Raw genomic sequence first — 144,179 nt, 5'->3', positions numbered from 1 at the left:
AAAACAAACATTAGAATTGATATATGAGCTGTTTAAAGCCAAATTGGTGAAGGCACTTTTTGTTGTGAAACATCAACAGAACATTATGTTTTTGTTGAAACAACTAAGTTCACTGACTGATTTTCTTTGTTGACAAATATGTGAAATATTATTTTTTAAAATCGTAGTATAGCTCATATAGTACAAAATCTCAGTAGCCCACATTCACTAATATTTTTAAATCTATCTCATTTCACTGAAATGACTATTATAATCAGATTTAAAATAATTTGCATCCTGAATAGCTAAAACAAACACAGCTATACATGCACTTACATACAATTCACATATCCCATTGGAATGTAAGAGTCTGCAGACGAAGGGGAACCACTCATTGACAGTGTTTAGGGCCCTGGATGCATTAATCTGACCCTCATCATAGGTTATCTTGGAACGCTTAAAACAATCAAGAGCTCAGCAAATTAATTTATGAGTACTTATTCATAGAAAGAAACAAATGTATTATAGAGAGCTAACCTTGTGTACATAAAAATACAAAACAACCTGCTGAAAGGACAATTATATGTAGTACTTCTAGTGGTCTGACCAAGTATTTCTGGATCCGTTCCACCGCCTCACTGGTGAACTCAAGCAAACATGACAGGTGTAGAACCTACATAATTTCTTGTCAACATGAAGAGATATAAAAGTGTAGGAGTGGAGTTTAGTCTGTCAATCAGGTCACAGCCTGATGGTGCCTCCTTGTAGGCAGGGACTCTCATAAGGAGGGTCCTGGGAAACTCCCCCCACCCCTTCTCTGCCTTCACCTTTCTGCTAGTTGACCCTGGTTGCTGCCAGAGCCTTGGAGATGCTCTGACCGCCATTGGATCCATAGGACTTTGTACCCACTGGCCTATGATCTTCCTGATGAGTCTGAAGATGGGCGTATAGGCTAGGATTGGGCTTATGGACTTGAGTTGGACTGGACTGGATGTTTTATTGATATACAATTACTCCTTGATATAGAGCTCTTTCATATACCTGCATGAGTTCCCCTGGATTTGTTTCTCTAGTCGGCCCTGTGTAACACAACAGACAAGCTGGTAGAGAAGGGCAGAGCTCTTACAGGTGTCAAGAACCCCAGAGAGAAGATTGGTACCTTGTAACCTGCTATAGTTAATGTCCAAGAGAGCTTATTTTTCCTTGAGAGGGAGAACATTTTGGTATTTTGTCATTCCAAGAAGAGGCACAGATTGAGCAGTAAGAGACTGCACTTACTTTCTTTGGTCCTTGAGGGCTTTCCCTGTCCCAGTCAGCTGAGAGGGAGCTGAGTGCAAAGTAGATTTGTTGTTGTTACTGCTCTTTTGTGGACTCCATGCACTGTTCCTGGTCCTGTGCCATCCCGCAATATGTTCTCAGCAGAACCCATAGGATTTTCATTTTCTCATTTTTGCAAGTAGGTCCTAGTCTGTGTCAGTCTAGAAACTTCACCGAAACCTGCTCAGCGTCATAGTAACAATATGCAATTCACCACTGACAGATGAATATGCACATGAGGTGTTTCGACCAGAAATAGAACTCAGGTCTCTGGCTTAGAAGGTGAGAATGCTAACATCAGGCCACTACTGCCTTCATCAGCAGTATGGACTTATTCTCAACTTGTTCTGAACCTGGTGAGCACTAGGGTTTGAAGCTGTCTCTCCCAGGATTTCAGGTGAGGTGCAATGTGTGATAGGTTCATTCACCAGTGGTGCCCTAGAGCAGACTCTCCCAGCTATGACATGATGGAAAGCCCAAACCAACCTCAATTTAGTATTTAAATGACCGAGAGCAAGTAAAGGATAAATGCAAGCAGATCATGTAGTACAAGGCAAGTCAAGTTAATCTATATGGAGTACAGAGACTTAAGAATTCATAATAAATCTCAGAGATAAGATTAAAGCATAAAACATTAAAAGTGTATCTACTGATATATGCATGTGTATATCACATGTAATTAAATGATTTAATATATTTATGCTATAATAAGAATTAGACTGCTAAAGAGAGGATGAATGGTTCAAATTCACCAGCTACTCCTCAAGAGAAAGATGAAATTGGCTGTTCCCATAGAGGTTGACACCATCAGAAACCATACATGGGGTCAGCATCTACTCAATAGCAGATGTTGTTAGGTGACATCCAGTCAGTTCGGAACCATAGCTACTCTCTGAACAACAAGGCCCTCGTGAAGTGTTCTGGCATCCTTGTGCTTCTCAAGGCTATCCATAGTTTGTTATGATCCACACGTCCAAAATCTTGGCATAGTCAGTAAAACAAAAATAAACATCTTTGAGGTCTTCTCTGCTTTCAGTCAAGATCCACTGACATAATCTGAAATCTGATGACACCATCTGACATCAACAATGATATATATCCCTTTTCCATCATCCCCTTCCGAATTCTGCAGGAGTATCGGGCTACCAATGTACAGCTGCAACCGCTGTTGGATAATCGTCAGCAAAATTTTACTTGCATGTGCTGTTAATGAAAATCATTTTTGGGGTCACCTTACCTTGCAATGGGCACAAATACAAGGGTGGACCCCAATAAAACGAATTTTTTTCAAAGCTATGTTTAATTTTTTGTTTTGTTTTTTACAAAACAACCTTATCACCTTCAAAGTACTCTCCATTACACTTAATACAGTTGTCAAATATGTAATTCCATTCTTGGAAACATTTTTCAAACTCATCTGTCTGGATGCTGATATTTTTTTCTTCCCGCATTTTTTTCTTCTAATTTTTTTCTTCACCTCTTCTAATTTGTCAAATCACTGTCCTTTCATGTCCCTCTTCATTCTCAGAAACAAAAAAGTCACAAGGTGTGAGGTCAGGAGTGTAAGGTGTGTGGGGCAAGAGAGGCATGCTATTTTTTGCCAAAAACTGGCACACAGAGAAGGCTGTGTGAGCAGGGGCATTGTGGTGGCAAAACCAATCCCTGATCTGCCACAAATCATATATTTTTTGTCCCACGCTGTTACACAATCTTTTCAGAAACTCTAAATCAGTGGTTCTCAACCTTCCTAATGCTGTGACCCTTTAATACAGTTCCTCATGTTGTGGTGACCCCCAACCATAAAATTAGTTTTGTTGCTACTTCATAACTGTAATTTTGCTACTGTTATGAATCCCAATGCAAATATCTGATATGCGCGATGTATTTTCATTGTTACAAAGTGAACATAATTAAAGCATAGTGATTAATCATATGTAATATGTACTTAATCAAAAGAATATATAATTCTATATTATGAAATATTTATTTCTAATTACAAACAAATGAAATTTTATCTTGCACCATGGTATAGCATGGGTAACAGTCTTCATGCCAGGTACTCATATGCGGGCGTGTCTGCATGTGGGTAGACCCACCTGGAGAGAATAGAGGAGTGGTGTCTTCGTTCCTAAGACCATCAGAAATATGTGTTTTCCAGTGGTCTTAGGCGATCTCTGTGAAAGGGTTGCTCAACCCTCAAAGCCAGCGGTTCTTAACCTGTGGGTCATGACTCTTTTGGAGGTCAAATGACCCTTTCACAGAGGTCACCCAATTCATAACAGTGGAAAGATTACAGTTATGAAGTAGCAACGAAAATAATTTTATGGTTGGGGGGTCACCACAGCATGAGGCACTGTATTACAGGGTTGCGGCATGAGGCAGGTTGAGAACCACTGCCCAAAGGGGTCGCTCTAAATAGAAAGCTTGGTTAACAGTCTGACCTGGTGGAACAACTCCAAATGTACTATCCACCTCACATCAAAACAAACAAACAAATGAGCACCCTCTTGATCTTTGATTTCACTTGACAGGCTTTTTGGGGCGAGATGATGATGGGATCTTCTGCTGGATTAGTTGATGTTTGCTGTCAGGGTCTCATCACTAGTAATGACCTTGGGGGGAAAGTCTGATTGCTTTGGGGCTGTTCTTTCAAAGTACGCCATGTAACCACTTGAAGCTCTTTTTCCTGGTCAGTCAGAAACTGAGGCACAAATTTCATAGCGCCCCTTCACATTTCCAAATCTCCCATTAAAATTCGCGGAACTGAGCCCCACGGCAGTCCAGATAACTTCCCCATCTCTTCAAGGGTCTCTCGATGGTCTTTGAGCATTTTGTGTACATTTTCAGCATTCGGGATATTGACGATGACCTGAACGAGGTTTGTCATCAATCCACATTTCACCTTTAATGAAACAAGAGAACCACTCGGCCCCTTGACTTTCCCCTAGCACTGCCCTTGTAAGCTGTGTTCAACATCACAGTGGTTTCTATGGCATGGTTCCTGAGCAGGAAACAAAATTTCACAGCCAAGTGCTGTTCTCTTAAATCAGCCACCACAAAAACCAGGTTTGAGCAAAACTGCTTTAACAAAAACATTCACCGTGACCACAGGGAACCTTCCCAGGTGACACCGCGTGGTGCACTAACTCAGAATTGCTGAAGCTCACCCAGCACGAAAAGGCGTAATATGAAAGCTCTGCCCAGCGGAGCATTTTTCCGTTTTTTGTTGTGGTTGTTTTGGTAGGGTACCCCCTCGTACAGATCTCCTCCAGTCAGTTGGCCAGGCAGGTTTTTCTAGAATCTCTGGCATTGACGAGTAAGTGCTTCATCAGTTTGTTGAAACGTTTCCGTTGGAATTCCTTCAATCCTAGAGTCTTGTTTCTGCCTAATGCTTTCAGGGCAGCTTCAATGTCTTTCTTCAGCATGATGGGTTCTTACTTGTATGCTGCCTCCTGAGATGGTGCAGGTAGGACCGATGCTTTTTTGTGCAATGCTTTTCTGTGTTTCCCCGCCCCCATCTTCTTTTGATGCTTTCTACGTCAGTCAATATATTGCTCACAGAATTTTTCAATTTTGCAGCTTGAGGCTTCAATTTTTCCTTGAGTTCTTCCAGTTTCAGAGATGCTGAGTGTGTTCTTCTTTTGGATTTCTAAAGTAGGCCTTTGCGCATTTCTTATAATATTTGATTTTGTCCTCTGGAGTTGCCCTTTAACGTTTTCTTCTCACCCCTTTGACGTCGTCGTGTCTTCCGCTTGCCTTAGCTACTCTATAATTAAAGGAAGTCGCAGAGTCTCCCTGACATCCGCTCTGATCTCTTCGTTCTTTCGTTCCTGTATGTCCCATGATCTTGGGCTTTCTTCACGCGTGGGATTCTTGAGACGCTCCACAGTTCACCGAGTCTTCTGTGATTGGTGCTCAGTGCATCGAATCTGTTCTGGAAATTCAGATAGCAGAGACTCACAGTAGTATTTTAGCTTGTGTGTACTTCTTTTAATTTTCTTCAACTTCAACCTGAATGTGCAGATGAGCAATTGATGGTCTGTACCACGGTGAGCACCTGGTTTGATTTTAGCTGCTGATATCAAGCTTCTCCATTGTTCCTCACCACAGATGTAGTCAGTTTGATTTCTGTGTATTCCATCAGGAGAAGTCCATGTGTACAGTCATCCTTTGTGTTGTTGGAAAAAGGTATTTTCTATGAGCAAGTTTTTGGTCTTCCCAAATTCTATCATATGATTCCCAGCTTTATTTCTATCACCAAGACCATATTTTCCAACTACTGTTCTTTCCTCTTTGTTTCTAACTTTTGTATTCCTATCATCAATAATTAACAATGTATCTTGATTGCATGTTTGATTAATTTCTGACTAAAGGCGTTAGTAGATTTCTTCATCACTAGCTTTCAAGGCTGGTGCATAAATTTGAATAACTGGCAGTGGCTATGAATAATACAAAATATATAATAAAAAATTCAATAGACAAAGAAGAAAAGAAGATAGTCACAGGTCAGAACAGATTTACTGATCTGAACTATATACTTTTGAAGTCCAAAATGTGGAGCAAAAATAAAAAGAATTGAAGAAGGCAGAAAGGAGCAAGTAATTGCTCCTCTGGAAACCTGGTATGCATGGGCATCTTTTCAGGGTACCATCTGGCTAATTCACCTCCATTAATTTTTGCTTCACGTCACTTTTCTTATGATGCTGATTCTGTTGGTACTTCGACAAAACTGTGAGAGGAAGTCAATTTGCCTCTTAAGTGGAACTGTTTTAATTTCACCAACATCATCATAATAAACAAAATAATAAAAAATTTTAAATATTTAAATTCAGAAAAGCCATAGAAGTATCAAAGTCCACAATAATAGTCAATCTTTGTATTCCACCCCCCGTAAGTGAGGAAATAGCATAAGTACGTTGGCATGAGAGACTTTTATCTATGTTGGCAAGATCTGATTACTTACTCAGTCACAAGTATAAGTGTGATACTAATGTATACCACAATGTTATTACTGTAAGCTGCTTAAAATATACATTGTTAGAGAGTTATTCCCATCGTGAATTTATGAAAATTCAGGCATTTCTTCCTCACTTTTCCTATTTAGCTAGAGATGTATCCTCCCCCCCAAAAAATGTTCATTTCAAGTCTTCATAAAGATGAAAATTGAAAATTAAAGAGTCAGATCACTAATATGTCATTGGAAAGTGGGTTTGATTATTATCTTTCTTAGTGTTATTTAAAATAGACCACAAACTGCAATGTACTCAGATTGTAAAACCTTGGGGACTGAGGAATATGGAGAGAGAGGGACAAAGGAATTGTAACAGTGCTGATAAATTCTACAGGTAAGCAAACAGCGCTGGCTCTCTATGGCAGGAAAAATGATCTCTTTGTTGTCTGTAAATATTTATTTTTAAAATCCCAGCATCATAAGTCAAAGCCTGGCATTAATATTTCCTAATCCTTTACTTTTGACAGAGTGTTTACCTAAAGCTTTTTTGTACTTAAAAGGATCTTTGCCTTTAATTTCCAGCTTGATTATCAGTGAGGTGGAATAAACAGCCCCTGTTGGCATTCCGTGCAGAAAAGATTTGTTATTGTGAGTGCTGATTACTAGCTTGTTGCTTACAGTTATAAGCTTGAACAGCAGCGTACATCTATGAAGGAGCACTAAGGGCACACGTGTGTAAGCACGTGACTGCTACCCAAAACGGTTGGTAGCTTGAATTCTCCGTCTGATCACAAGAAAGCCCTGGTGCTCTGCTTATGTAGAGATTATAGTCAAGAAAACTCCCTGGCGTGGGGTCCATGTGAGTCAGTATTGGTAAAATGGTACCCAACAACAACACCGGCATTCATATAGATATATCTCACTGGGTGGGTTCTAGGCTTCCTGTTGATTGATACAAAGGACCATCATAGATCAAGGAGCCCGCAATCAGATCAAGAAGTCCTTGGAATTCTTTGCCATGAAGATGATGGAGGATTCTGGACACAATGCCTACAGTCACTAGGCAGAGGTGGAAATGAGTTTTGGCAATGAGGGCTATTGATGCTATCAAGCTCACCTCGTCATTTAAATGCGAGTCTGTCCTTCTCTGAGCACTCATGAGTGAGCCCATTTATAAAATACGACTTCCTCAAATATGTTAAAGGATTCCAGTTTGCAGTTATTTTTTGGTCTTTTTCTTTGTAGCACCACCCAGAGTCGAGCACACAGGAAAGCTCACCACACGGGTTTGATTGAAGGAGGCTTTGTACTTCATAAGGAACTGTGACCTCCTGCAATGATTGCTGCTCTCATGCACAGAATAGCACAGGGATGCTGGTGGAGGTGGAAAGTTATCCTGGTATTTTAACAGAGCTTCCCACCACTCCCACCCCCGCCTAGGTTACCTCCTCCATATTTGCTCATTGCAAGTTGGACAAGAGATTGCCTAATTCCTTACACTCTCAAAAAATATGATTTTTGAAACAATTAAATTCATTTTTATCAGAAAACATTTATTGTGGCCTAAATAACTAACCATTTTGTCACAGGGTAATTATGAAAAAGTAATACTGAAAAGTTGACACAATTGCTTAGAAATGAATATGTAAACATTTATAACTGAATTACAGGTTCTATAAGGCCAAGCCTCCCATGGACCAAGGTAGATTTGCCAGTCAAGGACCTGGAGGGAACTTGGCTACTGATGTCACTTGCCAAGAAGTTCAAATCTTTCTTGGCTCTGTACTTTAAATGTGTGTGTGTGTGTGTTTAATTGTTTTGATGTGGTGAAGATGGGTGAAATAAACTGTTATTCCAAATGTGAAGACAGCACCCTTTCCAGAGTTTCCAAGACTGTAAATCATTAGGAAATCAGACAGCTGTCAGGTTTGAACCACCACCCTTGCAGTTAGCAGCCCAATGTCAACTTCACAAAGCCTCTAGGGCTCCTCAGCAACCCGTAATAAGCCAAAGTTCAATCCCAGTTTCATGAAGAGCTACTGCAGAGCCAGGAAGCCCTCCAATGGGGCTCCTCTGGCTGTAGCCTGGACATTCCCCTGGGACCTTTGTCCAAAAAAGTTTCCCATATTATGAGCTTTTGCGGGTCTGTTGTAATCTGTCATAGTTTTTCATTATTTTTTCTTTCATGATTATTAATTTTATAAATATGTAATACTTACCTCTCCATTTTATGAACGACCCCAGAAAAGGCAGTGTGACATTGAAGTTGTTGTGATTTTTAAGGCAGTGTGAGTAAAGCCTGGCTTTTCTTTTCCTTTTTTTTTAAAATTGTTAGTTGAACTTTTCATCACTTCATTTAGAAATTTATATTTGGAAGCAAGTTTATATCTAAGTTTTAATGTGTTGAACTGATTAGATGCAGCTCTTAACACTGTTTTGATATGGACAGGGAAATTAAGCTCTTTTCCATCTGAACAGCGTAGATTGAGGCAAACTTGCAATAAGCTTAAGGAATTGAGAGAGAGATACATGGTTTAGAAAACATGCAGGAAAAGCTTTTACTTCATCATAAAATAGAGTCGTGCTGGGAAAGGTGGGGCCTTCGCATTTCTATTTTTGTGTCAAACTAAATGGAATAGAAAGATGCTTTGAAGGAGAGAAGTAAAGTGGCTGGTGGGGGGTTATCCGACAGGTAATAGACAACTAACACATTTTTAAAAGCTACTGGGGGTCCTTCAGCTTTGATACACATGAAACTGCACAGAAAACTGATACCTGAAGTAGTATAGATTTTAAAAATTGGAGGCTTTTAGGGGAAAATGAGAGGAAAATAAGATGGAGAAGAATTAAAGCAGGAAACTCATTCATTGTATTTTGTTATTTTTATGCTTTTAAATTTGTATGTAATTTCTTGCCCTGATCATAAGTAAAGATACCATATGATTTTTAAAATACTGTATAATTTTCAAAGTTTGAGAGAAAAAAAATTCCCATAAAATGGAAAAGTTCCACTGTGGTCAGGAGTCATGACTCCTGTATCTTTGTAACTCACCAGTTCTTTGTCCCACCAGTCAGCCCATGGATATAATACTGACTGGCTAGGAGGAAATCTTTCTGATTGAGTCACTACCCTGTGGGCTGGAAGTAAAGTGAGGCTGCTACTCCAGTCCAGAGTTAGTCTTAGACACCAAAGTGGGAGTTCTAGTTCGTCCTTGGGTGTTTCTTTGAGTCAGAATCCACTTGATAGCCTTGGGCTCGGATACCATTTTGAAAGAAGTCCCTGCGTCGGGGGCAAGTAAGGATAGAACATAACTCTTTATTCCTTAGTAGCTTATTGAAAGGTTGGAGATTCAAGTCCATTCAAAGGTGCTTTGGAAGAAAGGCCTGGCTCTTTGTTTCCAAAAAGTTGGCCAACGAAAACCCTAAAGCTTATGCTATGCTCATTGCTGGACTGTTCACAATCTCCAAAGAGTAGAAACGACCCAAATGCCTGTCAACAGATGGATGAAAAACAAACTACGGTTCAATTGTTTTTAACTGTAAAAACAAAGAGCCCTATGGAGAACAGGTCCACACTGGCACACCTGGGCTTCCCCCGAGTCAGAGTCACCTCAAGGGCACCTGGATGGCTGACCCCTTTGAGGAACTTAGCCATTTGTCTGGTGGAATCACAATTTAGGGGCCAGTGCTAAACTCACAAGGCTTCTCAGATGATTTGCCAATGTGTGATGTTCTTGGATAGGAATTGTGTCCTAGTTACTTAAAAGCATTCAAATTTATCTTGGGTTTTAAGCCCATAACTTCCTATGCATGTGAAGTGATCTTTGGTTCTTATTTGTCTTAATGATAATGATTTGATAGCTCAACAAAGGAGATAACATGTGTCTATATTATATATGAGGAAACTGGCTTACAGAAGTAAAACATTGGTGTTAGCGCCTATTGACTCGGCCCCCAGCTCATGGTGATCCCAGGTACAAGATGGGATTCAGAGTTTTCATTGGCTGATTTTTCAGATCACCAGGTCTTTCCACCTAGTCTGGAAGTTCTTCTGAAAGTGCTCAGCTCCATAGCGCATATAAGCTTCCACTGACGGGTGGTGGCTGTGCTGAGGTGAGTGGCCAGTAACCAAACTAGGGTCTCCCATATGGAGGGATAGAGTTCTACCTTTGGCTTACCACGACCCTTACTATCTTAAATACAGCTACTAAGAGACTCAGATGAATTTTGTCCCCAGTCTGTCTGATGTTTCTATTTTCACTACAGTGCAGATAATGCCAAGTTTACTGCCTTGTGAACTAAGCTGCTAACCCCAAGCTCTGAAGAGGCAGCAGATGTTGCATTTAGTTTTACTTTGTTTTTCATGCTTTGCGATATGGTATGCTTACAATTTATTATTATTATTATTTATGCCTTAAGAGGAAGACAAAAAAAGCCTTTACAGTGTTAATTTTTGAATTCACACTGTTTCCCAGAGAAATGGAAGAGAAATTCTCCACTTGGTACATTAAATAAACAAGAAAACAAAACCCAGAAGACAAAGACTCTACTGTAGTCTTTTCAAAATCACCAAGCAGGAGAGCAATGTGAAGGACGAAGAACTGGCAGTACAGTGCTGGCTTTGTAATTAAGTGCTCTAACGAGGACTGACTGCAAGTAACTATGGTGTTTTATTCTTCCATGTCATTATCTGGGGTTCTGAAATACAATTTGAAGAAAATAAGATCTCTAAACAGGAGGAAAAAAACCCTGGAGGTATTAATATGAATGATTTACATTACAAAAGGTTTTTTGCTTTTGTGTTTTTCAAAAGTATTTACTCTCTAGGTTTGTTTCACATTGAATGCTAACACAATAAAACACGTGTTTAGGAATCACTAAACTCTTACTTTAACCTTGAGGTTATGGGACAGCAATTGTTCTTAAACAGAAAGTGTTTGTGGGGGTCCTGATGATTAGAGAACATTAAGAAATAAAGATAAAACATCTCAGACACAGTAACAATAATAGCCAACAAGCAAGAAATGCTTATCACTGTATCAGGCTCAATACTGAACGCAACCTAAGAATTTAGTGCTCTCATTAACTCTGTGAAGGGGGCGCTATTATTAGCCCCATTTTACAGACAACAAATTGGTGGCATATGGAGCAAAATCACTAGAACGGAATTTTCTTCCCCACAAGTAACAGGACTACCAGCATAACACACCTACGTTAATAACACGGGCATACGGCCAAATGAAACCACTTAGGGCTCCCATTGTTTGCACAACAATAAGGCACTCACAATTTCCCCTAGCCCAAAGAGGAAACGGAAGTCTTGGAGGTAGGTAGCGATTCAGAGACTGGCAACTTTCAAAATGGTCTCTTTCTGAGATGAGATGGAGCAACCAGCTCCCCGATGAAAGAGCCCAAGGTCATGGCACATTCCGCTCATTATTTCTCCTCATGCCTCCCATGCTCTGAATTGTTTGAATTTTTATTACATGTTTATATCATCTTTCATCTCAATATAAAGGTAAAGTTTAATCATTAATACTATGAAACAACATGCTAGAAACATTTGGGGAGAAAGTTCTTTTGATATAGGTTAATGATCTCCTTTCTGTAGTTTTATTCATGTCATTTCTTTGGCTAACCTTCCTTTGTTCACCTTAAGCAAAGTAATTAATGGAAATGATCAGGTCAACTATAACCAGCAGGCCAAATCCAATCTGCAACTTAAACATTTTTTTTAAAAGCCCTGCAAAGAAATCCGAATGGCCAATAAACATATGAGGAAATGTTCCTGATCATTAGCCATAAGAGGAATGCAAATTAGAACAACTATGAGTACCACCTAACACCCTCAAAGAGAGCCCAGTTCAAAATATCAGAAAGCAAAATGTGATGGAGGGCTGTGGCGAGATAGAACTCTCATCTGCTGCTGGTAGACATGGAGGTATGTGCAGCCATTGTAGAAATCAATTTGGTGATACCTAAAATAAATGGAAATCAAGTTACCATATGAGCCAGCAATTCCCCTACTGGACATCTACCCAGAAGAGGCAAGAAGCAGACCATAGCCAGACATCTGTGCTCCAGTGTTCATTACGGCCCCGTTCACAGTCACAAAGAGTCGGAAAAAAACTAAATTTCCATCAACAGATAATTGGATTAAAAAACTCTGGTACATACATACAATGGAGTACTATGCATCCCTAAAAAGCAGTGATGAATACATGAAGCATATCGTCTGTGGGAAGAGTTGGAAGAAATTATGCTAAGTGTAGTAAGCCAAGCACAAAAGGACAAATGCAACATGAGTTCACTGAGGTAAGCTTAAAAAGCATAAGGGTCATAGGGGAAAAGCCATTAAATGCATACATTCCTAGGGTGAAGTCCAGGCACTCTGGCAGGGGTCAGAACCAACCCTGAGATACATAGGGCAGTCAAAGAGAGGATGTGGATAATGAGGGGGACAGGGCACTAACCCACCCACAGGGAGGGTACTGTCTATGTCTCTACAGGAAAGGGAGGAAGGGACCAGACCTCAACCTGGTATACCTAACCTTGAGTGCAGCATACCGACTGAAGCAGTGAACTAACAAAGAGCTCTGCAGGGAAGGCCCCAGTCCCAGTTATGTCAACCCCCATCCCACAAGATTGCACTACAGAGGACAGCACTGAAAATATAGCCTGGAGGGAGTGGCAGGCCTGCCCACACCACGTGGAGCTAACTAAAGGGGGGTGGGGGGGAAACAGCAACCTAGTGGGAAAGAGAGGAAGAGAGAGTGGACCCCATCCTGACCCACCAAGCCCTGAGGGTGACACTCCTGCTAGAACAGCCAAGGCACAGAGAGGACTGTAGGGCCAGCCCCGCCATGAGACATGGGGTCCCCTGACTCATTTCTCCTTCTTATTCTTCATGTGTACAAGATAGGCAGAATAAACAATCCTGAGAAGACATCAGGACCGACAATTCCAAGGGAGATAGGGGTAAGGGGAGGTGGGTGAAAGGGAGGGGGGAGCCAACAAACCCAGGGAGAAGAGATGGCAAGGAAGATGTAGTACACCTGGCAGGATTTGATCAAGCGCAATGTAGCTGAGAGTGATTACTGAGAGCCAAATGAAAGTTACACATGATCATGGGACAAGAGGAAAGTAAACAGAAGAAGAGGAAAGATCTAGGAGGCAAAAGACATTTATAGAGGTATAAAATAAGCATGTATATGTGTTAATATGTTAATATTAATATATAATGATAAGGATATAGGTCTATGTACATATATATATTAAGTATCAAGGTAACAGATGAACATTGGGCCTCTACTCAAGTCCTCTCTCAATGCAAGAATGCTTTATTCTAGCAACCTGGCAATCTATGATGCTCACCTTCCCTACATGCTCACCAAAGTCAAAATGGGTGTGTAAGCAAATGTGATGAAGAAAGCTCATGGTGACCGGATATTAGAAGATATACCGTTTGGGGGCTTAAAGACTTGAAGTTAAACAAGTGGACATCTAGCAGGGAAGCAACAAGCCCACATGGAAGAAGCACACTAGGCTGTGTGATCACGCAGTATTGACAGGTTTAAGTATCAGGCATCAGAAGACCCCAAACAAAAATCATATCAATGAGAATGAGCTGGGTCAGAATGGAGATGCAAAGCCTATCTGTAGACAATTGGACATCTTCTCACAGAAGGGTGACAAGGAAGGGACAAGCCAGCCAGGGTATAGAATAGCACAGATGAAACACACAACATGCCTCCAGTTATTTAATGCCCCCTCCCCCACCTATCATGACCCTAGTTCTACCTTACAAATACAGCTAGACCGGAGCATGTACACCAGTACAGGTAAGAGTTCTCGACACATGGGATCCAGGAGATATAAACCCCTCAGGAACAATAATGGGAGTAGTGGTACCATGAGGGTAGGGGGAACATTGGGGAAGAAATTGGAAAAAGGGGAACTGATCTCAATGATGGATATATGACAACCCCTCCTACCCCCACCGGAGGGGGTAGAAACCACAGAAACATGGGTGAAGTGGATGGTGTAAGATATGAAAATAATAATAATTTATAATTTATCAAAGGGTAATGAGGGTTCAAGGGCGGGGGAGGGAGGGAAAAAAGCTGATACCAAGGGCTCAAGTAGAAAGAAAATGTTTTGAAAATGATTACAGCAATCATCATTTTGAAAATATGTACAAATGTGCTTGATAAAATTGCTGTATGGATTGTTATGAGTTGCAAAAGCCCCTAATAAAATGATGTATTAAACATAATAATTTAAAAAACCCTCAGCTATAGAGACTTAAAACATACAGACACACATACACACCCATTCCTCTGACAGCCCAGGAACAGAAACCCCAGGACCAGCAATGAAGCAAGGCCACCAGTGAAACACATTTAGGATCTCTTTCTGAAGTGGCCAGAGCCAAAAAACAGAGGCACAAGAGGCTGTGGCATGAAGACTGTGACCATGGGAACCATGTGGACAGAGCACAGGAACTAAGGCAAGATCAGAGGCCAAAGCAAGTAGATCCTGAGACAGAACAGAGGAACAGGCTGAGATTAAGGAATAGTGAGGCAACGCAGTGGGCTGGCTTCCTGTCCAGGGAAACTAGAGACCAAGGGACCATGTGGCTAAGGACTAGTGAAAACACCTAAGCTGACTGAAGTGGTGCAGCCAGGGACCAATGACTGTATATTTAATGATCCTGACTTGTGGTGACCTGGCCATTTCTCTAACAAATTGCCCAATCGTGAGCTTTAGGAGTTTGTTCTGTGTGGTCATGGCAATGAAGTATCGAAGCCAGCAGAAAAGGAGTATCTTGGGAGCAACAGCTGGTATCAAATAGGGTAAAGGGCAATGGAGTGTATGTCGGACCTCTGCCTGTGGCAATAGGAAAGCCAAAGATCAGATATGGCCCCTTCGCCATTGTGGCAGTTACATAATCTCCTGTCAACTTGTGAAGGGGTGGAGTCTAGTCTGTCAATCAGGTCACAGTTTATAACCTCATTGGGAGGCATGCCAGAAATAAAGAGCTCACTGGAGGCCAGATACTCTCTCCCTCTCTGCTTCATCTTCCTGCTGACAAGACACATGGAGCTACTCTGGAGCCCTGGAGCTGGAGTGTCTCGTGCAGACCACTGCCAGCGCTAAGATGTTTCCACCACCACTGGATCCACAAGACTTTCCACCCACTGGCCTGTGATCTTCCTGCATTCAACGTCATTGCATGTGTTGCTTGAAGAGGAATGTATAGACTGGTATCAGACATATGGGCCAATAGCAGACTTATGGATTTGATCTGGACTGGGCTGGGATACTTTCTTAATATAAAATTACTCTTTGATTTAAAGCTCTCTCTAGTCTACTCAGACTAACATACCCATTTCACAGTAGCCTTCCTCACAGTGCTGTCAGTTTACTTGCTGAATGAAATAATGTACACATAAAGCTAATCCATGTGACAGTTTTTGCAGCCAGATTTCCCCTGGGAATACCAAATTCTGTCTCCTTGCATGGGCTTGTCTATTTAAACTTTAACAAAACATTTATTCACTGTTAACATTCTTCCCACCAGAATTCCCAACATAATTTCCATGTAAAATGTAGTGCCAGAAAAATCCTTTCTCCAGGTAAACTTGAGCACTTCCATTCAACAAATGGTAACAACTTCATCATTCATCATAGTCTTTTTTGTCTTGGCTGCTAGGAAATTTTAAAATGTGTTTATGCATAATTCCAATGAACAATTTTATCTTTTGATAAAATTTCTACTTGAAATGGTGCCTGATCTTATCTTTTAAATCTGTGTTATACATATTTTAGTATATTGCTATTTTTAAATTTATTCTTTAAACACATTAGACTTCCTGTGATAAATGGGGATTTTACTAGCTTGAAATCACTTTTCCCTTCTCCTTTCTTTTTTCTTCTACTAACATTCTTATATACCTCTTTTGAATGCTCTGTTTGCTACCTTCATAACTTTCATATAGTTACACTTTTTGTCTTTGGTCTGCTGGCTGTATAGTAACTTTCAATTTTCTAGACCTATTCGCTGCCCCATCATGTGAGGCCAAGAATACTCTTTCCTCCTTCGGTCTCCATCCTCTTTTACTGTTCCAATTTAAAAAAATCATTTTATTAGGGGCTCATACAACTCATCACAATCCATACGTACATCGATTGTGTAAAGTACATTTGTACAGTTGTTGCCCTCATCATTCTCCAAACCTTTGCTCTCCACTTAAGACCCTGGCATCAGTTCCTCATTTCCCCCCCTCCCTCCCCACTCCCCCTGCTGTTCCAATTTTTATCAAGAATCTTTTTATTAAAATATTTCCCTGGGGGATCTTATATCTCATAACAATCCAAACATCAATTGTATCAAGCATATTTATATGTGTGTTGCCATCATTCTTTTCTCGACATTTACTTTCTATTGAGTCCTTAATATCAGCTCCTCTTTTTTCCCTCCCTCCTCCCACCCTCATGACCCCTTGAAAACTTAAAAATTATTATTTTCATATCTTACACTGACTGCTATCTCCCTTCCCTCACAGTTTCTGTTGTTTGTCTACCTGAAGGGTGTGTTGTGGTTATGTGTTGATCATTGTGATAGGTTCCCGCTTCCTACTCTCCTCTCTCCACCTCCCACCTTTCCCCTTTGCTCACTGCTCCCTTCCCTCACCTCCTATCGCCACTGCCATTCTTGTTCCCAGATTCCTTGTATTCTGAGCTCTTATCTCTTATCTGTACCTATGCACATGCTCTGGTCTAACCCAAAGTGAAAATCAGTACTGCGGGTAATAATAGTGGGGCGTGAGGAAGCCTCAAGGAACCAGAGGAATATTGTGTGTTTCATCGGTGTTTTACTGCACTCTGGTTGACTAATCCCTTCACTGTCACCCCTCTGTGAGCGGATGTCCCATTGTCATCAGATGAGTTTTGGGTCTCTGCTCTGATCCCCTCATTCTCAACAGTATGATTCTTTTGTTTTTTTGGGGTTTTCTGATGCCTTTTACCCAGTCCCGTTGACACCTCATACTCACACAGGCTGGTGTTCTTCCATGTAGGCTTGTTGCTTCTCTGCTAGATGGCTGCTTGTTTATCTCCAAGCTTTTAAGACCCCAGGTGGTATGTCTTTTGATAGTCAGGCACCATCAGATTTCTTCACATTTGCTTAAGCACCCATTTTGTCTTCAGTGATTGTGCTGGGAGGGTGAGCATCACAGAATGCCAGTTTGATAAAACAAAGTGTTCTTGCATTGAGGGAGGGTATGAACAGAGGCCCCAAGTCCAAACACTACCTCAGTGTATTGCCATATGAATACACGTACCTAGGCCAATACCTCTATTTTTATGAATTAATGTACTTACACAGGCACGTACCTAGGCTTACTCTCTATCCATAGATTTTCTTTCTAGATCATTCGTCTGTTTCATTTTACCTTCCTCCTGACCCAACATTACTGCTTGTCTTACTTCCAACTCTTAGTACTTCCTCTCAGTTAGATTGCTGTTGCTCAAACACCCCCAGGATCGCTATATCCTCCTTCTTATTGATTTTAATTTTCTAGATGTTCCCTTGTCCATGCTGTTGTTTGCTCACCATCCCTTCCCCAACCTCCTTCTCCCCCAAGTCCCTCCAGACTGTTGGTCCGTTGCTTTCTCCTCAGGCTTGTTTCCCATGCCTATCTTATATAAGTAGGCAGCACAACAATAACAGAGACCAAACAAAAAGAAAACAAAAGATGGAAAAAAAAGAAAAATATACGAATGTGCTTTATACAATTGATGTATGTATATGTATGGATTGTGATAAGAGTTGTATGAGACCCTAATAAAATGTAAAAAGAGAAAAAATATATATACCATATGTACTTGAGCATAAGCTGACCCGAATGTCAGCCAAGGCACGTAGTTTTACCACAAAAACTGCATTAAAAAGTGCTGAAAAGCTCGGCTTATACAGGAGTATATATGGTACATAATTCCAGGTCTGCCCACTGACCTTTGTGACTGTCTCCCCAATGATCCTGGAGGAATTCCAGGAGCTGCCCCTCTTAGCCTGAAGTCTATGTTGGGGGCTCTTTGGGGATTTGTGGCTTGGCTTTGCTCCTGCTGCTATGTTGTGTTTCCTTCTTGGCTCACCCTGCTGTGGAGCGCCTGCTGTGTGTCCCCAGTATTGTCCTCTCTTAGTATGCTCCATGTCTTGAGCTGTTGTCAGCCCTGTAGTCCTCTATGTGACTTAGCAGCTCTGTGCAGGGAGATCGTCCCCGGGGATTGTGTGCTGAAATGGGGTCCTTCTTGGTTTGCTTCCATGTGGGTGTGGCATGCTGGCCCCTCTCCAACCTGTAGGTTAAATGTTGTTCTCTGTGGCACATACTTCTAGGGAGAGGGTCAATTTGGGCAGGCCCTGTAGCCCAATCTCTTCCTGCATTTCTCCACATCGTGCTATGGAGGAGTGTGCATGCACACTCCCAATTCTGTGGAGACATAACCAGTGCTCTCCCTCTGGGTGGGTTAATGCCCTGCTCCCCGCATGCCATCATCACCCTTCCACCACTCCCTTTCTCCGTCTTTGTGTTGGAATAACATGTACCTCCTTGGGTTTGGATAAGTGGTTTCTATACCTACTGTGCTGATTATACTTACATCATGGGGTTCATGTTGCACTTGTCCGTTAGTGATTGGCTGACTTCACAGCACAATTTCCTCCAACCCTTCCCATGAAGGTGCTTCATGTGGTCGTCAGTGATGCAGAGTAGTTCTCAACTGTGTGTATGTGCCAGTTTACTGATCTACTCATCTATCGATGGAAATTTAGGTGTTTCCAATTCTTTGCGGTTATAAATTGCGCTGCAATAAACATTGGAGCATAGACAACTGGCTGTGGTCTCTCTCTTACCTCTTTTCTGGATGTACGCCCACAGAAGCTGTCCATATTTATACGACCACCTGCAGTACAGAAGAGTTCCTCACCACAGCCCCTCCAACATTTGTTCCTCTCGGATTTTCTGATTTGGGCTAGCCTCAAGGGTGTTAGGTAGTAGCTCATGGTTGTTTTAATTTGCATTTCTCTGATGGCTAATGATTGGGAGCATTTTCTCATGTTTATTGGCCATTCGGGTCTTCTCCCTCATGAAACTTCTGTTCAAGTCTTTTGCCCACTTCCTCAGGGGATTAACTGTTTTTTTCTTTTGGCAGGCTAGGAGGGTGTGTTAGACAGGGTTCTCTAGAGAGATAAAGCCAGGTTGCTGATATATATATATATGAAGAGGTAAATTATAAACAGATATATAATACAAGAAATGAACAGTTAAATTATAAAGCAGTACAAATGGCTCAGTGCAACTCACTCCCGTCAGAGAGTTGTGAGACACTAGCAGTCCTTCAAGTCTTGAGGGCCAACAGGTAGTCCTCTGGAGAGAGGCGTTTTTCTTAATAGATAGTTTGTCACTGTAGAAGATTCTCGGGCAAGTGGATTTTCTTTCAGCTTTTGGATGATACTCCACTCTCTCCTCCTCTTCATGGTTTCTGCTGATAGATTCGAGCATATTCTTACATGAGCACCATTGTATATGACCACCTTTGATTCTCTTGCTCCTCTTAAAATTTTCTTTTTTCCTCAAAGTTGGATAATTTAACCATTATATTCTGTGGTGAGTTCTTTCCGGTTTAGTACAATTGGTGTCCTCACTGCTTCCTATATGAGTGTCTAATTCTCATTAATTAAGGTGGGGTAGTTTGCTTCCAGAAATTCCCTCACTAATTTAACTGCTGACTTCTTTGTCTTGTATTGGTAGACCACTTATTTGAATATTGTTCCTCTTCATGGCATCTGCAATCGATCTCAGGTTTTCTCCTGTCTCTGATTATCGTGACTGTCTTTCCCGTTTGTTAAAGCCTGCCTGATTGTCCTCAAGATCACTGGTATGATTCTCTGCCTCTTCCAGTCTGTGAGATTCATGATCTTGTGTTTTTCTTCCATTAGCTCTTGTATTTCCTTTTGATGTATGGACTTCATCCCATTTATCATAGACTTCATTCATGTCCTTTATCATTGCATCCTTGTTCTGCATTGCTTCCATCTTCTGTATTACTCCAAGAAGCCTTCTGAAAGTTTTGTTTTATGGCAGGTGCATATCTGATTCTTCTATGACTGTTAGCGCCACTGTTGTTTTTCTTGTTTTCTGGTTGAGGGTGTTGAGCTATATTACTGTTTGCATGTAATTTTGGAGGAACTGGGTGCCATGTTTCTGGGAGACCGAGAGGCCCTGAGCTGTTTCTGTTTGACAGGTAAGAGTGTTTTCAAGGACTGCCTGTGGCCTACTATGGTGATGGGTCGAACTGCAATATAGGCCAGCAACAGCAGTGGGGGGCCTCAGAGACTGGGGTGAGTCTGCTGTTGGTATGTCCCCAGGCTGCGTTGGGATAGGCCTACAGCTCAGCCTTGAGTCTGATCTGGTCTGTCAGCCACAATTTGCAGCCTTTAAGAGTGGTAGGGCCTGTTGGCCTTTCCCAGTTTTGTTTTGGTAAAACTCTAGGCTGTGCTCTAGAGATTAGCTCTGGCTACGTTATGTTAATGGATGCTAATGGACAGGGTTCTGCAGGCTCATAGTTACACAAAGGACTATAGCCGGTAACAGTGTTTTAACAAAGAAAAAGAAATTTTCCCCTTTGTATAATGGGCTGGAGTGCCCTGGTTTTGGGGTTGTGCCAGGCTGTTCCCCAGGGAGGGGACCAGCTGAGAGGGTTTGGGGTTGATTAGATCTGAATTTGCCCCCAACTGCCATCCTGCGTTCCTCCCCGCTACCCGTCTGTGCTCTGTGGTAATGCATTTTGTCAAAGGCAAATATCTCAGTGGCTTTAAACTGCTGCACATTATTGTTGAATTATATGTGACCCACGCTGGCAGGCGTGAAGTTGGGGAGAGGCAGGACTGGGATGGCCAATGCAGTCACTTCATTCCTGGCAGGGGAGGGGAGTTGCAAAGCTCTGGACAGCAGGTGCAGAGCAGTTAGCAGCACGGGGAACTCGTGTGAGGTCTTGTGGCTCTGTCTGAAGCTGTATGCGAGCCTGGAAATATGACCATGTTCAGAGGGTAGTCTGGGGAAATTACTGCTCGCTGTGGGGCTAGGGTACAGGAAGGGATGGCAGATACTTTCCTGGATTTGGCAAGGTGTTAATGGGGCCCACAGACACAATGAACTTAAGAGTGCTTCACTGCATTCTCAAATCACATTGTGGGTGAAAATCCAAGGGGGGTGGTGTGAACCAGACCCTAGTACAATGAATCTATATTTAGCACCCAGACTCCCAATATTGCCTCCTTACCTCTTAGTTTTCTGGTCAGCCAGAAGGAGCGCTGGGTGGGTGATTCCACCTGGGCGCTATCCTGACTCCTCGTCAAAAACTGTTTTATAGACAGGTTGATACTTACATTCAGTACTACGGAATGCCTAAAATACAATTTGACTGTACATTGATTCTAAAGCAGATTATTTTTGTGCCTATGTACGTACTGTGCATTTCAGTTGAGCTCTTTGTTTTAAAGTTTTTGTTATAAATTGGGTGAATGCCTAACAGAGCAAGTGAATTGCACATTCAGTAGTTAGTATACATTTCGTTTCATGCAATTGAGTCAAAACTCCACAATACATTGTCTATTCCTCTTCTTGACCATTTCCCATTTCCATTCCTTTCTTAACCATTCTGAATGTTAAATACTACTCTTTAAATTTCAAATGGGATTGTGCTAAGGAGCACATAACCGTGATAGTGTCAGTATTCTAACAGACTTCGTGTTTGGCTGTTATTTGACTAGCGGGGTGAGGAGTTCAGTTCCAGACATGAAGGTGACCAAAGGGCCACAGTCTTGGGAATTGTAGCAGTCTCTGTCTTTCCAACAAACCTGGTCATCTTGAGGATTTTGAGGTTTGTTCTTTTATTTCACTCTACTTAGGACTTACGAATGTGCTCAACTGTCACTTCTCATGTAGCAGACATTTTTTAGAGTTCTTAATCACTTTTGCTATATAATATGCATGTTCCATTCTCTTTGCTTCCCTAACACTGGCTACAAGTCAGATCTGGGGTTTTCATTTGCCGTTATGACACTTCAGTGCTGATAAACTAATTCCGCATTTCAAGTTTGCATTAGGCAGTGTTGTGATTTTTTAAAAAAAAATCAACACTTTGAATAATCTTTAAATTAGGCATTTTCCAAAAGAATTCAAAGGAAAATGTTTCTTATTAGTGGAAGTTGCAACACTTAAAGCAATTACTGAGAAATACAGGTATTTCATATGATTGGGAGAGAGAAAACAAACAAAACCCACAGACCTTAGTGTTAGAATAAAAATAACGTTTTAAATTGGTAGGAAGTAAATATTTGGAAACTAGGAAGATTTTTTTTAATTAGCGAAATAGAAGGTTAAGTTGGTCTAATAAAACAACTAAAAACAAACACTCCTTAAAATAATGAAAGCTCATGTGGAGGATTCAATACAAATGATATCACTTCTAAACCTCTAGGTAGCAGTGTATCAAAAACAAGCTAAAGATATTTTGTCCTAAATCAAAATGCAATTTATATGGGACTCAACTAGTAATTGTTCACTTAAGTGCTTTCCATGTGTTAGTAGTTATGCTAGGAACTAGGAATGACGTTGAAATGTTGGATGTCATGTTTGAGGCTTCGAATTTAAAGAGACAGAATGGAAACAATAAATCACCACACACTATACTAAGTATCTTGTGAGTAGGGTATAAACCAACACATAACTTTGCCCAATTAAGCATGGTGGTGCAGTGGTTAATATGTTGCAGGCTCTTATTTGTAACAGTGTACATGTTCTGGCCTAGTCAGATTTGTAAGGTAGCACCGAGGTCATGATAGATGGGGTTGGGGAGGAAGCATTAAAGAACCAGAGAAAAGTTGTATGTTTCATTGGTGCTATACTGCACCCTGACTGGCTCATCTCTTCTGCAAATGTGGTGAAGAAAGCTGATGGTGCCTATCAAAAGATATAGTGGCTGGGGTCTTAAAGGCTTGAAAATAAACAAGTGGTCATCTAGCTGAGAAGCAACAAAGCTCTCATGGAAGAAGCACACCAGACTGTATGATCATGAGGTTATCGATGGGATCAGGTATCAGGCATCTAAGACCCAGAACAAAAACATACAGATGTGAATGGGGTGGGGGTGGGGTGGGATAATGGAGTGGAGACCCAAAGCCCATTTGTAGACAATAAGACAAAACACCCTATTGTTAGTAGATACCTTTCACTATAACTTTTGCAAATTTTAAATCTTTAAGTTTCTAATGCCACATTTAGATGGCATGTAACCTGTATTCCAGATTATTATCTGTAATATCTGCAATCTTATTTCAGAATCAATTAGTCTTGACAAACTGCAAATACATTGGGATAGCAACATAAACAACAGCACAAATAGTAATAAAGCAAAAGATCTCTAAAAACTCACTGCCAGGAAGTCAATCCTGATTTTTAGTGACTCAGAGGAGAGAATAAAACTGCCCCTGTAAATTTTCGGAGGCTATAAATTTTTCCTAACAAAGTCTTACCTGTCTACCTCAGAGGTCAGTGGATTTGAACCATCGACCATGTGGCTAACAGTCCAACACATAACCCATTAAGAAATATATTGAAAACACTTCAAACTCCCTGCCCCTGTGAGTTTCTAATATTGTATTTTTATCAGAAAGTTTCTTTTCTCCTGAGTAAACACTATAGAGAATGTAAAATTAATATTGGATTAATATCTGAGCACTATAACATACCTTGGTATGCCATGGTCTTAAGGGTATGAAGTAGATTAAAATCTCTTTATGAAATCTAATTTTATGTACAATAAAAAGCAAAACTTTCATAGTACACATGGGAGTGAAGTTTATTTATTAGCTATATTATGAACATTATCTATTAACCAATCAGATATACTTTAAAATTCCACATTATTTTAGAGGCCCAAAGACACATATGCAAGTGATTTATTCTTTATGTAAAAAAATGGAAAATTACATTCTGATAGATTTTTAATGAATTCAACACTATTATACATTAGAGAAAAAACAATTTTCACAAATATTCCTTCACAAAGCTTTTATATTTACATAGTATTATTTTAGTAATTTCAAATGTGAGTCTATGATACAATAATGTTATTTCAGAAAACATAAAAAATATAGTTCTTTTAATAGCCATACTCCCATTTTTGATGAATGCTAATTAATTAGTTCATCTTGATGTACGATTAATACTTAAAAATGCATAACAGGTATTCAGTCAGCTTTAAGACAGAAGGCTGTCAATCAGAATAGACAGCGGGCTCATCATCACTTATGTCTGAATCTTCTTCATCTACTCCTTCAATGACAGATTTCTTCCCTTTACAACAGGACACAATTAATCCAATCAAGAAGAACTGTAAATTTCAAAAAACTGTGTTATTTCTCAAATGTGAAGTCACTTAGAAAGAAATGCATTTACAGTGCAATGGCAGTACTGTCCTGCAAATGAACTACAATAACGTAAAGAATTAAACAGCTTATAAAACTTTAAAGGAGTGTCAAATCATTTCGCAGATGCTTGTACTTACCCCAATGAAGGCCCAGTTGCCAAAATAGTATGCAGCACTAAAGAACCAGAACTTATGAAGGAATAGGTAAGTCCGGGTAACAGTACATTGATCTATAAAACAAAGAATGTTGTTGAGACACTTTGTCTCTTAAAATTTACTATTGAAGGTACAGCCAAAAGATTATTAACCAAAGCTAATTACAAAGGTCACAAGTTATTAAGTTGTAAATGGGACTGCAGTATAGGTCTGTCTCCAACCCCGTTTGTAAAGAACTCAATGTAGTGAAAAAGGACAAACTCCTAAGACCTATTTTAAAATATCAATGTCCCCCAACTAGAATTACACAGCTTATGAGTAGGAAAAAAAATGTCATTCAACTTATTTTCAATAGAAAAATCATTTTAAGCCAGACTGTCATACATATCGTAAAATACAACAAGAAGTTCATAAAGTTTTCCTGGTAAACATCAAGAAAAAACACACAGGCGTTTGAAGACTTTCAAAGTACCGCGTTTGTTTTTCTAGGAATCTAATTCGCAGGATAGTTCACAGCTGTGAGATCACGTTGATGTTTGTTGTTGTTGCTGCTGCTTTAATGAATGCTAGAAAGGATGGCTGCTTCTCAAAAAGCGCTTCCTGTTGAAGCTTCAGATAATATATCAGGAATTAAAAAGAAATCATATTCTTTTCTCCTCAAATAAAATGAAGACTGGTTATTTGAAATGTATTAATTTTATCCAAATATATTCTTCCATTAACAAATTCATCTAAATAAATACATTGACATAAATCTTATAGAGACCAGCTAATGAAAAACTTGTTTATTAGAAAAGGTAGCTTTGAATGTAACTGATTTTCCCAAAGTGGCCATATTTGCTCTCTGGGGGAGAAGGGGAGTACTGAAATGGTCCAGAGAGAATGCAGAAACAATACCCATACTTTAGCCATCAATTCCTGGAGCTTGGTTTTTCTGCTATGCCTTCAGTGCAGTATCACTGGTTCTTGATTACATGCTATCTCTTAACATAGTTGAATGTCAACTTGTTCTTTTTGCTACAGTGACTGTGTATTCTTCCATTTTCTTTTGGTGCTTCCTGAATCGTCCAATATTTTGTTCATAACATATTTTAATGTTGTAATTTGATAGCACTGAAAAAAGTCCAATTTGCATTGAAGGTATCAGAAAAAAAACCATGGCTTCAGGCACTCATCTGAGACCATAAATATGGAAGATGGCTATTATGCACTGCAGTGGACAAATCAGTAGAAGAACTCTCTATATGAGCAAGAATGTCACTTTTAAGTCCGTGGTGTACCTGACCCAAGCCATGGTGTTTTCAATGGCTTCATATCCCTATGAAAGTTGGACACTGAACAAGAAAGACTGAAGTAGAATGGATGTATTGGAATTATGGTATTGGTGAAGAATACTGCTATACTATGGAGAGCTAAAAGAACATGGAAGAAGTACAGCCAGAATGCTCCAGGGAAGGGAGGATGCGGAATCTTTAGCTTATGTACTTTGAAGATGTTATCAGGAGACACCAGCCCCTGGAAAAGGGCATCATGCTTTCTAAAACAGAAGGGCTGTGAGTAAGAGGAAGACCCTGGACAAGATGGATGGGAACAATGAATGCAACAACAGCTTCAGACATAACAATAATTGGGGGGATGGCACAAGACCAGGCAGTGTTTCATTCTGTTGTACATAGAGTTTCTATTAGTCAGAACCAATTAGATAGCTTTTAACAACAAAAGCAACACTTTATCCTCGATTTGCGGCTATAGTACAAAAGTTTTTAATTGCCAGAGGGACGCAGAGTAAGTTTTGTATTTTTTCCTCTTCCTCCTGAAAAAGGGAAGTGGGTAGACCAAATACGTTTGGGAACCTATGTACTAGAGGATATCAATTTTATAAATTTCAGAAGGACTGTATTACATAGAAAATTCTTATTTTACAAGGCAGTATCCTTTCAGTCTAATAGTATATACACTCGAGTATAAGTGGAGTTTTCCAGCACAGTTTAAATGCAGTTTTTGTGGTAAAATTAGGTGCCTCGGCTTATACTCGAGTATATATGGTAATTACAAAACGATTATTTCGAGGGAGGGGGGAGCGGGGAGGGAGGGGGGAAAAAAAAGAGGACCTGATGCAAAGGGCTTAAGTGGAGAGCAAATGCTTTGAGAATGATTGGGGTGGGGAATGTATGGATGTGCTTTCTACAATTGATGTATGTGTATGTATGGATTGTGATAAGAGTTGTATGAGTCCCTAATAAAATGTAAAAAAAAAGAAAAGAGGAGAAAAAAAAGAAAATGATTAGGGCAAAGAATGTACAGACGGGCTTTATACAATTGATGTATGTATATGTATGGACTGTGATAAGAGTTGTATGAGCCCCTAATAAAACGTTTAAAACAAACAAACAAAACTATTATTTCTTAGATGTTTTATCAAAATTGGAGATAGTGAAAACATTTATAACACAATTTGGGAATATATTACTGATGAATGTTATCTTTTATTTCTATTTGTAACTCTTTTCAGCTTCATTAAGTAAAACAAACAAAACTGAATGGATAGATTGTAGAGCCCTGTTAATTAAGTGATGGAATACAACCTTTTACTTTTTAACTGCAAAGCCATTTTCCAAATGTAGCAGTCAGGTTACATTTTACCAAAGTAGAAGACCTGTAATTTAAAGCACCATCTAAATGCTCCCTGTTCTAGTCCCTTCCACTGTATTTCAACATTGACTTCGGAAATGCTCAGTAGTAGACTAGATAAAGCAGTCTCTTTTTCTGGCAGAAAAACAAAGTTTAATAGAGAAGCAACCTCTTCTTTTCACACCTAATTTCTGTCTATTGATCCCCGAAGGGCCTCTTTCAATTCTTTGTTCTCCTTTCAACAGAAAAGTGGAGAAGAAATATTAAAAGTTCCTAAGAAACCCCAAAGAACCTTTAAGCAACAGTGACTGAATAAATGTTACTCTTACTTCAAATAGTTATTGAGCACCCAACAGTACACCATCCTCCCTAGGGTGCTAGGAGTTCAGTCTGGGGAGAAGGTTCCTAGACACAGTTAATTCTTTTGTCATTGAGAGATGTTTCCACAACATCAGATTCCCCCTCTTTCATAGAACTTACTTCAAAGTAATAACCAGTCTGTCTCATTAAATAAGACTGAGTGTTCAAAGCACCCAGCAGAGAATCAGACATCTCATGACTATCTGTTACAATGATAACATTCAATGACTATTTGTATAGTGCACTAAATACAACATATGTATTTTATTGAAAATTCAAATTACTAAGTAATATATTTTCTAATTTCTTTTGACTAAAATATGACCAAATTCTGAGGGTGTGAAAATATCAGGCTTCAATATATTTTGAATTTAACAGTACAAAAGGCAGCACATGGTGGGAGGAATCTGGGCTCTGGCCTCTGACAAACTTGGCACAGGACATATTTGGCTACTTCCTCCTCGTGTGCCACATAGGGATATCACAATCTTTCTCTCAGTATTGTGAGGACCAAATGAACGGCAGCAAAATCCCATGTACGCTGGCAATTAATATTAATGCCCTTCATTTCTTTTTCAATGTGTAACCTAATCCATGATAAGGAATATAGGTCTGAAAAGTTCCCTTAATGGCTGTAAAGATAAGTATCTGATTTTATGGTTTGGGAAGCACATGTCCAACCATCCCCAAACCAAACTTGCTGTCATTGAGATCAAGCTGACTCACAGGGCACTATACAGCAATGTCGAATTCTTCCCTGTCCAAATCTAGCAAGGAAATGGTTACTTTAGGATAAATCATGACAACTTTGTGTATGAGAATTTTTTAGTCAAAACAGTATACTGATTTGGTGAAATTAAAATTGCGTATAAAATTCAAGTAACAGTACACACAGGTAAATAACAATATACCTCTAAGTAAAAAGAACCAATTTGAATGTTTGAAAATGAAGATAGGGCAGATTGGAACTATGTAAAAAATACAAATCCAATTACACATATATCACATACCTACTATACATCCACACATATGTCCAAATTATTTTTAAAATAAGCACATTAACCTATATCATTTACAAATTACATGAGTTCTCTATTGTACAAGTGGACCTGTTTTGAAAAGAGTCACTCAAGATTTGAAAAATTCCTAATACTCTAAATTTAAAAATAAAAGTTCTACTACCTACTACCTATTTCCATGCTTCAAGATATTTCGGGAGTCAGAATTTGAATTACAAATTTCCAGCGACAGCAAAGATTATAAAGCAATTTAAGATGGTGAAAGACAAAAAATTTTAATCCATAGAGCTAATAATCCATTAGTGATATTTTATATTGGATTATACTTTAATCCTTTGGCCCCCTCATAAATATATCTGAAAATATATTTCTTATCACATTATTTTGTATGTTTAACAGTTTCAAAGAGCTTTAATATAAGTTTGCTAAAAATGAGGTAGAAACCATTGATAGTTTTCTGCTTTGTTGAAAAACTGACAGTAACCACACATAGTAAGTCATGAATGCTATATTTATGTGCATATATTATTATATTTGTAAAGAGTGGAATTATATCCAGAGAGGAATCACTTTTGGTTAAGAAGTTGATACATCCCTAAAAACTCCGTAACATGGGGGGTGGGGTTGGGTGGGGAGGTGATCTACAATTAAATCAGTGCTTTATTTAATTTCACTAGGGGAGCTAAATAACAATGAAAGACTTGGTACTATAAGAAGAAAAGCATAGAAATTATAAAAGAAATATGCTTACATTTTAAAAATACACAATGCTTACATAGTATTAAGAAACAGCATAAGGTATATTGAATCTCATGACAGTTAATTAAGGTACATGTATTTGTTTAAATGAGATAGAAAAGAGTTTACCAAGTCAGGAGACTATTCAAGTGGAAAAGGAGCTCATCAACCAAGCATGGGCAGAAAGCAAAAATTGGACGACAGACTTACAGGGACTTACCGTATATCCTAGGTAAATATTGTTATATATTTAAATGGATTGAAAACATATGAAATGCATATATGTATACATATACTTCTACTTGCTATAATATATATTGGATTTAATAAATAATTTTTGCTAACATATCATCATCATTATCATTAATTGGGCATGTGAAACATATTAAAATGCACCAAGGTAGGTGACAGAATATGATCTGCACAATACATACTCAATTCAAAGTCATTGTCATGGAGCTGATGTTGATTTACAGTGGCCCTACAGGACAGCCTACAATTGTTTATTTGAGGACCTAAGACCTTCAGTGTTTACAGAAGCAGATAAAGGACTAGTAGGTTCACACAGCTGCCCTGACCATTAGCTGCTCAATGTGGAGTCCACTACACCAGGAGGGCTCCTTTACGGTATATTCATGAACTCAAAAGAAAGGATATTTATTATCTGCTAGTCTTAATTACCCACTGAGAGTCAAATATAAAACTATTTCATATTACTTTACATTTTTCTGAAAACAAAAGTAGTTTAAGAATATTAAAGTTGAGAGGGACTTAGTTCATTAGCCTTCTACTCATGAACTGTGAGACTTGAGTGAATCACATACTTCTCAGCCCTAGTTTTTAAAAAGTGATCTGCAGTTAATATCTCTTTGTAGCAGACACTAATAGGCTATATTAATCTGTGGGATTGAAATTAGAAAGAAATCTACATAGACTAAAAGAAATGCTGCTTTAAGGATTAGCAGTCTTTAACAATAATGAATAAATAAATGGAAGTTTTATTTGGTTGGCTTGCTTTAGTGGGAACTCTTGGAGAATTTAGAAAATTTTCATCTAATTATCTCAACTATTCCATCTTAGTAAAATTTTTATCAACATAATCAAAGTATCAACTAGAAAAAGATGTTTACACTGGGGAATTTCGGGTCTCCGAGAATTTCCATGTTCAATGATACCTGTTCAAGATTTCATTCTTGGGTTTGCCTGGGGATCTTGCCTGAAAACGTACCCAGTGCCAACAGGTGCTACCTTTGTAACACCCACTCTAACCACCTCTTACCATCTTGGCTCGCACACCAGAACCCGCCTTTGGATTGCTGCAGTGGCTGCCACACTGCTTTGGCCCTTGGTTCATAGTTTGGTGAACTACGTCCTGCAGGTTGATTTTGTTAGTAAAGGTTTATTGAACCATAACCATAGCCATACATTTCTACATTGTATGTGGCAGTTTTGTGCCACAATAGCAGAAGTTTGAAGTAACTAAGCCTATCATGGTATAGGTTTTCAGAAAAAGCTGCCCAACTTCTGGTCTACATGCAACACAGTAGTCAGAGTGATGCTCTGAGAACGTGAATCCCATCACAGAACTCTTGTGCTCCCAATCTTCTAGACCAGCAGTTCTCAACCTGTGGGTCTCGACCCCTCACAGAATCGCCCGATTCAAAATAGCAGCAAAAGTACAGCTATGAAGTAGCAACCAAAATAATGTTATGGTTGGTGGTCACCACAACATGAGGAACTGTATTAGAGCGTCGTGGCATTAGGAAAGTTGAGAACCACTGTTCTAGACACTTCCCATGTGAAGTTCTTAACAATCATCTGTTCGCTGTTCTTCTACCTCCTTGGGCACATTCTCACTTGACATTTGCTATTAGGTCTACCTGAGATCTTTCCTAAATATTTCCATTTGAAGCTCACTTCCTGATGCCCCCCCCCCAACCTTGTCAAATGTCACCCCCTCCTTAGGAATTTTGGTACTTTATGTAAAAATTGAAATCATCCTTCCTCCTGAGCATCACTGAGCTTTATTTTTCTCCATCATACTTATCATCTGGCATACGTATTTGTCTCCTTCCAGGAAGCAAGCTCCGTGGAGACAGGCCTGTCTGGCTTCTATTCGCTATTGTACTGCTAGTACCTAGAATACTTCCTGCCACATAATGTATGTCAATAAATCTTTGCTAAAGAAAAAGCATAGCAACAATAAATAAAAGTAAAGGATCTAAGAAAATACTGTCAATGGAGACATTTAGATTGTGAAGGCTAACAGGATTGTGGTGCTCAATCCTACTGAAGGAATGTGACTATCTTCTAAAGATATTTGAATAGCAATCACACTTAACGCTAAATTCCTCCAAATAACTTCTATATAATAAAGGCTATCAAAATGATCACAATTCTAGTAACTACTCTTGGTTTCTAGCTTTCAATAAAAAAGTGTCACATGATATAAAAGTTATGCCATCATTAAAAGTAGGAGGAAGCTATAAAAATCTTAAAATTATAAGAAAACAAGATCATGTTGCCAAACATAAAACACTTGAAACTAACATTGGTTGATTATTAAAAATATTGGGGGAAATTCATTAAATTTTGGAGTTCTATGTACCTTCAGAGAAGTTTGATTTCTGAATTTTTAATCTATTTGTGGATTTAAGCTGTTCTTTTGCATATAAATATAAAAGAAATAGATACTGTAAACTTCATTAAAGAATGACTCATTTTACATGACTGAATATCTATACTTATGTTGAAGTTTACTTGATATTAAAATTTATACTAGAAGCAATAAAAAGTCTAAAAAGTGAATTACTTTAAAGCAGAGATTCAAAATGAAAAACAAACAAGAAAGATGATCTTTTATAAGATGTTATATCCTTTCATCTAAATTGTTTAGCGAAGTACTAGGAAGTACCGCACTAACTTTTTAAAAACTTTGTATTGTGGTGAGGATGAAAGTTAGGGAGAAAATGAGCAAGTTTTCGATTCAGTGATGCACATGCATTTTATTGTGCGGTATGATTTGTAGTTCCACAGTGGAACGGACTCTCCCCACTTCTTGCCAGTGGTCCCGTTTCCGTTCATCCTTTTCCACTACTGAGTTTTGTTGGCTGCAAATCCTGCTCTTTTGGCCTCATACAGATGATGTTCACTTTTATATTTAAGTTCTAATATTTCGTAAATCAAAAATAAAGCATCATGTCAAACTACCGGGGTGTGAGTGTATACTTATGAAAAATAGCAATGCAAGAAATAGTACTTAGAAGTAATCTCTTCATTGGTTCCACGCTGGTCTATGCTTGGCACTGTCAAGTGTTTCACATGGTGGCCATTTGGGGGTACGTAGTGCTTCTCGTGGTGGGGATGCTCCATTTCATCACCCTCTCAATAAACATGTACCTTTTCTGAGCCATAGATCGTGCAGCATGGCCTTCTAACAGTCTAGTTTTTTAAGCAAAAAGATATACTCTAATATAACTACACTCAAGTGATTAAACCAAGGACATTTAACATTGATAGAATATTTTAATTTACTCTACAGCTCATATTCCAACTTTGTCCAATTTAATCTAATAATATTTTTTTATAGCACGTTCACCCTTCAGCACAGAATTCTATCCAGGATCATTATTACATTTGATTATAATATCTTTCTAGTGTTCTTTACCCTCTAAGAGTTAATAGTTTATCACCATGGCTTTTTGAAGCAGTTATTGTCAGTTTTTAAGGAATATCCCTCGATTTGGATTTGTCTGGTTTTTCTTCATGATTAGATTTGTCACCCACTCCTGCCTGAAATGTCATGTGAGTGATACTGTGTCAAATCCCGAGGTACATGAAATCCGTTCCTCATTATGTTGTCAATATTAAAGACTGGTACAGCTACTACTTAGTTTCTCTAATGTATAGCTTTAATTTTTTTTCCTTTGCAACTGAGCGATACCATTGCAGCTTTAATCTGTAGTTTCCTCAACTGAGTTTAATTTTAATTATTGTGAAGTTCATTTCTAAACATTCATTTGTTTGGAGGGTCTTACAAATCTACCCAGGTTTGTTTCACTCACTCATTCTTTCATTCAGCGTATTGCAATAACTATTCCCTGCGAATACTTGGAGCTGTTGAGGTTCTTTTCAACTTAGGTAGCTCTGTAAAATCACTACTGTCAAATTCAAGACCAGGTATTTATAAATCTCTATTGTCCTTTTTTCTAGACCTCAGGTGCCTTGTTTGTTTAGGTGGTTGAGTATCTGGCTCTGTTCTGCACAGTCGGCTGTGCTGTTTTTGTGGAATTCCTGGAAGAGCAGCCCTCTAATGAGGACTCATTTTACCAAGGTCAGGTGCTGTAGCACTGCCAGCCTGAGACCACAATGAAACTTGCTCCGATAATGTGCATCTGGCCTGAAAATCTGCGAAGAGCTGGTTTGTGGTTATTATTCCTCAGGGATATATTCTTTCCTCCTGTCTTTTCTCAGTACCGAAGGCAACTGTGCTTTACTTTTGGTTCATCATGGCACACCTGGGTGGGGGCTGGAGGTTCTCAGCATTATGAAAAGGTGTATCTCCCGTGACATGCTGCCAGTTGGGCAGGCTTGAGACTTGCACTGTCTAATGTGATAGCCAGCAGTATATGTGGCTACTCACTACTTGACATGTGGCTAGCGAAACTGAGAAACTGAATTTTTCATCTTTATTTTATGCTTAAATAAAAAAATGAATCTCTATATTTTTTCATTAATACAAGTTTACTTTAGCAAAACTGTATTTCATTTTAACCTCTGAAATACTTTTCTGAATTAAGATTTGCTTTATATGTAAAATACACACCAGTTTTGAAGACATAGTATTAAAAAACCTGTTAAGTATCTTGATATTATCCTACATAATATTGATTACAAATTAAAATAATTTTTAAATATGCTAAGCTTAATAAAATACTATTAATGTCGTTTCTTTTTATATCTTTTGATATAGCTGATATATGTGATATATGTGACTTACATTTTCATTGGAGAGCACTGCTCTAGACCTGGTCTCTTTTCCCTCAAAGACTATGAAAACTGAGGTTTACCACCCTCTACACAAGTGGTTCTCAACCTGTGGGTCACAACCTCTTCAAGGGTCGAATGATCCTTTCACAGGGGTCTCCTTATTCATAGTAGTAGCAAAATGGTAGCTATGAAGTAGCAACGAAGATAATTTTATAGTTGGGGGGGTCACCACAACATGAGGAGCTGTATTAAAGGGTCGCGGCATTAGGAAGGTTGAGAACCACTGCTCTAGAACCCACCTGCATTTGTTCTAGTTTTAAAGGCTCCTGCTTGTTCCATGACAAAAACTTCTTCCCTGGCTTTTAAAATATTGATGGTGGTCCTTTTTTATTATTCATGTTTTGTATTTTTATCTTTACATCACTATTGTTTTATCCTTACCACTTTATTTCTTTGTTCTTCGTTGTTTCCGTTGGGTTTAGCAGTGTGCAAAGCACAGGAGCGGATGTGTAGAGAAAATATCTGATGCAAAGGTCAGAAAGGGATGTAGGGTGGAGGGGGGGCAGGGAGAGTGAGGGGATTTGAGGAGTAAACAATGAAGTTGGGACGGGGAATGAGCACTAGAACTGAACTTGATTACAAAACTCATTTTAATCATAGGGATGGGAGTACAAAGGAAATGTTCTGAAACTGATTGTTGTTATGATTGTACAAGTCTTCTTGATATGACTGAACTACTGAATTGTGTGATATGTGGATTAAGTGCCAGTAAAACTGTTTAAACAAACCCTGAAGTTTAAATAAGCAAATCTGGTAAATGACTTCAGACCAAAACAGTTTTAGTGCTGCACCGTTATTTCTTTGCTCGGAAGGTCTTTTCTTCACCTGGAGTGTTGAGTGAAACACAGATTGCTGGGCCCTAGCTGCAGAGTTTTAGGTTTAATAGGTTTATTATGGTGGTCCTTGATAATTTAAGTTCCTAACCAGCTCCCAGGTGATGTTGATGTTGCTGCTGGTCCAAGGTTTATACTAACTGAGAATCACTGATACTTTTAAGAAGTTTGGTATTTTATGTAGTTTATACTGTGAAGATCTTTTCAAATACTGAGAGATTCAAGCCCCTATTCCTCTAATGTACACAATTAGGCTTTTACTGGTCTCCACTCTATAAAGACTGCTCTTCTCAGTCACCTAATTAATTCTAGCAACAGTTAAATCTGAGTCCTCATCTTACTTGATGCCAATGTGCGTCTACCTAAAGTCTCATGCTCCTGAGAAAAAGTGATGGTTAATGAAAACTCTCCATATTTGTGGGTGACCTTCCCTTTGAGACTCAATGAAGACTCATACTGCCCCTTTAAAACAAAGCCAGTCAGACACAGACTCTCTCAATTCCCGTTCTCTGGTTCATAAATGATCAGATAGATTGCTTTCACTGATCAGTAGGAAAGGTTTGTTGAAATGACCAAACTATAAGACTCTCTCCATTTCTTCGTTCCTTAAATTCGGGCCTAAGCTCAGCCTGCGTCAGCATACAGCCTTTTCTGCACGGACCTCAAGGAAAAGCAGCCTCTCTGCTGACCTCAAGGAAATATGCTCCTCGAACACCCCACATCCACACATCTGGTTCAACTGCTGAGTTCACATTTCTATGAAGAAAGCCCTGCTGGCCTCACTTTTGTGAAACTTGCAGATTGCATGGTTGAAGAGTTCTCCATATTGCATTTATCCCCATTCTATAATAATAGTAAGTTGAATAAGTTCCCTCATTGACTAGGTCCATATTAAAAAAAAAAACAAACCAAAAACAAACAATCCCCAGCACTAGAAAGTCGAGCACTCTTCACTTGGTTTACAAGTAGCTACCATTCCCTAGTTTTCTTTCTGCCTCACTGATTGTCTCTCAATTGTTCTTTAATGGTCTTTCTGCCAACTTTTTAACTTTGGGCTGCCACAGAGTTCCGTCAGCAGTCCTTATCTTTTCTTCATTTATACTCATTCTTTTGGTTATCTCATATAGGCAGCAAATTTCATTTCCCACGTCACTTATCAGTGTTTATCGAGCAGGAGCAGTCACTTTGATGACTTAAATCTATCTGGAACAGCCATAGTCTTTCCAGTCACCTCATCAGCATGGGAAAGAGCTCTCAGGACTAGGAGGTTACTGGGCCAGCCTAAGTGCACGGTCAGCAGCCACTCCTGGGAGCCAGCTGAGCCTGTCTGCTCCTGTAAAGACTGACAGAGTCAGAAACCCACAGAGGCAGTCCGCCAGTCCTACTCTTCTACACAGGACAAAGAGACTAAGCACTGGCTCAACAGCAGTGAGATGGTGCTGTGTGTGAGTGGTGATGGAGAAGACTACTGAATATGGCAAGAATATTAAACAGACCATAAACTGTCAGAATACAATATAGATAATTCTCAGAATAAATACAACCAGAGTGTACCTTACAGTTGAGAATTATGAGATTGTGGCTGATTCACTTTGTACACCTTGCCAACCACTTATATTTTGGGGCCTGGATACACATACAGGTCATTTTGCAACTCTTGATGAAAATCTTAGTGGAAGATAACCTAATTGCTTCCTTAAGTATATCTAAAATCAAAATCTACTCTAAGTCTCTCAATGGCATCAAATTATTCCCAGTTATTGTTGCTAAAAAGATTGGTGTTACTCATCTCCTTTTCTTCCTTTATGATTAGTCTCCACTCGTCTATTTTAGGTATAAAAAGCTTCAAATTTAGGTAGAATTGTAAAGGTGTTATGACTATCCCAAATCCCTTCAAGATCCTCATTTTTTGTTTATTCAATTAAACATTTATCTAAAAAGTAACTTTGCAGAGGCGCTGACAGTTTCTAATCAACGGAGTTTAAAATGAGATTATCCTGAGTTAATCAGGTCACCACATAGGGAACAGTAAATGTAATCATACGGGATCTCAAAAGCAGAGGGAAAGGTGGAAGTGTCATTCAGGCAGGCTTTACAGAAGAAAGGGCAGCAATAAGGAGTAGGAGAGGTCGGATTCAAAGCCTGAGAAAGACTTGACCTGCTTTTCTGAACTTGGAAGAAGGAGTGCCATAAGCCAAGGGATGTGGGCAACTTTTGGAAGCTGAGCACAATCCCACCAGTGGAAAACCAGTAAGGAAATGTAGGCCTCACCCTCATAGAAATTAAATTACACCTTTTTAAGCCTGCACACACACCCTAATCTGCTCCATCTTTTTATCATTTTACTTAAAAAAAAATCCACCCTGATACTCTGAATTCAATCATCTTATTTCTACAGGTACGTTTTGGCATCCACAAACAAATTTGAAGACATGTTAAAGAATGAATAAAGGTGGTGGTGGATCAATCAAATCCAGAAACCTAAGGGATCTCCATTTTAAGATTACCTAGCAGCATTTCAAAGGACAAGTCAACATGATTGTTTAAGAAAATGCTTCAGAAGTTCAAAGTAAATAATTTTAACCACTATAAATTCTATTAGATTGAAAAAGAAAAATACTGAACGTGATTCATAGAAATGTGATAGAATGTTTTATTTGAATAAAGTTCAATAAGCTATAACCTATCAATTATTTCAGTTCTACAATATAGAAGGCGTGGTAGCATAGTGGGTTACAAGTGGTAACCTTAAATTCAGCAATTCAAAACCATCAGCAGCTTCTCAGAACAAAGATGAGGCTTTCTAGACCCATAAAGGTGTGTAGCCTCAGAAAGCAGCAAGGGAGGCTCCATACGGCCTTCAAGGTCCCTGTGAAACAAAACCAGGTAATGGCAGGGAGTTTGGTTTGGGTGTAGCACTGCAGGGCCCCAAGAAGAGTGGCACATCCTTTTGAAACCTTGGTTGGTTTTTTCTCCTAAGGTTTCAATACAACAATTAGAGAATCAGAATCTTCAAATCAGCCCTACCTTAATTTTTTTTTAAATTCAGTCATTTTATCTTCACCTATCAATTCTACTAATATGAATGTGTTGATTTTGAAGTAAGAAATCTGGAACTGTAGCTATTATTAAAGTTGAATTGGCAAATTACAGGAATTTATACTAAACATTTTCCTATTATTTATGCAGGCAAAATAAAGTTACTATCCACTACATTTCTTTCCCCATCTCCTCTCTTGATTTCACACTGTTCTCCAGTTTTACAGTATCTTCTCTATTTATTGTATTATGTATCCTGCACGCTGCGGTGTTTATCTTTTCTTCTGAAGCCTCGGCCACCCCTTACCCTCTGCTTTCCATCCTCAAATCCAAATCCTCCTGCAGTCCTTCATCCCGCCTTCCCCAGCAACCAGCACCCTAACCCCTGTGCGGAACAAGCTCATCAGTGTGCACCGTACGCAGGGGCTTCCTATTACACTAATAAATATGAAACACAGTGATCTCTACTGACTTCTGAAGTAACTAAACTCATCCCATAATGGGAAGAATTTCAGCACGAAGACACTGTACTGAAAAGACTTAACCAATGTTACTTTTTAAGTAACAGTTCCTTTCTTACCATGTATTAAAATAATTTTATCAAATTGTTAATATAACAAATGCCAGCTATCTTTTCTAAAACAGGAAACAAAGCTTGTTGTACCTTCAGGGGCATCAGCATCACATCTCTTTGGCGTAGCGATAGTTGAATTGCCTTTGTGGTCCTCATAAGTAGTATTGTTCTGGAAGACAGTGATGTCTTACATTTTAATACATTTTGATTAAGAACGTAATCACTATATACTTGATAACCTGTCACTACCTTAAACTGTATTTCCAGGGTGGTGCAAATGGTTAGTGTTCACGTGGTCTCTGCTAGACCAAAAGCCTGGTGGTTCACATCCATCTGAGAGACCGGGAGGAAAGGTCAACTAAGGATCAACTCCTAGGCAATCAGCCATTCAAAGCCCCAGGAAGCATAGCTTCACTCTGAGGTTTATGGGGTTTCCATGAGTCAGAATCCATTTAGCAAAAATGATAGCATGTCTTAAACTAGATTTAGGTAATTTCAAAAGGGTAAATATATTGTAAAACTAGAATTAGAGAAAAATTAATTTGGTGAGTTTTAACATTCAGGCTATCTACAATAATTGTGCAGATCCTGTTGTGAACAAACAGAGCTTATTCTCAGAGCAACTAGTCCTATTTTGAATCCAAATATGCCATTCGAAAGCATATAACTCATTACTTTTTCCAGTGTGTAATAACAAAGGAATACTTTTGCTTTTATAAAAACCATGAGTTTCCCACATTCATTCATAGCAGAATGTTAAAGAGTGAACAGGGAACGTGACAAAAGGCAACACAAAGGCTCGAGAAAAAGACTCAGGTCATCTTCTAATACTCTTTCTCAAACTTCCATCACGACTTATGGAAAATCTTTGTTCCAGTTACATTATTCCTTTAATTCATAGTTTTCAAAAATTGTTTTTTAATGTTGAAGCAATCTCCCGATGGGACTGAGGACTGGCTGCGCCTATTGTAGCGGCTATGTGCAAACACTAACATGACAGAGGTGCTCTGCGAGGACTACCTTGATAAGGCAAGGCTTTCAGAGGGCACTGAGACACGGGGCCATGCGCTGTCATAAAGCAGGACAAGAAATATTTTAGGAAAAAGAAATAAACTAGAAAAAGGTTGAATTCGAAATGGTCAAAATATTTTAAATTGTCAAAGAATCAAAACTAGCTGTCTAGTTTCAACTAGAAACCTACAAGTAGTTTTTGAGCTTGACAAGATAAAGGTATCAGTAGAGAAGGAAGAAAGATACCTATCACAGTGAAAGAAATCTCACAAGCAGAATAATTATAAATCTTCTCCTGTGGGACTCATGGTACTAATGAACAGACATATTGTGCTTTATCAAAATGGTTTTGGGATGGCATATTATTACAAAATCTTAAAGCATCTATTTTACAAGTATGAGTTTTAATAAAGTGCTGAGATAAAGCTCAGTAGCTTAGTACCATGGGACCTATTTAAGGACCCATGGTAATGAAAATCTGTGTATTATTATTGAAAAAAACAACTAGTTGCTGCCGAGTTGACTGATATATTCTGCCTCCACCTAAGTCTCTGTAGACACACGCTCCACAGGGTTTGTTTGTTTTTAATAACATTTGATTGTTACTTAGGTGAACTTTTACAGAGCACAGGCATTCCATGGGGTTCCGGCAGCTGCAGTTTCAGAAACAGATAGCCATTCCTTTCTGCTGAAGTGCCTCTATAGGGGCTCGAACCTCCACCCTTTTGGGTAAGCAGCTATGATAGCCATTGCACTACTCAGGGACTGTAGAAACTTGGTATGAAACAAATATAAAAATGTTTAAAAATAGGAATGAAAAACTGACTTAAGGACTATTAAATTTAATCTGATGAGTTAATAATCTCATGGTGTCCTTTATAACTACAACTGGTTTTCAATATCACTATCTTTTATATATCATAATTTAATAATTTAATAATTATGTTTTAAATTTGATACTTACCTCTATTAAGTAATTTTGGCTTCCATACATAACATACTGGGGAGCAAGACTATATATCATGTAGCTAGTGTGAAGGACAATAAGCAGAAGTATCATGCAGAGAAATAAGAGTGCTTGGGGCCTGGTTCTACCTCTTCTTATTTTATATAACTGTAAAGTAAAAGTAACAAGAGGTAAGCATTAGACGTTACTTATAAGACATTCCATCCCACCCTTAAGTGAGTGGTAAAGATTTATAAAATCCAATCATCTTTTATTTCCCAAATCAATACTAAAATTTGTAATTATTTCAAATAACAACGTGGATGATAAAAACATAACTCATTTGCTCTACAGCATTTATATTGTTAATGTTTTTTTAAAATCATAGTATGACATCAATATCTAAGAATAAATGAAAACCTGAATAATGTTATTGTTCACTTTGTTTCCAGACAAACCGTTTAAGTAAGCTAAGAACTTCAAACCACTTCTGCTTTTATCCAAAAATTAGAATGAACCGAAATGTAACTATTAGTCACATATTTATAGCTGTATATATTACTGCTCAAGGATGCTGTAAAACCATGCTAAGATGATTTATGATAACTGACTGTATCTTCACAAAACTTATGGAATCCAGGTGCATTTCATTTCAGTGGGAAAGCACACAGTGCAGTCACTATGTTACCAGCTTATTTACACTAGTCCCACTACTGGAGCATCAACTCTGACGCACAGCCACACTACTGGGCAGAGCAGAAGTAGGGTTTCTTGGCAGACAGTGGCTTTGAAGTTGTTAATATCGCAGTTAGCAATTCACTGCTTATAGCACAGCACCGCCAGGGCTTGTTTTTACGACGGCGACAACCACTGGATTACCAGAACTCAGCAGAGCTCTGGTAGTGTAGTGGTTACACACTGGGCTGGGACCCACATGGTCAGTAACTCAGAGGGAAAAGACTGGGCTTTCTACTCCTATACACCGGTCCAGTCTCAGGAAATCCACAGGACTCACCATGACTCAACAATGACTCAATGGCAGTGAGTTTGTGAGAGAATTTTGAATGGGATAATAATATGCACACTTAAAAATCTACATTTCTCAGCTTTCCTCACTACTCATTTCATGGCTACTCACTACCATGTGGTAAAATAGTAAACAGTGAAAGGAGATGAGAAATCTGGGGATTTCTGGGAAACTTCTGCTTTATTAAGAGAATCACTCCTTTTTATGACTCACCTTCACCCTTGAATAGAACAGGGACAGGATAAATGAATCTTTAGTAGTCATTATGTGATCATGAGAAAAACGCAGGAAGCACTGGTCCTGATACTCATAAATTACTAAAGGAATGCTAGATAGTTTCCCTATATGTTACGTCATTATCTAATTAGGTTTTCTTTTATTCCCATCTGAAATTAGTCACTACCTCATCTGAAAATTCTTAGTTTATCACAAAATAGATACAAAAAAGAAACTGTCCTTTTCTTAAACGATGTTCTTCGTCTTTTAATTATCTAGTGCTGTAGTACCGAAATGTCACACGTAGTTGGCTTTCACAAGCAGAATGCATCTCGTGTAGTTCAGGAGGCTAGAGTCCACATTTAGAGAGGTAGCTCTAGGGCAGCAGGTCTCAACCTGTGGGTCGCGACCCTTTCGGGTCAGGGGTGAGTGTCAAAGGACCCTTTCACAGGGTTCGCCTGAGACCATCAGAAAACACATATTTCTGATGGTCTTAGGAACTGAGACACCGTTTCTCTATCCATCTCCAGGACAGTCCGCCCACATGCAGATACACCACACACCCAGCATAGAAGGTTGTTATCCATGCTACACCATGCTTCCAGGCAAAATTTCATTTATTTGTAATTAGAAATAAATAATTCACAATATATAATTACATATTGTTTTTGTGATTAATCACTATGCTTTAATTATGTTCAATTCATAACAATGAAAATACATCCTACATATCAGGTATTTACATTATGATTCATAAGAGTAGCAAAATTACAGTTATGAAGTAGTAACGAAAACAATTTTATGGTGGGGTCACCACCACATGAGGAATTGTATGAAAGAGTTGCAGTGTTAGGAAGGTGGAGAACCACCGCTCTAGGGGAAGGTTCCTTTCTACATCAGTGCTGGAGGAAGGTTATTGTCTCTTCCTTTTCTGCTTCTTGATGCCTTGTTACATTATCATAAAGAAGATAACTCATTTCAAAATCAGATTATAACTACTGGCAAAGAGGTTACATTTACAAACATATTTTGGGGGGACATAATTAAATCCATAAGATACCCCTCATTTCCTAGTAGCAAAGCCATCTTTTGAGCTTCAGTGTGATCTATTTGTGCTTCAATACACAATACAGTCACACTACGTGAGAAAGCACTACGTTGTATATCACAGTTACTTGACCTCTACACTAGTGACATTTTGCATCAAGGAAGCCGCCTTTGTAGTGGGTGGCTGTACTCTGAACCGTAGGGTTTGAGCAGCATCCCTGGCCTCGCCCCACGATGCCAATAGTAACCTGAAGTGTTACCAACTTCTTATGTCTCCAGAAATTGCCAGTCTTTGTTGGTGAGGGGAAGCATCTCCCCTGGTCAAGAACGGACGTTTCCACAAAAAAAGGAATTTTATGCTAATATGAAATGAAAAGGTAATAAATCTTATCACTTTTGATATACAGATATAACTTCTATTATTTAAGTCTAAGACAATTTGCAAGGATGGACATTAAATACAAAATAATGAGAAAAAATATAAAAGTAATATTGTAATACTTACTCTAATCCAAAAGAACCATATGCCAATATTTCGAATTCCCGCCATTGAAGTAAAAATAAAGTACATAATAATAATTGTTATTAGAATATAATCAAGAGGAAAAACCTAGAAAAGAGGTAAAATTAAGTTTAATACACAAACTTTTAGGGTCCTAGAAAACATACACAATCAACTAAACATTTTTATTATTGTCATTTTAAGATATTGAACCTGATTTATATGGGCTATTGTGATAATGCCCACTTTTATCCTGTAAAACAAAAGCCTCAAAATGAAAGAAAAAAACTATTATTTATTGAATTATTTTACTACCACTTTTCAGAAAAATCTAATTAAAATTTCAATTTCATTTGTGTACGTTAAAAAAGTCGATCTAAAGTTTTATGATTCCTAAATCAATTATATATATAATTTAAGAGATCAGCAATATAGTAAGAGACCTTTAAAGCAACAATGTAAAAATTATATACGAGTCAAATTAGAAAAAGCACAAACATATTCCACATAGCATTAATTGATGTATCAGCAAAATAATTTCATATGAAAGATGTCAGAACATTTGCTATTATATAAAATGACTTTTTACTTACTGTTTGCAGTACAGGTAAAAGCATATTTAAAGGATTACTCAGGTTAGTTCCAAAAATTATGAAACCAGAATCTATTCCAGCTGAATGAAGAGCTTTATCTAAACTAAAATTGGAGAGGGGGAAATAACATACACAGTAAGAGTAAATGTACATACATAATACTAGCATATTTTCAGTTAATTTAGAAACAATATCATCATAACCTAAGGATGCAAATTCATCTCAGTCAAGTTAAAACCATGAAAAATGAAAATCAAAGCTCACATAAATATCTTGCAGATACTGCTCAATTGGTATAGAACATAGTGTCCCAAAGTAGGTGATATGCACTCTGGGAGATGGTGGAATGATCAGGGAGAACAGCAAAAGCCGTTTATCTGGTGTTATAAGCCATAGTAAAAGGTTTTAATTGTGGGGAGGGAGGGGCAGGGGTGTACTAGGTAAGTTTTTTCTGAAAAGGGTGTACTAGGCCAAATAAGTCTGGGAATCGATGATAAAGGCATACTATTAGTGGATCAGAGTCTTGGAGGCGTAGTAATGTGTTAGGCCACAATCTCCTGGGTCAGCAATTCAACACCACCACCCTCCTCCGTGGGAGAAAGATGGGGCTTTCCACTCCGTATAGAGTGACACTCCCAGAAACCCAGAGGTCACTCTACCCTGTGCAACAAGGTCTCTATGGCAGTGAATGAGTATTATGTAATCATACAGTCATTTGTTAATGCAGAAAACACTTCCAATAAAATAGCTGCTTAAGATGAACAGGCTGTCCTAATGGTATTCAGCATTGGGAAATGCTAACACAGGATTTGTATAAATGCGTCACAAAATATGTGTACTATACTTACTTTGACAGGAAGAGAGAAATCACAAACAGCAATGCAACGAAGATGAAAAATATTCCCCATATGATCTAAGAGCAAAAATATAATTATTAAAATATAGCTATAAAAGTTGACATTAAAAAGAATTAAACCATTATGCTCAGTGAGCTGCTGTACATGATGATCAGCTAAAATGGTCCAACATGTACTTTAATTTAGCTTATGATTCCAGGAAATCATACTTCCTTAATTTTTACAAGCCTATTTGAATGGGAAAACGTACACACAAAAGAGAACACATTTGAAAAGCTTTCATTAGTAAGTAAAGAAATGAGATTCTTTGCTAAATCAAATGTAAGATATCTATTCAAACACACGCAAGTATAAACTTCAAAGTTAAAAAAGTACACCAAGACTAATAAATGCCAAAATGTCCCCAAAGAAACTACCAGTAATCAGGTTTGGTACCTTTTTATAGTGGTAAGCACTACGGTAATAAACCTGAAATATAATACTAACATAATAAATTCGTATTTAAAATGTTTCGGTGTAAAAGTGTGTAATTAGCAGAGCATATTTCCTACTACTGAATAAAGCTTCAGATGCTACAACAATGGGTGGCGAAGAATTTAGATGGTGCCTGGCTATCAAAATGAACGGTGTCTGGGGTTTTAAAGGCTTGTCTTCAAACAAGTAGCCATATAAGTGAGACCTCAAATAAATCCACATGGAAGTAGCACACCAGCCTGTGTGATCCAAGGATTGTAAATAATATAATCCAAATTAAGACGCAAGGACTATAGTGTCAGAACTTAAATTGTGACCACCTGGTTTGCAGAAGACTATGGATGACAGAGGAAGTCCAAAATCCATTTGTAGGATCCACACATATAGGAAGGCTCTGACGAGTTCCCTCTGACCATAGTCCAGACAGAGTATTGTAGAGGAGATTATGGTAGACAGACTAAGGGTAAAATGTAACATCTTACTTGATCCCCCTTTGACCCATTTAAAATGCTTATCAGTTTAAAAGAACAAAAAGAGTAAAGGAGAAGTTCAGGTAGATTAAGCTTCCAGTGAATACCCAGTGAACACAGACCAGGGAGGAGACCATCCTTGCTATCATGTAGAGTGCACAGGAAAGTAAAGTATGCCAGACTAAAATTCTACAACTTATCATTTGATCTATCTTTTGACCCATTTTAAACGTTCTAGTTTTTAATATTTTCTGCCTTCGTGTCAATTGGGGCTTTTCTCTATTTTGTTATTGTTAGCGTTTGTGATTCTTGGCTTTTGTTTTATGTTGTTCAGTAAGTGAAATCCAGGATAAGTGAATTGATAGAGATATTATCTGGATTAGCGGTTTCTTTGGGGTTTAGAGGGAGGTTGGGGGAAATGGGGAGCTAAGAAACAGGGAAATAAGAAGACTAGCAGCCAAATAAATATCTCAAATCAACAATCTAACCTTCAAACATAAGGAAATATATATATATGTATGTATATATATATATATATATATGCAACTGAAAGCCAACAATGTGAATATTTGAAAACCTGAAACCCAAATCCCTGGCCATTCAGTCAATTTTAACCAATAACCACATTACATAACAGAGTAGAACCGTCCCATACGGTTTCCAATACTGTAAACTTTAAGGAAGCAGTCTTCTACATCTTTTTCCCATGAAGCAGTTAGTGGGTTCAAGTGATGAACCTTTTCATTAGCAGCTGAGTGCTTTAAACATTGTGTCACCAGGTCTTCTTGTGTATACTATAACCCAGTAGTGCGCACATTAAAAGGATGGCTTATGATATGTGAATCAAAGCTAAATACATTTTTAAGAGCTGTATAGGCCAACAATCACTTTTACACCATTCTGAGATACAAACATTCAAGAAATCTTTTTTTAATATTCTAATTCACTTGTTAATAAGCACCTCCTCAAACTAGTATGGAATGTTCAATATTCTATATTTCAGCATCTTTCTGTGAATATTTTTATCTTCATTGTAGAAATACTAAGGTGCTGGAACACATGTTGCTCCAGACCCTAGGGCAGTGTTTCCCAAGTGTGTGGTACCAACAACCCCTGGGGGTGCACTGGAGTGAAATAGAGGGGCTGTAAAAACAGATACCCACACTTTATTCTAGATTATGGGCTATACAGTAAAAGTTTTTAATAGGGGAGGGCTGAGTTTTTCTTAAAAGGGGAGGTAGGTTAAGTAAGGTTGGGAACCTATGCACTAGAGCAGTGGAGGTTCAATGACCCTTTCACAGGGGTCTCCCGATTCACAACAGCAGGAAAGTTACAGTTATGAAGTAGCAACAAAAATAATTTTATGGTTGGGTAATCACAACATGAGGAACTGTTATCAAAGGGTCGTGGCATTAGGAAGGTTGAGAACCATTGAGAATCTAGAGTGTAGAGCAGGCGTCCTCAAACTAAGACCCGTGGGCCACATGCGGCCTGCCGAGGACATTTATCCAGCCCATCGGGTGTTTTTGCCCCATTTTGTTTTTTACTTCAAAATAAGGTATGTGCAGTGTGCATAGGAATTTGTTAATAGTTTTTTTTTAAACTATAGTCTGGCCCTCCATTGGGTCTGAGGAACAATGAACTAGCCCCCTGTTTAAAAAGTTTGAGGACCCCTGGTCTAGAGTCTACTATTTAAACTACAATATGTAACACATAGTGGGTATAAATAAGGCTAGACTGAAAAACAAAACCACAAAACAAAGAATATAAAGGAGACCAGAAGTGTGACAATCTGGGGTACAGTCCTTTACACATGTAAAGGCCTAATACCAGAAAAAGGTAGAAGGCTGAAGGTTAGTAGACAAGATAAACAAAAAGGTTACCTTGAAAAGGTTAGCATTTAAAATTAAAACATAAAGCAACTAGTATGTGTATATACTAGTTATATACATATACACACATGTATATGTATTAAATACACGCACACGTGTATTTTACATATACACATACATACATATATGTACATATGTAAAATATAAACATATTTTTCTTTACACATATATAAAGAAAAACTCTTATCTAACATGTCTTTACTTCTGCTCTACAGAGGTAATTACCACTCGTGGTTTGTTAAGAATACTTCCAGAAATAGTGTAAGGGGAGGCATCCTTAAATATGTGCAAGAGTCTTAGCAAGAGTATATATGCAAGCATATTTGCAACCTGAACATCAACTAAATTTGACATAAAAGATATTCTGAACAACCTTTTATATGTGTAAGAGATTCCATTTTATATGAATACACAAAAGCTTTGATGTATATGATTGGCTACATAACACAGCACTTCCTTGTATGGATGCAACAATTAATGAAGTCATGAATGATGAACACTAATATCTTACTAATCAACACTGGCTGTTTTCATAATTTAGTCATTATAAGCAATACTGAAACAAAAAGGAGTTTTTTAAATGAAGAGATTATTATATTGAACATTTACATTTATAGAAAAAACTGAGCTGAGAATACATAAATCCTTATGTATTAGAATTTTCCCTTGCAGTTTCTCCTATCATAAGTTTGCATAATTTTGGTGCATTTCTTAGACTAATGAATGAAGATCAATATGTTATTATTAACTAAAGTCCACAGTATTTAGCTTTAGTGAATTTAGTTGGCTTTTCTAGTCACAAAGTCCCTCTCACCAAACGACCTTACCTTGCATGAGTCTAGGAAGAAGGTGGGAGAAGATACTGATAGGAGTCACGTGTGCGTAACTGCAAACAGGATTCCTTAGTGCTTTGTACTGTGTATAAATTGAGCCCTCTGAGGAGCAGGAGGAGGGGTCTCTTTACCAGCAAGAGACAGGAGTGGAGTAGGTCCTCTGGACCCAAGATGCCGCTTGACCCTCTTGGATCCAGAAGACAGCTATGCTAACAGAGCAGCAGCAGCAGGGCCAGGAGGCAGAGCATGGACTTCCCAGCCCACGGAGCAAGAGACAAGCTTTTGGCAGGAGGCTGGCTTGAGGAGTGGTGTCCCTCTGGGCACAGAACAGAGGAAGTTGGACATGCTAACCCCTGAGCTTAAGCTGAATGCCTTCAGTTGAATCTTACTTGGAGTGATATGCCCATGTCCCTTTGGGCATCATTAGCAGATTTGACAGGAATTTTTTTTGTTTTTATTGGTTGATATATTGTTGGCTATTAGAATTATGCCTGGAATAGCCTAATCATAGTTACGTGTTTAGTGAATATATTTTTCCAGTTTTTTGAGTTCCTATTGTTAATAATGTGAATTTTAACAATTCTTTCAAGTGGTATAGTTTAGTCTTAAACTAAGTTCATGTTCCTAAAATTCACCCAGATTCAACATGCTGGCTTTTTTCTTTTTAACTCTTGCTCAAATTGATTTGCTGCTTGCTACCTTATCTAGGACTCTTGTTTAAAATTAGTTCACAGATAAAACTGGTTTGGAATTTTTCTTTTTATTTTTACTATGGGAATCAAGACTGCTAATTTCATAGAATAAGTCAATTAGTGTTTTCTGTGATTTGGACACTGCTATGAACCAGTCAGTATGATTCCATTTTCTCATAGCCTATATACAAGTTAACTCAGACAGTTACTTGCAGGGTTTTTGATTTTCACCATGCAATGAAGCTTTGTTGGGGTAGAATTCACAATATTCATTTGAGAGTACATCCATTATCAGATGAATCAGTGGTTTCTCTGATTGTTGTTGTCTGGTGCCCTTGAGTTAAGTGGCAGCTCATAAGGACGCTAAGTATGATTGTGCCACCTTCACAATGGCTGCTGTGTTTGGGCCCATCGTTGGAGCCATTGTGCCACTCCATCTTGTCGAAGGTCTTCTTTGTTTCTGCTCACTCTCTGGTTACTCAAGCATGGTGTCCTTGTCCGGAGACAGGTCCGTCCTAATGTCCGAAGGACACAGACTTTCTCCATCCTTGCTTCTCATTAGTATTCTAGCTTCAGTTCTTCCAACACAGATGTGTCTGTTCTGGCAGCCCCCAGTGTACTTAACATTCTTCACCAACACCATTCATTCTAAAGCACCACTTCTTCAATCTTGCTTATTCGTTGTCTGGCTTTCACCTGCATCATGGGCTGGGGCAGACACACTGTAGTCCTCAAAGTGACAGCTTTCCTTGTTAACATTTTCAAGGTTTTGCAGATTTGTCCAATGCAATACACGCTTGAATTCCTTGACTTTTTATCGGCACTGGTTGAGGATCAAAGCAAACTGAAATCCTTCACAAAACTTCAATGTTTTCTGTTTACTGCGATGTTGGTCCAATTTGAAGGAGATTTTTTGTTTAAAAAAAAAATGAATAAAGGAGACCAGAAAAGCATTGATGCACTTGAATTATGATGTTGAAGAATATTGACAGTACCATAGACTGCCCCAGCTTCATTTCAATCTTTCTTCACTTTTAACATTTGCCTTCTAATTGCCAATTATTAATGCATCCTGATTACATGTTTCATCAATTTCAGACTGAAGAAATTGATAGAATTATTCAACATCCTCATCATTGGCTTTAGTGGATGGTGCACATTTGCATAACAGTTTTATTAACCGGGCTTCCTTGTAGGCATCTAAATGTCCTATCACAGTCAGTGAGTGTATGGACCTTATATACTCTTAGTTACAAAATGGAATAACTGAATAAGAAGAACTCAGATATCACTTCCACTATCCAAAGTTGATTAATCTACTTTACGGTGGACTTTCTTAGATTCTTCCACTTTGAGTAGAAGGCAGCGAGAACTTAAGAATAAGCAAAATTAAAATGGCATATAAAACATGAATACCTTTCTAAATAAAAGGATGAAAGACTGAGTGTGTAGAGGACATGGAGGAATGAACCAGAAGTTAGCCAAGATTTTACTTCCAGTGGATTGAGCAAAATTAGGTTTTTTGTAACTTTAAGATAACAAAGCAATATAATTTTTAGTTTCACTTTAGTTACAAATGAAATACTTTTGAACCAAAATATGTAGCACCCCTTAATTCAGAGTTTAATTATACTTGGGTATTTTTCCAACTGGAGTTTAGAGTGCCATCACAGACTTTGATATTGAAATGTCTGGCACATTGTCTGTACAGCATTCTCTTTTGCAAAGAGATCTGATATTTATACTGATTTTATTAAACTTTAATAGGAATAAACACACTGCATATATCTATGATCCCTTTTACGTTAGTGATGCCAACAGCTAATGATTCCAGATTTACAGTTGACTGTTAACCTAAAGGCTGGTAGTTCAAAATCACCCTAGGGTACCATGGAAAAAAATGGTTTTGTGATCATCTTACATTAAGATCATAGTCTATTTATCTCTTACTCACCGGCTGCAGGTTTATGGAAGCAATATACTCCCTTGGACATAAGGCTAAAATGCCTTCGTGCGAGAAGCAGCAAGACTGCTATCCCAAGGTTATGGAATTGGTGGTCATTAGACAGGTTCTTATCTTTTGCTTTGAGGGTACCTAATGAATGGTGGCCTGGGACTACCATATTTACGATTGTAATGCCTTTCTTCCTTATGACATAAATTAATCTGGTAGGCATGGTCCTGCTTTTGTGAATGAGTGTTATTAAAACTTCTGTCTCTAGCCAACCCCCATTGTGTAAGTAATATCTAGTCATCTAAGAATTTAATCTACACACATCAACAATTTATGTATTATCTATCATCTGAAGCTGACCTATTCATATATAATTTGATTTTCTCTGTAGTGTTTTAAATTCCACACCACTGGCTAAATTAACAGACTATCAACAGAATTACCTCATGATTTCTAATGTTGTCTATCATAAAATGATAATGGTATCTCCAAAATGAATCAAAGACATATATAACCCATAGCACTGTGAATGGATTTTGAGCTAGTACTTATTCCTATCTCCAACCTAAGAATACTCAGTTCCGATGACATGACTCTGCTCGATGCTCTCCTCATGAAGAAATCAAAGATGGAGTGCTACAGCAAAGTTTGATGATGAAACAAGTTGGTGCCTGGCTATCAGCAAGAATAGTGTCTAGGTTCTTCAAACAAGCAGACATTTAAGTGAGGAGTCACCGGAGTCCATATAGAAGAAGAAGCACACCAGTCTGGGTGATCCAACGAGTGTTTAAGTAACAAAATCCAAATCAGAAGGAAGTGATGTTATCAGAGCATTAAGTTTTAAACCCCGGTTTGCAGAAGATTGTGTATGACAGTAGATGCCTCAAATCCATTTGCAGGGTTCACAGGTGCAGGCAGCCTCTGAACATAGTCGAAGGACGTAAATAGCCTTGCTCTCAGACAGAGCCTTGTACGCCAACTGTGGCAAATGCAGTTAGGTGAAAATGAATTAATCTATCACTTGATCGCCCCCTTTTGACCCATTTTAAAGGTGTCTCAGTGTTTAATACTTCCTGCTTTCTTTTAAAGGGTTTTCTAAGTTTTGTCTAGTCAGTTAATGGTTTTTGTTTGCTTGCTTCCTGGTTGTGTTTGGAATGATTTTTTGTATAAGAAATGCAGGATAGATAGATCTATAGAGGTAATAACTGGATTGATAATTGCTTAGGTGTCTGGCAGGGAAGAATGGGGGGAAATGGGGAATTAACAGCATGTATTAAGAAATGGTTCTGAAATTCATTTGGGTGATGACTGCAGATATTCTCAATGTAACTCAAAGACCACATTGTATGACATGTGAACGATATGCCAATAAAGCTTTTTTTTTTTTAAGAGTTTAGCCTAGAAAACCCTATAGCAGTTCAACTTAGTAAGAAAGGGGATTTCCAGGCGTTGGAACTGACTCCAGCAACTAGCCACAACAGCAAAAACCCAACTGATCTTCCCTTCAATGGGTCAGATACAGGTCGCTGGCTGAACATGTAGAAGATTTTTAAATTCTTCAATGTCAGGTTCAAATTCTGAATTGAATAAGCAAAATCCATTACAGCAAAATGGGTAAATCTTATGTATAAGCTTTTGCTTTAAAAGAATCACCAAGGAGTACTGGTTTTATATCATGCTCTTTGTGGAAACAATTGTTCATTCAATAGTATACTCCGTTGCAGGAAAAGGTTAGTTTGAGCATAATAAATGCTCCTAGCAATAATGCATGGCATACTAAAGTTCAGCAACTTCTATGAATGAAATTCCTTTTGAAAATACTGCTTTGAAAAATTAATTTCTTATTTTTATTACCTTAAAGACATTTCTTTTTCCTGTAACAAATACATGCTGATTTCAGCTGTCAGGAGATTCTGACTCATAGTGACCACACAGGACAGAGTAGAATTGAACAATATGATTTCTGAGTCTGTACGTCTCTATGAAAACAAACTCTGTCGTCATTTCCCTTGAAGGAAGAGGGGTGGGTTCACACCACCAGCCTTGCGGTGAGCTGTGCAATGTTTAATTAGCCCACTGGGCCACCACAGGTTACCTAAGGCATGGCTCATTCCAAAGACTCAGCTCAAATAAACGTATGGATTGCACTTGGGTTTAAGTAATTAACATGGAGTTATCTTACTTACAGGTGGGTTTACTGCTATATGTCATCTTTAAACATCTCTACCAGAGTTACTATTCCCAGTATGTAAACAACACTGCAGAGATTATGCGATCTTCAATACCCAATTACCACCAAACATCCTGAAACATAGCAATTATTTCAAATTATTAAGCATTTATAATAAAACCCAAAACTTAACTCTCAGAGGTGATCAAGAGCAAAATTGGGGCACACACATATCTAATACAGTATTTAATACACCTTTTTTAAAGTTAAAAAATCACTGTCTCTACGCGTTTCTCACACAATGAAGTCCAAATCGAAGAAATGCCATCTAGAGTTTAAACGTTAGTCTTTGAAAAAGGACGTTTGCTACATCTTTACACATAATATTTATACCAGAAGGTACAAGAAGGATGAGTGAGCTAAGTAAAGAAATATCAAAATGTTCCTACAAACCTTCAAAACAACGAAGTACTGTCACAGTCACAGTGTGATAAAATTGCACTTCCCTGCTTGCTTAAAGCAATGCAGTTGCTTTTTAAGTTTGTGCTTGTTAGAGAGAAAAGTTGGGAGAGAAGTGGAACAAATAAAACATAACTCTGTAACTACAGCTTTATGATGAATCTGATCAAAATAAGCAGGAACTTGTTTAAAATGCAGGTGATATTACAAAGTAAAAATGTAATATTCTATGTAAATATGAGTACAGAAAAAATATTACATATAATATTCTATTATATTTAAAACCTACTGGATTTATAGTTTACCCAGGCCAATTAACTAGATTCAAACTATGCCCTTCTGTTCAAACTATGCCCTTCTGTCAGGGGGCAGTTTAATAAAAAAATTAATAAACAATAGACCCTAAGCTCACAAATGTTAGATACTACATATAGATGCTGTATTTTAAGGATTCGTTAACATATTCTAATTATACACTTATTTTTATAAGACTTCAACATAAAACTAATTTTTTTCCCTCAGATTCAAGGCAGAATTTAGAAAACTGAAAATCTGATACATGCAACTAGAGTAACAGCTGGTGCACTGCCCGAGCTATTTACATAAAAAACACTGTTGTATCATTTCACACAATCCCCATCACAACACAAAATACATATCAGAGGTCTTCAAAAAATCTGTGGGAAAATGTCATCATCTTTAAACTCCATTTTCCCCAAAACTTTCAGAAGTTCCCCTGTATACAACTCCATTTTAACAATGAGAAAACTGGGCTTAGCAACGTTGATGTAACAAGAGATTACATAACAAACTAGTGAGGACTCAAACCCAGACATATCGAACCCTTAGCCACCATACTGCTGCAGAAACCACCATGCTGCAAGAATGTATACGTTTGAATCTGGTGTGGAATATTAATGAACATATGAGTAGGTGGCACTCCAAGAGATCAAGCAAAGAATTACCGAGGAGCTGTAAATCGAGCAACTTCCCATTTATTACTGGGACACGTTCACATTCCAACCAGTCCGGGAGGAGAGACTTTGTTGGGAATCCAGGGCTTTCTGTATATCCCAGTAGTATCGTATGTGTGTAGTCTGGCAAAAACACCTAAAGACTAACTTTCCCATCCTGATGAGCTAAAAACCAATCCTTGGAAGAATCCAGCTCACTCCACAACTTTAGTGAACTAGCAGGTCTATAATCTTTAAATGTAGTTAACAAAATTCAGATATTAAAAACATAACACAATCTTCAGCATCATAGGAAAAAGTGGCCCCAAATTAGGTGAAAAATTAGTCAGTAGACAAACTCAGAAATGACAGAAAATAACCTTTAAAATATCGATCACAAACATGCTTGAGGATTTCAAAAAGCAATCACAGTAAATGTGCTTTCCACAATGGATGTATGTATGGATTGTGATAAGAGTTGTATGAACTCCCAATAAATTGATTTTTTTTTAAATGGAAGAGCAACTTTTGATCAGAGAAACTTGAGTTTGTAGTAAAAAACCTTCCTACCCTGACAGCTCTAGATTCAAGATGTCTTTATTGGTGAATTACAATAAATAATTAAGGATGAAATAATAGCCATATGCGGAATACCTCAGAGGTATGGAAGGTTTTGATGAAGATCACTATAAAATGATTTATCACCATCAAGCAAGTGACAATGTTTTGGGTCTCCGTGTAAAGATTTACAGTATGTATCGGAACTTGCTTTACTTTGCTTAACGTTATTGCATGTCGCCAGTACAGCATTTTATGCAAGCTGAAGGTCTGTGGCCACCCTGTGTCAAACAAGACTATGGGCACACTTCAAAGAGCATGTGCTCGCTACCTAGCTCTGTATCACAAGCGGTCATCTGAAATGTTGCAAACTTTATCAAAATGCTGTTGTAGAATTAACTAACTATAATACAGTACAGTACAGTATAGGGTTTAGGCAAGGCATTTGTGTGAATCATAACAAACTCTAGATAGCCTGGAGAAGAATGGAATTCCAGAACACTTCATTGCCTCATGAGGAACTTTTACATGGATCGAGGCAGGAATAGTGCATAGTTTAAAATTAGGAAAGGTGTGCATCAGGGTTGTATCCTCTTACCACACTTGTTCAATTTGTATGCTGAGCAAATCATCAGAGTAGCTGGATTACAAGGAGAATGTAGCATCAGGATTGGAGGAAAGTTTATTAACAACCTGCAATATGCAGACGACAGAATCTTGCTTGCTAAAAGTGAGGAGGAATTGAAACATTTGCTGATGAAGGTCAGGATTTCAGCCTTCCATATGAATTACAACTCAATATAAAGTTCAAAATCCTCAAAACTGGACCAATAGGTAGCATCATGATAAATGGAGAGTAGGTTGAAATTGTTACGGTTTTCATCTTGCTTGGATCCACAATCAATGCTCACGGAAGCAGCAATCAAGAGATCACAAGATATATATTCTACATGGTAAATATGCTGTACGTTTGGATAACAGACGTCTTAGTAAGCTTGCCAGATATAAGGATCAATGCTCAATACAATTTTACTTAATATGTCTGCAATGAATACTGAAAAAGTGACATCAAATCATACCATTGTTTATCAAAGAAATGAGGCCTGGTGATGTTTTGAGACAAATGCCGGGCTACTAACTGCAAGGCTGGCCGCATGAACGCAGCAGGCCACAGGGGAGAAAGATTTACAATCTCAGAAAATCCAATGGAGCAGAGGTCTACTCTGTCCTAGAGGGTACTACAAGTCAAAATCAACCTGAGGACAATGGATAAAAGAAGAAATATTTACAGATACATCATCAAAACCTCTAACCTGAACATCGCAAAACACCGATGAGAAAAGAAGGCATGAACACACATGGAAAGATCTAACGGGTTCATGGACTGTACTATTCAGTATAGTTAAGATATCAAGTTCCTTCAAATTTCCCTGTAGTTCAAAGTAATACAAACAGAAATTTCAGTAGAAACTGGTTGGGCCTAAAGCCAGACCTCCAGGGGGCAGGTTGTAGGACTGACTACAAAGGGACACAACATTCTGGGGTACCAGGGACATTCAGTCTGTCTGCCTATAATCTACATATCTTTTGTACACTTAACCAGGTTGATTTTTAGAATCAATTTATCTACTAACAGAAATGAGCACTTCACTGTGTTCATAAGGAACTTGATACATGGTTCAAGAGGCAATTTGGGGAGCAAAACAAGGAAATAATGCATGGTTTAAAGTCAGGAAAGGTGTGTGTCAGGGTTGCATCCTCTCAACATACTTGTTTACTCTACATGCTGAGCAAATCAGAGAAGCTGGATTCAAGAAGAAAGTGGCATCAAGATTGGGGGAAGGCTTATTAACAACCTGCAATATGCAGATGAAAAATCCTTGCTTGCTAAAAGTGAGGAGGAATTGAAGAACTTGCAGATAAAGACCCATCATCTTGGAGAAAAAAAGACAGCTAAGTCTTTAAAAATATATTCCATGTGCTTTACACAATAGCTGTATGTATGGTATGTGATAAGACTTGTATGAGTCCCTAATAAAATTATTTTTTAAAAATTTATCCTAACAAAAGGTTAAAATGGAGCAACCAGCAAACATAGTAGGACTAATTTTTTCCAAAAAAGTAGTTTTTAAGGTGGGTATTTCCTTTCTAATTACAAGAAGAAAACAAAGTTGCTCCAGGATTATTCAACTTGACAAACACTGAAGAAATTCTGTGTGTTGCACTGTTCTAGATTCATTTTGCCTAACTTTTCCTGTAAGTACACAGGGTATTTTGGAATTATAAATTGCTCACTATGTTCAGTTGTCCTGGTGTTGGAAGTGTCCTCTTCAGTCCACACATAGGACTTGGCTTATGCACAGGCCTCTCGCTAGCAGTGAAGTAGCTATGGCTGCAATGATGGCCTTTCGTACCAAGAATCCAAGGCAGGCAAATAGGGGGGCGGGGGGGGGGGCGCAGGAGGAGGGGTGGATGGTTTCCCTTCTTTACATGCTTTCACAAACATACCTAGTTTCAGTAAGGATTCCAGAGTTCTCATATGGGCCGATGGGGCACAGATTTCACTGTTAGCGAAAAATACAGGCCCAAACAATATGTTGGTTAAAAGGAAAACTCAATCCTTTTGACAGATACTACATAAATCTGAGGGAAGAGTTACAGTATACTTGTTTTCAAACTCCATTTACCTTCAGTGGACGTAGAGCGCCACAAAATTTTGTCCACCAGCTGTTTTCAATAAATTCTAAATGTCTCTCTCTTTTCTTAAGCGTTCGTAACCTTTCTTCAAATTGTTTTAAGGCACGTTTATCCCTTGCTGGCAAAGGTCGACCATCTTTGCTCTGCAAACAATGGAGCAAAATGAAAGTTTTAAACATTTAGGTCTTAATAAAGTACCCATCTGAATTAGCAAATCAGGCAACAGGAAATTTTTTTAAGAATAGCTACTCCTTAGGCAAAATTACAATTGGGGGATAAAAACTAACAAATACCTGTGACAATAAAACAATCTCTAATTCTAGGACAGTATGAATGTATGCCTGACCCAACTCTCGTGTTATCTAGCATCCCGTTCCAATGATGACCACTGTTGAGATGAACAATATTCTTCTGTATGGTCTATGTACTTGCCTGTGTGTGTGTGTATTTATAGGTGGGGTTTTTTTGCTGTACCTAATTAATAACATTTCTTGAGCATTTTCCACGCTCCCATGACTAGTCTGTATTTTATACACACATTCTTCATTGCTCTTCAAAATAACCCTTTGCAGTAGGTAATAGTGTTGTGATATTCATTTATTTGATGAGGGAAATAAAGTCCACGGGTCTGACATGCAGTATCAGTAAAGCCGGGATTTGAGCGTAGGTAGTCTGATTTCAGTCTGTACCATTTACCTGGTACACTCATTTTAAGTCCTCTGTTAAGGATCTTAGTAAATTTCCTAATTTTTATCAGAAGGGTCTGACATTTCTTTTTTAATAATTTATAGCTAATACAAATGAGATCTTTTTTTTATTACATCCTCTCAACTGGTTAATGATTCTTGTTCATTTGTACCTGGGTACCTTGATAAACTCTTAGTTTGTCAGGCTTTTTATAGACAAAACTTAAGTAAGAATTAAAGACTGTTTCCTCTTCCTTCCCCTTCCTACTGTTCATACATAATATATTTCTTGTCTAAGACCCTCAGAAAAATGCTGAAGAATGGGAATATTTCAAGTCTTTCACAAAGTGTGATATTCATTGTCTGTTTGTTCTTTTTGTTAAGCATTTTCTGCTTGTGTAATTTGGTAATATTAAAAATCAAAATTTTAGTCATAACTACAAACTGAGTTTTTCAAATACTCTTTGGCATTTTATTAAACTATTTATATTTCTCATTTAACCTCAATAAATTAAGGAGTTTAGTATAATTTCCAGTTTATTATCCTTACAATCTTACACTGGCCATTTATAAAGATTCTTTTATTACAGCACAGATTATGAATAATTGTTTTTTATAGTTTTTAAATATTTGCCTCTATCAGTATAATAGTGTGTGTGCGTGTGCACACATGTGTATTATTGGATGTCTGTATCAAGAATATTCTGGAATGATTTAGAACACTTTCCTTGTTATTTAAATAATTATGTAAGTTTTTTCTGTTACTTGAAAGGGACAGTACATTTAATTGACCACTGGTTACATGTAATCTTTAGCTTATCAAATTAGTAGTACACAGAAACTGAACATTTAAGTTTTACAGAGCAAAATCTGATGATACGCATGAAACCAGTCACCTGAAAGCTAGCAAAGCCACGGCAACACTGATAAATAACTGTCAAGCTGCCAGGGACCTACAATTCACTGAAAATGTAATTCATAACATATGAGGGGGCTTCAAATAGTTCGTGGGAGAGTGAATTAAGAACATTTTCCCACAAACTTTTTGAAATCTCCTCATACAGGATTGGTTCTTGAGGATATATGGCTCTCGATTTTATTTTTTTATGTAAACAAAAAATGGGTTTTTGCAGTACGAAAGTCACATCAGATACACATGTTAAAAGGACGTTTGTGCTTCCCAAGTACAATAAGATACCAACTCACTTTTGATTTAATCGTCTGAATGTGTTGCTCCACTTCTTCAATGTCTTCACTGTTTTCTAAACGCTCATAAGCAGCACTTCTAGTGCCTTTGATCAGATTTAAAGGTAATGCCGACATGCCATAGGCCTAAAATAAAATTGTTTGAGAAATATTAAACCTATTATATATAATTTTCAGGTAGGATATCATTTCAAAATTAAGAATAAGCAGTTGTGAAAAGATATGGTCACTGAAAATGATGACCTATGTGAATGCATTGTTCTATAGTCTCATTTATATTTAAGCAGTGACCTTTATAGCATTATTCCCAGAGTGTGTATGCACATATACATATATATTCATTAAGCTGCAGTATTAATGTAAGTATATTTCATTGAAGCAATACATTACACATTCAGGCTAATCTGTGGCTAAGAGACTGTGAATTAGTAAAGCTAATTTATAAAATTATTTTTTAGGAAGAAAAAATTTAAGAATACTATATAGTATAGCTTTAGCAAAAGGTTAAGTATTTCAGTAGCCTCTCATGGTATCCGATTAACATACCAATTATCTGTGTACAGCTTCCTTAAAAGTCCTAATTTTTTTTACTGCCCAATTTAAATATTTTTCAACAAATAATTTTAGGCTCTTAATCAGTATAGAAATAACCATTATTATCGTATTACCCAGTTCTACATTAAAAGAGTAAATAAATCCCATTGCTGTGGACTCTACGCTGACTCATAGTGGCGGTCTAGGACAGAGTGGAACTCAAAGCTACAAAGCAGATAATAACTTTTTCCTGCAGAGAAGCTGGTGGTTCGAACTGTTGCCCTTTGGGCTACAAGCTGAATGCACAACCACTGTTCCACTAGGGATCCCTAATTCTTTATCGGCCATAATGCCTTACTATAGTAAGTACATAACGTCTATACTATAATAGAACTTACTGACAATTGCTATGTGACCACTGCTCAGAATCATTAATTAATCTTAAATACTTAGAAGAAAATTACCAGCTCGTGGTAACAAACTCTGAAGCAGGCACAAATGGCATTATACTTCGATATGTAACCCTTTTTCATTTGCCTCCCGAGTATACAGGAAACCTACCTTGCCCAGTCTGCACTGGCAGAGCCATGGGATTGTGTTCAGCACAGTGAATATGGGAAAAGGTGATGAGTAGCGCTTCTTATGCCCAATCCTTTCTCCTAAAGTATCCCGCGTATTCTGCCAAGTCTCCTCACATTTTCTTACTATCAACTTGAACTACCTTAATACTCTTTACTGAGCCTTCTTTAGATATTGATTAAACCACAATTCAAATAACAAAAGATACATTCTGACAGATGTAAAGTAAAGCTCAGGGTAATTGTTGTTGTTATTTGTGCTGTTTTGTTTTAATTAAGGGAGAATATAAAAAAGAATATAATTTTAAAAGGAATTTCAGAAATCAACTAGATGTTATATTTATGTAACCAGCTGAAATTATTATCCAATGTGCCAATCTTTGTATTTGTGCAAAGAAAAAAATCTTACTTTTAGTTTTAAATAATTTTAAAACAGTGGTTCTCAACCTTCATAGTGCTGCAACCCTTTAATACAGTTCCTCATGCTGTAGTGACTCCCCCAACCATAAATTATTTTTGTTGCTACATCATAACTGTGATTGTGCTACTGTTATGAATCGGGGGACCCATGTAAAAGGTCCTTCGACCCCCAAAGGGGTCACAACCCACAGGTCACTGTGTTAAAACTTTAGTGTTCTCATATTTTTTCTATCCTCACACCAAAAGAAAAAGGAAGCTGGAAGGTTGTATTTGTATTAGAAGATGTATTTGGACAAACAAAATATGTTTTCCAATTCTTTTTTTTTAACAATTTATTGGGGCTCATACAATTCTTATCACAGTTCATACATATACATACATCAATTGTATAAAGCACATCTGTACAGCCTTTGCCCTAATCATTTTTTCTCTTTTCTTTTTTTACATTTTATTAGGGACTCATACAACTCTTATCACAATCCATACATATACAACATCAATTCATCTATTGTATAAAGCACATCCATACATTCCCTGCCCCAATCATTCTCAAAGCATTTGCTCTCCACTTGTTTTCCAATTCTATGTAACTCAATTCTACAATAAAGTAAGGTTAAGAGGAGCAAAAGTATCCTTTCACCTTTCCTTATTGGATGTTCCTATCCCAACTGTGGGAAACAGAAAGGTTATTCCCCAGGTTATCTCGCATATTATATGCCAGACCTAAAGTGCTGCTTGCTAACACACGGTCAATGGCCCTATACTTGGAAGTCAAGTGCTTAAAAGGTTATTTCCCCAGGGTTGTCAGCCACCCAGAACAATCAGACCCCATTGTCTGTCCCACCCTAGGTGGGGCCCACTCCCTTCTGATAAGGATAGTGGATTGTCTCACTGAAGGAAAGCCCAAAGAAAAGGTCAAGCCAACTCAGGGACAACCAAGGTTATCCGCCCATCTTATCACAGGTGTACCCCTAGTGACTCCCCTTCCAATTGCATGTGCACCCCTAGCTCGTCCCCCTCCTTTTGCATGTGTACCTATTGTACAACTCCTTCCTGTTACGCATGTGGGTACTTATAATTTGGGGAGCTTGCATACCCCGAGTGTAGATAAGCCTTGATTGGAAATGTATTTGCTCTCTCCTCACAGACCTGGCTGCTGAGATCATGGCTGTCCCGGAAGTGAGCAAATGTGTGCTTTATCTTGCCTGATGTCTCTTTAATTTTATCCCTCAGTTACACAACTGTCCCTTGGCCCCATTTGATTATGGGGGCTGGTACCCCATACCCAACAGTAATTTTAACCTTTTGTTTTTAGTATCTCCACATTTCTTTAAATATTGTTGAAAAGGTTACAAGATACTTTAAGATTCTGATGAGCACATTATTTACTGATTCTTCAGGTGCATATTTCATTTTAATACCAGTTCAGAATCAGTTTGTGCCCACGTATGCTTTCTAGTTCTCTCAACTACTTCGTGGGCTTATTACCCCAAGGCTTTGTTAGTTTTTATTGGACAGATTTGAGTTTTAATTGATATTAAGTTTTCCTGTTAATCAAGGAATCTGCTCAACTAACTAATGTTAACAACGTGACCCTATAAGAATATTTCTGTCTGACTGAGAAATCTCCTCTATTCTAGTTGGCCAATGGTTTCTTATGCAAAGGGCTTAAGTGGAGAGCAAATGCTTTGAGAATGATTGGGGCAGGGAATGTATGGATGTGCTTTATACAATTGATGTATGTATATGTATGGATTGTGATAAGAGTTGTATGAGTCCCTAATAAAATGTAAAAAGAGAAAAGAGGAGGAAAAAAAAGAAAATGATTAGGGCAAAGAATGTACAGATGTGCTTTATACAATTGATGAATGTATATGTATGGACTGTGATAAGAGCTGTATGAGCCCCTAATAAATTGTTTTAAAAAAACAAAAACAAAAATCATCTACACTACTTCTAAAATCATTTCTGTGAAACACCAAAATCAGATGAGGCCCTTCCTCTAATTGTAAACATCCTTTACGATTCTCCAGGATTAGTAAGGATAGTTTTCAAAGTGTTCTTGGAGGTTTCCCTAGGGGAATTATCGAGAGTCCCTCTAGGGACATTACAGAAAATGACAAAAATTACACAGGTACATGCAGTGCTCTCAACTACAATGCTTATCTATTTGATAAGCAAATTGTAATGCAAATCAAGTGTCAACTTAATTATTATGCCATATCTGAAAAACCTTCATGACTTCTAAATGTACTTGGCTTATAACTCAATTTAGCACACAACACTGTAATATAATGGTCAGCATATCTGTGTAAGTCCTTAAAAATGCACATTTCTGTGCCATACTAATATTACTTAAAGTAGATTACCCTTAAGGTTTGGGCTCCAATTCTTTTTCTACTTATGTTTACTCCCTAAACCTTTCAGAAATTAATAAAAATATTTCTCAAGATTTGACAAAAACAATTTTTAAAGAGTGCTCTTAATTAACATAAATTAATTCCTAACACAGAACTTACAATTTTTAGAAAAGCGGAACTGAATTCCTAAATGGCTGAATATAAACATTTAAAAATACTAATATGTCCTTGGTAGTATATGTGTTCTGAAAGGTATAGAATACAATGTCCTCTTTTGAATTTCCAATTGTTTCAAAAGAGCAAGTAAAAGAAAGTAATCAACATTTAGATTTTCTGAGCTTTTAAGTTACTTGTGTACATCTTAATGATTATCAGAAATTTAACCATAATATTTAAATTATGACAAGCATGGCATACACCTTACGAAACGCTTAATCATTATGACTTTTGAAATCTTTTAACAAAGATCTTCTGAATTTAACTACAGATTTCTTGGGGAAAAAATAAGCACTATTTTTTCAGACATACAAAGCTTGTATTGCCTACTACTGCCCTCTAGTGAATCGCTGGAAAATCAGCAAGAGCTTAAAAAAGATTTTAGTTCAGCCGTAATGGTCTCCAATCTCATGTGGTTTGACTTGCAAATAAAAACCATAACGTATTTTAAGTCCCCAAATTTGAAAGACAATCTAAAATCTATAAGAATTTCCAATATTTTTTGCACAGCCTAATTAAGAACAGCACCTCTTATCCTGCATACTTCTCTAATATGATGGTTTCTAACTTGTCAGTCCAAGGTGACTTATGGCCACGTGTAAACTCCAAGCCCTGTCTATGTCTTGAATTAATGTCATACCCATATTTGTAAACATACCACTAAAGGACTTGCATGCTGGTATGACTAGTAGTTTGTATGTCTTCTATGGATTCTAAGGTTCATATATAATTTATCACATTAACATCAGTAAAAATTGAGTGCATTATAAATATGAGGGCATCTTATAACCACAGTCAATGCATAGTTGTCATGATGTAAGCATTCACAACTTTGATCATAGCTAACATACTCTCTATCTCCCCAACCCCTCCAAAAAACCCAAAAAGGCAGTCATCAAGTTGCATCTGACTACAAGCTAGCTATTTCATTCTCTCTTCTGCTGAGTACAAGCCTCCCTGGTACAACAATGGCATTTAATTGCTATTCAATATATTGTCTTTAAAATAATACTTTATTTGCTGTTGAAACAGAAAGTTTAATGCATAAAGATGCATAGTTCCATTAAATATAAAACAACAATTATAAATGTTTAAGAAAGCAATGGCAAAATGTTGGCTCCTTCCACCCCCCCTTTTACTGGCGCAATCACTGGCATCGATAGTCCATGTTGGCCAGTTAGAATAATGCGCAGAGACCTCACGGGACACGGGGTTTCTGAGACTCTCCATCTTTAGGGAGCAGTCTCTTCTCTCTCCTGTGGAGTGCTGAGCCTCGGACCTTGTGGTTAGCAGGACAACGTCTATCCCATAGCCCCGTCATAGCGCTGTCTCATGGCATAAATTGTCTAACAGGAGAGCCTGAGAAAGTCTCAATTTAAAAGGAATCCCTGTTCATAAAAACTGTGAAAATCACAGCTCCAGTTCACCTTTTGATGAGAACAGAAACACAAAATTGGGCATTTTATTTCTGTTTTTGAATTGATACCGTAATTTATCATCCTTCAGTCCATGTTTTTATTTATGAACAATGTACATATCATTTGTATATATAATAAAGAGTTCTGGAGAACATGTTTAAATTTTTATTCAATAAAGATACTAAAAAGGTCAGTAGTCACTTTATATAGGTACTTCAGTAGTCCACATGACAAATTTTATATGAAAATACCATTATATAATATCTCCCCACTTGGTGGCACCAAAAAATTAAACTGTTTATGAAAACCTTTGTGCCGAAAGTTCTAACGAACTTTTGGAAAGGCAAGTTCACTTTCAATTTAAGGCTAAAAGAATAGGCAATATATAATATCCTGCCTGAAAATTTCCCCCTAAAACTTAATGTTAAATTATGTAACTATTCCTAAAGACATAGTGTAGTGGCCATAATTTTATTAAAAGTTTAATAGTCAACTAGCTTTTTCAACTGACTAATCATGTATGTTTAAGAAATCCATACTTGACTAGGACACAAAATATAAAAACTTCTCTAGAATCTCAAGTTAGTTTATGGATTCTATAACAGATATGAAATTGTTGACATAGTGGGTTATGCATTGAGCACTAACCACAAGGTCAGCTGTTCAAACCATCAGCGGCTCCTCAGGAAAAATAGGGACTGTCTACTCCTGTACAGATTTTAAGTCTCTGGAACCCACAGGGTTAGTTCTACTCGGTGGCAGTGAGTTTATAATAAGTAGAGTATGAATTTTACTGATTATTATATGTATTCAAGGCCAGGAAGAGCTTGATGGTATAGTGGTTATGAGTGAACTACTAACCGCAAAGTCAGTAGGTCAAAACCAGCAGCCACTTTGTGGGAGAAAAACGAGGCTTCTGCTCCCATAGTTCTTATTGCAAACTCTCAGGGACAGTTCTGCTTTGTCTTATGGAGTCGCCATGGCTTGGCAAGGAAGCGATGGCAGTGAGTTTGGTTTTGGTACTCAGGTCAAACTGCTCTAGCATGAACTTCCCATTTCTGGCGTTTTAATGAAAGGCAAACACTTTCTACTGCACAAGTATATTCACTATCATGTTCCACCATATAAAAAGTCTGATTCTTAAATTTTCCATGAAAATTTTGCATTTCAACTCTAAGGAGATATGATGAGTACTATTAACAATAAAACCACCTGCCTACAAACTTGTTATTTTTCAACCAGCTAGTTGACAAGGGCACTTTCTAAAAGCACAAGTTGTATGATTTGTGCTGTAGTTATTAGCAAATATTAGATACTCTGTCTCTAACATCCTTCAGTGGTTTTGTTCCAAAAGTAATTTCCGCAGTCTGAAAAAAATCTTTATGTGGGATCACAATACTCTTTCCAATAGCTTCTAATTTAAATCACAGTAAAATCTAAAATCCTATCCTTAATCTACACAACCCTACGTGGTAACTGGTAACTGGCCATAGTTCATCTCAACTTCTTCCATTCCAACAGCCATCATGTTAATTGAGTTCCAGTTACACTGGCTTTGTCTCCATTCTTTATCTAAATATAGCATAAATGTAGTTACCTCAAGATCTCTGTGCCTACTCTACCCTCATGACTGGGCTCTCTTATGTAAGTCTTTGTCCAGATGCTCGAAGCCACTCCTAACCTCTATAGTAGTCACCCTCCACTAGTCTGTCCCTTTTCACTTATGTTTTGTCTTCATAACATCTACTATATGCTTCTGTTGGGAAACAATTCTGCAAAGGTCTCTTGTTTCTCTATATCTTCCAAGTAAGGTACTAATTACCTTTTTATTCATAAATACAGCCAGGATTATGCGCCCCATCCCCCTACTCCCACCCCACCAAACTGGCTGGGCCATAACTCTCTGTGGTTTGGCAGTTATGTAATGATGTGATTTAGCAGGTAACAATGATGTAATCAAGAGCTCTGGTGGTATAGTGGTTACACACTAGGCTGAAATTCACATGGTCGGGAGTTTGAAACCACCAGCAGCTCTGTGAGACAAAGACTTGGTTTTCAACTCTAGAAAACGGTTTCAGTCTTGGAAATCAAAAGGCGGTTGCTATGAGTCAGTACTGACTCAGTGGCAGTGGGAAATCTGTAATAACCTTTTTGATATGATCTGCTCAGCCAATAAATGATAAAGAGATTAGGCGGCAAGACTTACTCATGTCAAACCTATGATACAATGTGAGGAGAATTTTCCTTGGGTGTGGTCTGCACAAGTCTTTTACCTTCTGTAAAATAGAACTCAAGGTAAGATTGCTGAGGCGGAGACCACTACCACCAAGAAAGAAGGGAGGGGTCCAGAGTATATCCTTTGGGCTTCTGGTCTCCCAGGTGAGAACTTCCTTTTGATAGTTAGGTTTATGTCAACTTCCTGGACCAGGATTCTTAAGACGTTTATCAGTTAACACTTAGCAATCCCTCAGACCTGACCAAACACAATGTAATCAACTCCATAATTGGATCTCCTATGAATAACCCATCCATTTTAAGATTAGGGTGAGATACAACACCCTTACTTGGGCTACAACCCTGATACAGATGAAAGGAAGTTTACTTGCGGGTATGGCCTGCTTACTGTATATAGTTGGGATGCTGTGGAAAAACTTACTTGATTTTTGCTGGGTCTCAATTCTGCAGCTGGCTTAGCGACTCCCAGTTTTTTAGATTTCAGTCAACAGCCTGCCACCTAGCCTGCCAATCCTAGGAGTCATCAGTAACCTGTCATCTGGCCTGCTGATCTTGAATTCATTATCTCTGTAACCAGAATCTTATCCTGCAGTCACCAGCCTGTGACCTTCCTGCCATTCTTGAACCCCCAAAGCTACTTGAGTCTGGAGTAACTGCAGCCTATCCACAGACATGGAGCCTGCCTGGATTTGGACTTGCTTCCTCCCACAACTGTGTGAGCCATTTTCTCGATACAAATTTATCTTTCTGCTTTCTCCACACACATACACACATGCACGCGTGCGCATGTACACATACCATATATACATACATACATATAAGCATCACTGATTTTGCTTCTCTAGAAAACCCAGCCTAAGGCATTCCTAGACCCAAGAGATTATGGATGCCAAGACACATTGGGATATGCAAAGATTGCCAGTCCACAGATGTTGAAAGGAGATAGACATTCCCCCCTGCCCCCACCGCCCACCTCCCAAGAGAAAACAGCGACTAAAAAATGTTCTGCTTAAGCTGGCTTCATGAATTTGGACTTCTAGCATCTGAAACTGTTATGTAATATATTTGTTTTTAAAAGCCAGTCGTTTTTGGCCTATTACAGCAGCAGTATAATACTTTCAAGGTTGTTTGTATAACAAACAGCCTTAGAAAATATAAATTGCATCTTCTCCCAGAGAAAGAAAAGGCAAGCTTACTACTGTCCATTGCAAAAGATTCTATTTTCCTAAACTTAGGATTCCTCTCCTGTAATTCAGGTTACTGCAAGTGTCACCTGATGCTCTGCAGATTACCCAATAGCAACCACAAGAAAAGGCAGATACTCTACCACAATTGCTCTGAGTGACAAAGTTATTTATCTATGATCCAAAGAAGTCTTGTATCTTCAGTCACAGTCCATAAACTTATGGTAGATTCAAGGGTAAACATCTCAAATCCTCCACAGGTTTTGGCACCTTTTTGTTTCCTTTTTTTCCCATTTGTTTCTTCTATTTCCTTATTTCCCTGTAGCTCCCAGAGATATTTAACAAATAATATCATTTGACTATCAATTTCTAAGACGCTTCTCACCATCACCACCACCACCCATTCCGTATAAAAGACACTGCCTTCAGTAAATTTAAAAGGAAAAAAAAAATTTAAAGGCAGATGCAAGAAATACAACAAATTAGTTACAGAATACCAATTAGAATATGGGTTACTAATTTGTTAATAATGTGTGTGGCTGTTTCTCAAACTATGAAAAACTAGCAAGCTGTACTTATATTCTGGGAGATGGGAAACTAATCACTCATTGATATCAGATGGCAAATTTCACATGAGGAAATAAATGAAAACAAAACAAAAATGGTAATGAATAATAAAAAACTATGCACCCAAATAAGTACTTAAAAGAGAGACCACTGCATTTGTATTTTAGACATATCCCATTAGGCAGCGTAACACTTGCATGATCATGTAACAAAATGGGGTTCTCTTATTCAATGAAAGCCCTTTTATGTCTAGAGACAGACACACTGGAACAGCATGTCCAAGTAATGTCTGTGTAAACAGTATGCTCCCTCTATGCAAGAACCAAGAATGCTCTAATATAAATTCCCTCAATCTTAAAATAACTGATAAATTATCAAGGGTTCATGAAGGTGGGATGGTGGGGGAGGAAGGGGAAAAAAGAGGAGCTGATACCAAGTAGAAAAAAAGTCTTTTGGAAATGATGATGGCACTATATGTACAGATGTGCTTGATTCAACTGATGTATGGATTGTTATAAGAGCCGTAAGACCCCCTCCCAATAAAATGATTTATTAAAATTAAAAAATAAAGAAGGTTCCAGTTACTTTAAGGCTTCTGGGATGGCTCTCTCAGATAAGAAGTGGGCAGATAAGAATTATGTATTACTGGCCTTTCTCTCTATAATTTGAGCAAAAGAATAAAAGCTGTCTGTATATAATTTGATCAGGCATTAATAATTCTTATCTTACCACTTGCAGGGAAAAAAGGGCTGAAAAATCAGTTTCTGAGGGCTCATGCATATGATTAGATTCTATTGAAGTAACAAGTTATATGAAATAACTGGTTTTAAATGCATTCTATCCCCAAGTAAACTAAACCTTCTAAAACAGTAGCAGATATTGATCGATGGTTGAGTTCATAATATGCTTATAAACCACTGCGTCCTGCATTGCAAAATATATCCTTCCAGGTTCACAAGTTACAAGATATCTTAAAATATTTAATTTCACAAATACAGGTATATGACTTGTTTTAGATGTTAAAAATTTACCCTTCTACTTAAGAAAACTCAAGAAAAGTGAAAGAAGGATCAAAATATTAAAGAGGAAAATAAAATTAACTGGAATACATGCCTAAGGTAAAGGAAAATAAAACTGCTTTATAAAGTGATTCTTTCCTTGAAGCTCAATTATCACAATTAGTCACTTACTGTGTAAGTTATTGCGGCCAACATCCCAATCAAGGTGAGTGAACTAATGGAAAAAGACAATGCTGCTAAACCATCTACAAAGAAAAAAAGAAACACTGTCAAACTATGAGTTTATATGCATATTTATATACAATGCAAATGTTTATATTCAATGAGTCAATATGTAAAAATTGGACTCTTTATACATTGTAAAAGAATAAATCAAATAATATTATCGCATCAGTGGAGGGCTAGCTCCAATTGGAGAAGGCTGTAAAAGTTTTTTTTCCCAAATTAGGTTATAAAACATCTTTTACACAGGGATTTTTTTCTCTTAAAATTACAAGGAAAATTACTGCCTAATAAGTAAGCCTATAATGAGATTGGCAAAATATCATGTGTTTGGAAGGTGATAAAAAGATATCCTGAACTTTTTATAATGGCAAATCTTGAGAGAATACATGGGAACACCACTGACTTTGAAAATGTCTCCCCCACTCTCCTCTAAAATGTTGATTCTTCAAGTTTTTTTATTTTAAATGTTCAAGTAAGTTATTAATGTTCACAGAAGTTCTAAGTAACCTTAAGAACCTCTTCATAACCTAAAATTAAAAGTTAATTGAAGATTCTACTTCACTCTTTTAAGTAAAAACCAGCTAGCTTGTCTGCAAGGCATTAAAGTAAAATCAAAAGTAAACAGGAAATAAATTCAAACAAAAGTTTGATAGCAAGCTAGATTTAGAAAATTATTTCAAGGAGAACCAATGAGTAGGGAAGCAGGGGTGACCCTTTCAAATAAATACAGCAGAATATATAATGAAACATAAAAAATTTGAATATACATAAATGAGAGGAATACTAATTTTTAAAATTTTAATATAGGCCCTACTGGGTTTGTATTGATCCGGCATGAATACATATCCTAGGAGGACCAATACAAAGTTTTGATAATATAATAAGTTAATGTTATTACCATTTAAATTAAAATACTCTATCCTCTTAAAAATCATGTTTATGTAACACATGTAAAAAACCAAATATGCAAGACATATTTCTAAAATAATAGTATATTATTTTTTATTAAATATTTTTATTGGGGGCTCTTACATCTCTTATCACAATCCATACATTTCATTCATTGTGTCAAGCACAGTTGCACATATACTGCCATCATTTTCAAAGCATTCTTTTCCCACCTGAGCCCCTGATATCAGCTCCCCATTTTTTCTTCCTCCCTGCCCTGACTACCCTCCTTCAGAAACCCTAGATATAGATTATTTTCATATCTTACATTGTCCTCCGTTGCCCCTCACCCACTTTTCCATTGTTCATCCCCCTTGGAGGGGGTTATATGTTGATCCTTGTGATTGATTCCCCCTTTCTCGCCCCACCCTCCCTTAATCCTCCTGGTATCTCTACTCTCATTGTTGGCCCTGAGGGGTTTATCTCTCCTGGATTCCCTGTGTTGCGGGCTATTATATATAGCAGTGTGCAGGATCTAGTCTAATCTGATTTGTAAGGTAGAATTGAGGTCATGATAGTGGGGTAAAGGAAGCATCAAAGAGCTAGAGGAAAGTTGTGTGTTTCATCGGTGCTATACTGCACCCTGACTGGTTCATCTCTTCCCTGTGATCCCCCTGTGAGGGGATGTCCAATTGTCTACAGATGGGCATTGCGTCTCTACTTCATGTCCCCTTCCACCCTCCCAATTAACATTGGGTATGATTTTGTTCTGGCTCTTAGATGCCTGAAACCTGATCCCATCAACACCTCATGATCACAAAGGCTACTGTGCTTCTTGTGTGTGGGTTTTGTTGCGTCTCAGCTACATGGCCACTTATTTATCTTCAAACCTTTAAGACCCCAGAAGCTGTATCTTTTGATAGCTGGGCATCATCAGCTTTCTTCACCATGTTTGCTTATGAACCCATTTTGTCTTCAGTGATCGTGTCGGGAAGATGAGCATCACAGAATGCTGGATTATTAGAACAAAGTGTTCTTGTGTTGAAGGAGTACTTGAATTGAGGCCCAATGTCCATCTGGAACCTTAATTCTTACTATATATGAGTACGTAGCTCTATTCCCTTCTCATTAAAATATATTTACATATGTACACCCCTGTATTTAGACCTGTATAAATATCCTTTGCCTCCTGGTCCTTTCCTCTATTTCCTTTGACTTTCCTCTTGTCCCACCATCAAGTTCGGCCTTCATTAGGATTTAGTATTTCCTCGCTGCTACATGGCCCTTGCTGAAACCCCACTAGGCAACCTATGCCCTTCACTCCATTAATTTTAGTTCACTTGCTCCCTTGTCCCTGGGTGGGTTGTCCCCCCTCATTCCTTACTCCCACCCCCCCTTCTCCTGTATACCCCTCGAACCACTGGTGCCGGTCTTTTCATCTCCAAATTGTTTATCCTGCCTATCTTATCTGGATAGACATGCAGAAATATAGCATCTCTTACTTTTAAAACTTAAAACCAATATATCTAGCATATTTCTCTAAAGCTATCCGATACTGTTCAAATGAACTAAAGAAAATATATTAGTAGGAGCTTCATTACAAAAATTAAGAAAAAGATCGCCAAATACAAGAATTTTATGGAAAGGTCAAGAGACTACATACATTGTACATACAGAACTAGAAATGAATAAGAAAGCATAAAGCTCCTAATTTGTAAACTTTCAAACACAAATTAAGAATTTTATGATTAAATTCTTAACAATGTAAAAGTAGGCAATATCTTGAAAATGTTCCAAGGATCATTAAATATAAATAACTATGCATGTTGTTGAGGGGTTTAAAGAATACTTACGACTACTTCCAAGTTCTTCAAATAGAAACTTCACTTTTTCCCATTCTGTAGAATTTTTATTATTGGGAACACTCAATGGAACAAAAGCACTAAAAAGAAGAAAATAATTCTGTTTGATGAATCTACAGATAAACGGTTAAGTTAAAGAAACTGGTCTGAAACTCAATTTTTAGTAATTTTTAAAACAAAATTCAACTTTAGTAGTTTTATTAATGCACTCAGGATAATTAATTTTGTTTTCAATTCTTTTTTGATAATACATTTTAAAGCATTTTGGCTTTACAGAAAAGTTGTACAAAAAGAACATATGTTACAACTAATAATGTAATATTGATATACTGTTATTAAATAAAATCTACAATTTACTTTAGGGTTCATTTTTTGTGCTTTACAGTTGTATGGGTTTTCAGAAATGCACAATGGAATGGATCCACCATTACATTATTATGCAGAGTAGTTTTACTGCTGTTAAAAAACCCAGCGCTTTGCCTAAATTCATTTCCTGTCTACTCCTGAATTACTGGCAACCAATGATCCTTTCACTTTTTCTAAACTTGGCCTTTTCCAGAATGTCATAGAGTGTGAATCACAGAGTATGTTACTTATTCACTTCGGTTTCTTTTACATACACATCTAGGGTTCCTACATGTCTTCTCATAGTTTGATAGGTGCTTTCACCCACGAACAGTCCTCCAGTGCTTTCCCGTTTACCCATTCTCACAGTGTAAAACATCTATACACACATGCAAGTTCAGGATTTGAAGGTTACCAATCATGTGAAGTAAATAAGTGGGAACACATTTGCTAGGTTGTAAGGTAAGCCAACCTTCAGTTCTGGAAAACGGCCAGAGTGAGGTCCAAAACAGCTATACTATCTGTCACTGACATCTTCATAATATTGAGTCTTCAAAGCTATGAACATAAAATAGCTATGTACTTAGATCAGCTTTCACTTCTTTCATCCTAGTTTTATAAGTTTCCTTATCTTGATCTTGCATATATTTTGTTGTTTTATATATAGGTATTTTAAATCATTTTAGGTACTAATGTAAATGGTATGGTGTTTTTAATTTCAATTCTAATTGTTTACTATTGATAAATAAAAACAGTAATTGAACTAAGTACATTGTATCCTGCAACCTTGCTATAATTGCTTTGCTTGTTCAACAAGGTTTTGTTTAGGGGAGTGCATATTGGTGTGTGTGTCTCACTTTGAGATTTCCTACATAGGTAATCAAGTCAACTGCAAGCATAAATTCTCCCTTCTCAATCTGTATGCCCTTCATTTTCTTTTCTGATCTTATTGCATTAGCTGGAATGCAGTAATGGACAGATCATATGATATTAAACAGGAGTGGGAAGAAGTGATTTTTTTAAGTTCCATTCTGAAGAAGAAAACATCTAGTTACTACCACTATGTATGGTGTGAGCTATAGTTTTTTGGGTTTTTTTGGTCAACATCCTTGATCAAACAGAGCAAGTTTGGTCTATCACAGTAAGCTGACTTTATCATGTTGAGAGTTTACCATGATTGAGTGTTAGATTTGTCAAGAGCTTTTTCTGCACATATTGACATGTTCAAGCACTTTTCTCATCTTCATACATTTTTCTTCTATATAGTGATTTTTGAATGTTAATCAAGCATTGTACATATAGCTTATGACCTTGGTCGTGGTGCATAATTTTTATACACTATTATATTAAATATCGTGTTGCTTATTTTGACATCTATATTCATGAGATATATTGGTATGCAATTTCCTTTCCTGGTAGTATCTTTGTATGGCCTTGATATTGGAGCAAAGAGTTGCAAAGAATACTTTTTAATTTCCTGAAGAAATAGAAAATTGGCAAAAATTTTCTTCCTTAAATGCTTGATAGAATTCAGCAATGAAACCCTGACCTTGGTGCTTTTTGTTTTCAAAGACTTTTAACTGTTGCTTCAACTTTCTAATAAATAGGATGTTTAGGTTATTTCTAATAAGTAGTCTATTTAGATTTCCCCTTGTGAGTTTTGGTCTATTGTCTTCAAGAAATTGTTTAATTTCATCTATGGTAACATATTTGTGAGCACAGAGTTGTTTAAAACTTCAATTATATCCCTCTGATGTCCATGGGATTGTAAGGGCACCACTTTTGTTTCATATATTAAGAATTTATATCTTAGCTCTTTTTCTCTTGGTTAGCCATGTTAGGTGCCATCAACTGTTTCAAGACACAGTGTCCCTACATCAAAACAGAACAAAACACTGCCTGGCCCTGCACCATTCTCACAGATGCTTGAGACTACTGTTGCAAACATTATGTCATTCCATCTCATCGAGAGTCGTCTTCTACTGACCCGCTACCATTTGAATGACATTGCTGGCATAGAATATTCAAAGTAGAAGGGACTGCCAAAAGAACAAACAAATCTGTCTCGGAAGGAGCACTGTCCGAACACTCCCTGCAAGGAAGGACAGAGACTGCGTCTCAGGTACTTTGGACACATTATTAGGAGTCATCAGTCCCTGGAGGAGGATATTATGCTTAGCAAAGTGGAGGGGCAGCAAAATAGAGGAAGACCCTGACAAGATGGATTGGCACAGTGGCTGCAACAATGGGCTCAAGCAGAGTAACAATTGTGAGGATGGTGCAGGCCTGGGCAGTGTTTTGTTCTGTTGTACACAGGGTCGCTGAATTGGAACTAACTGGAGGGCATCTGATGACAACAACTGCTACTTTATCAAGTCCTGCTCCAGAGGCTGGTCCCTCCTCATAACATATTCAAAGTACATGAAGAATTATTGTCCTACTGGAAGAGTCCTCTTCTAAGACACTTATTTGCTCATAGTGCAATCAGAATACATTCAACATTCCTAACCACCACCGTGATTCAGTTGCATCAATTCTTCAGTCTGCTTTATTTATTACCCAGCTTTCATATGTATATGAGGTGAGTGGAAAATGACCTGGTTAGGATCATACACTTCAGTTGTTATGGTCCCATCTTTGTTCTCTAACACTTTAAAGAGGACTTTGGCCATGGATTTGCCTAATGCAATACATCATTTGTAGATCCAAATAAAATTAAAACTTTGTCAATTTTCATTTCTCTTTATTACAGAATGATACTTCCTTATATTACGGGCTACCCCAAAAAACCAAATTTGACATAGCTTTGAAAAAAAATTCTGGGTTTTTTTGGAGGATACCTCCTCGTATATATACTTCACATTTTTATTCATCATATTTTGTTATTTAATTTTTAAAATGCATATATCTGCTATCCATACTTAAGGGGTCTTCATTTTTACTTATTATGAGTAATGTTTCAATGAACAGTGAATTAAGAGGGATCTTTAAAAAGATCATGGAAAAATGGTGTGGTAGTTACATAATCTGGTGTCAATTTGGGACTTGATAGCAATAAGAGTGACAGGGTGGAGTCTACTCAGTCAATCCGATCATACCAATGAGGCCTCTGTGTGGGCATGGCCTTTTCCTGAGAATTCTGGAAATTCCTGGATTGTCCTCCTTGGAGGAGGGAGAGACTCTTTCTGCTCACTCCCTGAGACAATACTCTATTGACAAGACACATGGCGCTACAGCCTGGGAGCTGGAGAAGCCACATGGACCTCCGCTGATGCAACCAGACCTCTGGGAACTAGAGGGGCCACGTGGAAACCCAAGCCAGTGCTAAGATGCTTTAGCTTACACCACCACTGGATCCAAAGACTTTCTACCCACTGGCCTTGATGGTTCTGCACTCAGCACCATTGTATGATTCATGAGTCTAAAGAGGACTTTACAGATTGGTATCGGACATAAGGGCTAATATCAGACTTATGGGTTTGGATTGTACTGGGTTGGGATGCTTTCTTAATGTACAATTACCCTTTATAAAAAACTCTCTCTTATACACATATGCGTTTCCAAGAATTTGCTTCTCTAGTTTACCCAGACTAACACAAATGGACTAAAGGTCAGCCATATTTTTCCATTAACCTTTCGAAGACCTTTTGTTATATGTATCTGCTTCAATCACGGTTTTCAATTAAATGGCGACAAATTACATAACTTATCCATTTATTATGCTGTAGATATTGTTTGGAACTGTTCCACTGAAGATTACTGCATATATAATCATAAGGTATACCGTTTTGTGGTTTTCTTCTCTTGTACTGTCATTTTCTGGCTTTGGTATCAGTATAATACTGGACTCATAAAATGACTCAGGAAGTGCTCCTTCTTCCTCTTTTTTGGGGGGGAAGACTTTGAGAAAAATGGGTGCTTTTAAAAATGTTTGGTAGAATTAACCAAGGAACAGTCATCTAGTGTACAATTTTTTATTAGTTTTTTTTAATAAAAAACAAGGTTTTTATTAGTTTTAATCTCTTCCCTTGTTATATATCTATTATATATGATTATTTTAAATATCTATTATCAATTTTTATTGTGTCAATTTGGGGGTGGCTTCTTTCTATAAGAATGTGTCCATTTCATCTAGTTTATATAGTCTGTCATACAATCGTTCATAATATTCCTTTAATTTTTTTAATTTCTTTGAAATCAGTACTAATGTTGTTCGTCTTTAAAGCTTTTCAGTTACTTTAGTCTTCTTTCTTATTTCCCTTCTCAGTTCAGAAGACGCTTGTCCATCTTGTTGATCTTTTCAGAGAACCTATTTTAATTTTGTTGATGTCCTCTATTGTATTTCATGCTGTGCTTCATTTTTCACTGTTCTAATTTGTACTATGTCCTTTCTTCTGTCTGTGCTGAACTTAGTTTGCCTTTCCTTTTCTAATTTCCCAAGGTGTAAAGTTGATTATTGTTTTGAGCTCTTTTTTTTCATGTAAGCATTTGTAATGATAACTTTCCCTCTGAGTGTTGCCTTTACTGTAGCACATAGGTTTGTATATTGTTTCTCATTCTTATTCATCTCAAAGCATTTTTAATATCCCTTGTAATTTCTTTGATATGACATTAAATAATGTGATCTTCCACTTGATTTTTTTGTGAATGTTTCCTTCTGTTATTGCTACCTCGTTTCAATCTACTGAGGTCAGAAAAGACATTGTGAAGGGATTTAATTATTTTAAACTTATTAAGACTTAGTCACCCAGGATATCATTTATCATAGACAATAATCCATGTGTACCAGAGATGAAAGTACTGGTATGTCCTGCGTTATTAGGTACTCTTCTATGAGTGTCTGTTAAGTCTAAGTAATTTATAACGTAATTCAGGTCTTCTATTTTCTTGTTGGTTTTATATCTAAATTCTATCCATTAGAGTAGTACGTTGACTTCTCCGACTACTAGACTATGTTTGCTTCTCATATTTTGATGCTATAAGATGCATGCAAATGGATCAATGCTTCTTGATAAATTAAGTCTCTTGTCATACATGATGTCTTTCATTATCCCTCATAACAGTCTTTGAATTAAATCTGGTTTGTCTAATATCCGTACAGCCATGCCAGGACTTCGATTGGAGAATTCAGTCCATTCACTGTTAAAGTATTGCCAAAAATGGAATACTTTCTCTGCATCTTACTGTTTTCTTAGTGTCTTATACTTGTGCCTTATTTCCTTGAATATTGTTATTTTTTGTGTACATTAAGCTAACTTGTGTGGTAATAACTTTCATTCCCCACTCATTTCTTTTTCTATCTATTTTTCTTTAGGAAATTTCTTTGTGGTTTCCTTAGTTACATTTACAATTCTAAATTTATTATAACCTAGATTAAATCAATGCCAATTTAACTTGAATAGTATACAAAAACTCTCTTCCTACACCATCTTCCCTTCCCCTTCACACTGTCAACTCCACAAATTATACCTTTATATTTTAACTCACTGACACTGGGTTGATGCTGACTATGACCCCATGTGGGTATTGAAGATTGTAGCTTCAACAATTAGAAACTAAAAATACAGTAAGACTGACCTATATATTATTTTTCTTACAGGTCTTTTATTGTCAGATCAATTTCCTTTCTATCTTATACCTTTTTTATCTTATACTGGATAATTCCAATAGTTCAACTTTAAAGGTCTTTGAATCTTTTTTTGCCAGCTCACTCTACTGTTGAACCACTCTAATAAATTTTAAAGTTTAATTATATTTTTCAGTTCCAAAAGTTATTAATTTTATAATTTCTACCTGTTGTTATTTTGTTTGCATATTCTCTTAATTTTCTTTAGTTCTATGTACTTTTTAAAAGTTATCTGAAGTTCTCTAAAGTTTTCTTATGTTATTTATATTTTAAATCTAGTTGCTCAAATGTCTAATTTTCCTTAAGGTTGGTTCTGTTACTTTTTTCCCTTTGAACAGATCCTTCTTCCTTATGTCTCTGCTCTCTATGTCTTGACATTTTCTTTTTCTTTTAGAATAATATGTGGTAGTCCCAGATACCTGAAAAGTATAATGTAGTTGTTCTAGAACTCAGGTTTCCCAACTTTCTCTAGGCTTGCCAAGTATTTTTATTAACTTTTCTGTCCTCCTTTCCAACAGTTTTTTCTCTTCTCGTTGTTGAAGGCTATGGGTAGTCCATTAGCTTAGTGACTTTGTCCAAGTATTTTGCAGGAACAAGCAGAAATAAAAGCACTGGGGTGGGGTGATGGGAACCTTTTGTAGCCTTTGCAGTACAGCTCTTCACTGGGATAATGCTTAGCCAGGTTTACACTGAACCAACACACCCCCCTAGAGAGAATGCTTATGGATTACTTCAGGTCTTTCTGGGCAGGAATGCTCAAGGTACGTGTGTGGCTCTCCCAATTATATATACTTTGGTGCCTTTAAATGCCCCGTTCCAATTTCGCAAAGAAATTATCCCCCGCATTTTGATGCTGCTGTATCTATTATTTGCCTTCTATTGCTCCAGGTGACAAGTTATTCAGTTCCCATTTGCAGTGCCCCCAGCCTATGCTTGCTGCTCCTTCCCTCCAAGATGGATGACACAGACAAGCCTGTTGCTTTAGTACTTTAGATAGTAACTAGACTGAAGGGAATGGACAAACATGATTCACTTTGTCAGTAAGGACACTGTTCGGTCTAGAGAACAGCCAAAGACCTCAAAGCTTGGTTGTTATTCAAATGCACTGTGCACAGAAAAATGGTGGGATGGTGGTCCAACCAGTATCTAAAAGTTACAGAGCCTTCCTTCTAACTGATAAACTGTCACACCTCACTGATATGATCTCTCAACAGTTCACTAGAAAGGCTGCTATTGATGGTAGCCATCAAGTCAGCTCTTTCCTTCAGTTGCCAAATATACAGAGGGTTTTGTTTGACCCAACCACGCTTTTCATTGTCTGGTTTTCAGCAGTAAATCACTAGGCCTTTCATCCTAGAAGCTTAGTCTAGAAGTTCCACGGAAACTTGTTTAACATCCTAACAACATGAAAGCCTCAAGTGATAGACAGGTGGTAACTGTGCTTGAAATGCAATGGCCATAAATTGGATCAGATGTCTGGAATGAAGGATGAGAATTCTACAACTGAACCAAATGCCCCTCTAGCAAAGTCAATGCTGTCACATTTTGCACGGTTTTAAATTTTTTTCTGTAGGCTGACAGAAGCCTAAAACTCCTTACTCCTTTGTCTTAGACCCGATACAGTCAACCAAGATCTTATTTAATCTCTCCAGGGGCTGTTTGTGTTGGCTCATGTGTTACTTAAAAGTGCTTTGTTTCATTTCCAGTTAAGGCATTGTTCTAGTCATCTTTCTGGTAATGATTTCCAATTCGGATCTCTAAGAGCATATCTTGATTCTTTTTTACTTATAGTGGGTTTTTTTTTTATATATCCGAGTCCAGGACATGGTCTAGATTAGTGATGTTTCATGTGAGTTTGAAAAGGATATGTATTCTGCTATAGTTGGGTGAAGTATTCTATATATGCCAATTAGGTTCAGTTGATATATGGTGCTATTTAGTTCAACTATACGCTTACTGATTTTCTGCCTGCAGGAGTTGTCAATTACTATGGGAAAGATGTGGAAGTTTACAACTCTAATAGTGGATTTGTCGTTGACCTTGCAGTTCTATTAGTTTTTGTTTCACATATTTTGACACTTTGTTATCAGGCACACAGATATTTAGGATTATTATGTCTCTGGGGAAATTGAACCCTTTATCTTTCAATTTATTATGCTCCTCCTTTCTCCCTGGCAATGTCCTTGACTGAAGTTAATATAGCTACCCTAGCTTTCTCCTGATAAGTTATACATGACCTTTCTTTCTGTATCCTATTATTAATCTACTTTTATCTTTTCTTGTTTAATATGTAGTAGCTAATATGTGTAAATAATCTTGTAAGTACATGTAATTAAATGTTTGCATCTGAAATATTTTGAGAAGCCATAGGCAGACAACTGGCAAAAAGTTCCATGGCACAAAAAAAGATGAAGAAATTATGTTAAATCAGAAAGAGAATTAAATTATGGACAATTATTGTGATATATTTCTATGTATAATAAAAGGAGAAAAGAAATACACCAGAATAAACATACAAGGGGTATCCACCAAAAATACCGGTTTTTAAAAATTTTTTCTAAAGTTATATATTTAAACTTTTTACAAAACAACCGTATCACATTCATAGTACTCTCCATTAAACTTAATACATTTGTCGAATCTACGATTCCAATCCTGGAAACATTTCTCAAACTCATCTGTTTAAATAACATAGCACTTCCCTCCGATTTTTCTTTACCTCTATTATGTCATCAAATTGCTTTCCTTTCATGTCCCTCTTCACTCGAGGAAACAAAAAGAAGTCCCATGGAACAAGGTCAGGTGAGTAAGGTGTGTGGGGCAAGCGAGGTATGCTGGTTTTTTGCCAAAAACTGGTGCACTGAGATGGCTGCATGAGCAGGTGCACTGCTGTGTTGGCAAAACAAGTCCTGTCTGCCACAAATCAGGCCGATTTTGTCGCACATTGTTACACAATCTTTTCAGAACCTCTAAATAGAAAGCTTGATTCACAGTCTGGCCTGGTGGGAGAACTCCAAATACACTATGAATCGGCATTCTTGTCCTTTCACGAAGTTGGCGAACATCCAGAACGAGGTTTGTCATCAATTGACATTTTAACTTTTTTCAAACATGAAAAGCTCTTGAACACTTGAGTTTTTCCCACACTGCTGTCCTTGCAAGCTGTGTTCAGCATCACAGCAGTTTCTGCAGCATTTTTCCAGAGCAGGACACAAAATTTCAAAGCTGCATGCTGTTCTCTTAAATCAGCCATCACAAAAAACGAGGTTCGCATAAACCTTTTATGAAAAAATTTACTGTGATGAGAGAGAACCTTCCTAGAGACGCCACTGGGTATACTAACTCAGAGCCAGTTGCTCAATGCTTGCTTAGTGGGAAAAAATTGTATTATGAAAGCTCCACTCTGCCCAGCGAAATTCTAGTTTTTTGGGGAGTACCCCCTCATATATCATTCTAAGGAAATAGCTTTGATTTCTAGGGTTTTTACTTTCTTAGTATTTTTTGTTTTGCAAGAATGCATGCAAAAGATGCTTATTAAATGAAAGAGTATGATAAAAGTAGTTGCTATTCCATTTTGAACCCACAGTTGAAGGAAGACCTTAAAGATAACCAGCATCCTAAGACTTTTTCTAGTTGTTACACTAGAAGCTCACACTGAGACAAAATGGGTCTGAAGGGTGTCATTTCACTGTGTCTAAGTAAATGGAAAAAGGCAAGAAGAAAAAAAAGGAAGGATACACTCAACATATCTTAAACAAACAAAATCAGGAGAAAGTTCTGGCCTCTATTTGCAATATTCAAAGATTCTATGGGCAAAATATTCAATCATGAAGGAAGCATCAAAAGAAAATGGAAAAAATACTGCCACTGTACCAAAAACTAGTTCACATTCCATCATTTCAGGAGGTAGCATAAAAGCAAGAACAAATGATGCTGAAGGAAGAATGTCGAGCTGCCATGGCATTAGCCACAGAGAGTGCTTTAGGAATTCATGGAAGACCAACTAAAATGTTTCAACAGACTGATGAATAAGTAGAGGAACTAAGTAGAGGTCTATGCCAGGAAATGTGGAAGACAGCTACTTGGCCAACTGACTGGAAGAGATTCATATTTTTACCCATTCCAAAATGGGTGCCCCAAAAGAATGCTCAAATTATAGATCAATATCGTTGACATCATATGCAAGTAAAATTTTGCTGAAGATCATCCAACAATAGGTAAAGCAGTACACAAGCAAGGAGCTGCCAGAAGTTCAGGTTGGATTCTGAAGAGGACATATCATTGTTCATGTCAGACAGATCTTGGTTCAAAGGAAAGAGTACCAGAAAGGTGTTCACTTGTATTTAATTGACTATGCTAAAGGTATTCGACTGTGTGGCTCATAACAAATTATGGACAGTCTTGAGAGGAATTCTAGAACACTATATTGTGCTCATGAAGAACTTATACATGGATCAGGAAGCAATTGTCCAAACAGAAGAAGAGAATAGTCCATGGTTTAAAATCAGTAAAGGTGTGATTAGGATTGTATCCTCTCGCCATATGTATTCAATCTTTATGCACGGTAAATAATCAGAGAAGCGGGCTTATATGAAGAATAATGAGGCATCATGATCGGAGGAAGACTTATTAACATCCTGCAATATGCAGAAGACACGGCCTTGCTTGCTGAAAAAATGAGAACTTGAAGCACTTGTTGATGAAGATAAAATTTTGTAACTTTTAGTATGGATTACGACTCAATGTAAAGATGACCAAAATCCTAACAATTGGACCGCGAGGTAACAACATGAAAAATGGAGAAATAGCTGACGTTGTTAAGGATTTTGACATACTTGGATACACAATCAATGCTCATGAAAGCAGCAGCAAGAGATAAAAATACACATTAGGTAAATCTGTACAAAACCTTTTCAAGGCATTGACAAGCAAGGATGTTATTTTGAGGACTAAGGTGCACCTGATTCAAGGCATGGTATTCCCACTGCATAAGAAAGTTGGACACAGAATAAGGAGAACTAAAGAAGAATGAATGCGTTTGAATTGTGATTCTGGTGACGAATATTCAAAGTACCATGGACTGTTAAAAGAACAAACTGATCTTAATTGAAAGAGGTAAAGCCAGAGTGCTCCTTAGAGGCAAGGATGGCAAGTCATGGTCTTACACACTGTGGACATACTGTCAGGAGACCAATGCCTAGAGAAGGACAGCACGCTTGGTAAAGTGGAGGGGCAGAGGAAAGAGGAAGGTCCTTGATTAAATGGATCAACGGTCTCAGGCATGGCAAAGGAACAATTGTGAAGATGGTGCCGACTTGGCAATGTTTCCTCTGGTTGTGCAGTGTCACTATGGGTGGGGACCGACTTGATGGCCGCTAACCACCGCCACATACCCGAACACCAAGTCATGCTGAACTTCTAAGACGGCTTTCTTACTTGTTTCTTCGACACTACTCTTTAATGACTTACTTTCTGCCACTGATTTCTCAACTCTACTATCACAACAGGTCTTCCTACCTACAATTTATATACAATTCACTCCTCAAGCCCTCAAATGCCCCTTTAAAATCATTTTGGTAAACGAACACATTGGAATACTACACATCCCTAAAAAATAATGATGAAACTATGAAGCATCTCATGACATGGATGGACCCAGGAAACATTATGCCGAGTACAGTTAGTCAATCACAAAAATGCAAATACTGTATAAAACCACCACTATAAGGATAAACCCCAAGAAGGCTTGCATATCAAAAGGAACAGACTTTGTACATTCTGAAGGTAAGGAACACAAGGGTGAAAAGATGAAGCAGTGGCCTAGAGGGATGACAGTTACTGATTGGGGTGAAAGGGAGGATAGAGATCCCTAAGGAGGGCAAGAGAAATCAAGGGAGGGTGGGGAGGCAGAATACAGAGGACAAATGTTACTGAAGAGTGGTTTTAACTACTGAATGGAGAGTTGATAATGTGAAATGTAAATCCCACTACCTAATTCACACACACACAAATATTTTTTAAAAGATTATAGCTAAGATTTTTTAAAAGGTAGATTCAAATCTCTATTATTACAGTCATGTTCCATCTACATTGTAGTAATAGGTTAATCTCTCAGCAGTGTTTTCTTTCTCCCCACTAGCACGTGTGCTCTGGTACAGAAGCTTTCATTCTTTGCTGTTCACTGATACCTTGTACAGGGTCTGCAATGTAACACGCATGCAGTAAATACTTGGATAATAAGTGAATGCTCTCTTGTTCAAACTGATGCTTCTTGCTCTTAAAATATTCACCAGAAATGGTGTCCTTCCCTTTTAACTTACTTCCACGTCTAGAGAACCTTTTAAGACTTATTAGAATTAAACAGAATCACACTATTTAAAAATGACTGACTTCCAATGAAATGACCAGTCTGTTTTAGATCAGGCGTTATGAACTACATGTCCATGTAATGTTTATAACTGCTGTAGAGCTACATGTGGCCTGTAAGCCTAAACAATGTATTATGTGCCCTTGTAATAAGTATTGGACTATTACACCACAAGGTCGGGGGTTCAAATCCATCAGCTGCTCTTTGTGATAAAGTTACCTGTTCCCATAAAGGGCTATAAAACCTCAGTCACTGTAAGTCAGAATTTACTTGATGGCAGCAAATTTTGGCCCTTGTAAAGTTTGTTGATCCGTTTTAGATAATTTTGATTTACAGAGTAGAAAGCTCCATAATAACAAAGAAGTAAATAGATTTGCCTTTCTTTTCAAAAGCAAACAAAAACATTCAGAACTTTAAAACAGGTAGGTTTCAAAAAAACCTGTCCTTTCATGAATACACTTTTTAAGACAAATCAAGACAGATAAAAGGTACTAGAAATGTCTTGACATAAAACATGCATTCCAAGAACTTCTGGAAACACAAAATATTAATTTCCTGTCCATCAATAATTCATACAATAAATGAAATTGTTTATTTAAATTTCTGAGACAAATTTCTAATGAAAAAATTGAAAAACATAATTGCATTTAATATATCTCATAACAAAATAGAATAAAAATTAAACTCTTTAATAATGACAAATATCTTACAAAGATAAAATGTTAAACCTATATACAAATATGTGGGCTACAGAGAGATTTTCCCCAGTTTGTCTCCTGCTTGCTAGCTCATTGTGTAGTCTGCTGCTTAGAAGTTTTCTCCTGGGGGGGGGGGGGGGGAGATGAGCCAGCCAGAGCAATCAGACTAGTGTCTGTCCCACCACAGGTGGCGCTCATACCCAAGTGATAAAGATAGTGACTGTTTCCCTGGAGAGCCCAGAGACAGAGTCAAGTCAGCTCAAGGACAATTAAGGTTAGGCTGCCCTCTTGAATCTAGGATCCGCCCATCTTGTCACATGTGTACCCCTAATTCCTCTTCTCCCTATTGCATGTACACCCCTAGACCGTCTCCCTCCCGTTGCTGTATTGCTTACGGTACAACCTCTTCCTGTGACTTATGTGGTTACCTGTAATCAGGGGGTCTTGCACACCTCTAAGTATATATAGGCCTTGGTTAGAAATAAAGAGGCTCTCTCCACAGACCTGGCTGCTGAGATCATGGCTATCCCAGAGGTGAGCATGTTACTATGAAAAACTTTATCTTCTCTCCTACCTTCCCTATTCTCTATGACTTTACTATAATCTTTATATATTATCACCATATAATTGTGCCTACAGACCCCACCCCGTGGTTTTTAGAGGCTGGTTTACTCTTACACAGATGTGTAAAATTATTAATATTAATATAAATCCTTAAGGAAAGAGAATTAAAGAAGAGAGTTCAAGACAAAGATAATTTAGGAGATTTAAAAGTCTGAAGGGGGTCAATCCTGAAAAGGTGCATAAAGGATGTGGTACTATGTTAAAAGGAAATTCAGGATCATCATAAATTTATAATAATCATTCCGAGAAGCCCAGTCAAACACACTGTGTCCCAATACAGGTTGGTACGACAGGCAAAACTTGTGGATCTACAGCTACCCTTCATAAAGAGGCGGCCACAATATGTTATTGAGTAAACTTACAAGAATTAGGTATTATTTGATCACAGTTGTGTAAAACTAAAGCATGAAAGCATACATGCTCTGCACACATTACGCCACACTCTCACATGTCTAGATAGAATCTAATGGAAAATGTTCATTCTATCATTGCAACCACTGCTCAGTGGTGATAGGTAGTACGTATAATAGTTAGATTTTTTGTGTCCACTTCACTAGGTCAGGATCTAGCAGGTTTGGCAGGAAGGCCTCCCCTGTAATGTGACCTAGCATAATGTAAACAACTCAAGGCAACCCCCTACTCAGGACACAGCCTACTGAAGTCTCACTGAGGATATTGCCTACTTCATGAACTGACGCCGTGGAGAACTTGCTCCCTCTCTCTTCTTGATCATGTTGGTCTCACCTCTGTTGCACTGACCTCCAGTTCTCTGGACTTGAGCCAATGGCATGACAGACTGCCAATGATCATTGGAGGTACCAGCAGCCTGCCATAGAATCTGATCTGCCAATCTACCTTGGCATTCACTAGCCTTGCTCTTCCTGCCTCCTGGTTTGTCTTCCAGCTTCCTGTTTCCCTAGGAGTCAGGAAAATCATCCAACTGAAGATCTGACATAAAGACTTGAACCAAGTGTTCCTACAACTGTGTGAGCCACTTTTCTTGACATAAACTTCTCTCAGATGCATTTAGAAGTGTCAATGGTTTTGCTTCTGTGGAGAAGGCGGTTTTGCTAATGTATATCTTTTTTTCCTGGTTAGATTTTTGATTCATTTTAGATGAGTCTTTTTCTGCCTGTATTAAAAAATTACATTTCCATTTTCAAGGAAAGATGTTAACACTTACCCAACTAGAAGAAGAAGAGCACAAATCAGAGCAAATCCCAAAGTGTACTTGAGGGCCGTTTTAATTTGCTAGATGTCAAGTGGAAACAGTATATTACTTAGCAAGATCTTCAAAAATATATAACATACTTACTATCATATAGTAATACTGACATGTCAAATACATATTTATATTCAACAGACACTGTATGAAAAATAGAAATTTAGTATCTCAATCTTTATACTAACTATATTTATAGTAGCATGTGGAACATATTATGTTAAACAAAATAAATTTAAATACTTTCAAAGTACTTAATACTTTTTTTAAATGTAGCTTTCATAAAAATTTAAATTTCACATGTGATTCAAATCATATTTGTTAGATAATGCTGCTATAAAAAATTAAATCAGAATCACTTTATAATTTTAAAGAAATAATCTCATTTTGCACCATCTATTAGGACTTCTGAAATAAAACTACTCACAGTGCATTTGCCAGTGTCATCGTCATCCTTTTCTTCATAATAGAAGTAGACAAACGGGATCCAGAAGAACACACAGAATAATATAACAGAATATAGAGCTATGGAAATAAACATGAAGTTACTTTTACTAAATACATGTGTATTCACTAAGATATCCCAAACTAAACCCACTTAGTCGATTCCTACCACAGCAACCCCCAGGACAGAGTAAAACCGCCTCAGAGAGGTTCCCATGTTCACACTTTCACATCTTTCTTTCACGGAGCAGCTGGTGGGTTCAGAGAGCTTACTTTGAGGCAGCAGACAAGCTCTGTGTGACTAGGGCACCTTCAGAACATATCTATTTATGTATTTACCAAATTCACTTTACCATCTGATTCACATAACTCTCTGTATGTGTAAATACAGATACATTAGTCTTTTCTCTCCCTTGGTACTATGAAATAAGCACTAATAGAAAAAAGAGTACAAATTATATGTAATTTATCATAACCATATTGAGAATTGCATCCATGTCATAGAAGCAAACTTCTGACTGAGCTATTAGTATGTACTAAATATAGTGATCAAATTTCCTGTGTATTATCTCATTTATTTCTGCAAATGAGCTTAAATTTTTGTATTCATTCCAACTAACAAGTTAAAGAAGCAGCGATAACTGATATAGCTTTCTTGATAAAAATCAGTTCTTCATTCTTTGTTTAAATTATTCCTTGTGATAAAACTGGCATCCTACAAAACAAAATAGATAAAAGGTAAGAAGAACATTACAACCATAAAAGTAGATCCAAGGTTAGCACCGCCATCTCCTTCCGCAGGTGAAGAGCCCTGGGAACGGAGGGGGCTGCTAACCCTAAGTAAAGCCAGTGCTTTCAACTGACCAGTCACAGTAGCTAAGGCTGCCTACTCTTATGAAGATTTAACGTCTCCGAAGTCCGTAAGGGTAGTCCAAATCATGGGGTAGGGGGTAGCATTGTTTTATTTTGTTTTCTCCTCACTTATTAGTTCATTGTCTGCCATCTCACATTTAATAAATTAAAACAAACAAACGATCTGATTATTTTGTGAACTAAGACCACCAGGCTGTAAAGGACACCAAGTGCATGGCAAGAATGACACTGGTTATGACGGTAATGTTAAGTGTCAGCGTGGCTGGGCTGTGATGCTCAGTGGTCGGGCAGTTACATAAGAAGGCAAACAGTCTGCATTGTGTGATCTGATGTGGTTATCCTTCTTTTTCACACAATATCAATTTCACATAACAACCTGGTCTTTGGAACCTAGCTTGGTCAGTAAGTGAGGAGAGAATGCAGTAGGATATATGATTTATCGGCTTAAAAACAAACTTTGACTTGAGTTAATATTAACTAGTAATTAGTTGGTCGAAATATTTAGTTTATATAGAGTATATATATTAAAGTTGAAGCAACCAAATATATATTGTGTATAACAATTAAAACACAGACAACATTGGGAGGAAAACTTACCTAAGAAGGCTGCTTTTAAAATCACCTGATTTCACATTTATTTGTATACAGTATTATTTTTTAAACACCTTAGGCAGTTTGTTGCAAAGCAGTCATATAGCTCCCACATATTAACTTTCTATGTACTTCATGCATGTGAAGTGCACTATATGCATGCCTGTAATATTTACATGTCATACATAGAACACATATAGTCTTGGAAAATTACAATAAAGTAATCACCAGATGGTGATCAATTTCTTTGATAGATTGTGTATTTTGTCAGTAATGTGTATGGAGATAAAAACTCAATTCCTTATCCTGTTAGCGTAATTGCAGGAGTTAGGGAACTTTTAAGCATGCATGAACTTAACATTTGCCAGCTCTTCTCACTTAACTGACGACACTCATGCAACAGCCCCACTGAACGTGGTACAGCTGAAACTCAGAGCAAACGAGACTCTTTATAACCAACTGAAAGGTCACCATTCATTAATTTACAGTGAGCAACCACACAGTAACCCTCAGCATACTGAATTTCTGACACCACAGTTATTTGGTAAAATTATTAAGTCAGTAGATTAAGCAAGGGAGCCCTGATGGTGTAGTGGTTATGCACTGGGTTGCTAAGTACAAGATTAACAGATCAAAACCACCAGCTCCTTTGCTGGAAGATGATGAGGCTTTCTACTCCTGTAAAGAGTCTCAGAAACCCACGGGGCCAAGTACAGCCTTGGACAACACGAGCAAATCTTCTTTGTCCTATAGGATCGCTATGAGTCAAAATTGACTCAATGACACTGACAATACCTGGTATTGCTATACATGAGTGTATAACAGCTTACACTGGAATTGCTGTACATGAACGTATAACAGCTTACACTGGTGGGACTGTAAAAAGGTGCAACACTGTAGAAGACTACTTAGTGCTTAGTAATTTTTCATCAGGATAAACATACACTTCTCATATGACTCAGCAACTCTTAATTATAGATAGACAATTATCTTATGAGTCCCAAACAAAAGTTACTAATTTGGTAGGAGAACTTCCAGAATCAGAGGCAGTTACACTCATGATTAGGACTTCCTGCAGTGAAAGAATACAGAGTGGAAATCAGAAAGGAAACCAGATAGATGCAGAGTCTTGAGGGAACCAAATGCAGGCTTTCAAAGTCCTCACTCACACAAGTTGCACAGAATGTACTACTTTCTTGAGCAACGAATGGAGCAATAAATGCCGAGTATTTCTGCCCAAAGGAGTCTCTTAGGTTACAGAGTGCTAGGTGTTTATTTACTCAGGGTTGGCTATATTGTACATGTCTCTCAGTGACCAGTCATAATTTCAAAATTTAGAGACACCCCAAAGGCATGTTTTCCATTCTGGACAAGCTGATATGGTATGAAAACAATTGATTAGTCAGTAAGATAGGAAATGTCCCAAGAGTTGAGCACCATGCAAGCAAGTCCTCCTGAAGATATGTGAGAGCTAAGCAACATCAGTTGTGCTATGTCAACTCTCTGCCAACAATAAAATAATGTTAACAGGAACATTAACTCAACGTTAAAAACTAGAAATGGCTCAAATGTCCATCAGAAAATAAACAATCCATAGTGGTACAATCACACATAAGATTATCACACAATAACACATAAGAATATCACACAATAAAGAATGAATTACTGACACATGAGAAATGGATGAATTTCACACACCTTCTGTTGAATGAAACAAGTAGACACAAGAACACATTCTCTATGACTGAACTTAAACATCAATTCCAGAAATACAAAACTAATCTATTGTAAGACAAATATAAAAAGTGTTTGAAGCAGCTACTGACTAGAAAGGGAAACTAGAATGAAGACCGACAGATGTTCTCATGGATTGCTGTTAGGCTAGACGTGTTCAGAAACAGAAAGTTTCTAGGTATCAGCACTGGGGGGTAAGGAAACAATGAATAAACAGGCCTCAGAAGAGAATTTAATATCCCCTAAGTAGTTCATAACTCAAAGTAGATTGCAAACAATTGCTCTGAAATCTTTGTATGACACCATACATTTTTTGTTACACTAATGAATGATAATGTAATTTAAAATTCTTACAGAGAAGTTATATGAAATGTTCTCTTATTAATTTTCAATTGTAATTATTCTTGAAAAAATGCACTCTAACAATTACTAACAATATTCTCACTGAAATACATTAGACAATAAGATAAATAGATGTCATTATTATGTTTTACTGAGCCTATTACAATATTTTCTGTTTAAAATCAATTACATTTAAATTTTTAAAAATCATTTTATTGGGAGCTTGTACAATTCTTATCACAATTCTTATCACAATCCATACATCCATCCATTGTGTCAAGAACATATGGTTGCCATCATCATTCTCAAAACATTTGCCTTCTACTTGAGCCCTTAATATCTGCTGCTCATTTCCCCCCTCACTCCCCACTCCCCCTACCTCATGAACCCTTCATCATTCATAAATTATTATTTTGTCATATACTGCCTGACGTCTCCCCCCGCCTTCTTCTCTGCTGTCCCTCCCCCAGGGAGGAGGCTATACATAGATTCTTGTAATCAGTTCATCCTTTCTACTCTACATTCTCTCCACTCTCCAGACATCGCCACTCTCACCACTGGTCCTGAAGGAGTCATATGTCCTGGATTCCCTGTGTTTCCAATTGCTATCTGTACCAATGTACATCCTCTGGTCTAGCCAGATTTGTAAGGTAGAATTGGGATCGTGATAGTGGCGGGGAGGAAGTATTTAAGAACTAGAGGAAAGTTATATGCTTCATCGTTGCTACCCTGCACCCTGACTAGCTCATCTCCTCCCCACAACCCTTCAATAAGGGGTGTCCGGCTGGCTACCATTGGGCTTTGAGTCTCCACTCTGCACTCACCCACATTTTCAATGATATGATTTTTTGTTCCTTGATGCTTGATACCTGATCCCTTTGACAGCTCGTGGTCATACAGACTGGTGTGTTAGTTCCATGTGGGCTTTGTTGCTTCTGAGCTAGATGGCCACTTATTTATCTTTGAGCCTTTAATACCCCAGATGCTATCTCTTTTGTTAGCTGGGCACCATCAGTTTTCTTCATCACATTTGCTCACGCACACGTTTGTCTTCAATGATCGTACCAGGGAGGTGGGTACCCATTGATATGATTTTAGTTCTTTGATGTCTGATAACTGGTCCCTTCTGCACCTTGTGGTCAGACAGGCTGGTCTGTTTCTTCCATGTGGGCTTTGATGCTTCTGAGCTAGATGGCTACTTGATGCTTCTGAGCCACTTGTTTATCTTCCAGCCTTTAAGACCCCAGATGCTATATCTTTTGATAGCCAGGAACCATTAGCTTTCTTCACCACATTTGCTTATGCACACGTTTGTCTTCACTGAGATGATTTTTAGCCCTTTGATGTCTGATAACTGGTCCCTTCTGCACCACGTTGACACCATACTTTTAAAGTTATCTTTCTTGTAATCTGATTATTTTTTTTCTCAGTCAACTTCGTGGCGATTTGTTCCTTTGGATGGTAAATACTAAGCTAAACAAACTGAATTAACATTTTCATGTGTTTCAGATACATTTGAATTTCAAATTTAGATTATATATCTTTAAATGAAAAAAATGCTGCCACCACTGTCATGAAACAGAGAAATTGCTTCTTTTAAAGCTCTACTTCAAAGTGAAAGCTATTTTCCAAGGAAAATTATTCTTAGCTCCAACAGTTATGACACTCTCAAATTCTGACATTTTTATAAAGTATGCTTTTACTTCTAAATGTTTTTGTTAAGACTGCTGCTAGTAAATAAAAGATAAACGGACTACTTGGTTTAATAGACCCACTAACATCAAAGAAAAGATGTTAAGAAAAATATTTAAAACTTCATGGCCACAGAAATTGGCAAAATAAACTCTCACGAAACAAGTTCTTTTTTAAAAACAACGTATTAAGAACTGGCAAAAATAAGTAAGCCATGAGTCATCAACTGTTAAAAGGCAATATATAAAAACAGTGATACAGAATACATATTTCCCATAATTTAAAATGTGTGAATATATATAAAAGAAAAATCTACCTCTACCAACTACACACCTTTCAACCAGAGTAGTGGTTCTCAACCTGTGGGTCAGGACCCATTTGGGAGTAGAATGACCCTTTCACAGGGGTCACCCGATTCATAACAGTAGCAAAATTACTGTTAAGAAGTAGTAACAGAAATAATCTTATGGTTGAGGTGGAGGGGTCACCACAACATGAGGAACTGTATTCAAGGGTCACAGCATTAGGAAGGTTGAGAACCACTGAACTAGAGCACAGTAACATTCACTTAGCTAAGATACAATAAGCTCTTGAAAAGTTAGACATACTTTATTTCTCTTGATGACAAGTGAAAATAGCTAACCTTTAAATCAAAAAACTATGTCAAAAAATAACAGTCAAAATTACGATGGTATAATTAGTTCTTTTTAAAGACATTTTCTTTTAAGGGTCAAAGTGTAAAGAAAGTCTGGGAACTCTAAATATCTTCTAAAATTATCACTGAAGAAATCTGGGGTCACGACCACTAGTTTCACATCCAACACTCATTTTTCTTTTAGCTGGTAATGCCCTTTTGCTCCCCCTGCCCCCTCCTCTTTCTTTCTTTGGGCCAAAGCTTAACTGGAACCATCACTTTGGACTTTGCGATAACCCTTAGACAGAAGGCATGTGCGGAAGGACGATGGAGAGCAAGCAGAAAGGATCTAACGCCGTTACAGCACCGTGGGCCCACCCTCTCAGCCCAGCAGCCTATCCTCAAGACCTGTTTCATGTGAGACTGAGAACTACTGCGCTGTTTAAGCCACTTGTTTTACAACTGTTCCTAGGAGACGCATCTTCTCCGTGTAACAGGAATGGAGGAGCCCAACTCTTCATTTCTAAACTATCCTCAGTGCTTGGGGCCATTTCTGTAGGTGGTGAATGTGACAGACTTTATTCTTTTGCCACTGGAAATGGTGGCATAATCAAGTCTCTGACAGAAATGCTGTCTTCCTAGTACACTCCCCTTCTCGCTTTCTCTACATAGCAGCACTGTTTCATCTGAGCATGAAGATCGATCACGCCGGCCAGTATGAAAGACTACATAATGAAAACCAAAACTCCCTGCAAATGGACCCAAATTACAACAAAGAAAATATTGAAATTGTCATGGATTTGTTTACTTAGATCCTCAATCAATGCCCATAAAAAAAGAAAAACCCAGTCAAGTATTGCTTTGGACAAATCTACAAAATCTTGAAAATGTTAACAAGGAAAGCTGTCATTTTGAGGACTGTAGTGTGTCTGCCCCAGCCCATGATGTTTTCAAGCACCTCAGATGCAGGTGAAAACTGGACAATGAATAAGCAAGATTGAAGAAGAATTGATGCTTTAGAATGAATGGTGTTGGTGAAGAATGTTAAGTACACTGGGGGCTGCCAGAAGAACAGACACATCTGTGTTGGAAGAACTGAAGCTAGAATACTACTGAGAAGCAAGAATGGAGAAAGTCTATGTCCTACTTCGGACATCAAGACGGACCAGTCTCTGGACAAGGACACCATGCTTGAGTAACCAGAGAGTGAGCAGAAACGAAGAAGACCTTCGACAAGATGGAGCGGCACAATGGCTGCAACGATGGGCCCAAACACAGCAGCCATTGTGAAGGTGGCACAATCATACTTAGCGTCCTTATGAGCTGCCACTTAACTCAAGGGCACCAGACAGCAACAACAATCAGAGAAACCACTGATTCATCTGATAATGGATGTACTCTCAGATGAATATTGTGAATTCTACCCCAACAAAGCTTTGCTGCAGGGTAAAAATCAGAAGTCCTACAAGTAACTCACTGAAAATAGCGGTATAAACATCCATGCACTTGTCTATTATCTAGTCATCAGTAATCTGTATGCAGGCTATAGGCAAATAGAATCATAATCACTGGTCCAAAGCAGTCTCCAGAGTACAGAAAGCACTTCTCGACTTATTTTATGAAATTAACAGTCTTGATTACCATAGTAAAACAATACAGGAAAATTCCAAACCAATCTTATCCCTGAACTAATTTTAAACAGAATCCTAGACAAGGTAGCAACAAATCCAGTATGGCTTTTTGTTTTGTTTTTTTGTTAAAAGCCAGAATTGTTAGAATTCACATTATTAACACAATGGAAATGGGAAAAAATCCTGGAAAAAAATGTATTCACACAAGAAATATCCACTGTTGATATATCCCATGCATAATCCTAGGAGCCGAGGATACAACAACAAATAAAAACACAATAGTTCCTGTGTTATCTGCTAATAAATGCCCAAAGGTGCCTGGGCATATCACTCCACTGTAAGCCTCAACCAAGGCATTCAGCTCAAGGCATTCAGCTCAAGCCCTCCAGTTTCCCTGTTTGAGTGCCCAGAAGCATCCATGCCACAATACAACCTCCTACTCAAAAGCACTCGGCTTTCCTTGCTCTGTGGCACCATTCTATTGCAAGGTCTGTCTCCTGCTTCTGCTTTGACTTCTCAGTCTTCTGGATCCAAGAGGTTCACTGGGCAGGAATCTCTGCTCCACAGGACGTCTCCACTCGGTTCTCTCTGCTAATAAGATCTGACCTTTTTCAGAGTTTCACTAACTTTATGCTAGGTTGAAAAAAAAAAAAGCATACGACAGCATCTGTGTAATTTCATGTGTATGAAATATCCAGAAAATGCAAACCTTTAGAGCTGATCAGTTGTTGGCATCTATCTGATATTGATTAATTGCAAGCTTTCATGCATCATCCTTTTGAGGTAATGGAAATTCTCTAAAGCTGGATAATGGTTGGCTGTACAGTATTGTTAGGTGCCATCAGGATGATTGAAACTCATGGCAACTTAATAGACAACAGAATGCAATACTGCCTGGTCCCTTGGCATCCTCATGGTCCTTGCCACAGTTCAGCGCATTGCTGAAGCCAAGGTGTCGGCCTATCTCATTGAGGGTATTATTTTCTTGCTTTTTGAATAGAATTACTTCCTTCTATTTGAATGGTCATTTCTAGCTTGTACATTAATCTTACATCGGGTGGCCTTTGTTAAAATTGTTTAATAGTCCTGTATGTCTTTATGTAGATTCTGTGATAATTTTTACCTGTAAGGTCTTATGTCAGCTGCAAAACAAAAACCTCTTTAATTCTTCCTTTACAACTTGATGACTACAGTATATACTCGTGTATAAGTATATACTCGTGCTGAAAAACTGGGGTTTGGCTTACCCCAGCGAGGTGTAACATCTCGCGGATGATTGCCCAAAGCCCCGCTGAACTGGTAAGGATGTGTCTGTGGCTGCGTTCTGTCTCTCCCCTCTGGCCTCTGTGTTAATTCACATCCTGCATTTCCCACCCTAGGTTTATACTCGAGTCAATCAGTTTTTCTGGTTTCCCAGGTAATAATTAGGTACCTGGGTTTATACTCGGGGTGGCTTATATTCAAGTATATACGGTAAGTCTTTCATGTGCTAGGGGTGGAACACCTATTACATTATCTAGAAACTCCTCCTCCAGGTGAATTCTTAATCATTGCACAGATTAATTAAAAAAAAGAACATATAATTCAGCAATAATCACCAACTATTTGAGTACCTATTTTTCTATATTGACAGAAAAACAAATCAGAAGACTGAAATTTTGCCACATTTTGAATCCCTCATATGCTAAGCCATGAGATAATTCTCAATAAATTGTAAATGATTATTAATTTATACAAATGTGCTTTCCAATCATAACAGAATTAAGTTAGAATTCAGTAACAGAAATAAATCACAAATATTTAAAAATTATACAGCACACTTAAATAATCCACAGGTCAAAGGTAAAATGGAAAAAATATTAACTGGATGAAAATAAAGACCCGAACTGAAACTACACCTGAAGCAGTTTACCCAATTTATTTAAGACTAGAGAGGTCTAGAACTGACTTTAGCTGCCTGGGAGAAAGCTCCCATGAAACACTAGTGGCTCAAACCGCCAGCCTTTCAATTAGCAGATGAATGCTTTTACCATGGGTCATGTGAATAAAAATCCACAATATCCAAATATTTATTGCTTTGTAGCATTCACCTAAAACTGTGTGTAGAAGCAGTAAATTATTTAATGTGGCTCTTCCAGCCAGTCTCTGTACTCCCACAAAATGCCCCTTTCCTGCACTGCGGGGTGTGGGGGGGTGGTGGTGTATTATTGTATTAGTACTAATAGAATTCACCTGTGATTAACTGTTAACAGGATTCATTAGATTACCATCTGCTATATGTAATGAGCCTGAGAAGCAGAACGGGATCTCACTATCAGTGAGAGTTCCAGTGGAGTACAACCTTAGGATCATGCAGCTGGTTCTTGGACCTGATTCCATCAGCCTCTACATCAGGGAACTACGGCCCATGGGCCACAAGCAGCCCGCCGAGGACATTTATCCGGCCTGCCAGGTGTTTTTTCCCCATTTTGTTTTTTACTTCAAAATAAGCTATGCGCAGGAATTTGTTCATAGTTTTTTTTAATTATTATTAAACTATAGTCTGGCCCTCCAACAGGTCTGAGGGACAGTGAACTGGCCCCCTGTTTGAAAAGTTTGAGGACCCTGCTCTATACTCTTGGGAACAAGGAGGATCCTCTAGACAGATATCTGAATGTTGATTCAGGACTTACAAGCATCCACAAGACATGAGAAATTTTCTTTATGTTGTGAGTTATGAATGGCCATTGCCGTAAACTGCAAAACCCTAGGAGGACTTAAGGGCATGCACTAAGGAGAGATGGTGGTAGTAGCTGTCAGAAGTGATGGAGTGGTAAAGCAATTTGGAAAGGGGGTACATTTAGGATATATTTAACCTACATTTTCTTGGGATTATTTCTGTGTTCGTTTTCATGAAGAAAATTGTTACTTAATGCTTAGAGGACAATTTGTAGCTTTACACTTCTGTATCAGAAAAGGCATCTCTAGTACCTAAGCCTTTTCCTTAAGACAGTAGAAAAACAAGAGCAAACTGAACTCAAGCAAGCAGGAGGAAAAAAAAGAAAGTAAAGAGAAAAAGCAAAAGACGAGTCTAAAGACATAGTAGAAATCAATGAAATAGAAAACAGAAAAACAATACGGAATAAAATCAAAAGTATGTTAGGAGGATTAGGGGAGAAGAAAACAACAATCAATCAAACGGACAAAACTTTAGGCAGACTACAGAAAGTACAAAGGAGGCAAAAGAATTCAAAATAAGTCGTCTCCCCTGACCCCCCCCCCCCAGCCAGTCCTGGGGCTTTTGTTCTTGGCTCAAGGGGAGTCCCTCTGGGACATGGGGGTACAGTGAATGGTATAACTCTTTGCTGGGCATGCCTACACAGTAGGGTATGCTGGGCCCCCCTAGGGTTTCCCGTATGGGCTTCAATAAATTTCTTCCCTTTTGATTAAAAAAAAAATTCAAAATAAGTAAAGAAGGAATATATCAATGGCCTTATACAAGAGAGCTTCAAAAAGTTCATGGGGAAAATGAAATTTTTCTTTTTTTTGTTTTGTGGCCCCGAGGTTCACGCAGAGTCTCTGGAGCCCTCCGAGATGCCCCAGGCCTCCTGCGGTGCCCGTGCGGCGCGACCCGGGCCAAGTCGCCTGACCTCTCTGAGCGCACCTTGAGCCGCAGCTCGCCGAGCTCTGGGACTGAAAATGAAATTTTTTCACAAACCTTTTGAAGCTTCCTTGTTAAAGGATTCTAAGAGAATAATATTATGAATACTTTATAACAAATTAGACAGCTAGATGAAGTAGATACATTTCCAGAAAGATAAAATCTACCAAAACTGATTCAAGAAGAAATAGAGAATCTGAATAGCCCTATAACAAGGAATTAAATATTATTTAAAATATTCTCAGAAATAATACCACGCATTTGTATTTCTTCAAGTCTGTCCATTTAAAAAAGAAATTACATCAATCCTTCAAAAACGCTTTCAGAAAATAGAGGCAGAATCTCTTAATTTCCTAAGGCTTCCACAACAAAGTATCCACCTAAAAGGGATGGGTCTGACGATCAGAGAGTGCTGTTTCACAGTTCTGGAGGAGAGAAGTTAGATTCAGTATGCCTTCTTTTAGCTCTAGGGGGACATCCCCAAACAAGGACACATTCACAGGTACAGTGGTTAAAACTTCAGTATTTGTATAATCAACAAAATCTCATTATCTTTGGTCATGAAACAAATGACTCTAAAACGTAGTGGTTTAAAAAGACAGTCTCACATATTCCACTTGCAGCTTAGCTGCATCCTCAGGCTCAGGATTTCTTCCAAGCCTGTACGCGAGGCATCAGGCAGGGAAGAAAAGTCATGGTCAGGCTCAAATACAGATGCGCCTGCTTTCAAGTTTGCTCACATGGTTGTTGGCAGGATTCAGTTCCTGGGTGTTGGGCTTAGAGTCTCAGTTCTTCAATGGCTATTGGCTCAGAGCCACCATCAGTTTTTTTGGTCATGTGAGCCTATCTGTAAGTGAGCTCAAAACACAAAGCAAGCAAACAAGAAAATGCAGAATGCACGTGAAACGGAAGTCACTATATTTTACCATCTAAATCTTCAGGTAAATTACTAGGTCCAACTCATGCTCAAGAGAAGGGTGTGCAGATTTGAAGGTGGGGCCATTTTAAGAAGCTTGCTTCCTGCAGGAAGGTAGTAGGAGATATGCACAGAGATGTTTACGGAGTGGGAGAAGAATCGTTCAACTGAGGCCTTCTAGGACGTAGGCATAGCTGTGGTGCCGCAGGGGGTTACACGTTAGGTGGTTCACCAGAGTCAGCAGCTTGTGCCCAGCAGCTGCTGTCCTTAGAAGACAGAGGTTTTCCACTCCTGTAAAGACTTACAACCTCAGAAACTCAAAGGGATAGTTCCACTCTATCCTATAGTGTCACTCTGAGTCAGAATTGACTCTATAGAAGTAAGTTTTGGTTTACTTTTGTACTGAGAGATATAGGAAGCTATTCCAGAGTTCTGAGCAGGTAAGTAATACAACAGGTCTGTTTGTCTGTTTTTGAAGGTTGCTCCAGCAACTGTGCTTTAAAGAATGATGAGCAGAAAACAGACATGAAGGCATCCTTAACAATCGCGAAAAAGACAGATGGTGGCTCAAGTAAAAGTTGCAGCCAGAAGGTAGAAAAACATGGCTGCATTATGAATTTTAAATCAATAATCAATAATCCAGTGGTACCATGACAGAAATACCATAAAGGAGTACACTTTAAAAGTCATCTCCCAGTCTCTTGTGCCAAGAGTATGAATGAGTTCAAGGTCTCAGCTCTTAAGGGAGGTTTTCCCTCTCTGCTGGCTTTTTTTTTTTTTGAAGGTTTTTTATAAAACATTTTATTAGGGACTCATACAACTCTCATCACAAAGCATACATAAATTGTGTAAAGCACATTGGTACATTCTTTGTCCTCATCATTTTCAAAGCATTTGCTCTCCACTTAAGACCTTTGCATCAGGTCCTCTTTTGTTTTCCCTCTCTGCTGGCTTTACAGGCAAGTTCGTCTCTCTGGATGCTTTTAATGTGGACTGGCATTTTTCTACCATCACCGCTACCCTGCTTATTAGTACCATCTCTCATATTTCAAAAAGAGATCCATTCAAAATATACCCTACACTAATTCTGCCCCACTCAAATAAAAGAACCTATTGCTTAATGGGATTACAACTACAGACTGTGGTGAACTAAAATTGCTTAAAGATGGCTCTGAACTATGTCTCTAACACCTACCAAATGATTGGGTAGAACCATGCAAACAGATACAACTTCTTAAGTACCTAGACAAAAGCTTGATGACCAGAAAATCTCTTGAGCAAAAGAAAAACTCATTCAATGATTAAAAATACATTCCCGTAAAAAGAGAATTGAGGAAGACAGGACATTGTTATCAAAACAGACTTTATAGACCTAAAATTAAAAAAGCAAATTGGTCTGGAACTATGGAAGGGGCTTCAAAAAGGTTGTGGAAAATTGGAATTAAAAGACAGTGGAATTTTCCCTTGAACACTTGATGTTCCCTTAAATTATTATTTCCCCCCAAACAAGAGTGTTATAAAGATGCAAATTTGATGACATGCTAGGTTAATTTGTTAAATATTAATTTTCCAGAATCATTGCCCCAGCAAAGAAAAGTTTATTTTCCTCTTCTGCCTGGTTGATTGCGCAACAGCAGTTAACAGCTATTCAGTACTTACCACTTCTCAGACTCAAAATATGATGAAGCAAGTACTACCATATATAGTAGTGTATAAGCCGAGGTTTCCAGCACATTTTAATGCAGTTTTTGTGGAAACATTAGGTGCCTCGGCTGATGTTTGAGTCCTCTTATACTCGAGTATATATAGTACTTTTTCACCATTAAATAGATGGAGAAATATAGCTAAGATAAATAGCTCCAAGGTCCCATGGTGCTCTTCTCAAAAGGCACTAGCAAGTCCTAAGCCACGTGTTTAAAGTATTTGTAAAGACCCAGGTACAAATTATCAGTGATTCAACAACAGCGTGAGGAGGAACATCCTAAATACTGTTTAGATGCACTAAAAATAACCTACAAACATTTAAATGCACGAAAATACCCTACGTACGTTTAGACGCTCTAAAAAGTTCTTAAGAAAAGAGATATTAAAAGCTTTCTGGGCTTTCTTATTCTTCTTTAGTTCCATACAATACTAACAATTATGGGATTTATAAGGGAAATTTACAGGTTAAAATTCAGGTGGGAAATACTCCATATAGTAGTTCAGTCAGGACAGAGTTTGTTCTCTGCTATGCTTTGCTCAGGCCTTCAGCCTTGGGCTGGCCTCCACCATGCACACAAAAGGTCACAGAGCTTTGGAGGCTGCCAATAAATACCAAAAGGACATGCCACTTCATGTTAAGCCTCAGCCCTGAATGCAGGCAACTCCAGCTCCCCCAATTAGGTGCCCTGAGGCACCCTACTCCCCAGCCAGCTTCTTGGCCCAAAGCACTCAGCTTTACTTGCTCTGTGGGCTGGACAGTCTACTTTTCTGTATCCTGTTCTGGCTCCTGGGTCTGCTGTTGCTGCTGCTCTGGTGCCAAAGCTGCCTCCTGGATCAAAGAGCTTCAATGTGTCGGGATCTCAGGATCAAAGGACACACTCCATTCCTGGTTCTTCTCTCTAGGCCAGTGGTTCTCAACTTTCCTAATGCAATGACCCTAATGCAGTTCCTCATGTTGTGGTGATCCCCCAACCAAAACTTATTTTCGTTGCTACTTCATAACTGTAATTTTGCTACTGTTACGAATCGGGTGACCCCTGTGGAAGGGTTATTCGACCCCCAAAGTGGTCATGACCCACAGCTTTTGAACCGCTCTTCTACATGATAGTGAAATCTCCAGTCTGCTTCTGAGATGGCTCATTTTATACCCAGCAGGATGGCAATCACAATTAATGGTTAGCCATCACTCACAATTGAATCACGTAATCCAATCAGTACCTACCCCACCTTCTTACACAGAGCCATCAGGAACAAGAATTTTGTTTGTTGGAACTAACAAAGGCTATGGCTAGAGGAGTCCTATTAAATAATTCACTGCATTTCAATAACCAATGGATCATCACAATTAAAATGGCTAGACTATAGCATATTAATGCAATAGTATACAATAATGGAAATCAACAAAGTATTCTCACTTGATATGCTATCGATAAATCTCACTCAGAATATTTAAAGGAACACTCGGACTATCCCTCTTCCAAGACAATTTGTTATTTTGGTAGGCCAAGGTACTTTCAACATTATTACATACACCATGGTTCAAATGCATATTCAACAACAGAAAATAACAGGCTTTGAATCAGGAGCATCTTAGTCCTCAAAGTGACATCCTTACTCTTGAACACTTTAATGAGGTATTGTGCAACAGATTTACTCAAGCAATGTGTTCTTTGATCTCTTGCCTGGTGCTTCCCTGAGAATTGATTGTGGATCCAAGCAAGATGAAATCTGTTACAACTTCAACCTTTTCTGTATGTACCATGATGTTTCCTATTGGTCCAGTTGTGAAGATTTGGGTCTTCTTTATATTGGGCTTCTTTACATGTACTGAAGGCTGCTATCCAAGATCATCATCAGCAAGTGTTTCAAGTCCTCTTCACTTACATCTAGCATGGTTGTGTCATCTGCATATCACAGGTTATTAAGCTTTTCTCTAATTTTGATGCCATGTTCTTCCTCATATAGTCCGGCTTCTCTATCTGCTCAGCATACAGAATGAGTACGTGGAGTGAGAGGATACAAACCTGACACATTACTTTTCTTACTTCAACCACGCAGTATCACTCGTTGTGTTCAAATAAGTGTTTCTTGGCCTCTGCAGTTTCCTCATGAGCACAATGAAATGTTATGGAATTCCCACTCTTCTCAAGGCTATCTATAATTTGTTGTCATCTACAATTGAATGTCTTGTATTGTCAATAAAACACAAGTAAACATACTTCTAGTATTCTGTTTTCATTCAAGATTCATCTGATGTCTGCAATGATATGTCTTGTTCTACGACCTCTTTTAAACCAAGCTTGAATTTTGGGAGCTTCCTGTGTGTGCACAGCGGCAACTGTTGTTGAATGATCTTCAGCAAAATTTTATTTGTGACATTAATGATACAGTTTGATAGTATCTGTTTTCTGTTGGGTCACCTTACTTTGGAGTGGGTACAGTATGGACCTCTTCCAGTCAGGGGGCCAGTCGTCCAGATTTCTAAGCAGAGATGAGTGAGTGGTCCCAGTGCTTCACCAGTGTATAGAAATATTTCCTTTGGAATGTTGTCAATTCCTAATGCCTTGGTTTTCACTAATCCTTCTCAGAACCATCAGTTCCTGATCATACGAGGGGGACCTCCAAAGGCCAGATAAAATAATTTAATTTCTGGAGATGTCCATGTCTCTGTAATACAGAAGTCAGTGGTCTTGCAAAACTCGATCATGTGATCTCCAGCTTTGTTTCTCTCACCAAGGCCATATTTTCCAACTACTGTTCCTTCTTTTGGTGTCCAAGTTTTGCATACAAATCACCAATAATTATCGATCCAAATCACCAAACATTATCTCAATTGCATGTTTGATCAATTTCAGATAGTTGGTAGAATTCTCCAGTTTCTTCATCACGAGCTTTAGTAATTGGTGTGTAAATTTGAGTAATAGTTGTATTGACTGGATTTCCTTGTATATGTGCAGAGATTATCCAATCACAGACAGCACTGTACTTCAACAGAGTTCAAGAAGTCCTTTTGGACGATGAATGTGATGCCTTTTCTCTTCTACTTGTCGCTGCTAGTATAGTAATCCACATGATTATCTGATTCACAATAGCCAACACCAGTCCATTTCAGTCGGGCATATCGATTTTTACGTTTTCCACTTCATTTTTAAGGTCTTCCAGTTTTCGTAGGTTCATGCATCATATATTTCAAGCTCCACGTATTTGCAGTATTTTCTTCTTGTTTTTAATTGTGTCCCATCAGTGAATGAAGGTTCTGGATACTTTACTCCATCCACGTCATTTTGGTGTACTCGATTTTGAGAAAGCAGCTCTTGCTCAGTAATACTTTGCGTGCTTTCCAACTAGAAGGGCTCATTTCCCAGTACTCTCTGACAATGTTCCGCTGATGTTCATTAGTGTTTCTGAGGCTAATTCCTCAGAAGTGGACAGCCTATTCCTTCTATGAAGTCTATTAGTTTGGAAGCTCTGCAGAAACCTGTTACGCTAATGCCATGACCTTCTGGTATCTGAAATACCAGTGATGTAGCTTCCTACATCAAAGCAATATGCAAGCCACCAAAGTACAACAAAATGGCAGGTAAGTATGTAGTGAACTTTTTTCACAGAATAGGTTATTTTAATATTTGAAATAACAATAGAAACAACCCTATGCTCAACAATAGATGAATGGATAAACAAATCATGGTACATATATACTATGAAATATTCTTCAATCATAAAAATAAATGAAGAGGTGATATACGAGAAAGGGTAGACAAACCTTCAAAACAAAGTGAAAGAAGTTAGACACAAAGGTCCTATTTTATATGAGAGGCTTCAAAAGTTTAGTAGAACAAATGGAAATAAAGTCAATGTAGTTATTCCAAACGTTTTTGAAGTCCTCCCATATGACCCCATTTATATGAAATAATCAGAATATGTAAATCCAGTTAGTTGCCAGTGGCTCAAGACTAATGGAAGCAGCATTCAAGAAATCAAGCAAAGTATTGCAAAAGATCGCTTTTTAAATCCAGGATGTTAATTTGAAATAAGGCACACTTTATCTAAGGCATTTTCAATCACCTTAAAAGAATGAGAATGCTGGAAAGTGAATTAGGATGACTGAAAAATTGATGCCTTTGATTAATGACGTGGCAAAGAACATTAAATATACCATGGACTACCTACCAGAAGAACAAACTAATCTGTACTGGAAGAACTACAGCCAGAATGATCCTTAGAACTAAGAGTGGTGAAACGTAATCTTGCATACTGCAGACAATATCAAGAAGACGGACAACATGCTGGGTAAAGTAGAAAGTCAGTGGAAAAGCCAAGAGCCTACGCATGATGGACTGACACAGTAGCTGCAGCAATGGGCTTAGAGAAATGACTGTGCGGCTGGCACAGCACCGAGGACTGTTTTATTCTGTTGTGTAGTCACTATGACTCAGAACCAACTCACTGTCATGTAACAATAGCAGAGCTTCTTCATCTAAATCTGTTAGCACTTTCTACTGGCTTTAAGTATTTGCTGGGAGGAGAGGGGGAGTTAATAGGCTATCGGGCATGTTATAGAGAGGATAATTTTTAGCCTCTTCTGGGGCTGTCATTAAAAAAATGGCACCCGAGGGACAAAGCATTTAGAAGCTGATACTCCTGGCTGAAGGTGCTACAATAAAAAACAAAATCACCAGCCAAAAGTGACACCCCAAAACTGAGGTTAAAAGGGAAAACCCTAACAAACAGAGCAAATAAGCCACTTCCACAATTACTACTGACCTCATGAGGAATACAGAGAAGGACTCCACAAAGTTATTTAACAACGCCATCTACCAAACCCCAAACTATCAGGGCCATCAATGAGGGAATTGGGACAAATCTGGGACCTTTGGCACAGGGAATACATGGGCTATCGGAAACAGGGAAGGACACAAATAGAGGAGGCACAAACTAACAAGTGGGATATACTGAAGATAAAACACGTGTACATCGAAAGAATTCACCAAGAGAGTAATAAGAGAGCCCACGGACTGGGAAAACATCTCTAGCAATGACACGTCCAACAAAGGCCTTATTACTAAAATCTACTAGCTAGCTCTGCTAGCTTCCAAAAAGAAAAAATTGATTGCCCACTGAGGGCTCAAATGTCAGATGGCACTGCAGATGGAATAGCTGCTCAAGCAAGACCTTTGCTCAGGTAGTAGTAGACAGTAGACTAGCTTTCTTCCTTCTTGCCCCGGAAAGAGGAAAAAAAAATATATATATATATATAATATATTATATTGCTTTATACCTTCTGCGCTAGGATACATACTGTATCCTCATTTTACACTGTCCAATTCAAGTTGCTATTCCTCAATGACAAACTCTATCCTCTTATTCAAAATAGTGTTCTTCTCTGAAAAGCTTTTTGAAAGAAAAAATTAGTAAAATCCATTTGATATTAACGAAAAAAGAATGTCAGAGATTTGTAAGTAGAAAGCTTATGTCTTGAAAATACTCATGCAATCTTTACACAGAAGATATTTAGAGTCAGTGGGTCTCACAGACTCATTACTTAACCTTTCCTTCCCATAAATCTCATTTCCACTTCACCCTACACAAGCACATGAGGCATGTTATGAGAAATCACTGGCTTAGATCACTAGTTCCCAAATCTGGCTGTGCCAAAATCAAAATGGACTATCAATGTTTTAATAGTAGATTCTTTGGTTATATATATATCAAGGTAAATCAAACTTTCTCTTACACAGAGTCTAAAATATAATACTATTTTAGAAGTCTCCATATGATTTAAGAGGCCGCCTTGGAAAACCAACGCTACTGCGCACGTACATTGTTCACATCCCTAGATCCATTTATTAAATGGTCTTAAAATACCATAAAAACCCTTTAAAAATCTACAACAAAGGAACCGAATGCCATGGGTCTCTGTGTTTTAGATATAGAAATAGGTGATTGAAGCCAAAGGAGATAAACTAAAATCCAATGAACTTGAAAATTATTCAATGCCTAGCAACATATTTTTCAGTTTTCAAAATCCTATTGAAACCTACTTAATATTGCTTTATTGCTAAAATGACATCCTTTTCCCAACTCAGCACTTGCACATTTTTGTAAAAGCAGCTATTTAACTAAAAAAAATTGGAACTATCTAGGTAGTTATGATAAAGCTTTTATATATAATATTGGAGAGTGGAAAGGGGGAGAAAAAGAACGAGCCAAAAGCCCTGGGTTAAACCAGCTCTGTTAGAGGAGAATGAAATTGATTCTACAAATTCCGCAGGGTGCTGTACTTTACTGTGTCAACACCCAGTAAATGTGTCTAGAAAACTGAAATTTTAAATAAAAAGCTTAAATGTGGGAAATCCATAATGGCAACACAAATCTAAAGTAACCTGACTGAACCACCACAGAACCGTGGTACAGGTTAGGGAAACTTCAGACTTATGAGAATGCCTATGGTAGAAAAATAAAACTCATGTGCAAAGTTAAAATGAAAAGATGAAGCGTAGCTTTATTCTACATGTAGGTTTGCAGTGTAAATAGGAAATGAAACTGAAAGATACTTACTATAGTAACCATATAATACAGTGTCCTCAATCTGTCTGCTGACATTAGCATTAGCCCAGTCCTAGAATGAAAAGGAAAGAGTAGAAACATTGAAACATCCACTTGCTTAGCAATTACAAGTATGTTTTTATAGGTAATGCCATACATACTCGAGTATAAGCCGACCTGAATATCAGCCGAGGCACCTAATTTTACCACAAAAACTGCATTAAAAAGGTAAAAAGTCGGCTTATACTAGAACATATACGGTATGTATAATCAAATAAAACAAGGTATAGCCCATGACTTCAAAAAGTGAGAGCCAGATAAATAAATGGACTATTTTCTATAGTTAAGTACTGCAATAAGAAGATGCACGATTCTGGGCCACACAGAAGCAAGAGGCACCAACTTACAATGAAAATCAGGACTGGCTTCCCGAAAACTAAAGTGCGACCTGAAGAAACAGGAAAGAACACAGCAGGAAGGCGGGCAGCGTGGAAACCTAGATAGAGCGTCTGAAAAGCTGTAAGCGGCTAAATAGAGATTCCACCACATTTTTATAAAGGTAAGGGAAAGCAGGTGGAGTGAAGGAGGACAGAGGAATAAAGACAAATGTCTGAGGGATTTGTGAGTCACCTAAACTCTTGACCAAACAACATAGTAGTGGTATTAAAATTTTGAGAGACAGAATGGAAAACTAGAGATAAAACAATCTAGAAATAATTTAAATGTCCACAAGAGAAATGGTCAAAACCAAAACCCCAACAACAACCAAAAAACTCCACATAATTATATACGCAAATCATGGAATGAGACAGGTATGTCTGACCTGGCATTATGAAGTGCTTTTAAGTGGACAAAATACAACTTGTAAGACATACCAATTAATATAAGGAACAACCATCTGTACATACATAGGAAGATCTAAATGTGAGAATGGGAAAGAGCTAGTTCCAGGAGATGATGTAATATATGAAATTTTTCATCAATAATTCAAGTATTCAAATGAGTTATATGTATCACACTTTATCTTCTATTAACTTGTTGCTTTAGTTAACTGCTAATGTATCAATACAGAAGTTTAAGAAAAACTTTAAGATGATCAAATTAAGAACGATGATATCCATTAGAGATCCTTGTTTACATTACAAAAATTCCTTCAGCTTCTAAGAAAATGCAAGAAGGCAGGAATATCTCCATTGAGAATCAATTACCAGTTAAGTTTTAAAACTGGACAAGAGCTCAACATCAGACAAAAATGAAAGGCTGAAAATCTAGATGTAACCAAGCACTTAACAAAGCCCTGAAATTTAACATATCTTATTCTACAATGTTCTTTTGTTTACCCAAACTTAAGCGACAATAAATATACTATTGCTACTATTTTAAAGCCACAAATATGTGTAAAATATACACACTCACTCAAGTACTATTAGTGTATTTGGTTTTTATACACTGTCTTGCAGCCAAGGCATTTGATGTACTGTCAAGAAAACAGTTTATGAAACTATTCCTCTACATTTTGAGAGTTGCTCTGTTCTTGATAGGTTTTATAAACAATTGTTTCCTAAAGTAGAAACCAAAAGGAAACTCAGTTATTTAAGACCGAAGGAATGTCAGAAGATCAAGAATAAATATTAAAAAGGCTATTATAGAAGACCATTACAGAAGAAAAAGATGTGAATTCACAGAACAAAGATAGATGTCAGAAGGCTCCTAAGCAAATTCCCTTTCCTAGTTTTGAAGACCGTCTGAAACGGTTATGGATTGAACTGCATTCCCAAATATATTTGCTGTAAATTCTAATCTCTAAGTCTTTGGTTATCATCGTATTTGAAAATAGGTTTTCTTTGTTATGCTAATCAGCCAGTATACCTATAATCAGACATAAGTAGGGCAGTGTGTGCCTTAAACCAGTCTCTGTTGAGAAGTAAAAGAGAGGATAAGCAAGCAGGAAAAGCAGATGGCAGGAAGAAACACACCAAGCTCCATGACAAGTCACCCAGGAGCAGAAGTTCAGAGTGACAAGGACCTTGCCTCCAGAGCTGACAGAGAAACTTTCTCTATGGCAGTGGTTCTCAACCTTAAATGCCACGACCCTTTAATACAGTTCCTCATGGTGTGGTGACCCCCAACCATAAAATTATTTTTGTTGCTGCTTCATAACTTTAATTTTGCTACTGTTATGAATAATAATGTAAATACCTGATATTCAGGATGTATTTTCATTGTTACAATTTGAACATAACTAAAGCATAGTGACTAAATCACAGAACCAATATGTAATTATAATTCATGAAGTGTCCTTTTACCTCCAACACTGCTGCTTTTAACACAGTAGCTGCTTTCAACAGAGTAACTGCTTTCAACACAGCAGCTGCTCTCTACACAGTAACTGATCACTACACAGTATCTACACATGTGACTGGTCCGCTTAAGTACATTATGCGCCATCCCTGTCACATACATCTGTATTTGTATCTGTATGTGTATGATGTTATGGAGTTGGCACAATGATGTCACCACACCAGTTACTGGTATGTGGGCATATCTGCATGTGGGCGAACCTGCCCGGAGATGGACAGAGGAGCAGTGTCTCGGTTCCTAAGACCATCGGAGATATGTGTTTTGTAATGGTCTTAGGTAACCTCTGTGAAAGGGTCATTGGACCTCTAAAAGGGTCATGACCCACAGACTGAGAACTGCTGCTCTTCAGCCATCACCTTGAATCCAAAATCTAGCCTCCTAAACTGTGAAGTTCAAAGCCACCACAGAGAAAGATGTGGTTCTCCCTTTAAATCTGTCAACTTTTAAATCCTGTGATACAGATCTACTTGGTCCTCTAGCCTTGCTATACTTAAGAGCTGACTGAAAAGTAGTGGCCTTTTTTTTTTAAGCTTCTTTTTTGGTTATATTAGTTGTCTGCTTCTGGTTCTCCAATGTAGTTATTAGTCCCAGCCTCTATGTGTCATTCCCATTTATTCCCAGAGCCAAAAATAAACATTTAATTGGCAAGAATTGAAAATTAAAATTTATATTGTATGATTATAATTACCTTAAATGTGCCATTTTGATTTTTCATGTAAGAAACCAAAAAAATATCCACTGGTAGGAGTGCCGATGTGATCAGTGCAATCGCCAGGGAAAAAATTGCTGTTATGGTGGAGACAACTTCACTTTCCCGCCGACTCTGGTATTTCCGAACATAAATCCAGCAGAACGCCAAAATTGCCTGAAAAGGACAAAAAGACATGTTTTGTCACTAGCCTGTGAATTTCCTAAAACTGATGCTACTCTTTGTGAAAGTTTCCAATACGCAGTTCAGTTTATTTGTATGTCCTAAGTTTTTCTAGCTATGTAAGGGAAGCCCACTCCCTACACCCTTATAATCTAGCTCAGAATTAGGATTTTCAAGGGCCATTTCAAAATGTAATGTAAGCTTAGACACTTTCACACAACAAGGGAAAAGTTCTTAACAATACTCCATTGCATATGAGTCAAACATAGTACAATCATTTGGCTTCATAGAACATCAAAATTTAGCTAGCAGTAAATACTTGTTACATGGAGGTATCTCCAGCCCAAAGGAGATATGCCCAAGGGCATCAGACATTCATGGGAAAATGGAAATAAACGATAAAGAAACCTCATGAACTCCGTGAAGCCTCCTCATACTCTATCCTACCCTAATACTGAAGCACCACAAATACAATTTGGATGAAAATGAGCTTCTGTCCCATTATGGAAGTTAAGAGAAACACTCAGCTAAAGATTAACTACAATACTTAACATGCAGTTAACAAATTTATACTTTAATTCAAATTTGAAGGACATTAATCAAAGAAAAACAAACACTGAAAATGGCTATGCGTGCAAAGCAAAGGGCTTTCCAATGAAGCAAGTACACAGGTATGGACTTGGCCTCTCTCTTCAAGCAGGAACTCGGTAGTTGCCAGAGTCTTTCTAGTGACGAGCTCAGAGACAGAACTTTATTCTGGTCATTCTCAAACTTGAGTGAGGGTAAGAATCACCCAAAGGGCTCATAATAAGAGATTGCTAAGCACTGCCCCAAGATTTTCTGATTCGAGAGGGATGGGATATGGCCTGAAAGTACGCTTTTGTATCAAGTTCCCAGCAGCTGCTGCCTTTAGTTCAGGAAACACATTGGGAATATCCGCTCTACTCCATTTCTCATTTCTAGGGGTTGCAAATCAGGTGGCTCGGTGTTAAAATCACCTCTGTAGTTTTCAAATACCCTGTGCTCTTTCCACAAATATAATTAAATCAATCAGGAGGTGAAGCTCCTCCATATATCAGTTCTTTAAATATCTTAAAGGATGCCAATATAAACCAAATTTGAAAACCTATGTTCAAAATAAGAGGCCCCTGGTGGCACAGTGGTTCAAGCACTCAGCTGCTAACCAAAAAGTTGGTAATTCGACCACATTTGCCGCTCCTTGGTTAAAAGATGTGGCCATCTATTCTGTAGTTTCACAGGCTTGGAAACCCAAGCACGCAGTTCTACACTGTGTCCTAAACAGTCATTCTGCGTTGCAATTGACTCAATGGCAGTGAGTATGGTTTGGTTTGGGTTCTAAATAAACTGTAAAGTCTTACTATATCCTTCCAACTATTTTCAACAGACCTTTATTTCTTCCTTTCTATACTATCAGCCTAGTTCAGGAGCCTGAAATGCACTAACAAGTTTCACAGCTTGCAATTCTCTTACTGGACCACAATCCAGATAACACAACAGTTCAAACCAGGAATTTCCCTATGCCTTTTGTAGTACAATCCTTTCTCTACCCTCCTGCTGTCTGGCAACTACCCTCTCTTCCCTGATGATAACAACTCCAGTTGATAACAACTCAAAATAACCTCAGGGCAGAAAACCAAACCATAAGGAAGCCAAGACTGTAATGTTTGCAGGAGGATAATGTCGAGGTCTTTGTAGGTTCTAACCAATGGCCTTTTGGTTAGCATCCAAAAGCTTACCCACTATACCACAAGGACTCCTTTGCCTTTTCTAGAATGCCACAATTAAGTTTGTATGTACTATATTGTCTTTATAATATTGTGCTTTGTATTGGTTTGTTTCATGCTTAGCATAATGCATCTGAAACGCCCCAGGCTGTTCTGCCATACCTTCCTATTAGTCAGAAAAGCATTAGGGTTCGGAAGATGTATATTGGTCATAAAAACAGCTGATGTGCATCAAATTAGGACTTAACTAATTTTATGGTTGTTTGGGTAAAACGGGCATTTTTCATACAGTAACAGGTAAGCTAATTCAAAAATATTTTACCCACTCAATGTTAATTTAAAACAACTGAAATCTGTTCCTCACCTTTGGATCCTTACCAGTAACTGACACAAAGCAGTCAATATTTTTTGTTGTTGAACTGCAACAATGGAAGGCCTGCAGTTTGATAAGGTTCAAAATGATGAGCATTATAGCAAAGGAGCTTACGGAAAGCAGACAAGTTACGTGCACACTAAACAGAACAGGCAAGCTGGAGTTTCTCAAACATTTTGGTTTCAGTTCTCCTTTACAGTTTTAAAGCTGAAATCCCCAGAGAGTTTTTTGTTTTTGTGGGTTTATCTGTCATTAATTACTGTGTTAAAAAATAACCCAACGTTCTTGTGTACAAAGCAGGAAGACAAACCATTCTCTCACAGATTATAAGGATTAAATGAGATGTAAAGAATTGTGCACAGTGCCTGAACACTTTATCAAAAAGGAGGGACTGTTAGATGTCCTATGATAACATCTTGGACTATTTTATAAAACAAACTACAATACAGCCTTGTTAAATAGAAGGGAAGGATTAGAGCAGGCCCCAACTTCCTAAAGCATTCTGATCTAATTGGTTTGCACCTTGGGGTTTTTAAAATCTCCCTAGGTGATTTAAATGAGCAGTCAACGTTTAGAAAACGAGGGTTGAAGAAGGAATGAGAATAAACGACCGTTTATTAAACCACAGATATTGATTTCGTAGATCGCGTCTTTTGTGTTTCTAACTAAAGTAAATGTGCTTTATAGAAAGTGAGATTGTCTGGTAGACAGTTAATATGAAAAGCAATAGGAAAGGTGGTGTGAGTCAAACTGAGGACCCTGACAATGAGGTAGCATAGTCTGGATTTAATTTAGTAAACAAATTAGATTACAGGTTTAGAGCGATCCCTTCTAGACATTCCTTATGTGGTATAAGAAACAGGTTTCTTATGCTTTAGTGAAAACTGGCAGGAGCGTGGAGTCCAGCAGACTCCTGGCTGTCCCTGGAATTTGCGAACTAAAACTCATTTTCATAAGACTACCAAGATCGTATTTGCCTTGTTTACAACTGTTGCATTGCCTTCACAGAAGCCAGGGTGTGAACCTGACCGTGCCTTAGCGCTCATCTAGAACACCACTGAGTTGATTCGGGCCCATGGTGATCCCGTGCATGTCAGAGGAGAACTGTGCCACACAGGACCCCCAATGACTCACTTTTCACAAGTAGATGGCCAGGCTTTTTTCCAAAGTACCTCTGCATGCGCTCAGACCTTCAGCAATGGAAGGAGTTGAGCATTTGTACCACCACCTCGTGACTCCTTACTGATGTATTAGTCCTCCTTACGGCCATCTTTAATGTCATTTGTAACCTACAATTTACAGGGAACGGATCCCTGGTGGTGTGTGGGTTATGTGTTGGGCTGCTAACTGCAAGGTCTGCAGCTAGGATCCCCTAGCCACTAGTCACTCCTTGGGAGCAAGTTAACACAAACCCACAGGAACAGTTCTTTGGTGTCCCTTAAGCTCATCGACTCGGTGGCTGTTGAGTATACAATTTACAACACAACTGCTGATTTAGTGTCGAAGACATTTTCATTTGACTTTCATACTGGCTACTTGCTCTTTTTGTTTACTTCCACACCAATGGAGTCCGATAGGCAAGAAACACGACCAAAGTCTTCTGAGAGTAGATCTGTTGGTTGCAGAGATCAGAGCCAAGAGTTTCCATTTCCCCCCAGAAGAGTAAGGCACGTTCCAGCATAAGCCAGTACTACTTTCTGAGAAAATTAAAAAGATCAAAAATGTTTTCATTCTTAAATTTTTATCCAATTAACTTTCTTCTTTCCTTCGTAGAATCTCTGCTGCAAAAACAATCTAAGAAACATAGGTGTCAGGTGCCTCAGTAGAACCTGGTAAGCAGAGCAGGATCTGGAGGAACCTGTCTTAAGTTACAAAGTTAAAGTGGTTTGTTTGCTTTTTGTCATGGAAGAAGGGAATATACAGGGGTCTGGGAAGTCACAATAGGTCTGTATGAAGACAGTGGAGAGAGTGATTGTGGAGGGCTATGGAGAAAAAGAAACAGAACTTCCGAAATAAACCCAAGGGTTTTACTGAGATAAAGTAAAAGCCAGGCCACTTTGACCCATTAATCACAGGCCACATTTTGTGGTTGCTTTGTTTCATTCATCATGAATAGGCGAGAGTAAAAGGTCACTGAGATTGATATATTACCTATCTTCTGGTATACATCCTCAGACTGGCAATGAAGAGGACAGTGAGCAGCTAATCCCTACACAGGTCCCTAAATCTGTTTTACAGGTTGGACGGGAGTTGAAACCTGGAAGGCAGAACCGCGCAGCTCACCTCACTGGGCAGAATCACACAAAGGGCAGAGAAGGCTGGAGACTTACTGACCCCAGGGATAGAAACACCATGAAGCTACTCGAAGCGGAGCAGAGAGCCCCTTCTGGATCAACAGCAGCTCCGGTGAGACTCAAAAACATCTGGCGAAGTCGTCCCACACTCGGTACCCAGGTTAAAAGGAGGGACCCGAGCGGCGGCCACACCCTCTCGCCCCAGGGTCTCCTCTCGGTCCCCAATTCCCACCGCCATCTGTGCTCAGGTCAGGCACAAGGGCCAGCGTGCCGATCAATGAAGTTTGCCAACATTAGACGTCATCAGGGAAAAGCAACTAACAGTGGCCGCAAACCAGAAGTCTAGCGTCTCCCTCCCAAGGCCGCCCACCCCTCCGGGGCACCAGAGCCCCCACAGTCCGGGCTGGGAGCGGGGCGGGGCGAGGAGGGTCTCGGGGCCCCAAGAGGCCAGCGGCAGAACCGGCCCCGCCCGCCTCCCACGAGCCCAACACTGGAAAGACTCCAAGCGCCTCCCCTACCAGTAATAAGAGCCCGAATATGCACCAGCCGATCACCAGCTCCACCGAAGCAGCGCCAGCGGCCGCCGCCATCTTCACTTCCGGCCTGGCGGGCCTCGAGCCAGGGGTGGGGACAGGGGAGGGGGAAAAGGGAGAGAGTAGGAGGGACTGGGCGCCCGCACACCCTAAAGGTTAAAGGGCCGGAGGGGCGGAGCATATGGTTGCCAAGGAGACCCTGTCCACAAGCGGCCCCTGGCGACGGCGGAGCAAGACGGGGGGGCGGGGCTTGCCGGGAAGGCTGGGAGGTGGAGCGCGGCGAGCGTCAGGACGCCGTGGCGTCACCGCGCATCCCGTGACGTCACCGCGCAGCCCGCCCCGTGTCCTCCGTGAGACGAATGCGCGACGCCAGAAAGTTGTCCGTTCCGCAGCACGGAAAGTTTTTCTGTTGTAAATACTCCATTTCTGTTGTAAATACTCCAAATCCTCCCACGGAGGCTTCCCTGAGAACTACACTCATGAAAACTACAGAGCAGTTAGAGTTCGCCTTCGCCCTGCTGGGTTGCTATGAGTAGGTTTGTGGTGGTGTGCCTTACATAAGCTGATCACCTGAAACAGCCAGGAGGTCAAGTTTCCCGCTTCCTCATAGTGGATTTCCATAAGGACTCATTCGGAACCTAAAAAGGTATTCAAATATGTAGGTAATTTTGGAAGAATAATAGTTTCATTGACTTTCCACCGTAATTTTGTTCCTTCTTGCCCTGATACTCAAAACCCAGAAAATCGATTGTTACTGTAACGGAATTTTTAGCCCTTCCAAGATTTGGGGCATGTCTCCCACCCACATTTTCAGGCACTCGGGTTTCCTGGGAAACTAACGTCACAGCTGATGCTGTCATTGTACAGCCTTCAGCCATGTTACCTTGTACCTGATGGAACCTGTATAGCTGTGAACATGACACCTCAGTGCACCAATCTTACCCGTAGACTAATGTGTCCCCTGTAAGTCGATCAAAATCTGTATCACTTCAAAAGTTTCCCCTTGATTTCAGCATTATTCATAATCTTCCATTCCTGAAAACACACGGTGTCATCAAAAATTCAAAGCAGACAATTGATCATGAAAGGATTAGGCTTTAAAAGGTAAAAAAACTAACAGTGTTTATTGCCTCACAATCTGAAAAGTAGAAACTAACCCGGGTAGCTCTTAATCTATTCTTTTACAATATGTAAGTGATAAGCATATTTGATCTTATTATAGAAATGAGGAAATCAGATAAACTATTTGCCTGGAATGATTTAGCTAGAAACTGATCAAAACTAAATCCAGGGTTTTTGTTTTCTTTTTCTCAGTCCTTATAAACCTTCTCTTTATTGATTTACTCTCTCACTCTCCGACACTTCTCCCACAATTGTAAAGAAATATACAATTCAACTACTTACACTGCAGAGGTGTGAGATGAGAGTAGCTGATAGTTAAGGTAATGTGTCAACTTGGCTGAGCCATTATACTCACTGGCTTGGCAATTATGTAATAATACATTCTCATAAAAATTTCAAACATAAATAGAATCTGAAAGATCCTCATAAATTCACATAATCCATTCTCCTTGCCCTAAAATATATCCCTTTAAAATCTGAAAGATGGTTTGGTATGTCTATATTAACTTGTACACTGAGAATATGTACAGTTATAGATACATCTTACCTGCTTCCTGGAGTTACTGGATATTACCCTCACTGGAAATATTCACTTACCTATGTCAAGAAACTTAGAAGACAGCTACTTGCCCAACCAACTGGATGATATCTACATTTTTCCATTCCATCCCAAATAAGGGTTATCCAACAGAATACAGAAATTATTATCACATGCAAATAAAATTTTGCTGGAAATACTCCAAAAATATCCATAGCAGCACATCAAGAGGGAGCAGTCAAAAATTCAAGCAGGATTCAAAATTGGATGTGGAATAGTATATCGTTGCAGATTCCAGATCTTAACTGAAAACAGTATACCAAAAAGGCTTACCTATGTTTAGTAGAAAACTGTGGGAGTCACATCAAGCTATGGATAACTTTGTGAAGATTGGGAATCCCAAAACATTTCATTGTATTCAGGTGAAAGCTGTACATAAACCAAGAGGCAATTTTAGTAGAATAGAATAGGGGGATAAATGCAAGCCATCTAAAATGATTAATGACAAAAAATAGACCACTGAGATTTCCTCTGCTCCTAGAAATGAATAAGGATGGAGCATGACAATCTGTAGTATTTTAATTGCTTCATGCATACAAAAGCAGGACAGTAAATTAGAATGATTGAAGTTTTGATGGTTGTGAATTACAGTATTGGCAAAGAATATCAACTATGGACTGCTAGAAGAACAGTGTTGGAAGAATTACATCTAGGATGCCCCTTAAGAAGTGAGGACAGCAACACTTGGGTTAACATACTTTGAATACGTCCTGAGGATGGACTAGTCGCTGGAGAAGGATATCATGCTTAATAAAGTATAAGGTCATGACTTCCAATGAGATTGATTGACACAGCAGCTGCAACCATGGGCGCAAACAGCAATGATTGTGAATAGTGCATGAAGGCGCAGTGTTTCCTTCAGTTGTACATAACGTTGCTATGAATCAGAAGCAGCTCCAAGGTACCTAACAACAACAACCTCCACCTCACAATTTACCTGACTGGAATTAGTGTGCACTAAGATTTTTAATCATTTTTGGAAGCCCTTAGAGATATCCTAACATTCCGTAGTTCAATCACATCAAGTAATATTATATAATTGCTACCACAGTTAGTTTTACACATTCCCTTTCTTCTTGAACTCCTTAATATCAGCTCCCCTTTATCTGATTCGTTTTAAGTTTTTTTTTTTTTAAATCCATGAGTTAAATAAGTGGAAGCAGTCTAGAAAATTCCATCACAATGCCTTGACTCAGTGCCATGCAGTCTACTCTTTGACTGTATGCAGAGAACTCAGTATCTGCTCTGGGGTCAATTCCAACTCACAGGGACCCTAGAGGATCGGGCAGTGATAACTAACAGAACTGCTACCTTGCTACCGAAATATCACACACACGCACAACCACACACACACACACACACACACACACAACCACTGAAAATGTGGTCACCCCTCCATTTATGGCAACCCCGTGTATAATCAGATGAGAAGATTGTGATCTATCAAGTTTTCATGAGGTTGCTTGCTGATTTTCAGAAGTACTTTGCCAGGCCTTTCTTCCTACACTACCTTAGTATGAAAACTCCACTAAAGCCTGTTCAGAATCATAGCAGCACACAGGCTTCTGCAGATGGATGGGGAAATAGCTGTACTTGAAGTACACTACTCAGGGATAAATGCCAAGATTATTAAAAAAGAATATGAATCAAGGGCAACCACTCCCTTTACCTTATTCTCTCTAGCGTCTGTGTTAGAGTGGGGTTGCGGTCTGGGAGGCAAAAGAGTGGTTTCTCAGTCTTTGTAGAAGATGCTTTTGAAAACCAAATCTAGGATTTAAAATAGAGAAACTTTGCGGTAAAGCTTGTAAAGTTAATCTTACATAAAAATTGGTAGAAAGAAAAAGAATATTGTATTGAAATCTAAGAAGAAAAAAAATAGACTATAAGGAGGTAAAGAGAATAAAGAAAGATTATTTTCATATCGCAGGAGAGTAAAGTAGGTCCATGATAGGTGAATTAGGAATATGTAATGAGTCTGGACCCAATAGAAGAGATCAACAGTTAAAAAAAGAGAAGACTCAAACATTTCAGAGGTCTATTGCGCAACATAATCAACAAAGAAAATATTCCGTGTCCTAGTTGGGTGTAGAGATGAGTTAAACTAAAATTTGTGAGTGATCATCTAAGGTACACAATAGGAGTTCCTGGACAGAGTGGGAGAAATATATGGAACAGAAGTACAAATTTTAAAATAATAACTTTTTAAAACCTGCAGGCTTACTGGTCTGATAGAAGCTGGCAGAATCCATGAGACATCGCATAGACCTGGAACTGAACTCACCCCATGGCTCAACTTCTCATCCAAGTGACACATAGGAACAGCAACACCAGGAAAAGGTATGCTTTCCTTAGAATGCTCCACCATCGACAACCCGACGGGCAGCATCTGCCCAGGGATAAAGCTGAGAAGGCAGAGAGGGATAGGAATGGAAACGGGGAGACAGTGGAAAGAGTACTGTTTCTCTTTGGGGAATGCAGTCGGTTTCACAAATTAAAATGTATATGAATTAGTGAAAGGAAAAAATGGCTTTGTGAAAGTGCATTCAAATCACGATCAAAAGTGAAAATAAATAAATAGAAGGATCTTGTAGAAACACATCAGTACTTAGCACCTGAAAACGGAGTCAGGCTATCTGCATCATAATGAGAACTAGACTAGTAGATAGAGCTTCCACCTTGAAATTATATTTAGACTGCATCTTAATTTAAATTACATTTAGACTGCACCTGAAATTAAATTTAGTTACGCATCCAAATGAACTGAATGCATAGTGCCACTGGATGTTAAATTTTTGTTGTCACTGTTGTTGTTTTCTTAGCAATATAATTAGCCACTTTATTTTTTTTACTTTGATACTTGTTGGGAATTTATTATAAATACATTTATTACAAATAAACATGCTGTTGGACTGTTCAAGTTTAAACCAAGCATTCAAAAAGTCTCAAAAGGTGTCTTTCCGGCTGCCATTTTCCGAATACTTCTATTGTTGACTGATAATCCTCTTTCTGATTGACAAATCCTTTCTTTAGCTATTTTAATACCTTCCTTCTGACTACAGTTAAGCCGTGCTGGCCGCAGATGCTCGTGGCTTTGCACACGTCTACCCTGATGCATTCTGTGTCGAGTTAGACTTTAGCTTTCTGTTGTATCCATGTACCAACTACACTTAATCCTCTGTCAAAAAAGATTTAACAATGATCCGGAGTGGACATTGCTCTGGATCTGGAGAAGCCTGCGCACACGCCTTTTCCTCCCACTGCTATATTACTTCCTTTTCCCATTTAATCCTTACACTGTTACCCAGCTAAACTGGTCAGCACAGCCTTCAGAAGTTTCCTCTTCGCTTCATGAAAGGTTTATAATGGACTTGGCACATATATCTGCGAGGCCCATTCGGGGCTGCTAGAACATTTGCTTCTTTGCATATAATCCAGTAGAGAGCCAGAGGTGTCTGCACAAGAGTCATTACATGCAAAATTAATGGTTTACCATCTGCATGTTTTTTCATTCAAACCGAAAATAGGTTATTTTTTCCTTTTCTTTTTGAGGCCTGCAGTATAAGGTATATAAAAAAACACAGTCATGTCACTGAACAGAAAAAAAGGCCAGGTATTTTTAATTTCTGAATAGAGAGGCAACTGCCTGATTTTTCATCCTAAGATCAAATGGCAAGCAGTGCCATAAGGGAAAGGAGCCCTGCGGTCGGAGTGCCTATGTGTTGGGCTGAGATCCGAAGGGTCAGCCCTTGGAAATCACCAGCAGCTCCGCAGGGGACAGACTGTGCTTTTCTACGCTGCTCAACGCTTGTCTCAGAAATCCACTGGGGGTCGCTATGAGTCGGCAAGGACTCATGGCCGCACATTTGGTTTTGGTTTAATCATAATGTGAATTGTGAAATTTCCATATTTCAACAATTATATGTTTTAAATGGATACAGAGGATGTACGTATTTCTCTTCTAATGGAACAAACATTCCCACATGAACTTGCATTACATGTTATTTTTCTCCTGGTTAAAAAAGCAATGATTTATTCGTAGCTTAGGTATGTCCAAATATAACTTAGTCATTAGTACCTCCAAGTGTTTTTCATAGTGTCAATTTGTAAATCTGGTGTTTCTGTAGTTTAAGGCATAAAAAGAAAAAATTGCAACTACACTCAAATAGGATCTGTCAAAATCTGTATATAATATGAGAAGAAATTATGATAAAAACGGCTTTAAATTTTTAAATGATCCATAGCAGACTCAATTTTAACAAAGGATGCTATTAGTGTGTTTTTAACATTTGTGCCACATGTTATCTTTTCTTCTAACAATGGGGTTCCTCTCCTGACTCAAGTATCTATTCTTTGTCATCGCGTGGCTCTGCTTGCCTCCTTACTGGGCAGAGCTTTCTGTATTTGAAATAAATGTACAACCTATACTGTTTAATTCTTACATGATAATGATTTGTTTGATCATAAAATTTTATAAACTATTTGATCTTATTATAAAGTATAGCGCTGAAGTTGTTGAAGTCTTGATATCAATATGTGTATAGCTGTGAAAGAATTTAAAATTGATCTTTCAGTTTTTGACAAGTGACTTAATACACTAAAGAAATTTATTCTTATATTTTCACTTTTCATTACTTTTTAAAATGATTATTAAGAAGTAGAGAACGTCAACCATCATGTCTGTACCCTATTTAAATTACATATTTAAATGATTAATCTTTCAAAGGATGAACATAAGCTTATCAGGAAAATTAGGAGAAAAGTAATCATTCTGTCAAAGAATATTCTACAACAATCAGTGATTTTGTTAAAGGAACAGAATGTACAAAGGCATAGAGGCATGAGATAGTATTGCCTATTTAATCAGTGTGAGTGAGAGGAATTACATACCAGCTCAGGAATGAATTTATATGCCTTGCTAAAAACTATGGCTTTATCCAGTAGCTAATCGGAAGCCATTAGAGTGTTTTAAGCAGAGAGATATGCAATCAGACTTCATTTTAGAAAAATCCCTGGAGGAAAACCTGAAAGCTGGGTTGAAGGTAGAGAACACTTGAAGGGAAAATGATTCAGTTAAGATACTGTTGCTACAGTTAGAACAGAGAGGACAAGAATTGAACCAAAGCTGTCAAAATGAAAAGGAAGGATACATTTGTGAAATGTTATTGATAAAGATTAACTTTCAATATGTGGTATGTAATTTTAGAGGCTGAAGGAAAGAAAAGAAGGAGTTAGTATGTCTGTTATGATTCAGATTGGAAGATGTCTAAATAGTTGTGGTCTTGAGTAGGAAAAGCAGAGAAATGAGGGAGAAATATACTGTATATTATAGATACTAAGGTGCATTGTTTTCATTTACATTTTAACATTGCTGAAATGGGGGTGTGTCTTATAATCAATGGGATCTTGCCTTATAGTTGGCATCTCTTTTGTTCCTCAATAATTGATAAAGTGATGGTGCATTTCACAACCAATGACAGACTGAGCGAAGAAGTTTGCTATGGGATGTTAGGCATCTCTCCAACAGATGCTATCCTCCAATGTGACCTAACCTGGAAACAGAGTCTTGGCAGATCTAATAAATTTACATTAGTTTATGATGGAGAAGGATGGGGCTAATCCATTAGGGTTGATATCCTTTTAAAAGCAGCAAAAGAGACACAGAGAAGACTTAAGTAGAGATGGCCTTTTGAAGAAGGAGGCAAAGACTGGAGTGGTGCTTAGTGAAGCCAAGAAGCACCATAGATTCCTGGCCAGAACCAGGAGCCAAGAGGAAAGCAAAGAGTAGATTCATTCCCAGAGCCATCAGAAGGAATTCTCACAGCATACACCCTGATTTGGGGCGTCCAGCCTCTGCATCCCGAGCAAATCCATCTCTGTTGTTGTGAGACATCCAGTGTGTGGTAGTTGTTAGGATAGTCCGATGACACCAAGACACAAAGTAATGCGTTTTCTCTGACAGCTTCCATTTGAGCTGTCTGGAGGACATGACTAGCTCCAGTTCATGGGATGCCTGGGTAAGAAACTTAAGAAAACGCAGCAGACAGTCCCAGTATGAACATAGAGTTGTTGGAGTCATTTTCTGAAGCAGTGGCAATAGACAAAATCTCCCAGGGGAAGGAAGATGGTAGAGTTAGTTTAACATTCCATTGTTTAGACGTCCTGAAGAGCAGCAGATTTTGAAGTAGGAGCCAAAGGAACAAGTAATCAGAAAACGTCACAAAAACAAATGTCACAAAGATTTCTAAGTTATATTTAGAATATAAATTTTAAAAATAGTGAGTTTTTGTTAATGTCAACTACAGTGAAAGGACCAGTAAGTATTCACTAAATGTGGTAACATGAAGGACATTAATAACTTTTCCAAAACACTGTCAGTAGAGTGGTGAGGGAAAAGACAAGTGAATTGATAAATTAATGAGGTAAGAGAGGTATTGGATGGGAGCTGTTCTCTCAAGAACCTTTATTAGGGAGAGATGAAATGAAAAAATAAGCCAAAAGAGGGGATAGGTTCAAGGGTGGTGTAGTTTGAATGATTCAGACTTAGTTTTGCATGTGGAGTAAATAATAAAGGACTAGACCCCAATTAGCCCATTAACTTAAGTTTGATTATCAGAGCTTGTTTACAAGTAGAACTCTGGGGAAAAGGGTTGTAGTCATGTAAGAAATAAATTAATCCATTAGCTTAGATTCAGGCTGAAAACAGAGAAGACAACTCGAGTGTTTACTGGCTAGACTATTACAAAAGTATGAGGAGAATAATAGGAATATGAATCCTGAGTGGGAGTAGGGGAAACAACTCATTGCCTTCACACTCATAGTGACTCTGTACACTGACCAATTGTGCATCAAGGCTGTATCAATGCACTACAATATTTAATATGGATGCTGTGCATGGAAAGCTAGACTGTAAGAAGAATGTGGCATCAGGGTTGGAGGAGGACTCATTAACAACTTGTAGCCTTGCTTGCTGAAAGACAAGAGAACTTAAAGCATTTATTGATGAAGACTACAAACTCCAAAGATCACACTTTGACATAAAGAAAGCACATCACGTATGGGACCAATAAGCAACATCATTATCAATTGTGGAAATATTTAACTGATTAAAGATTTTGTGTTTGTTTATTGATCCATCATCAATGCCCTTTGGAAGCAGCAATCAAAAAATCAAACTATGTATTGTACTGGGAAAATCTGCTGCAAAAGACACTGGAGGTCTTAAAAAGCAAAGAAGTCACTTTGAGGATTAGGGTTTGTCTGAACTAAGTCATGGTATTTTCAATGGGCTCTTACGCAAGGGAAAGCCGAACAATGAATAAGGAAGCCCAAAGAAGAACTGATCACTGAATCAAGCTTTACTGTGTTTCACAGATACTGCTTTTTTTTAAATTGAAGATTTTGTGGCAATACTTATTTAAGCAAGTCTGGTAGATGTCATTTATCCAATAGCATGTGCTCACTGTTATTTCACACATATTAGTCTACCAACCCCACCCACTGTCATCATGTGGCTTCTGACTCTTATAATCCTATATAGGATAGAATAGAATTGCTCCTTAGGCTTTTCAAGATTTTAAAATTTTATGGGAGTAGATAGCCTCACCTTTGTCCCATGCAGCAGCTGGTGGGTTTGAACTGTCAACCCTGTGCTTAGCACCCCAATTGAGAGTTCCTTTAAATAGACTATAATATATTGTAAGCATACTTTTTATATGCATAGTGAAGCCAAAATATTCATATGACTCAATTTATTGTGGCATATGCTTTCTTGTAATAGTTGGGAACTGATCTTGAAATATCTCTGAGGTATGTCTGTATTGAATATACCATGGAGTAGCAAAGAACAAACAAATCTGTCTTGAGAAAATATAGCCAGAATGCACTTGAGAAGGAAGTAGAGGAAGACCTTGTCTAAAGTGCTTGGGTATGTTATTACGAGGAACTAGTGCCTGGAGAAGGATGTTATGCTCGGGAAAGTAGAGGGTGAATGGAAGAGAAAACCCTTAACGCGATTGCTCCAGCATCTCCAGCAATGCTTGGGAGGATGACTCAGGACAGGACCATGTTTTGTTCTGTTCACAGAGGGTTGCCGTGAGTGAGAGTGGATAGTTCCAGGACACTAATAACAACCAAACCAGGGAAGTTATTGAGCGCCCTAAGGTGAAAACGGAAGGGAAGACAGATATTATGGGAACCTGACAAAACCTAAAACTTACTTGCCTGTCAGATAAAGAAAAGCAATCAGTGCCAACTCAAGTCACCCAGGACTGAGTCAAGGGACTCAATACCTTGTCCCATTACTGCTTCGACCATATTATATTCTGTTAGTATTTTCCATTTGCTGAACTTATCAGGAAATAAGAGGGCTGGATGATCTATTTGATGAAAAGCATAATGATTCCCCATCTGGGCACAGATGTGGATGGAGCTGTGTGGAGGCAGGGGCAAGCAGAAGAGACTCCGTAGAAAAGGAAATACTTGCTCAAATGGGTTTCAGACTCAGGATAATGGGACTCTCGAGGAAGACAAAGAAGGTATCATTCACAGACTATAGGATATGTTTTTCCAATAGTGGATAAAAAAGAAACAATTCAATTTGTGTATTGTTAATGAGAAACCGATATTTTTAAATAAGGAAAGAACTAATATTCTAGTTTTAATTAAAGTTCATTGTTTATTTTGTAGTGCGTAGAATGGAGACAGTCAATGATGCCTACAATTTTTTTAAGATTCTAATTCTCTGAAGATTAATTCAGCCACTCGGTGTCTCATCTTTACATAAAACTACAACATTCCTATTAAAACTATGCTTCTCATTTCTAAAATATGAATATGTTGATGTTTTACAAATTGGTGCTTTAAAAATAACAGCGCTGAAAGAAAGTACATTAAAACTTTTCATAGTTTTTTTAAACATTTTATGTAACTTTTAAAAGGTTTATTCATTTAAAATTTGTTTTTTAAAATGATCTTATTTTTCTCCATGGATAATTAATCAAGACTTTATATATGAAATTATTTCAGTTATGTTGAGTCTGTATCTATTTCATTTTTAGCATTTCTTCAAAATAACTTTAGCTAGCAGTTAACTTTAGGTTTTGTCTCTTAAATAAAAAGACCTGTTATTTTCTAGAACTATGGAATCTTGAATAAGAGGGGCTAGAACCAATCAGCTGTCACATTTTGTCTTTCAAAATTGCTTGCAATACATACACATGTCCTTATACACAATTTTTAGATTGATAGCTCCTATCACTTAAAGAAGATACTTTTCATATTGAAGTAGAAGACAACTTTAGTAGTAGATTTGATAGAAAACCCTCAAGAAATTTTCTTCTTATGATTCTGAAACAAAATTTAAAATACCACTATTTTTCCTTTGATAAGCCATTCTATAAATTGATATTTTTCTACTTGCAGCACATGTAGACATGCTGGTGGCAGAGTGGTTAGTCACTTGATGGCTGACCAGAAGTTTGGCCGTTGGAACCCACCAGCCACTCCCCTGGAGAAAGACAGGGCAATCTGCTTCCATCTGGGACAGCTGTCCTCTATGTCACAGGGTGACTATGAGTCAGAGTTGACTCCCTGGCAATGGGGTTGTTTCTGTGGGTTTGGTGGGGCTTTATAGAAGATTGAGAATTAGTCTGCTTCTGATACTCCATTTGATTTTTCTCAGACCAGATTTGTTTTCTGACAACCACAGGCAAATTCACGTTGTCATCATGTTTCCAAAATCATTAAGTCTTTACTTTTTCCATCTGCCTAGTTCCTCAATATGCTTACTATCATCTGATTGTAGAGGGTCAGCGAAGAAGAGGAAGACCCTCAAAGAGTTGGATCGACACAGTAGCTAAAACAATGAGGCTCATATTTAACAACAATGAGGATGGTGCAGGACCTGGCAGTCTTTTGTTCTGTTGTGGAGCAGTATGAGCTGGAAATGACTCCATCCCACATAAAAAGAAAAATACTTAGTTATCTTGTAGCCTGTACGATGTTGAAACTGCTTATAAATCAGTCTCAGGATCAACATTACAAGAAACACTAGTTGGGTATAAAAATAATGAGAAACAAGTAAAATGTTTACTTAGTTTCTTGAGAAGTTACTACAGGATAATTAAACTTCTTTAGATGTCTCTTTAACCCTTTTATTTTCTTCAACATCTACAAAGACAGATTTACCACAATGCTAATGAAACAAGTTCCAGTGGCCCTGAAACTCTTAGACGAATATCCCTTTTTCTATTAGTATATTACTCTGCTATCCTCCCTTCTATAGAATGCTTCCATCTTGTGTTTCTTGGCCACCAGAATCCCATCAGCATCTCAAACACTTTCTGGGAAGAATGGCCACAGGGCATTTCCTGTTAAAACCAAGTGCAAGAATATCTATCAATCCTACATACAGTACCTGTAAAATGATTCTATTTTTTTCTTGTATTGTTATAAGTGGAGATTTACCTTTGAGTTTAACTTTGTACTCATCATTTGTATTCTTTTGTGTAAGGCTACATTAAAAAGAAGAAAAAGCTTCAAATTCTTATATCTGCTGATGCAGATCCGAAAAATATGTCTGACCTTTTGCTCTCTGCTCCTCCTTGGAAAACGTTACTGGCTTTCAGTGAAACTGGCTTTTCATCTACATACTGCATTGTGATGCACAGTGATCCCACTTCACAAAATTCCCATTAAGTGTCCTTTTTTTTTTTATACTACCCACCCATTTTCTTTTCTGGTTGCTTTTCTTTTGAGAAGTAGTTCTTTGGAATTTAACATACTTAAAATTATTCATCTTTTATGTAATTAGGAAGAATTGATGGTACACTGGATTATATATTAGGCTGTTAGTTAACCTCAAGATCAGCAGTTTGAGGTAGAAAGAGGAGGTTTTCTACTCTTATAAAGATTTACAGTCTCATAAACTAAAAGGAGTAGATCTGCTCTGTCCTAGAGGGTCACTGTGAGACAGAATTGACTCAATAGCAGTGGAGTACCTGATTAGTCAGTGTGTCTCAAATTTAAGTGATATATAAATAGATCCCATTTAAAGAGGAAAATTTATCATGGGGAAAATCTAGTAATGACGCAAACTTTTTATAATGCTTTAAAAAATAAATATAAAACTAACTATAAATACTTTGAATTTACAGGCCCTATGTAACTTTAAAACATGTAGAAAGGTAAACATAAACCCCAAGCAAAGATAAAATTAACCACATGTTTTAATGTGATGTGTGGTAAACATCATGGAGGTGGGCAAATCTGACCTCCTCTCATTTCCCTGTTGCCACAAGGCAAGAGTCAGACATGCCTCCATTCTCCATCCTTTGTTACCCATTCTGACACTAGCTGGTCCTCCCATAGCACTCTATGTCTATGCTGGGTTTGATCATGCATGGCAATGGCCAAACAGACCTCACAGACTGTTATATATAAAAATCTATTTACAATTCTCACAATTAAGGGGGTTTATTAGGAAAATCTACAGATTACCAAAAGTCATGATCAACAAACACTAAGGATACTCCTCAGCCAGCAACCAAGTCTTTCTTCTCTCAGCCACATGGTCCCTTGGCCTTTGCTTGTGAAAGCCAAGAAGGCAGCTTTGCCTGTCACTCTGTTCCCCAGTCCCTGAGTCTCAGGCCAGACAAAGAGATGGTTCCCTATAATCTAGACATTGCTTCTCTGAGTCTCCATGGCACAGTCTGTGATGCATCGGTCTTTGTGGTCTCCATCACTAGCTGCTCTTGAAGCTCTTCCAAGGTCCTCAGGGTTTCTCCCTCTCTTCAAAGATGGCACATCCTTATAGCCAGGGAGGTGGTAATGAAAGCTGACCAATCTCTGTTAGTTACACACACTCTATTTGCATAGTCCCACCCAATCATTTGTTGGGAGTTAGAGAATCATGTAGAAGAGCCATGTTAAGAAGATTTACTCCACCACATGATGTATAATGATGTTTTGCTGGAACAAAATTACCCTGAACTGGGTTTAATTGTAGAAAGATACATGCTAATGCTCTTGTAATCTTATTTTGAATTTTTATTTCAGTAACACAAATCTGTAAAATTTCTGTTCCCCTAAATGTGTGCTACAAAATGATATTAATACCTTCGGTCCTGCTGAGGATGTACAGTGGTGCAGTAGGGATCTGGAAACACAGGGAATCTAGGACAGACGAACCCCTCAACACCAGCGGTGGGAGTGGCGACACCAGGAGGGAAGGGGGTATAGAAAGGGAGAACCAATCTCGGAGATCTATGTGTAACCTCCTCTCTGGGAGATGGGCAATGGGGAGGCGGGTGAGGGGAGATACCGGGGAGTGTAAGATAAGATATAATAATTATTTATAAACTATCAAGGGACCAGGGGTGGGATGGGGAGGGAGGGGGATGGGGAAAAAAAGGGAAACCGAGCTGATTCCAGGAACCCAAGAGGAGGGTGAATTATGAGAATGGCGAGTACAACAAATGTATAAGGGTGCTTTGCTCAATTGATGCATGTACAGATTGTGATAAGAGCCTTATGAGCCTCAATAAAAATATTTTAAAAATACCTTTGGATATTTTTGCTAATTAATGATAATCAAACTTATGATTAACAAAATCTCTTCTAGAGAGCATTTATGGAGTGCCTATTCAAAGTGGAATCACTTGATAATTGGAATTTTCTTCACCTGCAGATAATGCATCTGCACTACTAAAATATGCATTAAATTAGTAGCTAATGCAATTATTGCTAGAATTTGTAATAGAATAACTTATTATTTTATATTTTCTGCTAATGAGGTATTACAAAATGGTATGTATGTATATAGTATTCTTAAAAATTAGTTTTTTAAAATGTGAATGTATAGTTCCCGGATTGAAGACCAGATACTCTGTCAAGAGCCAAAAAAATAAATCTTGTTAGCAAAATAGTTTGAATAGCAATATAATTAAAATTTTATATTGTAAAATCAAAATTTTTAATGTAATGCATATTTTATTTACCAGTTTCATCCATATTAGCATCTGGTTCCTTGTCTGAGTCTGAACCGCTTCCATCTAGGTCATTCATTCACTGTTTTCCATAAAACAAATCAGAATCCATGCTGCGGTAATTTTTGTCATCATCGATTCAAAAGATGAACATAATGAATTCATTACGTTTTGAAAAAGCATAAATATATAATAAATATAATGTTCCTTATGCATATTACACTTTTGACATAAAACTACAGTGTTATGGACATATACAAAAATATCAGCACTAAAACTTTACTAGATTGAAAATTATCGTAAAATGCACTGACTGCCAATGACCACTTAACCTCAAATGCACAATTGGTCAAAACATGCGCCACTAGTCAAGCATGTTGCCGCTACAATGCGTGACTAGCAGTGTGCATTTGTACTAGCAAAGTGCAATGATTTCGTCAACATCGTCGTCAGCTCCAAAAGCTTCATAATTTCGGTACCAGGTACATTTCAATTAAATGTTAGGAAACATTGCACTCAACGTTATAGGGCTAAGAGATAGAATCTGACCCAAGAGCAGTCTGTAGACTCAACAACAGGACACAGAGGGGGCCCAACAATAATAATAAGTACAAACTGTATGTCAACCTGGAAAATTGTAAATCCATAAAGAAATAAAAAGCTGGAAGGAGAGCTGACCAATTAGTTATAAAGAAAACATAAAGAAGGCAGAAAGCGGGCACAATGTGTAATCAAAAGCACTGAGAAGTGGAAACTTAAGCTATGATGTAGACAGGAAATAGGAGAAAAATCAATCAGTGGTAACGGGTAAGATAAATAATAAAAAATTGATGCGGTATAGGAAGTACTGATCAAATTAATTGGATCCTGAATGATTTTTAAAACATTTCTGAAGTCCATCAAACGCAGCTCTACTAAAGAAAGGAAGATTCCGTTTCTTCCTGTGGGCCCTGGTTTGGGAGAATTTCCCAGATTCCCATGAGGGCTAGATGCATGATCAAGATTTCTGTTTTTCTTATTTCCACATGGAGACTTTTAAATAATTCCATATGATTTTAAACATTCTGAGGAAACCTCAGTCTCGCAACAAAAAGTACTTAATTAATACAACCTTTCTATAACTACACAACACTGTCTTTATTAACTAGCATATGCACTTTCTGGCTTGTATTAAAATGGTCTATTTACTTATCTATCCCTCCATTTGTGCTTATGAGCTGCACTAGAGCCATGTCTGCTACCTACATCCACAATATTGGCACGTAGGAAGTTGTAAATAAATTCTTGCTTACTGAATGTATGAAATTGTGCTCTAAAACAAACAAATAATAAAAAACTACACTCAGAAATTACTTTTTAATTACCTCTATGTATTCTACATTTTATTTGTTCAAAATAGGAAGCACACACATATCACTCTTATTTGAAAAATAGACATTTTTGCTGCTTCTCACTATAGGCAAGAGATACTCTGAAGTATATGTTCATGCTTGTTCTATGAAATAAACACTGAGTGGGTTCCCTCAGTTACATGAATATAAGAATAAAGAGTATAGACTCATTGGCAGTTATTATGGCAAATGATACGGAACTTTTTATCATTTGTTCAAGGTTGCCCCTCCCTACAAGGCCTAGGGCACAAAAGCTCCTTCCTGAGAGGAGACTCCAGGGCCTTCTGGAAGGACAGTGAATCAAGCCCCAAACCATGCTTCTTGAGATATGCAGTTGGGAAGACTAGCTCTGTGGATTAAAGTGGTTTTGATTAGGTTTCAGTGATCAAAGAAGAATAAGAAATCTTTGAAATAAAATCATCTTGGGAAAAGTGTCTCCCAACAGAAACATTGCTTAAGTTGGTTCCAAAACTTTATGTAAGGATTTATTCTGGCTTGAAATAAAAGGTGCCTCATGGTCTTTCCAGCTCAGTGTCTGGACTTTGGAGAGTAAGGGATGAGTATAGAATGGTCAGTAGTAAAGAAAGATCACCTTGGCTACCAATGTGGGACACCATTGTGGCCTTAGTCATGGCCTTGTATAGCAATGAACAAGGCTCTGGAGCTACACCACCCCGTCACGAAAGCCAACCCTGCGTGGTAGGAACGCACATTGAACTCAATTTGTATGCTGTACTTTCTCTCTGGTCTTCATCTCAATGGTTGGAAGCAGGACTGGCTTTCAGTTGGAGTGTGCCCTAAGGTTATTGGATGCACGGTGTCATCAGGCTCAGTAAAGTAGAGAGTCAATAAAAAAGGAAGGTCTCAATGAGATGGATTAGCCCATTGGCTTCAAACATGGTGGCAATTGTACAGCTTCGGTAGGGCTGGAGCCTACTTGATGGCACCCTAACAACAACATGGCTGTTGGATAATTAGTATATGGGATCAGGATAAAATGACCTCAGTGGGAATACTAACCTTGTTGATAATAGACACACTGGAGACTTAATGATTCATTTTAAAAATTAATGAGGCACAACTATATTATAACTCAATTTCGTGGAGCATTTTACATCAGATCTATTTCTTTGTATAATTTTTGCTTCTTTAAGGCTGTGCTTTGTCTCTTCTTCTTCAGTAGTCCCTTCTTTTACTCTTATATTCTGCGCCTGCTTATAGACTAGAATGTCTCTCTCTTGCCTGTAATATGCTATCCAGCTTGTTACTCCCACACTTCCTGGGCTCAGGCCAGCCAGCAGTCTGCTGCCTATTTTCCACTGCACCCTCCTACTTCCAGCACTTTCCCATCTGTTCCATGTGGCCTTTTCTGGGCATACTCCAGCTACCACCTTTTATTTTCTGAGCCATATGCTGTCTTCCAGGCGCATGACTTACCTTCCTGCTTTATCTAGTGGCCAGCAAGCCTGGGAGCATCCAAATTCTAAATTGCAAGGCATTAGGTATACATCTTTACTTCCATTTGAAGTCAATCCATTACTTTAAACCTGATGTCTTCTTCCATGATCACAAGGTCCAAAAATTAGTGGTGCCCATCAAAAAACTTGGTTTTCCTTTATAACACTTCATAGATGTCTTAGTATTCTACCGTTCAGTGTTATGGACAATATCATTTTCCTAAAGACAAAAACATGTTCTGTTTCATAACAGCATATTCATTTTACTATTGACTCCTAGCTATTGATGTTGGATTCAACATGTACTTCAAATCGTTCATTTTCAAGAGGCTGGGTGTACCCAGGAAGCTACATAATTTGTGATACCAGGGTTAAATGAAAATCCTGGCCTCCTAGTTTAAAAAGCAAGAGAGAAATGCCACTAATGGAATTAAACTATAAACCTTTTTCTATCATCTAGTGATCTTCTCTGTTCATGCACACGATCCATTTTCACATCAGCCTTCACTTACAAAACACAAGCTCATGATCCCAAAACACAGATGAGTGATCCCAAACCAAACTTTTTGCCATTGAGTCCATGCCCACTCATAGAAACCCTGTAGGACAGGGTGGAACTGCCCGTGTGAGTTTCTGAAACCGTAACTCTTTTTTTTTTTATTAAAAAACATTTTATTAGGGGCTCATACAACTCTTATCACGATCCATACATATACATACATCAATTGTATAAAACACATCTGTACATTCTTTGCCCTAATCATTTTCTTTTTTTTTATTATCTTTTTTTAAAATTTTTTTTTAAATTTTAACAATTTATTAGGGGCTCATACAATTCTTATCACAGTTCATACATATACATACATCAGTTGTATAAAGCACATCTGTACAGTCCCTGCCCTAGAATCCAGGGTGGATGATACCTTCAGGACCAAGGGTGTGAGGGGCGATGCTGGGAGAGTGGAGGGTGAGTGGGTTGGAAGGGGGGAACTGATTACAAGGATCCACATGTGACCTCTTCCCTGGGAGAGGGACAGCAGAGAAGGGGGGAAGGGAGACTCTAGATAGGGCAAGATATGACAAAATAACGAGGTATAGATTACCAGGGGCACATGAGGGAGGGGGGAGGGGGGAGGGAGGGGAAATAAAAAGGAGGACCTGATGCAAGGGGCTTAAGTGGAGAGCAGGTGCTTTGAGAGTGATTGGGGCAGGGAATGTATGGATGTGCTTTATACAATTGATGTATGTATATGTATGGATGGTGATAAGAGTTGTATGGGTCCCTAATAAAATGTAAAAAAAAGAAAAGAGGAAACCGTAACTCTTTAAGGCAGTAGAAAGCCCCGTCTTTCTCCCTCGAAGATACTGTGGTTTCATACTACTGACCTTAAAGTGACACTCCAGCACGTAACTTGGGCTCCTTCAAGGTAGCGGTAGAAGAACATTAAATGAATTGTGAGTCCCTTCCCTAGCATAGGACCCTGTTAGACTGCACAGGTTGAATGTCCATGATGCCCTTCCTGGCTGTACCCTTAAGAGTATTGTGTCTTTGCATTCATAAACCTTATAGAAACGGTTAAGGTTTCTTTACAGCAAAGCAAATACTTAAAAATATTGCTAAAATTCATCTGTCATAAAACTCACCATTTTAAGCATTTCAAACCATACAACTCAATTGTTTTCAGTACATTTAAAAAGTCCCACCTTTAGTGAGCATTTTCATCAACCAGAAAGAAAATCCTGCACCCACTGAGAAGTCCTTTCCTGACCATCCAGCCACTGGCAGCCACCATTCTCCTCCTAGGACACAATAGATTTTCCTTTCCTACATATTTCATACCAACAGACCCATGCAATATATTGTGACTGGCACTTCTCTCACTTAGCATAATTCCTTGAGACTCTTCCACATTGTAGCTTGTGTGAATACTTCCTTCATTTTATGGCTCAATACTAGAGATATAAACTCCTGACTGTACATCTTTATGGAAGTAAAACACCTCTGAGTCCTCCTGTGGACCAGTTAGTGGTTTTGAACTGCTGCCTTTGAGGTTAGCAGCCCAGTGTGTAACCACTATGCAACTAGGGCCTATGTATATGAGTTGTTTTTACTTTTGGGGCTATTATGACTAGTGCTATTATGAATATTTATGCACCAGCTTTTGTTTGAATATTCCTTTTCAGTTTTGGGGGGTATATAGCCAACAGAAGATTTGCTAGGCCATAGGTCATTTTATGCTTAACTTTTTGAAGAACTGCCGAACTGTTTTCTATAGCAGATGTCATTTTTCATTCCCACTAGCAAGCTACACATCCTCCTCAACACTTGGTATTTGTTTGTTTGTCTATTTCATTATAATAGGGGGGGAGTAGTATCTTATCACACTTTAATTTGAATTTTCCTAGTGACTAATGATATTGAGTATTTTGTCATGTACTTATTTGCTATTTGTATATTTTCTTAGAGAAATGACTAGCCATATCCTTAGTCCATTAAGAAAAAAAGTATTTAATCTAACTCATTGAAAGCAGCCTATAGGATGAAGTAGAACTGCTCCTATGGCCCTCTGAGGCCACATCTTTACAGGAGCAGCAAGCCACATCTTGCTCCTATGAAACGACTGGTGGATTTGAACTGCTGACCCTGCAGTTAGCAGCCCAATGTGCCACCTACTGTACCATCAAGGCTTGCTATGAGTTGGAATCAACTCGAAGGCAGTAAGTTTGTTTTTTTGGAGAACCTTACCAGTTATATTTTTATATAGGTGCTGGCTTTAGGAATGAGGCCTATATATTTATGAAGTTAAGGAAATATTATTTCAGTTATTACAATTTTAATATGTAAGCTTGGATATTACATTTTATAGCTAAGAAACCTCTTTAGTAGATGTAAAGATAATCAGAGATCAGGCTCCTTCCATCTTTTGAGTCTCAATATGGAGCCTATAAGTTTGATCCTGATTTTAAAACAAGAGGCAGGGGTGTTTGGGGAGAAGAGGGATATGCAATCTTCTACCCACAGGCCATTGGCTGAGCTCAGGCATGTGGACACATCTAATTCTGGGGAATGGAAATCTAAGTTAGATATTCACCCAGCAAGAACAGGAGGAAAATAGATTCTAGTAAGAACTAAAATTCTCAGCCCTGTGAGAGGAAATATGGCTGATTATTTAAGACCCCCCCCCCAAAAAAAACACAAAAAAACAAAACCACACATCTATTGAAAGAAATTAGGGAAAGTACACTGAGAGGTTGTTTGGGCTGGTGAGATTGATTCCTAGAGGTGGTCAGTTTGGTTCCTGTGTATTCCATCTGGAAAGATGCTTGTATATAGTTGCTATTTTTGCTGTTGAAAAATGTCTATGCAATGAAATTTTTCAACTACTGTTTCTATCTCTTTGTCTCCAACTTTTGCATTTCTGTCACCAAGAATGATCAGTGAATCTTGATAGCATGTTTGATTAATTTCATACTGAGGAAGTTGGTAGAATTCCATTTCTTCATCATTAACTTTAGTGGTTAGTGCATACATTTGAATAATAGGCATATAAACCGATCTTTCTTGTTGGTGTGTAGATATTCTCCTGCTAATATACTAACCTTGACAACATTGTACTTCAAGATAGGTCTTTAAATGTTTGTTTGTTTTTTTTTTTTTGATCATGCATGTGACACCATTTCTCTTCATTGTTATTGCAGGCATGGTAAACCATGATTGTCTGATTCAAAATGTCCAATACCAGCCCATTTCAGTTCACTAATGCATAGGATATCGAACTTTATATAAATTGCATTTAATTCATGGCAATAGCCATCCAGAATTATTAAACCCAGCGTAGAAGTAGAGTGTCATAGGAGTAATAAGTGGTGTCAGCAGAGGTAAAGAAGGATGGAGCATGGAGGCTTGTCTGACCTCTGCCTCTTGACAACAGGGAAGCCGGAGGAGGTCTGATATGGCCACCTGTGTGCCGTTTATTGCAGCATTATATGATGATATCAATGAATACCAGTTAATAATTATTAGACTTTTGTTTTCCATTTAAACTACTAATTTTAAACAAACTTAGAATGGTGCCTTAACAGTTTAAATATAACAGCACACAACTTGGAGACTAGACCACGTTCATTACCCTCTTAATCACTTCTCTAAAGAAGGCCAACAGCAAAGCGTGGCTATAAACGATCCAGAGTGATTCTTCCCATGAGAATTAAATTAAAAGCAAAAAATGAAGATCTTCCTATGAGGCTTACCCCTCCCTTCCCCATTTTCCAGATCAGTTGGGACACCAGATACCTCCAACTTAAATTTCTTCACTTAGCATTATCAAGTCTTTGAGTATTCATATATTTTATATAAAATCTGACAATCTTTGTCTTTTAATTGGGTTCTTTGGGCTTGATTATTATTATTTTTCTTCTCTGTTTCAACCTGTTTGGGGAATGTGTTTTGTGATTTCTTGTTTGTTTTTTCTACTGGTTTATTAGCTATAGCATTTTGCTTGGTGTGTTAGCAGTTTCTATATGTCTTGTTATATTTTTGGGTTTTTGGGGAAACTTCAGTTAAGGAGCCCTGGTGATATAGTGGTTACACATTGGGATGCTAACCATAGGTTAGTAGTTTGAAACCACCAGCTCTGGGGGAGAGCTCTTTACCCCAACAAAGATTTAGAGTCTCAGAAACCCACAGGCCTATAGAGTCACTATGAGTGAGAATTGATCTGATGGCAATGTGTTGGGAGTAAAATCTCCTGCTTTCCTTCTACTCCTTCAAGTCCAGTGTAAGCAGCTTACAATACTATGTGTGCATTTCTCTAGTTTTGACCTATATGCCGTTGCTGTCATTCATTTTACTTCTATATATTTTATAACCTGGATATTATGCTTTTAATTTTTAAATGAATAGTTGTCAAATAGATTTGAAGAATAAGAGAAAATCATATGCATATATCAATAATCTATTATTTTCTAGTATTTTAATTCTTTTGTGTAAAGCCACGTTTCTGTCCAGTACAAATGAAAGATTTTCTTTACTGTTTCTTGTAGTGCAAATCTGCTGCTAAGTTCTTCAGTCCTTGTATGTCTAAGACAGTCTTTTTTTGGCTTCCATTTCTACAAATTATTTTCATGGAAGATAGAATTCTTTCAGTGTTTTAAAGATCCTGCTGTGCGCTCTCCTTACCTTCATTGTTTCCTATGAGAAATCTCCTATTGTTCTTTTTTTTGTTCCTCTGCAAGCATTCTGTCTCTGGCAGTCTTTAAGAATTTTCTTTTATCCAAGATTTTGATTATGGTATTCCTCGGAGATAGTTTCCATGCTTCTTGTGCTTGAGTTTCTTTAAGAACTTCTGTGGGTTATAGTTTTCATCAAATTTGGAATACTTTTGAAAATTTCTTGAAATATATTTTTCTTCATATCCCTTCAGGAACTCCATTTAAAATTCAAAAGTGTATGAAAAATGGGATTAAAAGACAATAGATTTAACCCATGAACTTTTTGAAGGTCCCCTTGTACTTGCTTAAAATGGTTTTGATTCATTGATTTCTTTTCTAGTTAAAATAAAAAGTCTAGTGAAAGCATCAAAAATTATTCTGAAGACTAAAAGATATTAGGCATACTCCTAAAGCAAAATATAATTATTTTTCACATTTCAGAAAGACAAAGTGCAAATTATAAAATGTCAATAAATATGAGAACAACATTAAGAGGCCTTTCAGTGATTTTCAATATATAGATTTTTTTTCAATGCTACACTGTGCAGCATTATATTGAAAAGTTTAATAAAAATATGATTTTTGATTTTTTTACAGAGGCAGAATTTTTTTCAAGTAAGCTAAAAGCTTTTTGGTTAGGAGTACTGAAGATAAATGTATGTATCCATTAAAAGTAATAAATGTGCACTTCAAAAGTATATGAAATTAAAAATCAGAAACAAACTGTCCTGCTCAAGATGTAGTATAATCCACATATGCATACTGTCATCTAAAATCTACACAACAACCTCTCCATTCACTGACAGCTCTTCTGCATTCCATCTATTAAGTTTTATTTTTATGAGAGCATTTCAGATCCACAACTATTGCTGGTCTCAGGAGGGCCAGAAAAAAAGAGAAGAGTAAATGAGGATCCTTACAAGGGTTTCTTGCTCACACATAGTAAATAGGTAAAATAAAACTAATTGCCTTACGGTTATTTCTGACTCAGCTTGAGCTCTTTGACTTCAGAGAAGAATTGTGCTCCACAGGCTTTCAAGGCCTATGATCTTCTGGTGGGCCCATCCAGGCCTGTCTTTTGAAGCACCTCTAGGCTGATTTCAACTGCCAACCTCTCCGTTAATAATGAACCATTTGTATCAACCAGGGACTTCTCTCAATTCACAGGCATTCTTTTTATTTTTTTCTGGCCCTTTATTTATAAACAAGGAAGAAGCAAGGGAGGTAGGCAGGAAGAGAAAGGATGGGGGAAGAGTGGACGGATGAAAGGAGGGAAAGAAGGGAGGGCAGAAGGAAGTAAATGGGAATTCACTTCCATTAGACTATTTCTTCTATGAGCTTTCTGTCTTTCTGCTTTGGTCTGTTTGTTATTATTTACTCTTGGGAGTTATCTGGTGGTTTTTAACTTTTTTCTGAAATGTTAGGTTTAATCAGTAGGGATAAATGCTGCAGGTTTACTCCATCTTGGGCCATTTTGCCCCGAGATCTCAAAGGATGCCTCATCTCAGACATCATCTTGCTCCCAGTTAACACTTTGGAGAACAGTACAATCTGAAGTCTATTGAAATTGATGGAGGTACTTAAATTTGTTAACTTCTCAGGGGATCAATTGATGAGAACACAACTGAATGGCCCTCGAGGCTTCTCTGTCCTCTTTCTGGGGTTTAGCAGAGCGTTAGATCTACAAGTCTGAATTAACCAAAGTGGAGAACAGGCTGTTAAGAGCCACTAGGCTTTTCTAACAAGGTCACTTACATAAGCAACTGCTTTCAGGGTTAAATGTCATACAGATGTTTCATGTCTTTTACCTTACAAATATGTAAACCATTGGGGTGGCGGCAAGGGGTTCTCTTTTGGAATGTCAGTCATACATGTCAACCATCTATCTGTGGCCTGGACAATGTGATATTTAAATAGAGTCCAGTGAATTGTGTGCTCTCTACTTCTTTGTTTGGAAAGTTTTCTGTATTTCTTGTCAGGTTTTCCTTTCTTTGATGTGGACATGGGCCCACTGCATAAGTCATATTAAAGAGATAGTAGTCCTTGTGTCTTCCATTAAAAGCCTACATGCTTTCTTTTTCTAATATTACTTCTATGATTTTGTAAATTAGACTTCATAATAATATCAAGTTCCTCCAAACCTCTAAAGTCATTCTTCCTGATGCAGCTTACTTATTTTTGGAGTTACCTCTGCAAGAAGCTTTACTTAGTATCTGCGTATTTCCAGAAATAGATTGCAGGATGGCGTCCCAATCTGCAGGCTACATTTTAGATACGTTTCTTAAAATATGTGAAAAGAAAACACAACCTCTTTTGATATTTTTCAACTTTAACATTTAGCATAATTAATTTATATATGTTAACTTCTTCCCAAAATTGTTTTCTTTGATAACATTATGTTTCAGCTCATCCATGTTGCATATTAAAAGTCACTGGTATCATAAATAATATAACTCATCAAAATGCTTCTGAAGGGAACAAAACATTTCTTCTAATGGAACTTTTATTTCCAAATCTAGCACTTTCCATTATTTTATGTTACTACTACAGTTGGTGCATTAACCCTGTAGAATTTAATTAACAAATGCTGAATTATCTCATTTTAAAAATTATTCTCAGACTCATTGTAAATTATGATCAAGGCAAGAAAATCCAAGATACAAAAGCATAGTAAAAACTGAAGTATCTATCTACCTTCTTGAAATAAAGCAATTCATTAAACAATATTTATTTAGTGTAGCAAGAATATTGCAAAGCATTATGAGACATAGAAAAGAAAAATTACCTTAACATTTTCTTAAGAATAAGTATGTAGAGAAGTATATTAAGTAGATTGTGTTAAAATACCAAAGAGGATATAAAAACAAAAACCACCATTTGGAAGTTTAATATTACTTTGGGGATCATTTAGTTTACAATCTTTGGGAGGGGGCATTGAAAAATAGAACTTAGCTAAGTTGAGGGACTTACCATGAAAAATAGCATTTTAAAATAAAATTTGTTAGGGACACCTAAAATAAGTCTAGTATTGTAATACATGTAGTTCTGGATGAATTAATACAATTTCAATAGGCAGAATCTAATAGGAAGAACATATTCTGAAAAGCAGATGAGGTGCTCTCAAAAGATATAGCGTCTGGGGTCTTAAAGGCTTGAGGATAAGCAAGTAGCCATCTAGTTCAGAAGCAACAAAGCCCACATGGAAGAAACACACTAGTCTGTCTGACCACAAGCTGTCAAAAGGATCAGTTATCAAGCATCAAGGAATAAAAAAATCATATCATTGTAAATGTGGGCCAGTGCAGACTGGAGACTCAGGGCCCATCGGTAGCCAACCGGACACCCCCTTACTGAAGGGTTGTGGGGAGGAGATGAGCCAGTCAGTGTGCAGGGTAGCAACGATGAAGCATAAAACTTTCCTCTAGTTCTTAAATGCTTCCTCCCTCCCACTATCATGATCCCAATTCTACCTTACAAATCTGGCTAGACCAGAGGATGTACATTGGTACAGATAGCAATTGGAAACACAGGGAATCCAGGACAGATGACTCCTTCAGAACCAGTGGTGAGAGTGGCAATGCCTGGAGAGTGGAGGGAATGTGGGGTAGAAAGGGGAAACCAATTACAAGGATCTACATATAGCCTCCTCCCTGGGGGATGGACAGCAGAGAAGAGGGTGGGGGGAGACATCAGACAGTGTAACATATGACAAAATAATAAT

The 144,179-nt window shown here is 38.0% G+C and overlaps 1 protein-coding gene across 1 annotated transcript; it reads right to left on the bottom strand.

Annotated features, from left to right (window-relative positions):
* Positions 1-24,146: 24,146 nt before the first annotated feature.
* On the bottom strand, positions 24,147-117,960 carry LMBRD1 (LMBR1 domain containing 1). The gene is made up of 16 exons (XM_075554925.1): positions 117,682-117,960; positions 112,569-112,745; positions 109,532-109,592; positions 89,200-89,297; positions 88,734-88,801; positions 73,882-73,970; positions 71,087-71,160; positions 60,385-60,510; positions 58,483-58,635; positions 45,332-45,396; positions 44,484-44,586; positions 43,894-43,998; positions 41,117-41,266; positions 39,232-39,310; positions 24,881-24,972; positions 24,147-24,706 (listed from the first exon to the last, which is right to left on the bottom strand). Exons 1-16 carry the CDS (start codon positions 117,751-117,753, stop codon positions 24,590-24,592), a joined length of 1,629 nt encoding a protein of 542 aa, XP_075411040.1. The 5' UTR covers positions 117,754-117,960; the 3' UTR covers positions 24,147-24,589.
* Between the last annotated feature and the right edge of the window lie 26,219 nt (positions 117,961-144,179).

The sequence above is a fragment of the Tenrec ecaudatus genome, chromosome 7 (genome assembly GCF_050624435.1).
Source record: "Tenrec ecaudatus isolate mTenEca1 chromosome 7, mTenEca1.hap1, whole genome shotgun sequence".
In the NCBI taxonomy this organism is placed as follows: domain Eukaryota; kingdom Metazoa; phylum Chordata; class Mammalia; order Afrosoricida; family Tenrecidae; genus Tenrec; species Tenrec ecaudatus.
Note: the sequence above shows the minus strand (reverse complement) of the source record. Positions and strands in the feature narration are given on the sequence as shown.

Coding starts and splice junctions, on each gene's coding strand:
- LMBRD1 (XM_075554925.1), bottom strand. CDS start 117,753: ATGGCGGCGGCCGCTGGCGCTGCTTCGGTGGAGCTGGTGATCGGCTGG. Junction 109,593..112,568: donor ATCAAAATGGCACATTTAAG/GTAATTATAATC, acceptor TTTTCATTCTAG/GACTGGGCTAATGCTAATGT. Junction 58,636..60,384: donor TTCAGACGATTAAATCAAAA/GTGAGTTGGTAT, acceptor CATTGTTTGCAG/AGCAAAGATGGTCGACCTTT.